At 42.8% G+C, this 144,179-nt stretch overlaps 3 protein-coding genes and 3 pseudogenes across 9 annotated transcripts in view; 2 read left to right on the plus strand and 4 right to left on the minus strand.

The window, feature by feature from the left end:
- Window positions 1–31,400: 31,400 nt before the first annotated feature.
- Window positions 31,401–41,461, minus strand: LOC102998307 (T-lymphocyte surface antigen Ly-9-like; annotated as a pseudogene).
- A 5,739-nt stretch (window positions 41,462–47,200) lies between these two features.
- LY9 (lymphocyte antigen 9) lies at window positions 47,201–68,549 on the plus strand. 7 transcript variants are annotated; one of them, XM_007171744.2, is made up of 10 exons: window positions 47,201–47,324; window positions 52,220–52,546; window positions 56,584–56,859; window positions 57,382–57,720; window positions 58,881–59,150; window positions 60,244–60,351; window positions 61,347–61,400; window positions 64,373–64,689; window positions 65,058–65,129; window positions 67,764–68,549. In XM_007171744.2, the coding sequence occupies exons 1-10, from the start codon at window positions 47,201–47,203 to the stop codon at window positions 67,830–67,832; spliced, it is 1,956 nt and encodes a 651-aa protein (XP_007171806.2). In that variant the 3' UTR covers window positions 67,833–68,549. The 7 variants fall into 7 exon arrangements, with proteins under 7 accessions (XP_007171806.2, XP_007171807.2, XP_007171808.2 ...); XM_007171745.2 differs by having other exon boundaries at window positions 64,415–64,689; XM_007171747.2 differs by having other exon boundaries at window positions 47,215–47,324; window positions 52,307–52,546.
- Window positions 68,550–70,509: 1,960 nt separating this feature from the next.
- Window positions 70,510–99,809, minus strand: CD244 (CD244 molecule). Its single transcript, XM_007172006.2, has 9 exons — window positions 99,722–99,809; window positions 80,311–80,649; window positions 79,946–80,221; window positions 78,387–78,494; window positions 77,876–77,943; window positions 75,671–75,724; window positions 73,503–73,568; window positions 72,004–72,060; window positions 70,510–70,791 (listed from the first exon to the last, which is right to left on the minus strand). Exons 1-9 carry the CDS (start codon window positions 99,780–99,782, stop codon window positions 70,711–70,713), a joined length of 1,110 nt encoding a protein of 369 aa, XP_007172068.2. The 5' UTR covers window positions 99,783–99,809; the 3' UTR covers window positions 70,510–70,710.
- A 27,162-nt stretch (window positions 99,810–126,971) lies between these two features.
- LOC103018536 (intelectin-2-like) lies at window positions 126,972–131,460 on the minus strand (annotated as a pseudogene).
- An 8,035-nt stretch (window positions 131,461–139,495) lies between these two features.
- On the plus strand, window positions 139,496–141,200 carry LOC114236426 (voltage-dependent anion-selective channel protein 2-like; annotated as a pseudogene).
- Window positions 141,201–142,547: 1,347 nt separating this feature from the next.
- ITLN2 (intelectin 2) overlaps window positions 142,548–144,179 on the minus strand; it is a 6,404-nt gene continuing 4,772 nt past the window's right edge. The window contains 1 exon segment of the mRNA XM_028163942.2: window positions 142,548–142,699. Within this exon segment, the coding sequence (XP_028019743.2) occupies window positions 142,548–142,699 (152 nt within the window).

Raw genomic sequence — 144,179 nt, forward strand, 5'->3', positions numbered from 1 at the left:
TTTAAATCACTGCTTTCTCCGTTGATGAGTTTTTAGAGATTTAGTCACCCCCCCTCCTCCTGGTACAGAGAAGGAGACACCCTTGCAAATGGAGATTTCTCTTGTAAATGTAAATGTCTCTTACAAAAGGGTAACTTCTACTCATTTTCAGAGCTCTTCCTATGTCTGTTGTTTCTTAAAAGTAATCAGCGGGCTTCCCTGGTGGCGCAGTGGTTGAGAATCTGCCTGCCAATGCAGGGGACACGGGTTCGAGCCCTGGTCTGGGAAGATCCCACATGCCACGGAGCAACTGGGCCCGTGAGCCACAATTACTGAGCCTGCGCGTCTGGAGCCTGTGCTCCGCAACAAGAGAGGCCGCGATGGTGAGAGGCCGCGATGGTGAGAGGCCGCGATGGTGAGAGGCCCGCGCACCGCGATGAAGAGTGGTCCCCACTTACCGCAACTAGAGAAAGCCCTCGCACAGAAACGAAGACACAACACAGTCATAAATAAATAAATAAAAGAACGTGAATTTCTAAAAAAAAAAAAAAATCTTAAAAAAAAAAAAGTAATCAGCATAAAATAATCCTTATGCCAAAGAGACATATTTTTGAAGTGACAAATTCTGCTCCCCTTCACAGATGTGTCCTTTCTGAGACACCACATCAAACAGAGTGTGATTCACATATAAATATTGTAAATGTCTGTATTTATTACTACAATTACTTTTTTAATAAAATAAGCATGTCTTGAGGAAGATTTTTTTTTCTAATTCTCACAAATTTTGGGGTGGGGTGGGGTGGGGTGGAGTGTAGCTATAGCAGCACTTGGAGGGGAGAGTGATCTACATTGGAGCCAGAAAGAAAAGCTACCAACTAAGTATATGTGTGACCCACATTGATGCCACCTCAGCTGTGACACTGTACCACATCTTCATGGCCTAGGGTGAAGCCAGTGTGGCATTCATCATGGCACAAAATTTAAGGGAGCACCAAAACACTCAGCCGTCAAGGTAAATAATATTTTTGTGCAATATTTAGAAAAATCAAAATTAATGCGAAAAATCCATTACGGGTGAAGGAGTGTTTCCCTTCTTTCCCCTCTTAGTTCTTTTGGCTAGCAATTAAAATGACATAAGGCAGATTAACAAGAGAAAATCAAATTTATTACATGCACAGTAGGAATCCATATAAGTATGAAGAATTTCAAAGACAGCAAGACAAGGTGAGGTGTGTATATATTCTGAACTAAAGAGAAGGAGGTAGGGGTCTGAAGTTTCAAGGGGAAGTAAGGTAACTCACAGGAAGATAAAAAGAGTTAATGTTTGATAAACAAATGTTTACTGGGCCATCAAAAGATAATGGGACACAGGACTTTGACCAAATGGGCTTTGCTAGGTTCTACCACTGTCTGCCACTCCTAATACTTTATATAGTTATCTATGGTGATAGCATCTTCCTGGACAGGCCTCCTATCTTAAAGTCTTTTAGGCAGTAAGGGGTAAGTTCAAGGTTCTTCCTAAGACACCAAGATTTGCAGCAGAGAAAAGGTTTATTCTTGAGGCAGCCAAGTGGAGAGACAGGAGAACAAATCTCAAATCCACCTCCCCAAAGGTGAGGGGCTAAGGTTATTTATGGGGTAAGAAAGCAGGGTGGTCTGAAGCATGGGGAATGTGGGAAAAGGTGAATGGAAATAAGAAAAAAAGACACAGACCTACTAGAGAATGGACTTGAGGATATGGGGAGGGGGAAGGGTAAGATGTGACAAAGTGAGAGAGTGGCATGGACATATATACACTACCAAACGTAAAATAGATAGCTAGTGGGAAGCAACCGCATAGCACAGGGAGATCAGCTCTGTGCTTTGTGACTACCTAGAGGGGTGGGATAGGGAGGGTGGGAGGGAGGGAGATGCAAGAGGGAAGAGATATGGGAGCATATGTATATGTATAACTGATTCACTTTGTTATAAAGCAGAAACTAACACACCATTGTAAAGCAATTATACTCCAATAAAGATGTTAAAAAAAAAAAAAAAAGGTGAGGTAATCATCATTCTGCACACTGCAACTAAACTACAGGCTTCTTCATAGGATGCATATTCAGAAAACGCCTGCATGCATGTCCTGAGGGTGGAGTTTTAGACCCTCTGCTGTTAAAAGGTCACCAAGAGGACACTCATGCATGCCCAGTTGGAGGGCCAGAGGTCTTAACTGGCTCGAGCTCCAACTGAACATAGCTAACTCCAAATTCCTGAAAAACAATTAAGGCAAACATCTTGTCATTTAGGCTATATGACTCTTGGAGAACATGAAAGGTTTTGTAAAAACTATTAAAGCAAGCTCGATCAGTGAAGGCAGGTTACAAGTTTAATGGATCTAACTCATGACTAACCTTGGTAATTTTCAGCTCAAAATAATCTGCATGCCAGAGTGACACATCTTGGGGTGGTGTGTTCTCTGCCCCATCACTGTGATGGACAAAATATCAAAATTTTAAATAAAGAAGTGCCATGCCAAGTCAGATTGGAGACTGAAGGAAAAGGAAAAATTAGTAATACTGATTCTGTCTTTAGTCAAAATTTTGATACTTTGTTCTCTGAGCTGCGCTGCTCTCTCTCCTTCAGCCCAAAGCCAGGTGGGTCTTTAGGCAAGAGTGTGAGTCCCCCATTATTCTAAGTGGAAAAAAATACTAATTTACGGTATTCCCTAAACTGAGATGACAACCTCTCTGGGTGTTTGCCTGACTCCACTGGAGAAAATGTGTCATTGAGATTCCACTAGCATTTTGCACCCGCCTAAACTTCCCAACAACAAGTGAGTCTTCTAAGACTCCCCTCTCTCCCCACACATCCCCGACCTACAATCCCTTGCTAGGGACCAGTTACTTTCGTGTAAATTTTGTCCCATGGGTCCTCATATGACTCCTGTGGGACCAGCTCATCTGGGGTATGTATGTCCAGTTTACAGATGTTGAAACTGAAACCAAGACAAACTAGGAAACTTGCCTGAAGTTCCACACTTCAGTATGCAACCAAAGCTAGAACAAAAGCAGTGCCCTCTCCACCCATTATCTACTGGAGAGGAAGATGGGGCTCAAAGATTGAGAGGGGTGGTCCCCCCTCTTCCCAACTGTAGGTGGAGGAAAGGACATAGCTTTGGAGACCGTCAGGGCTGGGGTTGAGGCCCTACTAGCAGAGTAACCCTCACCAAAGACTTGAGTTCCATGAGCTTCTAGTTTCTTATCTCTAAAACCCTTATAGGGCTTGCAATGTGGGGATTATATGAAACAAGTGCTTGGCCTGTAGTTGGAGATTCACATATGGTACATGATGTTTAGGGAAAAAGACAGTACATAAAAAATGGTTAACTTCCCAAAAGTCAACTCAGAATAAGGTAACAGAAGCATTAAAGTGGAGACTCAGCCCTTAAAAGATAAGTATCTATTATAGGGGAGAAAAAATTTCCCTTTTTTAACATCTAGGTTCATTGGCTGGTATAATAATTAGATTGATGGAAGACAGAGTAACAGGAGAAAAACAAATTCAATTTTATACATACAGGAGACCCATAAGAATATGAGACTCAAAGGCAGTCAGACAATTAAAGCCTATATACCATCCTGAGCTAATGAAAGAAATGTGGGTCTGGGACTTCAGAGGGGTAGAAGACAACTCACAGGAAGATGAGAAGAGCAAATGTTTGGTTAACAGATGTTTGCCCTGCCATGCAGATAAGTGACTCAGATGAAAAAGTTGTCTCTGGTAGTAGCTCTCTTTCTGGCACAGACCCCATTTCTAAATTCTTTTAGTCAGTTTAGGGGATGGTAAAAAGCTTTTTCTGAGTTGGTTCCGTCTTGATTGCCTTCAGCTCAAAATAATCCACCTGCCAAAGTGGCACATTTTGGGGTAGAATATTCTCTTGTTAATCTTTGATTAAGGGGAAGGTCTCAGTTATAGAACCTAGAAAGGTAGAGGGTGGAAGATTGTTTTTCTTCCCTTACAACATCACAGGTGAAAAAAGTAGAATGTAAATTTTAATATGCTGTATAATTAAAACTGCTTTTTAAAAAGGCCTATGCAAAAAAATTGTTGTGAAAAAATTAATCAATAGTTGATCTAAGGAAGAAATGGAAAATTTTCTTTCAGCCAACCTGAGGATTATAACCTGGGAGACAGTCTTTCAGAAAGCTCTGAGGACTGTTCAGCCCCTTAGAGGCCGAGACACAGTTATATATGGTTTTCAGACAAACCGTTATAGTCAAATGATGGATTATTGACAGTTTACACAATCCAGCCCTATGCGTACAAAGCAAGTAGTGAGTCATGGGTCATGACCCCTTGCAAGATTAAGAAGGAAGGTTATCTCCTAACGAGTTATGACCCTTTATGAGATTAAAAAGGAATGTTACCTCCTAAGGAGGTCTGGTTATTGCAGATGCACAATACACAGTAAGGGGGAGGGAGGAGGCCAAAATGGGCAAAGAAAAATTTTATGTTTAAATTTTTTTTGTCTTGCCATAAAATATGAATTTATTTCATCAGAAGAGAAAAACATCAAAATATTAACACTGGTTTTTTGGGGCGGTGGGTGATAGGTGGCATGGTTTTCTTCTACTTGTCTTCATTTGTCAAATGTTCTTTAATGAGAAAGCACGTATTACATAATAGAGTGGAAGAATTTTGTTTTATTTATTTATTTATTTATTTATTTTTGGCTGTGTTGGGTCTTTGTTGCTGCGCACGGGTTTTCTCTAGTTGCGGCGAGCCGGGGCTACTCTTCACTGCGGTGTGCGGGCTTCTCACTGCGGTGGCTTCTCTTGTTGCAGAGCACGGGCTCTGGGCATGCGGGCTTCAGTAGTTGTGGCACACGGGCTCAGTAGTTGTGACTCACGGGCTCTAGAGCGCAGGCTCAGTAGTTGTCGCGCACAGGCTTAGTTGCTCCACGGCTTGTGGAATCTTCCAGGACCAGGGCTCGGACCTGTGTCCCCTGCATTGGCAGGCAGATTCTTAACCACTGCACCACCAGGGAAGTTCAAGAGTGGAAGAAATTTTAAAAAACATTCCATGAGGGAAAACAAAGGTGTTGCCCACTGTGAGGGGCAAGGGAAAGTCTGAGACCCACATGTTGGTGGTGAGGTGGAGGAGGATGGAAAGTGCCTCCTCTGAGTGAGGATGGGTGGGGAGAGGTGAGGAAGCCCCTCCACGATGATCAGAGGAAAAGATTACAGAGAGGGCGGCTTGAGGTTGGAGGAGCTTCAAAAGGGGTGAAGATTAAGAGGGGGAGAATTGTAACTGCTAGCTTTCAAATGCATCCGTTCCCCCACCCCCTCTCTCCTCTGAGCCAGTTCAGATGGTAAAACAATTAGAATTACTCTCCCCCTTCCTCTTTTTTTTTCCCACCAGTGATGAAGTTGGGCCCAGGGATACCAATAGATCTGGAGTCTGGACACTCAAGATCTTTCCCAAGGCCAGATGCAGAAGGAGACCTCACCTCAGGAGCTCAACCAGCAGGCAAAGAAACCACCAGCTGGTTAGGTGAGAAGTCACATTTCACGTCAAGGTCCAACACTTGCAGCCCCCAGAGCTGTGTGGTTTGGGGCTTGTGAGCTGTAAATACCGGGTTCTCAAATATAGAAATACAGAAAAGGAGTCTACCATTTTAGACAGGTATTCATTTGTTCATGCATGCCTTCATTGTTTACTCATTCAGCAGGGCTTAATGAACACCACTCAGTGCCAGGCACTGTGCTGAACACAGAATATAGCAGTGAGCCCAAAACAAAGGTCTCTGCCATCAGGGTACTTAACATTCTAATGAAAGAGGCTGTGATATTGTGATATAATAAAAAATATATGTTGGTCTTATACTTTCTTTGCACACAGTGCCAAAAACCCTTGAAATCTTCAAAGTGAAGTGATTTTTTGATAATGAGATGACTGGTGGCAGGAGGTTCCTGGATAGCCTCAGGATGTTGGCTGGTTGCCAGGGAAACGAAGCATGTGATTACAGGGCTGGAATTTCAGCCCCATCTTCCCCCAACTCCCCTACTCACCCACCTCCAATCTCCAGGGATGGGAGAGGGGCTGGAGATAAAGTTGTGTCACCAGTGTTCAATGATTTAATCAATCATGCCTACATAATGAAGCCTCCAAAAAAAAAAAATCCCCAGCCAAGGGGGTAGAGAGCTTCCAGGGTGGTGAACACATGGAGGTTCTGGGAGAATGGTGAGCCTGGAGAGGACATGGAAGCTTCACACTCCTTCCCACATAACTTTGCTCTGTCCATCTCTTCCATTAGTTTGCTCCTGAAATGTATCTTTTATAATAAACCAGTGATGAAATAAAAATTCACATTTTAAGGCAAGACAAGAAAAAATTAAACATAAAACTTTTTCTCTGCCCTTTGGCCTCCTCCCCCCCACCGCTAGTGTGTATTGTGCAGCGGCATTATGTGTTATGTGTTAACCAGACCTCACCAATGGCAGAAATACCTACTCAACCATAAAGATCAGTTTTTCTCCTTCTGGCACCAGCCATGTCACTCCTTAGAAGATAACATTATTGGACTCCTACCCTAAAATAGCTTCAGAGTCAACCACAATTTTCACCAGGCAACTTTTAACAACCTTGTGGCTTTTTGTCTTTATAAGTCCCTGACTCTTTCTCTTCCCTGGAACATTCTTACACTCTCTTAGGGTTACCCAAATCTATGTCTCCTGAATTGCAATTCTTAAGACCCTAAATAAACTTTTTTTTTTTTTTTTGGCTGTGCTGCATGGCATCTTCTGCAGTGGAAGTGTAGTCTTAATGACTGGACCACCAAAGAAGTCCCTTAAACTCTTTTCTTATTTGCAGGCTGCTGCATTATTTTTTGGTTGACACTAGGCAGAACAAAAACCAAGGGGTAACCTGGCTTAGAGCACCAGGGAACAAAAATAAAGGATTCTTAATTTAAAAATGAGAAAGGAAAGGAAAAGTCCATGTTCCCAAAGGTGGTTAATCACTAATCTGAATTACTTTTGCCACCCTGAAAACTGGGATGAGAGAAAGAGAGAGAGAGAAAGAACAGCTCTGAGTATTATATATCTCCTCCTGATCCTATAACCATGAGCAAGGAGCTTAGCTTCTCTGAATCTCAGTTTCCTTATCTAGAAAATATAGATAATAGTTTCTACCTCATAGGTCTGTAGTGAGATTAAAGGTTAAAGGTAATCATACAGGAAAATGGTTTAGCAGAGCATTTATTACATAATAATCATTCAACAAAAGTTACCTAGTATTAAGTAGGTCACTGCCTGATCATGCACATTCCATTTGGAACTGAACCTCTACCTTTAAGTATAAAGAATAATTGAAGATCTGAGGATAGCTGTTAATCAAATAATTAAAATATTGAAGCATGTCATAAGAGGTGGCAGACCAGTGTTCACAGATCAAGTGATGTACCTAACACTCTCCAGCAAACCCCTTGTTGTTTCCTTCATTGGTTGTTTTCTGGTCAAGCGCCTACTGGTCAAGCACTGGTCTGAGGCCCTGTCCAGCCCACACCCTCCATTCCTCACACCTTCCACATCACTGTGGCAGCCACAGGGCTCTGGAAGTCCCCACCAGAATGTAAGCCTCATAAGGATGGGGAATTCTTGTCTGAAGACTTCTCTGTTCTGTCCCCAGAGCCTAGATCAAAGCCAAACTTCTCCTATTTAAACCTTACAGACAGAATTATGGAGCTGGAAGAGACTCTAAGGATCACTCAATGCAACCTCTTCATTTCACAGATGACAAAGAAAAACAGAGAGAAAACAAGGAACCCTGGTCTGAAGTTCTGGGTGCAAGACCTCTGCATGCAGCACCCTCTGAGCAAGTGAAACTAGACTAAGCACAAAGGAAAAGAAAAAAGCTGTTCTTCAAGTGACAATTCCACTTAGCAAAGTAGAACTCAGTGTGGGTGAATCTAAATTTTTCACACATACAGCAATTCGTGAACCTGAGAGTACAGATTAGTATAATCCTCAAGGAGAGAAGATAATTTCAACACAGAGGGTAGTGGTGCAGAAGGAAGGTATTAGGTCACGATTAACCATCTACATTGCAAATATAGAAGATGCATGGATATATCTTGTCAAGCAACAGATACCAAAGGACAGACACAGGAAGCTACCGTTGTTTTGGAAATTTACCAAAAACTCACTTTCAGAGAAGTGGTATCTCCTCAAAAGTTCAAACAGAAGAGAATGCCAAAGTGCTGTGCCAAGTTAGCAGTTCACCTGCACCTGTTGTCAGCTGGTTGTATCATTACAAAGAAGTCACTGCTACTCCCAACATATCCCAAGATGAAATGATGTGAAGCTGGAATTCCATCATGGTACTCCTTTCCTTGGTCCTGAAGCTTTGAACAACTTTTCTAACTGCTCTGTTCCTAATTCAGATTCTTCATCTGTAAACAATAAATTACTACATGCATTAAAAAAAAATAAAAAGGAGATTTGTTCAAGATGACAGAGTAGAAGGACGTGCACTCACTTCCTCTTGTGAGAGCATGGTAATCACAACTAACTGCTGAACAATCATCAACAGGAAGACACTGGAACTCACCAAAAAATATATCCCACATCCAAAGACAAAGGAGAAACCACAGTGAGACAGTAGGAGGGGTGCAATCACAATAAAATCAAATCCCATAATGGCTGGGTGGGTGACTCACAAACTGGAGATCACTTATACCACAGAAGTCCACCCACTGGAGTGAAGGTTCTGAGCCCCATGTCAGGCTTCCCCTGGGGGTCTGGAAACAGGAAGAAGAATTCCTGGAGAATCAGACTTTGAAGGCTAGCAGGACATGATTGCAGGACTTTGACAGGACAGGAGGAAACAGAGATTCCACTATTGGAGGGCACACACAAAGTAGTGTCTGCATCGGGTCACCAGGAGCAGTGACCCCATAAGAGACTGAAGCAGACGTACCTGCTAGTGTTGGAGGGTGTCCTGCAGAGGTGGGGGGGTGGTTGTGGCTCACCATGGGGACAAGGACACTGGCCGCAGAACTTCTGGGAAGTACTCCTTGGCGTGAGACCTCCCAGAGTCCACCATTAGCCACACCAAAGAGCCAGGGAGGCTCCATTGTTGGGTCGCCTCAGGCCAAACAACCAACAGGGAGGGAACACAGCCCCACCCATCAGCAGACAAGTGAATTAAAGTTTTACTGAGCTCTGCCCACCAGAGCAACAGCCAGCTCTACCCACCTCCAGTCCCTCCCAAAAGGAAGCTTGCTCAATCCTCTTAGATAGCCTCATCGACCCCAGGGCAGACAGCAGAATCAAGAAGAACTACAATTCTTCAGCCTGTGAAAGGAAAACCACATTCACAGAAAGACAGACAAAATGAAAAGGCAGAGGACTTTGTACCAGATGAAGGAAAAAGATAAAACCCCAGAAAAACAACTAAACGAAGTGGAGATAGGCAACCTTCCAGAAAAAGAATTCAGTATAATGATAGTGAAGATGATCCAGGACCTCGGAAAAAGAATGGAGGCAAAGATCAAAAAGATGCAAGAAATGTTTAACAAACACCTAGAAGAATTAAAGAACAAATACCTAGAAGAATTAAGGAACAAACAAACAAAGATGAACAATACAATAACTGGAATGAAAAATACACTAGAAGGAATCAATAGCAGAATAACTGAGGCAGAAGAACAGATAAGTGACCTGGAGGACAGAATGGTAGAATTCACTGCAGTGGAAAAGAATAAAGAAAAAAGAATGAAAAGAAATGAAGACAGCCTAGGAAACCTCTGGGGCAACATTAAATGCAACAACTTTCGCATTATAGGGGTCCCAGAAGGAGAAGAGAGATAGAAAGGACCAGAGAAAATATTTGAAGAGATTATAGTTGAAAACTTGCCTAACATGGGAAAGGAAATAGCCACCCAAGTCCAGGAAACGCAGAGAGTCCCAGGCAGGAAAAACCCAAGGAGAAACACGCCTAGACACATAGTAATCAAATTGACAAAAATTAAAGACAAAGAAAAATTACTGAAAGCAACAGGGGAAAAATGACAAAGAGCATACAAGGGAACTCCCATAAGGTTAACAGCTGAATTCTCAGCAGAAATTCTACAAGCCAGAAGGGAGTGGCATGATATACTTAAAGTGATGAAAGGGAAGAACCTACAACAAAGATTACCCTACCCAGCAAGGATCTCATTCAGATTTGATGGAGAAATCAAAAGCTCTACAGACAAGCAACAGCTAAGAGAATTCAGCACCACCAAACCAGCTCTACAACAAATGCTAAAGGAATTTCTCTAAGTGGGAAACACAAGAGAAGAAAAGGACCTAAAAAAGAAAACCATAACAATTAAGAAAATGGTCATAGGAACATACATATCGATAATTACCTTAAACGTGAATGGATTAAATGCTCCAACCAAAAGACACAGGCTTGATGAATAGATACAAAAACAAGACCCTTATATATGCTGTCTACAAGAGACCCTTCAGACCTAGGGACACATACAGACTGAAAGTGAGGGGATGGAAAACGATATGCCATGCAAATGGAAATCAAAAGAAAGCTGGAGTAGCAATACTCATATCATATAAAATAGGCTTTAAAATAAAGAATGTTACAAGAGACAAGGAAGGACACTACATAATGATCAAGGGATCAATCCAAGAAGAAGATATAACAATTATAAATATATAAGCACCCAACATAGGAGCACCTCAATACATAAGGCAACTGCTAACAGCTATAAAAGAGGAAATCGACAGTAACACAGTAATACTGGGGGACTTCAACACCTCACTTACACTAATGGACAGATCAGACAGAAATTTCCAGACAGAAAATTAATAGGGAAATACAAGTTTTAAATGACACAATAGACCAGATAGATTTAATTGATATTTATAGGACATTCCATACAAAAGCATCAGATTACACTTTCTTCTCAAATGCACACAGAACATTCTCCAGGATAGATCACATCTTGGGTCACAAATCAAGCCTCAGTAAATTTAAGAAAATTGAAATCATATCAAACATCTTTTCTGACCACAACATTATGAGATTAGAAATCAATTACAGGGAAAAAAACGTGAAAAACACAAACACATGGATGCTAAACAATACGTTGCTAAATAACCAAGAGATCATTGAAGAAATCAAAGAGGAAATAAAAAAATACCTAGAGAGAAATGACAATGAAAACACGACGATCCAAAACCTATGGTATGCAGCAAAAGCAGTTCTAAGAGGGAAGTTTATAGCAATACAAGCCTACCTCAAGAAACAAGAAAAGTCTCAAATAAATAATCTAACCTTACACCTAAAGGAACTAGAGAAAGAAGAACAAACAAAACACAAAGTTAGTAGAAGGAGAGAAATCATAAACATCAGAACAGAAATAAATGAAATAGAAACAAAGAAAACAATAGCAAAGATCAGTAAAACTAAAAGCTGGTTCTTTGAGAAGAAAAACAAAATTGATAAACCTTTAGCCATACTCATAAGAAAAAGAGGGAGAGGACTCTAATCAATAAATTTAGAAATGAAAAAGGAGAAGTTATAACAGACACCGCAGAAATACAAAGCATCCTAAGAGACTACTACAAGCAACTCTATGCCAATAAAATGGACAACCTGGAAGAAATGGACAAATTCTTAGAAAGGTATAACCTTCCAAGAGTGAACCAGGAAGAAATAGAAAATATGAACAGACCAATCACAAGTTATGAAATTGAAACTGTGATTAAAAATCTTCCAACAAACAAAAGTCCAGGACCAGATGGCTTCACAGGTGATTTCTATCAAACATTTAGAGAAGAGCTAAAACCCATCCTTCTCAAACTCTTCCAAAAAATTGCAGAGGAAGGAACACTCCCAAACTCATTCTATGAGGCCACCATCACCCTGATACCAAAACCAGACAAAGATACTACAAAAAAAGAAAATTACAGACCAATGTCACTGATGAACATAGATGCAAAAATCCTCAACAAAATACTAGCAAACAGAATCCAACAACACATTAAAAGGGTCATACAGCATGATCAAGTGGGATTTAACCCAGGGATGCAAGGATGCTTCAATATATGCAAATCAATCAATGTGACACACCATATTAACAAACAAGAATAAAAACCATATGATCATCTCAATAGATGCAGAAAAAGCTTTTGACAAAATTCAAGAACAATTTAAGATAAAAACTCTCCAGAAAGTGGACATAGAGGGAACCTACCTCAACGTAATAAAGGCCATATATGAGAAACCCACAGCAAACATCATCCTCAATGGTGAAAAACTGACAGCGTTTCCTCTAAGATTAGGAACAAGACAAGGATGTCCACTCTTGCCACTCTTATTCAACATAGTTTTGGAAGTCCTAGCCATGGCAATCAGAGAAGAAAAAGAAATAAAAGGAATACAAAATGGAAAAGAAGAAGTAAAACTGTCACTGTTTGCAGATGGCATGATACTATACATAGAGAACCCTAAAGATGCCACCAGAAAATTACTAGAGATAATCAATGAATTTGGTAAAGTAGCAGGATACAAAATTAATGCACAGAAATCTCTTGCATTCCTCTACACTAACAATGAAATATCAGAAAGAGAAATTAAGGAAACAATCCCATTCACCATTGCAACAAAAAGAGTAAAATACCTAGGAATAAACCTACCTATGGAGGTAAAAGACCTGCTCTCAGAAAACTATAAGATACTGATGAAAGAAATCAGATGACACAAACAGATGGAGAGATATACCATGTTCTTGGATTGGAAGAATCAGTATTGTGAAAATGACTATACTACCCAAAGCAATCTACAGATTCAATGCAATCCCTATCAAGTCACCAGTGGCATTTTTTACAGAACTAGAACAAAAAATCTTAAAATTTGTATGGAAACACAAAAGACCCTGAATAGCCAAAGCAGTCTTGAGGGAAAAAAACAGAGCTGGAGGAATCGGGCTCCTTGGCTTCAGACTATACTACAAAGCTACAGTAATCAAGACAGTACGGTACTGGCAGAAAAACAGAAATATAGATCAATGGAACAGGATAGAAAGCCCAGAGATAAACCCATGTACCTATGGTCAACTAATCTATGACAAAGGAGGCAAGGATATACAATGGAGAAAAGACAGTCTCTTCAGTAAGTGGTGCTGGGAAAACTGGACAGCTACAGGTTAAAGAATGAAATTAGAACACTCCCAAACACCACACACAAAAAGAAACTCAAAATGGATTAGAGACCTAAATGTGACCAGACAGACACTATAAAACTCTTAGAGGAAAACATAGGAAGAACACTCTTTGACATAAATCACAGCAAGATCTTTTTTGATCCACCTCCTAAAGTAATGGAAATAAAAACAAAAATAAACAAATGGGACCTAATGAAACAAAAGCTTTTGCAAAGCAAAGGAAACTACAAACAAGACGAAAAGGCAACCCTCAAAAGGGGAGAAAATATTTGCAAATGAATCAACGGACAAAGGATTAATCTCTAAAATATATAAACAGCTCATGCAGCTCAATATTAAAAAAACAAACAACCCAATCCAAAAATGGGCAGAAGGCCTAAATAGACATTTCTCCAAAGAAGATATACAGATGGTCAAGAAGCACATGAAAAGCTGCTCAACATCACTAATTATTAGAGAAATAGAAATCAAAACTACAATGAGGTGTCACCTCACACCAGTTAGAATGGGTATCATCAGAAAATCTACAAACAACAAATGCTGGAGAGGGTGTGGAGAAAAGGGAACCCTCTTGCACTGTTGGTGGGAATGTAAACTGATAACAGCCACTATGGAGAACAGTATGGAGCTTCCTTAAAAAACTAAAAATAGAATTACCATATGACCCAGCAATCCCACTACTGGACATATACCCAGAGAAAACCATAATTCAAAAAGACACATGCACCCCAATGTTCATTGCAGCACTATTTACAATAGCCAGGTCATGGAAGCAACCTAAATGCCCATCAACAGATGAATGGATAAAGAAGATGTGGTACATATATACAATGGAATATTACTCAGCCATAAAAAGGAACGAAATTAGGTCATTTGTAGAGACGTGGATGGATCTAGAGACTGTCATAAGAGTGAAGTAAGTCAGAAAGAGAAAAACGAATATCGTATATTAACGCATATATGTGGAACCTAGAGAAATGGTACAGATGAACTGGTTTGTTGGGCGGAAATTGAGACACAGATGCAGAGAACAAACGTATGGACACCAAGGTGGGAAAGTGGGGCGGGGGGGTGGTCGTGGGATGAATTGGGAGATTGGGATTGACATATATACACTAATATGTATAAAATAGATAACTAATAAGAACCTGCTGTATAAAAAATAAATAAAATTAAATTTAAAAAATTAAAAAAAAAAAACGGAGGGAACAGTGAAAGCAAGGTCACAATGCACAGTAGTGAGTTCAGGGTTTTCCATCAAGTCATTTAGAAAGCCCTGGGTCAGCTGGCTGCTGCCCCCTCCTGGTGTCAGCTGGCAAATTCAGCCAATTTACTAGTCAGGTTTTTTGTTGTTTTTGTTTTTTTGTTTGTTATAAATTTATTTATTTATTTTTGTCTGCATTGGGTCTTCATTGCTCTGCGCGGGCTTTCTCTTGTTGCAGCAATTGGGGGCTACTTTTTGTTGTGGTGCACAGGCTTCTCATCATGGTGGCTTCTCTTGTTGTGGAGCACGGGCTATAGGTGCACGGGCTCAGTAGTTGTGGCACACAGGCTCACTAGTTGTGGCTAGCAGGCTCTAGAGCGTAGGCTCAGTAGTTGTGCACACGGGCTTAGTTGCTCCATGGCATGTGGGATCTTCCCAGACCAGGGCTCAAAACCGTGCCCCCCTGCATTGGCAGGTGGATTCTTAACCACTGCACCACCAGGGAAGCCCCTTCTCTCTGAAAGTTTTGAGAATATTTTTTCTATTCCTGTTCTTTTTCTATGCATGATCTTGTGGCTGGAAGTGGGTGTTTTTTCATTTATATTTCTGGGAATCAGATGGGCCCTTTGTGAAAGAGAAAACCACAGGCCCAAAATGGTGTCACTTGTGCTAAAGCCTATGACCACAAACCTAGATTTAATATCTGACCTAACTGTAGTTATGACCTTCCCCAGGGACATAATCTTAATTAGCCAGTCTGGAATTTTCTGGTCAGTATCAGTGAGGTATTCTGTCACATGTGTTCTCTCCATCCCCCTGTCAAAGGAAGAAGAGGTAGTTTGCATGATAGACCCTCACCTTCCTCCCAAAAGAAAGCGACCCAGCCTAAAACCATTCTTTCTTTTCTTTTAATGACAAATTCTTTGCCCAACACTCCTATAAAAACCCTCCATTTTGTACAGCTTCTCAGAACACCTTTCTATTTACTAGATGGTATGCCGATCTATTCATGAATCATTGAATAAAGACAATTAGATCTTCAAATTTACTCAGTTGGATTTTGTTTTTTTTAACACCTTTCAATTGAAAAACATATGTTCTTTAGATCTAAGGGAAAAAAATTTTATTATTTCTTTCTTAAATTTCTTCTCTCTGTTTTCTTGACTCTCTCTTACTGGAACTTGTATTATTCAGATGTTGGGGTTGCTGGGCTGATTCTTTAACTGTCTTATCTTTTCTCTTTTATTTTTATCTCTTTGCCTTTTGCTCTGCTTCCTGAGTTCCTCAACTTAATTTTCCAAAAATTCCATTGTTTTTTATTTATTTCTGTTATCATATATTTTTATTTTCTAGAGCATTTCCTTATTTTCTGATTTTATCAGTTTTTCTTATTTGGCATTCTATTCCCTTTTTTTTAAGGTTTTATTTTATTTTTTTCCTCCAATTTTGAGATATAATTGACATACCGCACTGTATAAGTTTAAGGTATACACCATAATGATTTGACTTACACACATCATGGGATGATTACCACAATAAGTTTAGGGAACATCCATCATCTCATGTAGATATAAAATTCTATTTTATAGAATTTAATTTTATAGAAAAATATAAAATTTTCTATTTCTAAAGAAATAGAAAAAATCTTTTTTCCTAGGGATGAAAACTCTTAGGATTTACTATCTTAACAACTTTTACATATAACACACAGCAGTGTTAATTATATTTATCATGCTATATATTACATCCCTAGTACTGATTTATCTTATAACTGGAAGTTTGTACTTTTTGACCACCAATTCATCCAATTCTCCCTCCCCCCACCTCACTGCCTCGGGTAACCACAAATCTGCTCTCTTTTTCTATAAGTTTGTTTGTTTGTTTTTGAGGTATATTTGGCCTACAACACTGTGTTAGTTCCTATTACACAACATAGTGATTTGGTATTTCTATACATTTCAAAATAATCACCAGGATAAGTCTAGTTACAATATGTCACCATTCAAAGATACACATAGTTATTAACTATATTCTCCACACTGTACATAACTATTTATCTATCTGTGATTGTTTTAAGTTGCTGATCTCTTAAGTTCAAAGACATTTTAACAACCCTGAATTTTTATCCCTTCCTCACGTTTACTGTTTTTGACATCATATTCTACATCTTTTTGTTTTGTGTACCCCTTAACTATTTATTGCAGATAGAGATGATTTTACTACTTTTGTCTTTTACCTTTCCTACTCGCTTTATACATGGCTGATCTGCTACCTTTACTGTATATTTGCCTTTACCAATGAGATTTTTCCTTTCATAACTTTCATGTTTCTAGTTGTGGCCTTTCTTTTTCACTTAGTGAAGTCCCTTTAACATTTCTTATAAAGCTGGTGTGGTGTGAACTCTTTTAGCTTTTGCTTGTCTGTAACACTTTTGATTTCTCCATTAAAATTGATTGAGGGCTTCCCTGGTGGCGCAGTGGTTAAGAATCCACCTGCCAATGCAGGGAACACGGGTTCAAGCCCTGGTCCGGGAAGATCCCACATGCCGCGGAGCAACTAATCCATGTGCCACAACTACTGAGCCTGCGTTCTAGAGCCCGTGAGCCACAACTACTGAGCCCGTGCTCCACAACAAGAGAAGCCACTGCTCTCTGCAACTAGAGAAAGCCCACGCACAGCAATGAAGACCCAATGCAGCCAAAGATAAATAAATAAATAAATATTTAAATTTAAAAAAAAAACTGATTGAAAGCCTTGCTGGGTAGAGTATTCTTGGTTGAAGGTTTTTCCCTTTCATCACTTTAAATATATTGGGCCACTCCCTTTTGGCCTACAGTGTTTCTGCTGAAAAATCAGGTGATATATGGAAGTTTCCATGAATGTAACTTGCTGCTTTTCCTTGCTGCTTTTAATATTCTCTCTTTATCTTTAATTTTTGACATTTTAATTACAGAGCATCTTGGTGTGTTCCTCTCTGGGTTGATTCTGTTTCGGACTTCCTGGACCTGTGTGTCTGTTTCCCTTCTCATGTTAGGGAAGTTTTCAGCTATTATGACTTCAAATATGTTCTCTGACCCTTGCTCTCTCACTTCTCCTTCTGAGACCCCTATAATGTGAATGTTAGTATGCTTGATATTGTCCCAGAGGTCTCTCAAACTGCCCTCATTTCTTTTTATTCTTTATTCTTTTTTTCTGTTCCTCTACACTGATTTCCCTTACTCTGTCTTCCAGATCTCTGATCCGTTCCTCTGTATCATCTAACCTACTGTTGATTCCATCTAGTGTACTTTTCATTTTAGTTATTGTATTCTTCATCTCTGTTTGGTTCTTCTTCATATTTTCTAACTCTTTGTTAAAACTTCTAACTGCTCACTCTGTTCATCTATTCTTCTCCTGAGTTCTATGATGATATTTCTTTTTTCTTTTTTTTTAGTGTTTATTTGGCTGCATCAGGTCTTAGTTGTGGTACATGGGATCTTAGTTGTGGCACGTGGGATCTTTCACTGTGGTGCATCAGCTCTCCATTGCAACACGCAGGCTTCTCTCTAGTTGTGGCATGCAGGCTCCAGAGCACGCGGGCTCAGTAGTTGCAGTGCGTGGACCCTCTAGTTGTAGTGTATGGGCTCCAGAGAGTGCAGGCTCCGTAGTTGTGGGGTGCAGGCTTAGTTGCCCTGTAGCCTGTGGGAACTTAGTTCCCCAGCCAGGAATAGAACCCATGTCCCCTGAATTGGAAGGTGGATTCTTAACCACTGCACCACCAGGGAAGTCCCTATGATAATATTTCTGATCATTACCTTGAACTCTTTATAGGGTAGATTGCCTATCTCCACTTCACTTAGTTCTTCTGGGCTTTTCTTTTTCCTTCATTTTGAACACATTTCTCTGTCCCTTCATTTTGCCTAATTTGTTGTTTTTATTTCTATGTATCCAATAGATTGGCTACATTTCTTGACCTTGGAGAAGTGGCCTTTTGTAGGAGACATCCTATGTGTCCCAGCAACACACTCCCTTCTGATCACTGGAGCTATATGCTTTAGGGATGTTCCCTATCTGGGCTGTGTGGGTCCTTCTATTGCTGTGGGCTGACTACGGTGGGTGATCTGGTAGGTGTGACTGGCCCCCAGTTGATTGCCAGGTCCTGTCTTATGCAGAGGCTGCCAGCCACTGGTGGGCAGGTTTTGTCATGAGGCTGCTGGCTGCAGGACCCCAGGAGGGCCAGGGGCTAGTCTTGGTCCACTTAGGTAGAGCTGGGTTCTGGAGTGTGTGGTTACAGAACCAGGGGTCCCAGATCTAGTGTTGGCCTGCTGGTAAGTGGAGCTGGATCCTGGGGTAGCTGGCTAAGTGGTCCAAGGTCTCTTGGAGCTGCTATCAGCCTACTGGTGGGTGAAACCTGGTCCTGGGCCTAGTGCAGGCTCACTGTGGGCAGAGCTGGGTCCCAGGTCTCTGCCATCAGGGCCCTAGAGAGTCCCAGAGTTGGTGTTTCAGGCCACTGGTGGACAGGGCTGGGGCCCAAGGGGTCCTGGAGCTGATGCCTGCCCACTGGTGGGTGAAGCTGGTCCCAGGGCGAGTGCCAGGCCACTGGTGTGAGGGGCTGGGTCTTAGGCCCTCTGGTGGAAGTGGCTATGGGCTCAGGGCGTCTTTAGAACCAGGCCTGCTGGTAGGTGGGGCTGCGCCCCTGCCCAGCTAGCTTCTTGGCCTGGGGCATCCCAGTACTGCTGCCAACAGGCTGGTGGGCTGGGCCAGGTCCCTGCACTAATAAGCTAGAGGGAGGATTCCAAAATGGCACTTGCCAGCACCAGTGCCCAGGTAGTAGGACAAGTTCCCTAAAATGGCTGCCACCTGTGTCTATGTCCCCAAGGTGAGTTCCAGGGGCCTCCTGCTTCTCCGGAGGCTCTCCAAGGTCAGCAGGTAGGTCTGATCCACCCTGGGTCACAGAGTATGTGAGATCCTGTGTGTCCACTTTAAGAGTGGAGTCTAAAAGGAACCCTCCTACACCATTGGTGGGAATGTAAATTTGTGCAGCCACTATGCAAAACAGTATGGAAGTTCCTTAAAAAACTAAAATTAGAGTTGCCATATGATCCAGTAATCCCACTCCTGGGCATATATCCAGAAAAGATGAAAACTCTAATTTGAAAAGATACATGCACCCCAATGTTCATAGCAGCACTATTTACAGTAGCCAAGACATGGAAACAACCTCATCAATAGTCTCTCTGTAAATAGTTATAATTTTGCTGTGCCTGTGGGAGGAGATGAGCTCAGGGTCTTCCTACTCCTCCATTTTCCATTCTATTCCTTTTTTTTGTGGGGGGTATAGGTGTTTTACAATGTTGTGTTAGTTTCTGCTGTACAGCAAAGTGAATCAGCTATATGTATACATATATCCCCTCTTTTTTCATTTTCTTCCCATTTAGGTCACCACAGAGCACTGAGTAGAGTTCCCTGTGCCATACAGCAGGTTCTCATTAGTTATCTACATTATACATAGTATCAATAGTGTATATATGTCAATCCCCGTCTCCCAATTCATCCCACCCACTCCCCTTCCCCCCTTGGTGTCCAAACGTTTGTTCTCAACATCTGTGTCTCTATTTCTGCCTTGCAAACAAGTTCATCTGTATGATTTTTCTAGAATCCATATATATGCGTTAATATACGAAATTTGTTTTTCGCATTCTGACTTACTTTGCTCTGTATGACAGTAGTCTCTAGGTCCATCCATGTCTATACAAATGACCCAGTTTTGTTCCTTTTTATGGCTGACTAATATTCCATTGCATATATGTACCACAACTTCTTTATCCATTAGTCAGTCGATGGGCATTTAGGTTGCTTCCATGACCTGGCTATTGTAAATAGTGCTGCAGTGAACATTGGGGTTCATGTGTCTTTTTGAATTATAGTTTTCTCAGGTTATATGCCCAGTACTGGGATTGCTGGGTCATATGGTAATTTTATTTTTAGTTTATTAAGGAACCTCCATACTGTTCTCCATAGTGGCTGTATGAATTTACATTCCCACCAACAGTGCAAGAGGGTTCCCTTTTCTCCACACCCTCTCCAGCATTTTTTGTTTGTAGATTTTTTGATGATGGCCATTCTGACTGGTGTGAGGTGATACCTCATTGTAGTTTTGATTTGCATTTCTCTAATAATTAGTGATGTTTTCAGGTGCCTGTGGCCAACTGTATGTCTTCTTTGGAGAAATGTCTGTTTAGTTCTTCCACCCATTTCTTGATTGGGTTGTTTGTTTTTTTGGTATTGAGCTACATGAGCTGTTTGTATATTTTGGAGATTAATCCCTTGTCAGTTGCTTTGTTTGCAAATATTTTCTCCCATTCTGAGGGTTGTCTTTTCTTCTTGTTTATGGTTTCCTTTGCTGTGCAAAAGCTTTTAAGTTTCATTAAGTCCCATTTATTTATTTTTGTTTTTATTCTCATTATTCTAGGAGGTGGGTCAAAAAAGATCTTGCTGTGAATTATGTCAAAGAGTGTTCTGCCTATGTTTTCCTCCAGGAGTTTTATAGTGTCCAGTTTTACATTTAGGTCTTTATTGCATTTTGAGTTATTTTTGTGTATGGTGTTAGGGATTGTTCTAATTTCATTCTTTAACCTGTAGCTGTCCAGTTTTCCCAGCACCACTTATTGAGAGACTGTCTTTTCTTTTCTTTGTATTTAATTTTTGTTAGTGTGATTAATATGCATCTCAGCCTGTTTCTCCTTGAGTTTATCCTGTATGTGACTTTCTGCGCCTCCTGGACTTGATTATTTCCTTTCCCATGTTAGGAAAGTTTTCAACTATAATCTCTTCAAATATTTTCTTAGACACTTTCTCTCTCTCTTCTTCTTCTGGCACCCCTATAATTCGAATATTGGTGTGTTTAATGTTGTCCCAGAGATCTCTGAGACTGTCCTCAATTCTTTTCATTCTTTTATCTTTATTCTGCTCCATGGCAGTTATTTCCACCATTCTATCTTCCAGCTCACTTATCCATTCTTCTGCCTCAGTTATTTTGCTATTGATTCCTTCTAGAGTATTTTTAATTTTAGTTATTGTGTTGTTCATCAGTGTTTGCTTGTTCTTCAGTTCTTCTATGTCCTTGTTAAACATTTTTTGTATTTTCTCCATTCTATTTCCGAGATTTCGGATCATCTTTACTATCATTACTCTGAATATTTTTTCAGGTAGATTATCTATTTGCTCTTCATTTATTTGATCTTGTGGGTTTTTATCTTGCTCCTTTGTCTGCAACATATTTCTCTGCCTTCTCATTTTGTTTAACTTGCTGTGTTTGGGGTCTCCTTTCTGCAGGCTGCTGGGTCATAGTTCTTCTTCCTTCTGGTGTCTGCCTCCAGTGGGTGAGGCTGGTCCAGTGGCTTGTGTAGGCGTCCAGGCGGTGGGACTGGTGCCTCCGTTCTGGTGGGTGGAGCTGGATCTTGTCCCTCTGATGGACAGGGCTGCGTCAGGTGGTGTGTTTTGGGGTGTCTGTGAGCTTAGTATGGCTTTAGGCATCCTGTCTGCTAATGGGTGGGATTGTGTTCCTGTCTTGCTAGTTGTTTGGTGTGGGACATCCAGCACTGGAGCTTGCTGGCCCTTAGGTGGAGCTGGGTTTTAGTGTTGAGATGGAGACCTCTGGGAGAGCTCTCACTGATTAATATTCCCTGGGACCAAGGGTTCTCTGGTGGTCCAGAGTCCTCGACTTGGCTCTCCCACCTGAGGTTCAGGCCCAAAGCCTGGCCAGAGAACTAAGACCACACAAGCCACGTGGCTTGAAAAAACAAAAAGGAATAAAGAAAGAAAACGAACAGACAAACAAAACCCCAAGTCAAATGGTAAAAGCAAAACCAAACAGACAAAAACACACAAACACACAGACACACAAAAACAGAGAATAAAGGGAAAGAGAGATAACTAAAAAGAAGAGAGCAACCAAACAGTAAATGAACCTGAAAACGAAAACAAACAATAAAAACGAAACTAACAAAGACAAAAAACAAATCAAAAACAGAAAGTAAAGTTTAAAAAAAGTCAAAAAAGCATAAAACAAACACACAAAAATGATCCCAAAAAAAGATAAAAACAAAATAAAAGAAATAAGAAAATAAAAGGAAAAAACACAAAAGATAAAAGTAAAGTAAAAATAGAAACTATAGGTTAAAAAAGATAAAATCAAAGCCAAGCAAAGAAAAAAAACAAGAACAAGGAAAAAACACAATATAACAAAAAAGTAAAGTAAAAATAGAAAAAAATTTTTAAATATATTAAAAATAAAAGCATAAAAAATAAAAGAAAAAATATGTAAAAAATAAAAGAAAAAGGACAACAACAGAAAAAACCAAACAACAAAAATAATTGTAAAAATGATAACATTTTCCTGGGGCTTCATCTGTCAGTGTCCTTGCCCCCTCAGTGAGCCCCAGTGAATCCCTGCCTCCACCTGAAGTCCTCCAAAACCTCTAGGTAGTTCTCTGGACCTGCTGTAGGCACTTCGGGGCCAGCTCAGACTCTGAACTGTCCCAACTCCTGCGTGTCCTTGCCCCCAAAGTCCACAGTTACCTGCAAAGTCCACAGCCTTAATTGTGGGAACACTTGTCTATTCAGATATTCTACAGATGCAAGGTTTACCAAGCTGATTGTGGGCATTTAATCAGCAGCTCCTGAGGCTGCACAGAGAGATTTCCCTTCCTCTTTGGTTGCACTGCCACTGGGGCTCAGCTTTGGTTTTGGCCCCACCACTCCATGTGGGCCACCCTCAGGCATCCGTTCCCCGCCCAGGCAGGAGGGGGCAAAAGCAGCGGCTGATTAGAGCTCACTTGCTCACTCAGGCCAGGGAGAGGGAGGGATACAGCAGTCACAGTTGGGATGTGTGAGGACTGCCTTGTGGCGGCATAGGCCAGCAGGAAGTTGCAACAGCCTGAGGCGTGCTGTGCGCTCTCCTGGGGAATTTGGCCCCAGATCACAGGGCCCTCAGCAGTGGCAGGCTGCACAGGCTCCCGGAAAGGTGTGGGCAGTGGCCTGCTCTTGCTCACAGGACCCTTGGTGCCAGGGGCAGCAGCAGACCTGCCTCTGGGGTCCAAGATAGCAGCCGCAGCTCACGCCTGCCCCTGGAGCTTGTGTAGGCAGTGCCCTGCCACCTGTGAGTGCACAGAGATAGAAGCTCCTATGGCAGGCCTGCTCCTCTCCTTGAGCACCCCCCAACAGTGGTCTCTTGCCTCTCTGGCAGGCCCAGGTTTCTTCCCAGACTCCCTCAGTTGTGGTGCATTAAGCCCTCTCAGGCTGTCTTCACACAGCCAACCTCAGACCTCTGAAGCCCAATCTCAGCACTCCGCCACCACCCACCCCAGCAGGCGAGCAGAAAAGCATCTCAGGCTGAGTAGTGCTGGTCAGCACTGACCCTCTGTGCAGGAGTCTCTCTGCTTTGCCCTCCGCACACCTGTTGCTGTGCTCTCCTCTGAGGCTCTGAAGCTCCCCCCAAATCCCCGCCAGTAAGGGGGCGTCCTAGTGAGTGGAGACTTTTCCTCCTTCACAGTTCCCTCCCAAAGGTGCAGGTCCCATCCCGATTCCTTTGTCTCTTTTTCTTTTCTTTTTTCCTTTGCCCTACCTGGTTATGTGGAGATTTTCTTGCCTTTTTGGAAGTCTGAGGCCTTCTGCCAGCTTTCAATGGAGGTTCTGTGGGAGTCGTTCCACATATAGATGTATTTTTGATATATCTGTGGGGAGAAGGTGAGTGCCACCTCTTACTCCTTTGCCATCTTGAGAAGCTCCCCACTCCTTTTTAAAAATGTAATGTCTTAGAGCCTCCCATCAAGCCTCTTAGATAGCCTCAACCACCAGAGGGCAGACAGCAGAAGCAAGAAAAACTACAATCCTGCAGCCTGTGGACCAAAAACCACAGTTACAGAAAGATAGAGAAGATGAAAAGGCAGAGGGCTATGTACCAGATGAAGGAACAAGAAAAAACCCCAGAAAAGCAACTAAATGAAGTGGAGATAGGCAACCTTCCAGAAAAAGAATTCAGAATAATGATAGTGAAGATGATCCAGGACCTCGGAATAAGAATGGAGGCAAAGATTGAGAAGATGCAAGAAATGATTAACAAAGACCTAGAAGAATTAAAGAACAAACAAACAGAGATGGCCAATACAATAACTGAAATGAAAACTACACTAGAAGGAATCAATAGCAGAATAACTGAGGCAGAAGAACGGATAAGTGACCTGGAAGACAGAATGGTGGAGTTCACTGCTGCGGAACAGACTAAAGAAAAAAGAATGAAAAGAAATGAAGACAGCCTAAGAGACCTCTGGGACAACATTAAACGCAACAACATTCGCATTATAGGGGTCCCAGAAGGAGAAGAGAGAGAGAAAGGACCAGAGAAAATATTTGAAGAGATTATAGTCGAAAACTTCCCTAACATGGGAAAGGAAATAGCCACCCAAGTCCAGGAAGCACAGAGAGTCCCATACAGAATAAACCCAAGGAGAAACACGCCAAGACACATAGTAATCAAAGTGGCAAAAATTAAAGACAAAGAAAAATTATTGAAAGCAGCAAGGGAAAAACGACAAATAACATACAAGGGAACTCCCATAAGGTTAACAGCTGATTTCTCAGCAGAAATTCTACAAGCCAGAAGGGAGTGGCATGATATACTTAAAGTGATGAAAGGGAAGAACCTACAACAAAGATTACCCTACCCAGCAAGGATCTCATTCAGATTCGATGGAGAAATCAAAAGCTCTACAGACAAGCAACAGCTAAGAGAATTCAGCACCACCAAACCAGCTCTACAACAAATGCTAAAGGAACTTCTCTAAGTGGGAAACACAAGAGAAGGACCTACAAAAACAAACCCAAAACAATTAAGAAAATGGTCATAGGAACATACATATCGATAATTTCCTTAAACGTGAATGGATTAAATGCCCCAACCAAAAGACATAGACTGGCTGAATGGATACAAAAACAAGACCCATATATATGCTGTCTACAAGAGACCCACTTTAGACCTAAGGACACATACAGACTGAAAGTGAGGGGATGGAAAAAGATATTCCATGCAAATGGAAATCAAAAGAAAGCTGGAGTAGCTATACTCATATCAGATAAAATAGACTTTAAACTAAAGAATGTTACAAGAGACAAGGAAGGACACTACATAATGATCCAGGGATCAATCCAAGAAGAAGATATAACAATTATAAATATATATGCACCCAACATAGGAGCACCTCAATACATAAGGCAACTGCTAACAGCTATAAAAGAGGAAATCGACAGTAACACAGTAATAGTGGGGGACTTTAACACCTCACTTACACCAATGGACAGATCATCCAAAATGAAAATGAATAAGGAAACAGAAGCTTTAAATGACACAATAGACCAGATAGATTTAATTAATATATGTAGGACATTCCATCCAAAAACAGCAGATTACACGTTCTTCTCAAGTGCGCACGGAACATTCTCCAGGATAGATCACATCTTGGGTCACAAATCAAGCCTCAGTAAATTTAAGAAAATTGAAATCATATCAAGCATCTTTTCTGACCACAACGCTATGAGATTAGAAATGAATTACAGGGAAAAAAACGTAAAAAAGACAAACACATGGAGGCTAAACAATACGTTACTAAATAACCAAGAGATCACTGAAGAAATCAAAGAGGAAATAAAAAAATACCTAGAGACAAATGACAATGAAAACACGACGACCCAAAACCTATGAGATGCAGCAAAAGCAGTTCTAAGACGGAAGTTTATAGCTATACAAGCCTACCTAAAGAAACAAGAAAAATCTCAAGTAAACAATCTAACCTTACACCTAAAGAAACTAGAGAAAGAAGAACAAACAAAACCCAAAGTTAGCAGAAGGAAAGAAATCATAAAGATCAGAGCAGAAATAAATGAAATAGAAACAAAGAAAACAATAGCAAAGATCAATAAAACTAAAAGTTGGTTCTTTGAGAAGATAAACAAAATTGATAAGCCATTAGCCAGACTCATCAAGAAAGAGAAGGAGAGGACTCAAATCAATAAAATCAGAAATGAAAAAGGAGAAGTTACAACAGACACCGCAGAAATACAAAGCATCCTAAGAGACTACTACAAGCAACTCTATGCCAATAAAATGGACAACCTGGAAGAAATGGACAAATTCTTAGAAAGGTATAACCTTCCAAGAGTGAACCAGGAAGAAATAGAAAATATGAACAGACCAATCACAAGTTATGAAATTGAAACTGTGATTAAAAATCTTCCAACAAACAAAAGTCCAGGACCAGATGGCTTCACAGGTGAATTCTATCAAACATTTAGAGAAGAGCTAACACCCATCCTTCTCAAACTCTTCCAAAAAATTGCAGAGGAAGGAACACTCCCAAACTCATTCTATGAGGCCACCATCACCCTGATACCAAAACCAGACAAAGACACTACAAAAAAAGAAAATTACAGACCAATATCACTGATGAATACAGATGCAAAAATCCTCAACAAAATACTAGCAAACAGAATCCAACAACACATTAAAAGGATCATACACCATGATCAAGTGGGACTTATCCCAGGGATGCAAGGATTCTTCAATATACGCAAATCAATCAATGTGATACACCATATTAACAAATTGAAGAATAAAAACCACATGATCATCTCAATAGATGCAGAAAAAGCTTTTGACAAAATTCAACACCCATTTCTGATAAAAACTCTCCAGAAAGTGGGCATAGAGGGAACCTACCTCAACATAATAAAGGCCATATATGACAAACCCACAGCAAACATCATTCTCAATGGTGAAAAACTGAAAGCGTTTCCTCTAAGATCAGGAACGAGACAAGGATGTCCACTCTCACCACTATTATTCAACATAGTTCTGGAAGTCCTAGCCACGGCAATCAGAGAAGAAAAAGAAATAAAAGGAATACAAATTGGAAAAGAAGAAGTAAAACTGTCACTGTTTGCGGATGACATGATACTATACATAGAGAATCCTAAAACTGCCACCAGAAAACTGCTAGAGCTAATCAATGAATATGGTAAAGTTGCAGGATACAAAATTAATGCACAGAAATCTCTTGCATTCCTCTACAATAACAATGAAAGATCAGAAAGAGAAATTAAGGAAACACTCCCATTTACCATTGCAACAAAAAGAATAAAATACCTAGGAATAAACCTACCTAGGGAGACAAAAGACCTGTATGCAGAAAACTATAAGACACTGATGAAAGAAATTAAAGATGATACCAACAGATGGAGAGATATACCATGTTCTTGGATTGGAAGAATCAACATTTTGAAAATGAGTATACTACCCAAAGCAATCTACAGATTCAATGCAATCCCTATCAAATTACCAATGGCATTTTTTACGGAGCTAGAACAAATCATCTTAAAATTTGTATGGAGACACAAAAGACCCCGAATAGCCAAAGCAGTCTTGAGGCAAAACAATGGAGCTGGAGGAATCAGACTCCCTGACTTCAGACTATACTACAAAGCTACAGTAATCAAGACAGTATGGTACTGGCACAAAAACAGAAACATAGATCAATGGAACAAGATAGAAAGCCCAGAGATTAACCCACGCACCTATGGTCAACTAATCTATGACAAAGGAGGCAAAGATATACAATGGAGAAAAGACAGCCTCTTCAATAAGTGGTGCTGGGAAAACTGGACAGCCACATGTAAAAGAATGAAATTAGAATACTCCCTAACACCATACACAAAAATAAACTCAAAATGGATTAGAGACCTAAATATAAGACTGGCCACTATAAAACTCTTAGAGGAAAACATAGGAAGAACACTCTTTGACATAAATCACAGCAAGATCTTTTTTGATCCATCTCCTAGAGTAATGGAAATAAAAACAAAAATAAACAAGTGGGACCTAATGAAACTTAAAAGCTTTTGCACAGCAAAGGAAACCATAAACAAGACGAAAAGACAACCCTCAGAATGGGAGAAAATATTTGCAAATGAATCAACGGACAAAGGATTAATCTCCAAAATATATAAACAGCTCATTCAGCTCAATATTAAAGAAACAAACACCCCAATCAAAAAATGGGCAGAAGACCTAAATAGACATTTCTCCAAAGAAGACATACAGACAGCCATGAAGCACATGAAAAGATGCTCAACATCACTAATTATTAGAGAAATGCAAATCAAAACTACAATGAGGTATCACCTCACTCCTGTTAGAATGGGCATCATCAGAAAATCTACAAACAACAAATGCTGGAGAGGGTGTGGAGAAAAGGGAACCCTCTTGCACTGTTGGTGGGAATGTAAATTGATACAGCCACTATGGAGAACAATATGGAGGTTCCTTAAAAAGCTAAAAATAGAATTACCATATGACCCAGTAATCCCACTACTGGGCATATACCCAGAGAAAACCGTAATTCAAAAAGACACATGCACCCGAATGTTCATTGCAGCACTATTTACAATAGCCAGGTCATGGAAGCAACCTAAATGCCCATCAACAGACGAATGGATAAAGAAGTTGTGGTACATATATACAATGGAATATTACTCAGCCATAAAAAGGAACGAAATTGAGTCATTTGTTGAGACGTGGATGGATCTAGAGGCTGTCATACAGAGTGAAGTAAGTCAGAAAGAGAAAAACAAATATCGTATATTAATGCATGTATGTGGAACCTAGAAAAATGGTACAGATGAGCCAGTTTGCAGGGCAGAAGTTGAGACACAGATGTAGAGAATGGACATATGGACCCCAAGGGGGGAAAACTGCGGTGGGGTGGGGATGGTGGTGTGCTGAATTGGGCGATTGGGATTGACATGTATACACTGATGTGTATAAAATTGATGCCTAATAAGAACCTGCAGTATAAAAAAACAAACAAAACAACTAATACTAAACTTTCATTGGGTTATTTGTATGGAAATATGTTAATATAAATGTTTCAGACATTACATGAAATTTCTAAAAATCTTATATTTGTATGTGTATGGAAATATGTATGGAAATATGTTAATATAAATGTTTCAGACATTACATGAAATTTCTAAAAATCTTATATGTTCTGGTATAATGTTATATGTAATAATCCTAGTTATTACTTTAAAATGTATATCTCAGAAATAACTAATTTTCTTGTCAACTGCATTATTATGAACTTTCATCAAATCTTTAAAAAAAAAATGTAATGTCTTCTCATATGTTTCTAAGAATATTAAATACATGTTTAGGGGCTTTTATTTCATTTTCTCTTGCTCCCTGCATTATCTGTCATCCAAGTTCCTTTTTTTTTTTAATTGATTCTGTTTTTTTGGAGACTGTCTTTCTCAACTGAGGTTTTCCTCAAATATCTTGTGATTCCAGCAACCCATTTATATTTCAGAATAAATCACTAACTACTTGACTAGAAGATTTGTGTGTAATGGGTGGAGTTTGTCAATCCTCACTGTAAGTGAAATAGGAACCAAGGTAATCAGCTGAGAGTGAAAAAAGAGAAGATGTTCAAGGTCTCTCTCACACCTAACTTATGATTTTGGCTCCATTGTTTATATATGGTTCAAACTCTAGATCAACCTATTTAGCACTTCAGAGCAGCTTGCTGTCAGAACCTCCTAGAAAAGACTTTCTTCTTATTTTAACTTCTTTCTTTTGCTAGCTGTTGAGCATTCAAGGAAATTTTAGGCTAAAGATCCCATTTTCTTCTTCCTTTATCAAAAGCAGAAAGAAAAACACACACACACAATGGTATAGGTCCCAGATTTTTATGAAACTTCCTGATAGTCTTCAAATCTTAAAAAGAATGTTCTCGGCTCTAATCCATCTAGTTATTCATGCATTTAAAAAATATTGAAATATCTACCACAAGCCAATAACTCTATTACCCTTTAGGTTTAGAGTTGTAAACAAAATAGATACAGTTCTTGTCCTCATGGGCTGAATGTCTTGTGGGGGAGACAGACAATAAACAAGTAAACTAATGTGGTGCTCCAAGGACAATGATGCTTCAAGGATAAAGGACGACGCTGCCTGAAAAAGTGTCAGCGTTATACCCCCTACTGGACTCTTAATTGCCCTGCCCACCATGCTGTAATGGTTACGAAATTCCTGAGCCCACCTGGGCGATGCCCACCTGGGCAACAGGACCTGTCCCAAATAAGGAAAGGCATATGTCCTGTCCCATTCCCACCCTATAGAAGGAAGGTATATGTGCCTCGATCAGTCAGTAAATGAAATTTTCACCTTGGACCATTCCTTTGTTTTCTGGCTATAAAAACGGAGCAATAGCACATGTTCGGGCTTGACTGTCCCAGACTACTAGGAAGTCGACACGCTGTTCTGGCAGTGACCCTTCCCTCCAATAAATTCTATCTTCTTTACATTCTGCCTTGTGTCTAGAAATTATTTTCCAACCCGCGTTCAGACCACGACAACTAACAAACAAATATATATTTACAAATTGTGATAATTTGACAAAACTGAACCGGGTACAATGACTATGAATAAGAAGTAAGATCCGCTTCAATAAGGTGGTCAAAGGCTGCTCCAAGGAGACGAAATTTAAGTTGAATCTGGGCCCTCTGAGCCCATTTACTTAAATTTTAACAAAAAAATAATGTATATGTACAAAATTTAATAGTTTTGTTAATTATGTATTATCATTATATATTAACTATGTTTCAAACCATTCAAGTTTTCTTATGTGAATAAGCCCTCTTTTCTTTCTGAACACTTTAAAACACAGTTAAACAAAACATAAACAGATTATTTTAAGCTGAAGATATGTAGCAGTTTCTTGTTTGTTTTGAACTCGGTTTGCAAAAGAAATCAGTTTTACACTTAATCAGAATCAATGTCTCTCTCTCACTCACACCAGGAGATGCTGGTATCAGGTCACACTCTCTCTCTGTGTAGACTTCCTTATCTCTGTGTCTCACAGGATGACCCTCTTCTCACATTCTTCCTCTTGGCTTCTCCGCATGTCAAGGTGAAATCTATTTAATCTGCAAAGCTCCCAGGATCAAAAAGAGAAGAAACTCTTTCCTCAAGTAGCAGAGTAGGAAGGAACCTGAATAAACAATGATCACAGGTTAGGAATTGGGTAAAAGGAAGAGAAGAAAAGAAATGGGAAGACAGGGAAACAGGGGAAGGAGTATTCCAGGAAGAAAAGTCAGAGGTGTGAGTGGGCTGGAGACCCCTTGAGGAAGCTGGATCTGGGGATGAAGCTGAAATGTCCTCCAGGCCCCATAGAGAGGGAGGGAGAATGTTAATGTCTGAAGCCAATTATCCTGTTTCCTTGTGTCCCATTACACCCAGCATAGGCTACCCCTTAAAATCTTGTCAGGTTCACACTTCAAACACCTATTACATGCTGTGTATTGGAGATGCAGAGAAGGGTAAGCATGGGCTTTGTCATGGTTCAATGGAGAAGACAGACACATGCACAAAGGCCATTATACAGCATGCTCAGGGCTCTCCTAAAGTCATTTACTAGGGTTAGCTGCAGATCGTGATGATTGTAACGGTGAGTTCCCCAAGGGGTGGGAATATATCCAGACTTCTTCTTCACTATATCTTCAATGACTAGAACAACACAGGGTGCCTTAAAAATGCTCTGTAAATGCATGCTGCTTAATGAAGAAAGAGGTGCCAAAATATTTATACCTTAGATAGTGGGCAGACATCATAGGGTTTTAAGTGAAAAGAAACACAAGCATTGCTTTCATGTAGAATTAACGCCCTAGCAGCACAGTCAGGAGGATGATTGGGAGGGGAGGGGAGTTAGGAGACCAGGTGAGGAATACGTGAAGTGAGGAAGGTGTGAGCAATGGTTGGTAGCGTGAGGAAGACGAGGGCTCTAAAAAACCAGCTTTCTGCCTTTGGCAACAGGAAGAAAACAAGGGGTGTGGGGAGAGGCATGTGCATGGGGCAACATCGGTCCTGGGAAGGACTGTGACCCGAGAGAAGAGGTCCAGGAGAGAGCAGCCCACGTGGCTGAGGAGAGCAGGTCGAGGGTAACAGAATTGAGGAGTAGCCCCTGAGCTTAGCTATCAGGATGCTACTGGGGCAAACCAGCCACAAGGGGTTGACGAGTGAATGGCTGGTGAGGAACCAGAGACAGGGAGCAGAGACAACTGTTTAAGAGGTCAGTGGAGAAAAGGAGAGGAACAGATGTGTTTGGACCAAGGGGTTTCCTGTCATGGCCTGTGGAAACCAGGAGAGGCCACCCTTGCCCACCGGAGGAGCACACAGCCCTATTACCCTCTCGGAGCAGCTCTAGGCAGGGGTAGGGGCTGAGGCTTCTCTTAGGACACAGGCAAGGAGGTCTGGGACCCCTCCTCGCTGGACTCTGCAGGACTGAGTGGGGATGGGGGAAGAACCTTCCCTCAGGGAGTCCCGGGAATGAGCCAATACCCAGCTGAGTCTGCTGCAAGTCCAGACATGGGGGTCTGGGGCCGACAGAAGGTGGGCAGAGAGGGATGGTAGTGCCAGAACCCTCATCTCCTGCCACCCCAGAGACGCTCCCTCCTGCAAACTAATCCTGCCCTATTTTTCTTTAACCACTCCTAGAACCCTGAGGAAGGCAGGCAGGGACGCTGTGAATGTGGACCGAGTCTGCAGTGAAAGGTTCTCAGAAGGAAGCAGTTACCTGAGCTGAGGGGCCTGACAGGGATGGAGCTGGAGCTCTGGCTGATGGGGTTCTTGGCAGTACAGCGATACCTGTCACTGACCCCAGAGCTCGAGGACACGCTGAGAGTGGTCCCCCCGTGAGACACAACTGCCCCCTGGCCTTGGGGATCCCAGCTCTACTTAACATCCTCTCCAGCCTGGTCCATCCAGCAAGCCAGGGTGATGAAGCAGGTCCCATCCTTCATGATCTGAGAGCTGGCCGTGATATTGGGCTCTTGAAGACTGTCTGTGCCAAGAAGGGATAGTTCAAGCTATGAGAAGGCTCTGGCCTGGCCAAGCAGAGGAGAAGAAAGGTCAGAGTTCAAACGTAGGCCCTCTACCACCCCCACCACCACCATAGACGCGCAGGGTGAAATCCTTGGTCATGTTGATCAGGGGACTCTGCAGAGTTATCCAGGCTCTATAGGAGCCAGAGTCCTGCAGCCTCAGGGAGCTGATCTGAAAAGAGTAGTCGTGGCGGAGGACATTCACTCTCCTGCTCTTGGGTCCCTGAGTCCCAGCAACCAGGACTGGTTTGCCTGCCGGTCCTGGTTGCAAAATAGCCACAAGCCCTGGAGAGCTCCAGGTAACCTTTTCAACCTCCTGCCCCACCGGGACCTCCAGGGGCAGAGTGGCCGACTTCCCAAGGGTGCTGACCACTATCTCCCCTACTGATTCCCCTCCCAGGATTCCTGGTCCTGAAGATGGAGAGAGAAAACCACAGCTTCAGCGTCAGGGCCCCCCTGCCCACTTGGGGCAGCCACAGGTCCCATCCAGCCCCTCCTGCCCAGACCCCTCCAGCCTCCCCATCAGCTCCAACGGGTCTCCTCCCTCCCCCCTGACCACACGGACCAACCCTGGCCCACCCACTCTCTCAAGGGTGTTCGCCCCTCTCCTTGGGGCCTGAAGGGGACAAGACTCCTTCCTCCAGCTTCCGTCCACTCCAGAGCTGCTGAGCAGGGTGTGTGCTTGGGTTTCAGGTACCTGTGCATGAGGGCGGCACCAAGACAGGGAGGAAACTGCTGTTACTGACTGGGTTCTTGACCACTCAGGTAAAGTTCAGAGCACCGTTCCCAGGTCTCAAGGAGACACTGAGGACAGACTCTCCGTGGGACACAACAGTCCGGGGCCCCAGGGCTGTCCAGCTGTAGGTCACAGTGCCTCCTCTGCTTTCTGCCATGTATGTTAGTATGATGAGGTAGTGTCCATTCCCACTCATCCTGGAGCTCATTGTGACACGGGGCCGGGCCAGCTGCTCTGTGTGTGCAAAGAAGAACCAACAGAGGACTGGAAAACTGCTCTGGGCCTCCCCTTCACAGGGCAGAAGCAGGAGGCATGGCTGCCAAGACCCTGCACCACCCTGAATACACATAAGGAACAACAGAGGCAGAAGCTGGCCACGTCTATTCTCAAGCTTTGGGCTTTATAAGGCATGTCACTTAATATCTCCTCAGATTCCCAGAACAATCTTATGAAGTAGCTAAGGAAGGTGTTATATCTACTCTATTTAAGTTACTTACCCAGAGTCTCATCGATCCCAAATCCAGTGGATCTGACCTCAAAGCTGAATTCCCACCCTGCACTGAGTAGATGAAAGCTGTCTGTACGGGCAAGCAAGGAACCGTGTTGTAATTACATCTTTCCCCAGTAGGGGGCTCTGCAGTATACACTGAGCTTCCAGATGCTGAACGAGGCTCCCAGAGGATGTGGCCCTATACCTTTGAGGTTTCTCCTACGTCCTTGCATTCCCTTCCGCCTCCACTCCATCGCTTCTTACCCCAGGACCAGGCACCAGGATGCTCTCCTTAAGGTACCCATAGTCTCGTTATTTGCCCACCTGCCTCCCCAGGCCAGAATCAGGAGGGTTTGAGGGCAGCCGCAAGAGCAGTTGCAGACAACAGACAATCAGGACAGGCAACAAAGTCACAAGGCTTGGGAGAAGACTGCTCTGCTATTGGGCCTCTGCCCTGGGGTCCACCTAACAGTAGCCCCAGGGGCAACTCAACCGTGCAAAATAGGACAACACAGCCCAGAATGTCCCCCAGGAGAAGGCAAGCTGGAGATGTCCATTGCTGGGTAACTTTCTGCTGCCTCACTCCAGTGTGTCTTCCATAGACCAGGCCCTGGGATCCAAACCCTTCCCCTGTGACTCCTCCTGCAGGCCCTTGTCTCCTCAGTGTCCTCTCAAGCTCAGGAAGATAAATACAGGGACATATGAGAAACCCAGGGTGTGGCATTGGGGTACCTGAGTTCTATTCCCAGCCCTCTGCATCCTTCTAGCTCTCTGTCACGGGTATGTCATTTTTTCTCTCTGAGACTCAGTCTCCTTAGCCTAGAAATCCAAACCCCTTTCCTGCCTGTTAACAAGGCAGTCACGAACCGCCAGTGACTTGGGAAATACCCTGTGAAGGATGAAAGCCTGGCCCCTTATCATCACTCTTGTCCCAGGAGCCCTCTCTGGAAGACCCCACCTCTGATTGGTTAGCACAGCTTTATATCCTGCCCAGAATCCACACTGAGCTCATCCTGCCAGAATGACCATCAGCATAGTGAGGGGGCTCTCCCACCACCCCTGGGGTGAACAGTCCTACCCCAGGTCCCAGCAGCCCCTCACCCAGTGTCCCTTTGCCCCGTCTGAGGAATGGGCCTCAGCCATTCCAGGCCAATTTATGGCAGAAATGCTTTCTCCCCAGCCATGTGAACCTGACCGCGGCAATTCCATCATCCCTGACTTAAAAAAAAAAAAAAATGCCTTCATCTAATAGGAATATTTCCTGTCACATAACCCAGGAAAATGTCTGAGAAGGTTCTCCACTTTCTCTCCATCACTTAGCTTCCTGTGTTCATCCTCACTCATCACTGGTACCTTTCCTGCTACCCACTGTAGAGGAACAGCTCTGCCATGGCATCATGGTGACCTTGCCTGGTGAACTTGCCATCCATGGCATCCTTGTTCTTCAAGCAAAGACTAGAATCACAGCTAATCCGAGTCTTGCAAAAGGCCTTGTGGTCGTCCCAGAACATGACAGGAGGGTGGCCTGTGAGGCATTACCTTGAAGCCATCTCCCACGGGCCTCCCACCGGTCCCTCCTGGGAGGCTGTCATGAGCAGTTTGTCATGAGGTTCGGGGCTTCCTGCTCCACCCCCGCAGAACAGAGCTGCTGACTACAAAACCTCTTCTCTGCAGTCTAGAATTTGTTTCTCAGCAACCCCCATTATGTTCATCCGGTCCCTTTTTTCTCAGTGTCATCATTTCTGGGGTGTGGAATGAGGACCCAGGGATCTGGGACCTTTGGCCCCTCTCCCTCTCACTACCTATATAAGTAATAAGCTGTTTGAATCTAAAAGTACCTGACTGTGTCTTCACTGGCCGATCTTGCTGCTGCGTATGCCTGGCACCCCCCGACTCCTTGTCCCCTTTGTAGTTTCCCCTGCTAAAACAATCATTTAAATTTCCTTAATGAATATGATAATAGTGTTCTCGTACATCTGTACAGAGCTTTACAAAGCTCTTTCCCATGAATTTTATTCTCACAGAAGGTAGTGTTCCTATCTTAGCAAGGAGAAAGCTCAAGGCCACACAAGTAGGTTGTGGCAGAAGCCAGTTCTCAGGGCCTGAAATACCATTCTCTGCCCAGACTCAGGGGTTCTGCTGCAACTGGTCTGGGACACGTCCTGGGCCCCAAGACTTTTCAGGATATTCTCCCAGGTAACTCTACTTTCCATGTTTTCCCCCAGTGAGCACGTGTTAGCCTTGTAATTAGAAAGAAAATTATAAATGTAACCAAAAGGGAAGTGGCAAAGGCTATAAAAATGACTGAAAGGGACTTCCCTGGTGGCGCAGTGGTTAAGAATCCACCTGCCAATGCAGGGGACACAGGTTCGAGCCCTGGTCCGGGAAGATCCCACATGCCATGGAGCAACTAAGCCCGTGCACCACAACTACTGAGCCTGCGCTCTAGAGCCCACGAGCCACAACTACTGAAGCCTGCGTGCCACAACTACTGAAGCCCAAGTGCCTAGAGCCTAAGCCACCGCAATAAGCCGACGCACCGCAACAAAGAGTACGCCCGCTCACCACAACTAGAGAAAGCCCGTGCACAGCAATGAAGACCCAAAGCAGCCAAAAATAAATAAATAAAATAAATAAATTTATTAAAAAAAAAAAAAATGACTGAAAGACAGTCACCACACACACCCACCTGTTGCCGTTCCCCAGACACTCACCACAGACGTGCAGGCTGTACTCCCAGGCATGGGTGATGCAGGAACTCCACAGATTAACATGGGCTCGGTAGGACCCTGCATCCTCCCAGCTCAGGTGGCTGATCTGCAGGGAGCAGCCTGGGCCCAGCACACTCAAACGACCCCAGTACTGCCTTTCTGCCTGGTAAAAGGTGTCTGGCCCTCTGGGTTCTACCAAGGTTACCGTGGCTATTGCCCCGGGGACCGAACGACACATCCAGGAGATGCTCTCCACCTGCTGTCCATCCTGCAGCTGCAGGGGCAAAATGACAGACCCCCCTAGGGTCCCTGTCACCACCATGGGGGCTGGGTCCTCTCTGGAAGCCCCTGGTTCTGCAAACACAGAACAGAGGCTTCAGAGGCAGCCTATTACATTGGAGGCTCACAACAGGCCTGAGAGAGAGAGTCAGGGCCATGATTATTATTCCTATTTTATAGGTGAGAAAACAGAGACCCACAGAATTTAGGTGCCTTGCTCGAGACTACATAGCTAGTTAGGCATAGAACTAGAACAGAACTTGGTCACTCCTCCACACCAAAGTGGTCTCCTTCAGCATTTACATTAATTAACATATGAGGAAATAATCAATGAAGGCTGTCCTAAGGGTTGCAGGTACTAAGTGTGATGGAGAGTAAGCAAAATTCTTGGGAGGGGCCTATGGGGGCGGTGATCTCTGCTGTTTCTCTGAGTCACTCTCTTGCCGATTCAGGGAATAGGACCAGAACTCACTTAGCCCAGCTCCATCCACAGCAGGAACCGCTTTCCAGCATCCCCCATAATTGCTTATTTGGCCACTTCTGAAACAAAAGCCAGCTCCTCTGAGGCCCAGCCAGGAATCTGGGAACATATCTTTCTAGAGCAGGAGGGCTGGTGCTGTGCTAGCCAAGCCAGGTTAAGCGTGGTCAGTGGGACAGTCATTTGGATACTAGCCTATACTGCCCTTGAGAGAAGAGTGTAACACCAGGGCACTAGTCAGACTGTCCAAGTTCAAGCCCTTGCTCTACCAGGTGCTAGCTGTGTGATCTTTGGCAGGTTACTTAACCTCTCTGAGTCCTGGTTTTCTCACCTGTGAAACAGGGAGTGCCATCTTCCAGGATTTTGTGAGTGTTAAATGAGATAATGCAAGTAAATGCCTCACTATGGTATTATTAAAGATACTTAACGTCACTGAAATAAGTTGGCGACCGCATCTTGTTTGCCTCCTTACCAAAACTAGTCAGTGCTCTTGCAGAGAAATGTAAAAAAAACACTCCTAAGTAGTGCGACCCACCTCTATTTTTGCAACACCGATACACAGTCCCAGGAGGCAGAAAGTCTGAAACTGACTCAGGTCTGCTGCATAGTTATTTAAAGAGAAAAGGCTGCCTGGCCCAGGGAGGGATGCAGGTCCTGATTCAAACTGGAATCCAGAAGCACTGGCTGCATCACTGATTCCTAGGCCTGGTGGTGAGGTTTCTCTGCTGAAAGTTGAACTGAGAAGTCCTGTGATAGCAGCTGCGGTGACGAGGGGTAAGAGAGTGGTGGCTGTCTTGTGGGAGTGGGGATTCCACACGGGGGGACGTACAGCATCCTGTGTGGCCACCACAGAGTCCACTGGACGGCCCGGTGTTCATTTCTTCCGTGGAGCTATTCTGGCTCCACTTGGAGGATTGTGCAAATAGTCTGGAAGCATGCCAAGGCAGTGCTGGCACTCATCCCAAGTTGGCCCAGGACCTAAAGTCTGGCCTGGAGGAATTCCACCTTGACCAAGCAGCTATGCTCACCCTTGCACCCTTGAGTGCAGTAACTCGTTAAGCCTAGTTCAAGTGCTGCTTCCTTTCTGGAGCCTTAGCTGAGCTCCATACTTCCGGTCTGGCCATGCCTTCCTCCTAGTTTCCTTCAGCCTGTGCTTTTGTTGGCTTGTTTTGTTTCAAGTTTTTACTTCATTCTGCCTCATACAACTAGCTGGGTTGTTTATCTTTCCCCATAGTTCATGAGCTCCCCAAGGACAAGAGAAGGTAGAAGGGAATTAGTATCTGAGCAATAAAGTAAAGTAAGGCTGAGGGTTTAGCCACATGGTTAGGTGCAGTGGGATGTGTGTATCCTGTTTGTGGATTCAATGAGGGAAATAGACACAAAGGGATCAGATCAGTACATGAAACCCCAGTGCCAGACACTGCTGAGTACATTAAGCACATTATTTTATTTAACTTTCCCAACAAACTAGTAAGGTCCATATTCTTATTCCCACTTCACAGATGAAGACCATGAGACTCAAAGAGGTTAAGAAAATTACTTTCCCAGAGTCACCAGCTAGGAAGCAATAGAGGTCACATGAAACCCAAGTTCACCTGACCCCGAAGCTTATGCTCTGTGGACTACACTGTGCTGCCAGCAGCAGAATTCCACCACACCTAAATCCTCCCCGTGTGCCACTGACCCCTTTCCCCACCACACACACACAGCACAGGACCAGCACACAAGAGGCCTCAACAAATGTTTCGGGAATTGAACCGAAGAAATATGAACATTTCTTAAGGCAAGACCTGTCTCACCCATTCTTTTGCCACGTGCCCTAGGGATGCCCCTGTCAACAGTGACCTCCAAGGGCCTGGCCTGGACGCCACAGAGGAAGGGAAGCTCACAGATGTGCTTGCTTCGTGGAGGGATATGAAAGTGGAGGCAAGGGGAAGCTTCCAGGAATCCGGCCTCTGAGTTTCAATTCTGTGACTTTGGCTGGGGACATTGTGGTTCTCTGAGTTTCCTTGCTGCTGCTGCATTCCCACAGCTGGGCAGTGCTGACTTCCGTTCTCACAGATCACCAGCTGTGTGCCAGAAGATGTCACCTAATCTCTCAGTCCATCGTCTGTAAAATATGCTTAATACTATCTGCCTTATCTATATCACAAGATTGTTGTAGGGATCAGATTATTTTATTTATTTATTTATTTATTTAATTTATTTGTTTTATTTATTTATATTTGGCTGTGTTGAGTCTTTGTTGCTGCGCACGGGCTTTCTCTAGTTGTGGTGAGCGGGGGCTACTCTTCGTTGCGGTGCGCGGGCTTCTCACTGTGGTGGCTCCTTTTGTTGCGGAGCATGGGCTCTAGGTGCGCGGGCTTCAGTAGTTGTGGCGCACGGGCTTAGTTGCCCTGCGGCATGTGGGATCTTCCTGGATCGGGACTCGAACCTGTGTCCCCTGCATTGGCAGGTGGATTCTTTACCACTACACCACCAGGGAAGCCTGGGATCAGGCTATTTTAAATTTGAGTAAAAGTTCTTTATAAACTGCCAAGTTTTAAACACATTTAAAGGATTCTACAGCAGGCTTAGGGGACACCCTAAAGGCTGGGGTGGCGGCCACCCTGAAGACAGGTGACCCTGATAACCAGTGCAAGCTGGTTTCCTCCTAAATGAGGATGAAAGCGAAAGACTGAAACTCTGGAGACTAAGAGCAGAACCTGGCCCCTCACCAGGGGTTTCTTAAGAGCTCTGTTCCTCTGGCCTCCGGTTCTCAAGTCTGTTTCCTGCCACCACTCAGGTCCTTGGGGGCATGGGAGTGAGCAGTAAGAACCCAGAGGGACAGGAACAGCCACGAGGTGCCGGGTTTGAGATCCCCTACTGAAGTCATTTATGCGACAGGAAAGCCCAATTCACAATAAAGGTGACTCTCAGAGGCTTGGGGGAGAGAGACATAAGAGGATCATGCTTGAAATGGCAAGATGCAAATGAGGTCCTGGAACTGGCTGTGGCAGATCTCCTGTCTCATGCCTCCACCATCGGTCTGTCTGGGGACGTCCAGGGTCCTTGTGACTCACTAGCAGAAGAAGTGTGAAAGTGACAGGACACAATCTGGGTTTGCATGGTCTGAGATGAGAGCACACGCACCCCTCATACACACACACACCTCACACACACACACACACACACACACACACACACACACACAGAGTCTGGCTCCCAGCGAGGTGGCATCTTCAGTGAAAATGACCCATTGCTGGAGAAACCCAACATGCAGGCAGGTAGAGGTTCCTGGGAGGCAGTGGCAAGGACACACTTACCAGTGAGAAGACCATGGAGGAGCAAGGACCACAGTAGAGAAAGACCCATAATATGCAGCGGACTGGCCTGCCTCATGACAGCTGATAGGCTGTGTGCATGTAAATATCAGCCCACAAACATTTCCCATTTTTAGAGTTCACCGCTTTAATCACATGTAGCTTTTGAGTCACATGATATGAAAAAAAGGGGATATGAAAGAAAGAAGTGTGAGAGGCAGCAGAGTGAGCTATTTAAAAGCCAAAGCTGACGACGTCGCAGCCTTGCTTTAAACCCTTCTAAGGTCCCCCATCCCCTACAAGGTAAAGTCCAGGGTCACAGTCCTGACAGATGAAAGCCTTCAGGATCCGCTGGCTTCCCAACATGAGCTTGGCCTCATGTTGTCACCGAGTCTCACATCTTGGACTCCCCCCCACATACCTTATGATTTCTCACCATTGTAAATTGACTCCTGCAATTCGGCTTACTGGACTACCCTAGTCCCTGTCACCTGGCTCACCTGCCTCCCTCTAATATCCTCCCATTCCCCGACTAAAGTCATCACCGCCTTGAGAAAGGCTTTGCCTGAAACGCCACACTAGAACAGTTGCCCTCTTCTGGGCCTCTCAGTTTCCCCCTACTCGCCTCTACGGTAACACCCATCCTGCTGTACCATAAACATCTGCTTACTTGCATACTCTTCCTAGTAGTCTCTCAGCCCTTTGAGGGTAGGGCCTACTTTTTTCACTTTTCAGTTCCCAGTGACTAGCTCAGTATCAGCATACAGTAAGGACTTAGTTCCTACATGCTTGGTAAGTCCATGAGCAGACACGGAGTCAACAGGCAGAGAAGAACGAGCCCAGAATGGCCCAAGGACAAAAATGTGACAGGCACAGGCTTGGCTGTAGCTTATTTAGCACAGAAACAAGGCTGGAAGGATCCAGGGGACAAGACTTTTGGGACCACCTCTACCTCCAACCATGAAGGACCACCAGATATCATTTTACTATCTTGCCCTGTTAGTGGTACGGTTGAGGGAGTTGTGTGAAAAGTCCTGGTCCATGGGTGGATGGAGAGAGAGGGGCCAGAGAGAGGGGCAGGTATGGAGCTCCCCTCCCCACTTCTCCACACCAAGGAGTCCTGATGGCTTTGCTAGGCTATGCAGACTCCTCTGACATCTCCATGAGAAGGTGATTGTGACTAGTGTCTCCTGTCGCTAGTCACAATCTAGGCAGAAGTAAGGCTCCCTTACTTCTCGGACTTTGATAAGTATCTCCCTGGCCTTCAGTGTGTGGAGGCTAGGTGCCCCGACAAGACTTGAAGAGAATCTATGTTGCTTTTAAGAACGTCACCAATGGTCTCCCATCAGTCACATCCTATAACCCTTTGGTCCTTATCTTCTATGACCACTTGGTGGAATTTGACGTTGGAACACTCCCTGCTTGAAACCGTCCCTTGAGGGTGCTCCGGGATGCTATTCTCACTAGGTTCTCCTCACTCAATTATTCAACACACATATGAGCTCCTGCTGGGAGCTGCAAAGGCACTGTGCTGAGACTGGTGATTCAAAGATGAAAAGAAGTTTCTGCAAGCATGTTGCTCACAGGCCAGTGGGAAAGTCACATCAATAGAAAAATAAAGTTATGTGAATGATTTGGCCTCAGGAGGGATTGGGTGCAGTGGGGTGTGTGTGAAGCTTTTTGATCTGAATCCTGCCTCTGCTGCTTGCTAGCCCTGTGACCTTAGCAAACTACCTTCCAGTCAATAAGATTCCCCCACTATCATTTATTTCCCAGAAGGTGGTTTTAGTGCTTTAAAAAATCATTCATAGGTTATACTGCTTTTAAGAATTCGTATTCAGGGACTTCCCTGGTGGTCCAGTGGTTAAGAGTTCGCTCTCCCAATGCAGGGGGCCTGGGTTCGATTCCTGATCAGGGAACTAGATCCCCCGTGCTGCAACTAAAGATCCCGCACGCGGCAACGAAGATGCTGTGTGCCGCAACTAAGACCTGGCCCAGCCAAATAAACAAATACTTTAAAAAAAAAAAAGAATTCATATTCAATTTACTAAAAAAAAAACCAAGCAGACAAATTAAAAACCCGTCAGCCTTAAGGCCAGTTCAGCTTACAAACATATTGTTCCATTTACAAGTCAGGAAACTTTTAATAACCCTTTTTAGGGGCTATTGATAATATTTGACTCATTTTACAAATGTATAAATTGATTCCCTTAAGGACTTCAAACCTCACTATTGAATGTCATATATTTAATTTCCTTCTAAAGTATTTTAATCAACAAATAAGCCTCCCCAAATACTTAAAGAGAGCTTATAAATCTAATAACTAAAGTTTTAAATATGGTAATTCTTAAGTTGTTTTAAAATATTCAATACTTCATATATACTTAAGATTTCCAACTAAAATCAAAGTGTAAATCAATTACTCAATTAACACAGTTCAAATCAGAACCACAAAGTTAACTATTACTTTAATAAACTGGATTTCTTAAACAATACATATGCTTAAACAAAAAGTATTAACTGATATCTTGAGCATGTCTATTCTGAATTCCTTATCTTTCCAGGATTGAAAGATTCATAACTACAAAGGAAACAATCATCTCAATCCCAGCTATTCCCTGGGCCACCTTCTCAACCAAGGACTGTTGCTTAATGACCAGATATCACTGAGACTTTAGCTGATGGTCCCTTTATTTACTTTGCTGATGCCCTCTAAAAGGCTGGTCTCATGCCCTTGTCCCCTAGATTCAATTTGCACACTGTGATATTACCTAATTTTTCCCCTTCCTGCAGCTACAGAACTTGATTTTTCCTTTGCATTTCTTTTTGCTCTTAAGATATTTAACTCTCTTTCCATTTAGGTGTAAAGAGCTTTGAACTTGCCAAAATTCTATACTCTTTTCATATTCTTCCAATCTTTAGGAATAGTACATATTAGAACCCCACATAACATTAAAAATAAAGTCCAAAAAAAATGCAGTTGTGTAAAATGCAGGGTCATCTTAATTGCAAAGTTATTAAAGGGCTGGTTTGGGGCTCATGGTGAATCTATGCAACTAAATTTGGGACTATGGCTGCAGGATCCAAATTGCAGCCCAGGCTGGAGTTTGGTGCTACCTGAAGGCAATGCCCAGTAAATAGGAGCCTGTGACTGGCTGGATTTCCAGGACAGTAGCAGGGGTTCCAGACTTTCCAGTCATTTGCACCCTTTGCTGGCCTGGTACAAGGACACTGAGAAACTGGAGATGCTGGGGCCAACCTGCCTCCACTCTGCTTCCCAACACTAGGTGCCTTTGCATCCATGGCCCAATGAGAATATTAGCCCTCGCTGTGTGAAGACAGGGGCTGGGTGAGTACAAGACCCCATTTGCCAACTGCATTATATCAAAACTCACATTATTTTAGATTTTTATTGTACTTACTTACTATACTTAAATGATACTTCATTTGGATTCTGTGTATCACAAGACTGCGTCTACCTATGTTCACAACTTCAAAGAAGGTCCTTCCAATGACTTTTCCCTCACTAAGCCTCAGTTTCCTCATCTCTAAAATGGGAATAATAGGAGTACCAACCAAATAGGGTTGATTTGAGGATTAAAAGAGAAAACGTATGTAAAACTCCAAGCACAAAGCCTTACCCACAGCAATTACTCAACAGATGTGATTATTTTTATTATTATCAGTATCTTTGAACCCTCTCCCACCTTTCTTCTCTCTTCCCATCCAGGCTGTCCCTGCTCTCATGCTCTTACCTGGGCTCCCTAGTGACCTGTCTTCTCACCTCTAAGTCTCATTCCTTCCATCCACCTTCCACTCTGCTGCTGGAGTAATCTTTCTTCGAGTCCTTGAGTCATGCCATGCCTCTGCTTAAAAACACTTGCTGGACCATCACTGCCTGTAGTCTTATGTCTTAGTCCATTTGGGTCACTATAACAGAAATACCATAGGCTGTGTGTCTTATAAACAAGAAATTGAGTTCTGGAGGCTGGGAAGTCGAGGATCAAGACACCAACATGTTTAGCATCTGGTGAGAGCCTGCTTCCTGGTTCATAGACAGCCATCTTCTCACTGTGTCTTCACATGGCACAAGGGGTGAGGGAGCTCTCTGGGGTCTCTTGTATAAGGACACTAATCCCATTCTTCAGGGCTCCACCCTCAAGACCTCATCATCTCCCAAATGTTCCACTTCCTAAAACCATTGCATTTGGGATTAGACTTCAACATGTGAATGTTGGGGAGACACAAACATTTAGTCCATAGCTCCTAGGTTGTAAGACCCTTTATCTGAGCTGCGGCAACCATTCCTGGCCCCATGTCCTGCAGTTCTCTCTAGGCAACCATATTCTAGTCACAAGGCCAGTACTAGAGTGAGGTGAGAGAGGTGTCTAAAGCACAAATTTAAGGAGGCCTTCCCTCTCAGGATTCTGCAACATCAGCTCATGACCAGCCTCTGAAGAAGCTCTCCATGGGCAGAGGCCTGTTATCCTAATTGACCCCCTTCCTCCCAGACTTCCTGGGTTCAAATTCTCACTAACTACAAAACTCAGAGCAAGCTACTTACTCTCCTTATACCTCAGTTTTCTCATCTATTAAGTGGGGATGATAAAAAATACCTATCTCATAAAGCTGTTGTGAAGACTAATGAGTTAATATGTGTCAAGTTTTAGAAGAGGGCCTAGCACCCGAGAAGCACTCACTGAATGTTAGCTAAAACCACACACTCTGCCATCCTGAAGTTTTCTAAGTCCTCTAAGGTTATAGCCTAAGTAAACATATAAATCTCAAGATACAACAAGCTACAGCTTAACCAGCTATTACACTATCAATTAAAAGAAGAAGTCAGCTTTCCAAGGCAAATAAAGGGAATTATGCTACGCCCCCCAACTTACCTTCTCAACTCAGCCAGTTCTACAACTGTCACCTGCAACATCCATCCTCAGCACAGTTTCCCTGGTGTTTTTTCAGGATTAATTCAAAGTCTTTCAGTTGCATTGACAGGAAGCCAACACAAACTGGCTTAAGCAAAATAGGGAATTTATTAGACCATTGTATTAGTTATCCATTGCTGTGTAACAAACTGCAAAACTTAGCAGCTTAAAACAATAAACATTTATTATCTCACAGCTTCTGTGGATCAAGAATCCAGGCACAGCTTAGCTGGGTGCCTCTGGCTCAGGGTCCCTCACTAAGCTACAGTCAAGGTGTCAGCCAGGGCTGCAGTCATCTCAAGGCCCTCCTAGGGGAGGATCCACTTTCAATTTCATTCCTGTGGCTCTTGGCAGGTCTCAGGTTCTCATCGACCTTTGGCCAGAGACATTAGTTCCATGCTGGATGCTGGCTGGAGGCCTTCCTTATCTTGGGGCCCTGCAGTTCACAGCATAATACCTGGCTCCTCTCATGAGCTCAAGGAGGGATGGGGGTGGAGAAAGAGAGCCCAAGATGGAAGCCACATCCCATCCCTTCTGCCACATTCTGCTCAATAGAAGCAAGTCACAAAATCTATCCCACACTCAAGAAGAGGTGATTACACTAGGGCATGAATATCAGGAGGCAGAGATCTTTAAGCTGCATCTTCAGAGCCAAGTTTAGAACCTAAGTCTCCTGAGGCTGAAGCAAGTGATAGCCGCTGTTGGTTTGCAAATCCCATGAAGGTTATTAATTGACTTGGGACCTCTACCCCAGCCTGAGCATGTGGGAGGAGTTGGTGGTGCTGGGTATAAACAACCCTCCCTGGGACACACACACACACACACACACACACACACACACACACACACACACGCAATTGCGGAAGCTGTGGTATTTCCTCCTTCAGCATGTTATCTGAAAGTAGATCATCATGGCGAGCCCAGGGAGAAAAACAGATGGCTGGGCTCTACAACCGTTCTCCAGTAAGCCACCAAAGAGTCAGCGACACATATCCTCTCCCTTTCTGTGGACCCCTCTCCTCTTCCTGCTCGTGGGTAAGTCCACACTATGGCCACTGCTGCTTGCTACTGGTATTCCTCTGAGGCTGGTCACATTTCTGCTGGGGATTCTAATTGTTAAAAGAAGGAAATGCTTCTCCTTTTGGTAATGATTCTGCAAGTTCCACCTTACTCTGAGCTCTGTATGTGTGTGTGTGAGTATGCATAGTTACATACCATGAATAGGTGACATTCTAGCCCCGGTCACAAATAACTCTGGGCTCAGAGTCTATTCCTCTCACCCTCACATTTTCCTGCTAAGAAATACTGGGTGATGAGTTTGTTCCCTATGCACTGTGGGTAAAACACACAGAGAGATACAGGGAACTTGTCCTGAAGATAAACCACCTGTCAATTTCCTAGGGAGGGATAGAACTGCTGGAGCTCCTTTCTACATCCTGCCTTGTTTATCACATGTATGGAGGCTTCATTGGGGATCTGGAGATGGTCTGGTTGCCCTCGGCTAGGTGGCTTCTATGTGAATATCCTTTCTCCCCACCATCCTACCTCCCCATCAAGGCCCAAGTCCTGCTAGTTTCTGAGAAACATTTCTCAAGAGCATGGCCTGGGTCACCCCTCTCCAGTGGGCAGAGCTGACCCAGTACCCCAGGGAGGATCTCAACCACCTGGGCTTGGAGGTCATTGGATGTGGCTGTGGCGGTTACTGTCCATCTGGAATCCTGCTTCCTCACCAGGGATTCAGGGAGGATAATGCAGGTAGCACTAAGGACCTGACAGCAGTGAGGATGGAGGTGGGCATGGGCAGTGAGGAAAACTCTAGAAAACTCTTAGATGCATGTATGGGGGTAGAGGGAGCCTAGACCTCAAGGCTGAATTTTAGTTTGACCTCCTTTCACTTTTTTTTGGCTGTGTTGGGTCTTCGTTGCGGTGTGCGGGCTTCTCATTGCTGTGGCTTCTCTTGCTGCAGAGCACGGGCTCTAGGGCGCATGGCTTTCAGTAGTTGTGGCACAAGGGCTTAGTTGCTCTGTGGCGTGTGGGATCTTCCCAGACCAGGGATCAAACCCGTGTCCCCTGCATTGGCAGGTGGATTCTTAAGCACTGTGCCACCAGGGAAGCCCCCTCTCTTCACTTTCTATTTCATCCTTGCTCACCATAAAAACACAGGCGGCAGCAGGGCTGTTTATATCCACACCCAACTCTCGAGGTGCTTCTTGGTTATGTTGGATAAACCTGGAATTAGCCACATCCAACGACCCCCAAGCCTCAGATGGTCAATGCAGGGAATTTCAAACAGTTCAGGGCAAAGAGACATCTCCCTCTGTCTGGCTCCACCAATTAGGGTTACCTCAAACCTCACTGTTTGGGTCTAGAAGGGAGTTTCCTTGATGCTTTTGTGTTTCCAAGGAGTTGTTTCAGGAACTTAGGAGGCAGTAGGGTGAAAAGTTTTGACCCCCGCCCCAAGCTTTAGTACCAGGAATATTTGAAATTAAGTCCTTGCTCCATCATTTCTTACGTGTGTGAGCCTCTATTTCTTTTTTTTTTTTTTAACATCTTTATTGGAGTATAATTGCTTTACAATGGTGTGTTAGTTTCTGCTTTATAACAAAGTGAATCAGTTATACATATACATATGTTCCCATATCTCTTCGCTCTTGCATCTCCCTCCCTCTCACCCTCCCTATCCCACCCCTTTAGGTGGTCAAAAAGCACAGAGCTGATCTCCCTCTGCTATGCGGTTGCTTCCCACTAGCTATCTATTTTACGTTTGGTAGTGTATATATTTCCATGCCACTCTCTCACTTTGTCCCAGCTTACCCTTCCCCCTCCCCGTATCCTCAAGTCCATTCTCTAGTAGGTCTGTGTCTTTATTCCCGTCTTGCCACTAGGTTCTTCATGGCTTTTTTTTTTTTTTCCTTAGATTCCATATATATGTGCTAGCATACTGTATTTGTTTTTCTCTTTCTGACTTACTTCACTCTGTATGACAGACTCTAACTCCATCCACCTCACTACAAATACATCCATTTCGTTTCTTTTTATGGCTGAGTAATATTCCATTGTATATATGTGCCACATCTTCTTTATCCATTCATCCGATAATGGACACTTAGGTTGCTTCCATGTCCTGGCTATTGTAAATAGAGCTGCAATGAACATTTTGGTACATGACTCTTTTTGAATTATGGTTTTCTCAGGGTATATGCCCAGTAGTGGGATTGCTGGGTCATATGGTAGTTCTATTTTTAGTTTTTTAAGGAACCTCCATACTGTTCTCCATAGTGGCTGTATCAATTTACATTTCCACCAACAGTGCAAGAGTGTTCCCTTTTCTCCACACCCTCTACAGCATTTATTGTTTCTAGATTTTTTGATGATGGCCATTCTGACCAGTGTGAGATGATATCTCATTGTAGTTTTGATTTGCATTTCTCTAATGATTAATGATGTTGAGCATTCTTTCATGTGTTTGTTGGCAATCTGTATATCTTCTTTAGAGAAATGTCTATTTAGGTCTTCTGCCCATTTTTGGATTGGGTTGCTTGTTTTTTTGTTATTGAGCTGCATAAGCTGCTTGTAAATTTTGAAGATTAATCCTTTGTCAGTTGCTTCATTTGCAAATATTTTCTCCCATTCTGAGGGTTGTCTTTTGTTCTTGTTTATGGTTTCCTTTGCTGTGCAAAAGCTTTTAAGCTTCATTAGGTCCCATTTGTTTATTTTTGGTTTTATTTCCATTTCTCTAGGAGCTGGGTCAAAAAGGATCTTGCTGTGATTTATGTCATACAGTGTTCTGCCTATGTTTTCCTCTAAGAGTTTGATAGTGTCTGGCCTTACATTTAGGTCTTTAATCCATTTTGAGTTTATTTTTGTGTATGGTGTTAAGGAGTGTTCTAATTTCATACTCTATTTCTTAAGTGTAGAATACAAATAATAAGATGTATTATGCAAGACTGTTTTATAGATAGAGATGGTATGTGTACAGTGCTTGGCACGTAGTTGGTGGAAGCTATGTTTGTTATTATGATAATCACTGTTAAGTACATTATTCTCAGACACTATTAAAGGGTGGGCAAGTCAAATTCAGTTATCACAATCTTTGAACCCCCCTTTAATTATTTGTCAAATGATGTAGTTCAAAAATAAGGTGGATGATACCTGGGACTCCTGTCACTCTGCAGGGAGCTATGTAGCACTCTGCTACAATATGATCAGGACCACATCCTGCTCCTCCCACTGACAGTATGAGAGGCTTTGTTTATCGTTGATGCGAGGAAAGATGAGATCAAAACATGTTCATATGAACCCAGCCAAGACCCAGCACCTCTGGGCTTCCAGGATAGGGTGGTGAGTGCTTTTGGCCTCTATACTCTGGGGCATCATGTACATAGAATCTGGGCTCTGCAACTGACCAAATCTGTGATCTCAGGCAAGTGGCTTAAACTCTCTAAATTTCAGTTCCTTATCAGAAGAACAGGGCTACTTATCAGATAATTTTGAGGATTAAATGAAGTGATTTCTACAAAGTGCCTAATACACACATAGCAATCATAAGCAGTGTCTTCTGGATGAGAAGAGCTCTCTTTTAGGCAACCTCAAACCAACATCACATCAGCTAAGCTTCTGTCTTCTGAATCTGCCCCCAGAGTCTACCTGAACTGACCCTTTCATGTCCAGGCTTCCTAGTCCTGTGTCCTCCCTAGCTACCACGCCACAAGGTCCAAGTGCTCTGCTGATGGGGGTCTGGACAGAGACCCCCTTGGCCTGCACCAATCTCTTCTCTGTGTCTACGGAAGTTGTAACCTTTAGGCTTTCCGAACACACTTCAACCTTTTCCCATCCCTCCAGGCTGTACTTTGGACACTCCTCTCTCTCTAACATTTTCTACATATTTTTCCACCCAGAATTCCTGGTGTAGTCTGGGTCCTGAACCCATCTGAGTTGGTCTAGGGTTTACAGAGCACTCTCTAGAGCCTCAGAAGCCCTGGAATCTGGGAATCCAGGCTGGGGTCACCCGGCGGATACTCACAGGACCTCTACAAAGAAATAAGCTGCCGTGGCCAAATGTCAGGTCTCTGGAACCCTTGGTAACAATGGTTATCAGAGATCTGAGTCTTTCCTGAGATGAGGAAATCAGGGGCTGAATCAATGCTACATACCTATTCCCAACCTCAAACCTTGTTCCCAAGCACAGATCAGATTTCCCTGGCCAAGCCAAAGTCAGGCTGAGATCCGTGGACAATGAGGGAAAGGTAAGGTGATAATAGAGGTGAGAGATGCTCCTTTTATTCCCAATATTTTATTATGAAAATTCTCAAATGTACAGAAAACTTGGAAGAATTTTGCAGTGAACACTCAGATACCTCCCAGCTCAGTTCTATCACTGGTGTTTTACTTTACTTGCTTTATCACACACCTATTCTTCTATCCACCCTTTTAGCCATCCATCAATCCATCTTGTTTTTTTAAAGATGCTCCATTTTTTACTTCATTAGTTCTTTATGATTTACAGCAACCTGATTTTATTTCTTCTCGACCACATTCTTGGAGGAAGATGGTACAGGTGTGAACATTTCTGTCTTACAGATGAGTAGACTGATTCTCAGAGAAATTCAGAAATTCATCAAAAGTCACAATGTTAATTTCCCTGTAGGAATAGAAATGTATAAAATCTGTTTTACTGATTATTGTAGCTACATTCCTGGGAGAGAATGTTTGGGAAGTGAATGAATGGATGAATGAGGTCCATTTGCTAAGCAATGGACCTAGAGGGAGGACAGCCAAAATATCATTTCATTTCTCAACATCTGGCATTTATTACCAATATGTGTTTATTTAATGAATGAATGCACGCATGCATGAATAAACGAACAAACAAATGAACGCTGGCTTGAGGACTCCAGTTCCTCCTCCAAGTCCCTCTTTTGTCTCTGCAGGGCTAGGAGCCTCTGAAAAGGACTCAGCCCCAACAGTGGTGAAAGGGATTCTAGGGGGTTCGGTGATTCTCTCCCTGAACATTTCAGTAGACACAGAAATTGAGCACATCGCCTGGAGTGGTCCCCAAGAAGCTTTGGCTTTAGCAGATGCAAGAGGAAAGATTATCTTTATAGACAAAAGCTACCAGGGGCGAATAAACATCATCCAGAACAATTCCTTGTCTATCAACAAGCTGACTCTGAAAGATGCAGGAGCCTACAAAGCCCAGATAAACCAAAAGAATTCTGAAGTCACCACAAGTGAGAAATTCACCCTGTCTATCTATGGTGAGTTCCAGAGAGCGTCTGTGGGTTTTGACCTTTTATTTTTAAAAGCAGGGTTTTTTCCTCTCCAGGAAGTAATCTCTCTAGGACAAAGAGAACTATCACATTGGTCATTTTCACCCAATTCCATAAACACAGATGTCAAGAGTGAAGAACAGCCAAAATGTGTTTAAGAGCTATTTGGATCCTCTTTTCTGACATTTGGATTCTCACTCTCTATTAATATCCTTTATCCATCGGTATTAGCTTGCTAGAGCTGCCATAACAAAATATCACAGACTGGGTGGTTTAAACAACAAAAATTTATTTTCTCAGAATTCTAGAGGGTAGAAGCCCAAGGTCAAGGTGTCAGCAAGTTTGATTTCTTCTGAGACTCACACCTTGGCTTGCAGATGACCACCTTCTTGATGTGTCCTCACATGGTCGTCCCTCTATCTGTGTTGACTGTGTCTTAGTCTCCTCTTTTTACAAGGACACCAGTCATACTGGATTAAGGCCCACATTACAACCCCATTTTAACTTAATTATCTTTTTAAAATCTCTATCTCCAGATACAGTCACATTCTGAGGTAGTAAGGATTATGAATTCAACATATGAATTTTGATTCAGTCCATAACACTCTGTCCTCTGGCCCCCCAGAATTCATGTCTTTCTCACAAAATACATTCACCCCATCTCAACAGCCCCCAAAGTCTTAACCCATTCCAACATCAAGTCCAAAATCTTATCCAGATATCATCTAAATCATGTGTAAGTGAGACTTGAGGTATAAGTCATCCTAGGCAAAATTCCTCTCCAGTTGTGAACCTTTGAAACCAGACAAGTTACCTGCTTTCATGATGGGACAGGCACAACATAGACATTTGCATTCCAAAAGGGAGAAATCTGAAAGAAGAAATGGGTCACAGGTCCCAAACAAGTCTAAAACCTATTAGGGCAAATTCTATTAGATTTTTTAAAAAATTTTATTGGGGTAGTTATCTCTTTTATATATAGTAGTGTGTATATGTCAATCCAATTTATCCCCCCCCTTATCACTTGGTAACCATAAGTTTAGTTTCTACGTCTGTAACTCTATTTCTATTTTGTAGATAAGTTCATTTATACCCTTTTTTTAGATTCCACATATGAGTGATGTCATATGATATTTGTCTTTCTCTGTCTGACTTACTTCACTCAGTATGACAATCTCTAGGTCCATCCATGTTGCTGTAAATGGCATTATTTCATTCTTTTTTATGGCAGAGTAATATTCCACTGTATATATATATACCACATTTTTTTTGATGATGTAATTTCTTTTTTTTTTTAATAAATTTTATTTATTTATATATTTATTTTTGGCTGCATTGGGTTTTTTGTTGCTGCATGTGGGCTTTCTCTAGTTGCAGCAAGCAGGGGCCACTCTTTGTTGTGGTGCGTGGGCTTCTCATTGCAGTGGCCTCTCTTTTTGTGGAGCATGGGCTGTAGGTGCGCAGGCTTCAGTAGCTGTGGCACACGGGCTCAGTAGTTGTGGTGCATGGGCTTAGTTGCTCCACGGCATGTGGGATCTTCCCGGACCAGGGCTCGAACCCGTGTCCCCTGCATTGGCAGGCGGATTCTTAACAATTGCGCCACTAGGGAAGTCTCCACATCTTCTTAGGTCTGAGAATAATCCCCTTTGGCTCTATGATTTATCCTTCTGGTCCACTGGGGTGACAGCCACACCCCTTGGCCCTGGGCCCTGGCCAGCAGCCCTGCCCCCTGGAACCAAGGAGGAAACCACCTCACCAATGGCCCCTGGGCCTATGCCCTTTAGGCCTGTGGCGCCAGTGGCAGACCTGTCAACCTCTGAACTGCCCTTGGGGTCATTCTTCCCTTTTCTTGAAGGATAAAGCATGGTCTCAGCTGGACATCTCTATTGGCTTATCCTGTAAAATCCCCCAAATCTGACAGCCTTCCTTCATTTTGTCCCATCTGTGTCCCTTCAGTCCAAGGTGGCAGAATTTCTACTGAAATGGTTGACTGGATCCTTGAATTACACCATTGTCTATCCATACTCTCAGTGTTTTCTCCAGACACAAATTCTCATTTTTTGCTCTACAGATAAGCTGAGAATTTTCCAAATCTTTAAATTCTGGTTTCTTCTTGCTTAACAATTCCTTCCTCAATTTATCTTTCTTCTCTCACATTTTACTACAAGCAAAAGGAGAAAACAGGCAGTGCCCTCAACACTTTGCTTGGAGATCTCCTTAACTAAACACCCAGTTCATCACTTAAATGTTCTACTTTCTACAAAACACTAGAACATAATTTGTCTTAGTTCTTTGCCACTTTATAAGTATCACCTTTCCTCCAATAACAGGCTCTTCATTTTCAACTATTACCTTACCAGCCACACATTTAATGTTTATCTTTCTACCAATGTTATATTGACAATAATATGTCTATCTCTGAGATAATAGAAGTTTTCTCTACAGCTCTCTTCTTTTCTTTCTGAGCTCTTACCAGAATCACCTTTAACAACCATATTTCTATGAACTGTCTCTTGAAGACCATCTAGGCTTTTTCTAACATGCACCTTAAAACTCTTCCAGCCTCTATCCGTTAACCAGTTCCAAAGCCACTTCAATATTTTGGGTATTCATTATAGCAGCACCCCAGTTCTGGTGCTAAAATCTGTGTTGGTTTGCTAGGGTTGTGATAACAAAATAGCACAGACTGAGTAACTTAAACAACAGAGATTTACTTTCTCACAAATCTGGGGCTGGTCACGAGGTCAGCAGGTTTTGTTTCTTCTGAGACCTCTTTCCCTGGCTTGCGTACGGCCACCTTCTTTCCCTATGTCCTCAGATGGTTGTCTCTCTGTCTGTGTTGTCTCTGTCCTAATCTCCTCTTCTTATAAGGACACCAGACATGTTGGATTAGGGACCATCCTAATGACCCTATTTTAAAATAATTACCTCCGTTTCCAAATACAGTCTTATATCCAAATACAATCACACTCTGAGGTACTTGGGGTTAGGATTTCAACATATGAACTTTGTGGGGACAGAATTTAGCCTATAACACCATGTTTCTATTGGATTGTTTGATCTTTCTGAATGATTTTTAGAGTGCTCTGTATATATTAAGGAAATGGAATTCTATGCAGTTAACAGAAATAGAATGAATCAACTTAATATGTACTAACATACAACAATTTCCAAGATATATTATTAAAATTTTTAAAAGCTTCAGGACAATATGTACAGCATGCTATTATATATATGTGTCTACAAGTAGAATATCTCTGGGAAGATCAACAAGAATCTCCTAACAGTAATTGCCTCCAAGAACAATAATTCCTGGGAAGAGGAACTAGGTGGCTGGGGCAAGAAAGCTTGTTTTTTTGTGTGTGCATGTGTACCTTTTTGTATCTTTGCAATTTCAATTTTATGTATGTATTGCCTATTCAAAAAAGAAAAAGAAAATGAACTTACACACACACACACACACACACACACACACACACACACACACACACACACACAGGCTATGAACAGAGGAGATGGAACAAAAGGAAAGGAGAGGACCAGGAAGAAAGTCTGGAAGCACAGTGGGTCCCAAATCTAGACCAAAAGGCAAGGGCAACTCAAATTATAGAGGCAGAGCTTCCAAATCCCCAGTGTTTGGGGCTGACTCATTCATCCATTTATTTACCAAACATTCATGAGTGTCTTTCATGCACCAGGCAGATGTTAGATGTTCAGGCACAGACACTGGCTCTGTCCTCAAGGAATTCACTAACTGGTGGGGGAGAGAGGGAAGTAATCAGACTATTGTCATGTTGAGTCTTGGTGATAACAGCTGTAGAGGATACTATGGAAGCACTGAGGAAAGGCAATCAACCTAGCTTGCATGGGATACAAAGAGAAAAAAAAAGACTTCCCACTGGAACAGATAATGCTGGCCTCTTCCTTCAGCCCCCAGCTCCTCTACCATCACCATCTTTTTCACTTAGCCCTTTCCTGCTGGGAAAGCATTCTGAGTAGTCTTCCTATTGCCCTTGTTCCTGCAGAACAGCTGCAGGAGCCCCGAGTCACCATGACGTCTGTGAACATGTCTGAGAACGCCTCCTGTAACATCACCCTGGTATGCTCCGTGAAGGGGGCAGGGGAAGATGTTCAGTACTACTGGACTTCGAGGGATCCCCATGCTTCTGAATCCTGGGTGGGGCCTAGTCTCACCATCTCTTGGTTGCCCTGTGACTCAGACCTGCCATACATCTGCAGAGCCAAGAACCCAGTCAGCCAGAGCAACTCCCGCCCTGTCCATGCCTGGCAGTTCTGTACAGGTAACTGGCTCCACTAAGGCCCTCCAGGGGATTCCAGAAACAGTCTAAGCAGCTATAGAGTCTAAACCCCAGGATTCTGGCAGGACAGAGATGAGGTAGGGAGGTAAGAGAACAGGCCCGAAAATCCCTTTTTCTCTACCCTCAGGAGCCTGAGAGAGACTGGCAGGGGACTTGGGAACTCCCAGGGCACTGTGAAACTCTAAGGGGCTATAACACAAGAGAGGAAAAGAGAGTATGGATGCAGAAATCCAGATTGCTCTTTGCTTGGGTAGGGGTGTCTCCTAGGGTGTCCTTAGAAAGGCAGAGAGGGCAGGAGAGGCCTGGGTATGCAATAGGCAGAGCCATGTGCATACCTGTGCATGACAAGTGGTCATGGGAAAGCAGCAGGGATGCCTCATCAGAGAAAGGGGGAAGGAGGCCTGGGCAGGAGGGTGTATTGGGCTATGATCCCCTTCAGGCAGGCTGAGGGTCAAGGGATCGAGACCAGTGTCTGAAACTGCAATGTCTTACCTCTGGCTACAGATCTAGGAGCTTCCAGAGGAGGACCAGTGGGGGAGACAGTGGCGGGGATCCTGGGGGAGTCCATCACCCTGTACCTGGCGCTCCCGCACAGTCAGCACATAGACAACGTTGTCTGGATGTTTAACACCTCTATTATCAGCAAAGAGCGGGGAGAAGAGGCAACAGCCAATCAACTCATTAAGTTCAAGGATCCAAATCAGAACACGGCGTGGGTCTCCAGCCAGGACTACTCCCTAAAGATTGGCCAGTTGAAGATGGAGGACGCCGGCCCCTACCACGCCTATGTGTGCTCAAACGCCAGAGTTGCCAGCACAAAACATATCAACCTGAGCATCTACCGTGAGTTTCTGAGTAGAGCGCCCATCATTAGATTCATTCCCTGAAAGGTTTCTCCTCTTTGCTGCCTATCCCACCTCCCTCCTCCTACAAAATGCCTCAGACCCACAGGACAGCTACTCAGTTCACACCAGTCAGTTCACAGGAGGACAATACAATCAGCATCTGGGCAAATTCCCCTGGCCCAGGCCCCCTTCTTCTAGGCTTCCAGTTAAGCCTCAATCAGCCAACTTCTGGTACTTGCCCTGTCCTCCTGCATTGATTATTGGGTGGGACAAGGAACTCTCCAACCTGTATTTTTATAGAACATTATCACTTTGCATAAAGACAGAGCTGGCTGGGTAAAATCATAGAAGACTGAGGAGAAAGCCTTTATTGTCCTGTGACCTCCAAGAGCTTGGAAGGCTACTTGGCTTCCTTGAGTGTGAGGGAAAGAACTCAGAGTCTTCCTCCTCAGCCCTGTGCTTCACAGGAGCTTAGCTGGACGGTTTGGATAATTTATATTTGCCAGCTCCTTCACCTGTACCATTCAGACATGGTCAACCTATCCCCTGCCTGGGCATGTTGGTGTCTCAGTACATGAGAAAAGTGTCACTGACCATGGTCGTGTTAAAATATGCAAGTCCGCTAGTTCACATCTATTGCCTACTGTGACTCAAATATCAAAGAACCAGGAAGAAGATCAAGTAAAAAGAATAAGAAATTGGGAACAAAGAGTGCCAGTCTTTTAAAATTGTTAACATTTATTAAGTGCTTACTCTGTGACAGTGCTGTGCTCACCTCTCCATATTCCTTATCTCATGTAAGTAAACAAATTAGATGATGGGACCTCAGAATGTAAGCCTTGAAGAGCCTCAGGGCACTTGGAAGTGTTGTGCTTATTTGTGTTGATTGGTTTGCTTGTTCTTCACAGTATACTGTATAGAATGATGGGGTATCTTTTTTCACTTTCCATTAACTCCTCTATTTCCAAGGACCAAAGATGAGTAAAGTGATGAGCCCGAGATTTTAGAGCTATCAAAGGAAAGTCTAGGTGCACTCCTGGAGGCACCTTCCCAGCCCTAAGGCAATGTCAACCCACAACTTCATGAATATATTTTGAATGGTAACTGCCCAGGGTGCAGGCCTGACTCCACATCTGGTCTGCCTTTCTTCTCACATAGGGAGGCTGAAGAAGCCAAGAGTCACCGGGAACCTCGGGCTCACAGAGGACGGCGTCTGTAGGGTCAGCCTGACATGCTCAGTGGAGGACAGTGGACACAACGTGACATACAGATGGAGCCCCCTACAGAAAGGAGCTGTCGTGTCCCAAGGGGGAGCTCACCTCAGCGTCTCCTGGAGAAGTGGAGAAAAACACCCCAGCTTCACGTGCAGAGCCAGCAATCCTGTCAGCAACAGCTCCCAGCAGTTTCTTTCTAGGGACCTCTGTCCAGGTTGCTCTCCTGTTCAGCCAGACCTCAGAGCCTTGAGTCCGTGGACCCAAGAGTTTTCATTCTGAGTGGTTCTTTATAAAGTGCAGTGAGGGAGTGTGAGTGAGAGTCTTTAGAGCAGCACATTCCAATAGAAATATAATGGAAGCCACATACGTAATTTAAATTTTTAATAGTCGTATTAGAAAAAGCAAAAAGAAACAGGTAAAGTTAATTTTAATCATATATTTTATTTAACCCAATATATCCAAAATATCATCAATTCAACATGTAGTCAATACAAAGAATTATTCATGACATAATTTGCATTTCAGTTTGTACTAAGTCTTTCAAATCCAGTATGTACTTTACACTTACAGCACATCTTAATTCAGGTGCTAAATTCTCATGGACAGTAGTTGATCTGTATTCAGATTTCATAAAATTTGCAGTTGAAAAAATATATTTATATCTGAGTTGTTCTAAATATACTTATCAGTTTTTCAATAAGGAATAGAGTAGCTGATTTTTAATTTAAATTTTAATTAATTAAAATTAAATAGACAATTTAATTCCTTAGTCATACTAACCAAGGTCACACAGCAGAAGCAGGATTGAGGCTCTGAGTTCTGTGCTCTGCTCTTCCCTAGAGAGAAGTAGAAAAAAAGGAAGGTCTACCCAGGATGTGAAAATGCTGGGTCAGGCTGTGTCTGGCAAATGGTTTTAGAGCTCCGATCAATAGTAATCTGGATTCACTGTCTAGAACTCTCCTTATGCCATTTATAGAGAGGGGCAGTGTAGTGTGATGGATAAGGGTGTTTTAGGATCTGACAGCCTGCATTCAAATCCCAGCTCAGGTACTTAAAACTCTGTGACACTGGGCAAGCAATAAACCTCTCTACCCAGGGACGGTGTCTGCCTTACTGCTATAATTTCTTGCCTAGAATATGATTGCTCAATAAATAGCTGTAGAATGAATGAATGAATGAAAAGGAATATTTCCTGCAATAGTATGGGATTTTAAGAGGCAGGTAGGATGGCCTTTATGTTTTGTCCATTGCTTGCCCCAACTCCCTTGTTGTTATTTTTACTGATATCACTCAGTTCCTCTTCACAGGACCTGAGAGAAGGACAGCACTTTGGTCTGGGCTCTCCCTGATGGTTCTTTTCACCCTTCTGTGCTTTGGGATCTCTGGCTGGTGCTTTTGGAAGAAAAAAGGACGATGTGAGTTTCTGAGATCAATGACATCTGCCAGCATTAGGCCATTTCCCTAAGACCTCTGGAGACTTCTTTGTCCTCTCATAATTCCCTCCTAGCCCTTCTCTCCCAAGACCTCATTTCTTCTCAGAATGATAGGGGAGGAGTGTCAGTTGGGACTCTTTAGTTGCAAATAATTGAAACCCAACTCAAAACTAGTTTAGACAAGAAAGGGTGGGGAGAAGTGCAAGGGGAGTGCTTTATTATTTGGAGACTCACATAATCAGTCTATGGGCAAGGAAGAGAAGAACTGACCTAGAGACAAATGTCACCAGAGACTCAAAAGCCACCAGAGCTCTCCATTTCTCATCCCTATTTTTCCCTATAAGCCAGCTTAACTCTCTTAATACAGCCAGCTGAAGGGCAGGGGTGGGGGTGGAATGTATCAAAACACAGCAACTGGTAGCTCCAGACTCACACATACTAGTAGTTCTGACACCAGAAAGGGGAAAAAGATGTTTCCCCTCCAACTCCAATTTGAAGAACCTCAGAAATCTCTCTGATTGGCTCAGCTTTAGGTCATGTGACTATTGCTTGGACTAATCACTGTGGGCAATGGAATGAGTGTTTGTGATTGGTAGCTCCTTCTGGAATGTCAGTATTGAAGTGGGAAATGGAGTAGTTCCCAGAAAGAACAGATTGGTTAGAATATATAGGGTCCCTGGAAGAATTACTGTGAGCCAGCAAACCAACCTGATGAGTGGCTACCACAGAGGGGTTAGAGCTCTCCCTTCCAGAGAGATGGCAGGAAGCTCCAGAGAATTCTCCTCAGCTGAAGATGACCCTAGACTCTGGCCATCCTTTCCCATGCGCTTGTACTGACATCAGGGTCCACTCTCCTCCCTAAAGCCTTTTCCCTATGTTCTCAGAAATCTCTCTCCCTCTCCTTTGACTCTCACAGAATCAGAGACTCTCTCCCCTCACAGCCCTAATGATAACCCTTCTCTAACTTGATTTCTCAGGTTCAGCCCCAGCCTTCAGTTCCAGTCAAGTTGAGGCTCCAGCTGACACACCAGGTAATATATCACCAATGACACAGGCTATGGGGTTCCCAGGCCAGATGGAAGCTCCAGAGTGGGGCTACTCAATGTGTGACCAGCAACGTGGGTACACCCAAGGGCTTGTTAGAAACACAACTCTCGGGTACCACCCCAGAATACTGAACACCAACCTGCATTTTAAAAAGATCTGTAGGTGAATCATATGCCTGTTAAAGTCTAAGAAGCAATGTGTTAAAAGGAAAGTGGTTTGGAGAACAAAAGCCACAACCAGGCTGAACTCCTGAAAGATGGTAACCAGAGCTAGGAGAACTAGTCCTTCCTCCGGGGTCTCTAGGATTCCTCAGGCATTGACTGCCATCACTGGAATGTGCCCCATGATGAGGATGAATTTACTGTCTCCACTCCAAGAATGGAGAAACGAAGACCAGATGAAACAGTAAATCTGGGACAGAAGCAAAATTAAAACTTAGTTGAAATTAAAACTCATAAGACTGTTTAGATACCTATTACCCATAAGTATTACTGAGGCAGTGGTTTTTCCAATTTTTGAAAAAGCTAAGGAATGCTTTCTTCAAACAAAATATTATGCAACACCCCCAAATCACAATGCACGTAAAAGTGGAGCTGTTCTGATGAGTGTTGGGGTGGAGAGCTGAGATGCCTACACCTTATTCTCCCAGTCCCAAATCTCAGTGTCCTAAATTACCACCTTGAACTCTGAAGCTCTGGAGTTCTAAGGAATCCTCAAACTCTGGCCACTCAGTCAAACCCTGCTTTAAAAAACCCTATGTCACCTCTCATGGAGGGGATGCCCCAAGGAGATGGAATAGGAGGAGGGAATGTGTGGGGGATCCAGGAGCTCATAAATCCAACATTGAAGCCTTTTCTGATGGGAAAGTGTAACCAAGAAAAAGGGGGCATGAAATGGAAATGAGGCTAGACTTTGTAGATTCCCACCAGCTTCCTCCTTGGAGCTGGCAGAACAGACCCTGGTCTCCCCTAGCCTGAACGCTCCTTCCTTGACGCCCTGAGCACAGGAGGAGGAATAAAAAAGTTTTGGGGACACCACTGTCATTCCTGTCCCTCCTCCCTCCCGCAGCACATCTCCTCAGTGCCCAAGGTCTGTTTCTTTTATTTCTCTACTATCTCTCCAGAGTTTCCTCTTTGGAGACTCTTCCACTGCCTGAGTTCATGCTGTCATCAATTTTTTGTTTTTTTAAACAGGTTCTTTTTTTAATTGGAAAGTCACATATTCACATGGTATAAATCAAAAATAATCTCCTTCTAAATCCCAATCTCCAGCTCTCCCTGAAGAGACCTCCATTGTTAAGATATATGTATGTTTAAATCCTTTCAGAGCATTTTAATGCATTTACAAGCCATATATTCTTCCTTTGATTACACACATGGGAGCCATCTATAACATTTTTCTGAATCTGCTTTTTTAACTTAACAGTAGATCCTAGCAATATTAGCATACGTAAAGACTGACTCCCATTTATTCCATTCTACAGATGTACCTTAATTTATTTAACAAGTCCTTATTAACGGACATTCCCATTCCTTGTAACTTCTTCCCTGAAATATTGTAATAATTTCCTAACTGGCCATTCCCTCTCCAGAACTTTTCCTTTCTATCCCTTCTGCTCCCCCTTTGCAAAGCTTAATTCTGACTGCTCTAAAACCATCAGTGGCTCCTCATGGCTTTGTCTGTTACCCAAAAGGCAAGATAACCTAGTGGTCATGTGTATGAGTCCTGAGGTCAGATAAACCTGTGTTTCTATCCTAGCTCTCCTCCTTTTTAGCGATCTTGGGCAATTCAGTCTCTAAGCCTTAGTTTCCTTACTTTGCAAAATGAAGGCATCAACCTCTCAGTTGCTGTGAGGACTGCGTGAGGCAGCACCCACAGTGTGCACTCAATAAGTGGTAACTATGATTATCGCTACTTTTGTCTACTCTTTTCCTACACAAAGCCCATAGGGGGCAGTATTAAGTAGCAGTTAAGAACACCAGGGACCAGACTACCTGCATTCAGATCCTGGCCCTCCCACTTACTTGGGCAAATATTCAACCTTTATGTGCTCCGGTTTCCTCATCTGCGAAACATAAATAAGAATAGTTATTGTCTAGGCTTCATGGGGTTTTATGCAGGTTAAATGAATTTATTCATGAAAAACATTTAGAACAGTGACTGACACATAGTAGGCACTTAATAAATGTGAGCCATTATTATTCTACACTTAGATCAAATGGGTTGCTTGATATGCCCCAAAGGCAGTAGACATCCACCCAGTTGTTCATAGCAGGCACCCATTCTGATTGTCCTATGCCCAAACCATTGTGGTTGTTAAATATTTTAAGTATCATCCTTTCCCAAAAGAGAGGGTGCCTCAGGTTTCATACCTGCCTTTAATCATGCTGTTCTCTCCACCAAGAATACACTGTCATTCATCAAAGTCCTGCCCCAATGTCAAGGCCTACCTTAATTCTGCCACTTCACAAGTTCTTCTCTGCTTCCTAACCAGAGACCATCTCCTCTCACTTCTGTACTTTCCTCATACTTTTCCTATGACACTTGTCACAGTTGGCCTTACATTAGTTGATTTATGTATAGATCTGACCCCCAGGTAGACAGTGTACTCCTTCAAGACCAGGTCTAATTCACCTTTGTGTTTCCCCAGAGTACCTGTCATGGCAGTTAGGATGGTTTATTCAACGGGGCCAGTCCTGCTCACTGAGAGCTCCTAAGTCCATCACGTAACACACTCAATGAATGCTTATCAAATGAATGAACAAGTGAATGCTTGAAAGGAAGAAGGAAGGGGGAGTGGAATGGAGTCCTGTGAGGGGAGACAGGAAAACACCTTCTCCTCCAGTTCTCTAGGCCTCGTCTGGGGTAGGAGTCAGAGCAGCTTGGATCCTTGCACAAAGCAAGAGAGAGAAGGGGGCTGGCACACGTTTTACCAACCCTGCACAATGTGTTCCAGAGCCCACTGCTGACCACACAGTATACTCCATGCTCTCCCAAGGGTATGAGAAGGTGGACACTTTCCCTAAGACTGCCAGGCACGTCTCCGACAGCAGCTCTGACAGCAATGGAACAACTGAGGAGGATGAGGAGAGGACAGAGAGGCACCAATCTGTCAATGGAAGAGACCAGGTGTGTGATTTGGTCACTCAGGAGGATGCTGGACATGACTCTGAGGGGCAAGCAGAGTACGATCTCGTCACTCCAGATGACACGGCACCGGCGCTTGTGACTGAAGGGGAAACTGTGTATACACAGGTGTTCCTTGACTTTCAGGTGAGCTCTTTTGATCAGTACACCTTCCCTCCCCCTCCCCCTTCTAGGACCATCCAGTAACCTGGAAGACTAATCTCTCCAAACTGGGAGACAGGACCAGCGGTGCAAGGGCAGAGAATTGTGATTCTATCTATGTTTACCAACCTTGGGGTCCCTTGAAATGAAGGAACTTCGCTCCCATTCTTGGGCCGTAAATAAGGGAGGTGTTGGGAAACCAGAGGCGCTGTTTCCACTGCACTAAGGCAGTTCCCACCCTCTATGTGTAATCAGAACCTGGTGGGGTGCCCCTTTTCCTCAAGAGTTGAGGGCGAATCTCTGGAAAGCTCTCGTCTGGTGATTATGGATATCCTGGTGTTGGTCTGTTACAGAGACAGACCCCAGTTCCTCAGAAGAAAGAGAGGTCAGCCACAATCTACTGCTCTATACAGAAACCTCAGAAGGTGAGAACAATTTTCTCTGTATCCTAAGGCCCATAAAGTGAGGAAATATTGCCCAGACCATTTTAACTGAAAGCAGAGGAGCTCAAGTTCCACTCACTGTGTGCTCCCATGACACACTCCATGGTGCATAGAGATACTGAAACAAATATTCCTGATTTGTATCTGGAATATAATATATTTAATATATTATAATAGAATATAATATATAATTATATAATATATTATATAACAATATATTAAAATATAATATAAAATATAATATATATTAATATATTAAATATATAATATATAATATATTAATATATACTAAATATATAATATATTAAAATATAATATATTTTGGTGTGGCCAAAAGCTGAACATTTCTAATTAATTTAATGATATCTTATATTGATTAATCTTAACACTGACCAGAATAAGAGTCTGTAAACCCAAACACTGTATGGTCCATGTATGTTTCTAAATCTATCTCTAAAAATCTATCTCTAATCCATCAAAATGGCAACTTCCCAAAACAACTGGAAATTAGCCAACAGTCTAATGCCAAGATTTTTTGGAATATGTGCTATTAACTACAGCCCTTTGGTTTCATTAGAGCGTTAAAACATCCCTTCAGCATAGAATTCCCCATTAATAATAAGTTTATATAAAGTTTTACAGTTTACAAAACATTAGCAAACATATTCTCATCTGATCCTTAAAACAACTCTACAAGTGTGCTGTCATCCAAACTTTATAGCCAGAGAAGCTGAGATTCAGGAATTAAATTTGCCTAAGTTCACACAGATAGTGGTTGGAATTTCAATATTAAAAACCACAAGGGGCTTCCCTGGTGGCGCAGTGGTTGAGAATCTGCCTGCCAATGCAGGGGTCACAGGTTCGAGCCCTGGTCCGGGAAGATCCCACATGCCGCAGAGCAGCTGGGCCCGTGAGACACAATTACTGAGCCTGCGCGTCTGGAGCCTGTGCTCCGCCACAAGAGAGGCCGCGATAGTGAGAGGCCCGCGCACCGCGATGAAGAGTGGCCCCCACTTGCCGCAACTAGAGAAAGCCCTCGCACAGAAACGAAGACCCAACACAGCCATAAATAAATAAATAAATAAATAAATAAACCCAAAGTTTAAAAAAAAAAAAAAAAAACCACAAGGAGTTTTTAAATAATCCTGAAAAGTCTTAAACAATTAACCTTGATCTGAATCTGGCTGTCCACTCCACTTTCACTTTCCTGAAAATATTGAGTCCATTCATACTTTTGCTTTCAAGTCTCCCCCAGAATTTCCTCACTGTAATATGTTCGAACAAGATTTTTTTTTAACTCTCCAAGTTTTTCAATTATGCTACTTCTCTGTGATTGATGAATCAATCAGTAGATATTTATTGAATACCTCTTGTTTGCCCAGAACTGGGCTGAGTGCTATGGGGATTCAAATATGTTTAAGGCACCACTTTTGACTTTGAAGACTTGTTATCTATCTTTGATGTAGGAGAGTTGGATTGATTTAGTCACCTGAAAGGGGAGAGAAAATACTCTACATGACTGCTTATTATGTGTGCAGTTCCCAAGGGTTTTTTAGACATTGGAAATGGTAGACAGCCCTGCATGGAGGTAGCCAGGAAAGGCTTCATGAAAAAAATAATTTGGATTAGGTCTTAAAAGATGGGTAGAATTTGCTCAGTAAACATTTGTGCAAATACACAGTTTGGTTCAACCATCATCTGCCTCATGTCCTGATTTCTAGAGCATGGCCTAATGCTTAGCCAGGTAGGAACTTTATCTTTGGTCTCAAGGCCAAATCTGTACTGTTGACTACGTTCACTAAAGCTGCTTGGGCCTGGCCCTTTGTGTTTGGGTCAATACTGGTCAATCTTAAAGTCATGGACAGCAGTCCCTGCTTTGAGTTTCAGAATGGTCATGTGACCCGCCCCCCCCCACCTTATCTGGTCAGTCCTGCATGACTCCCACACCACTCCAGGAACTCAAGACCCCTAAAACCACCCTCACCCACAATATAAGTGGAAATCAGTGCATTTCCTCAGCCAAACTCTAGAAAGAATTTATTCCTTGCCCTCAGAATTTTCAGGACCAGGAATTCTGGTTCTGGGTCTCCTAAGGCCATTATTTCCCACTTGACCAGGAAATTCTCAAACCTACTTTAGTTATTTTCTGACACTTGTCTCTGCATGATCTCTCAAAGAAGGTTTGTGCTATTTCCAAGCTATTGATGGTACCCAACCTCCTTTCTGCATCAGCTCAAGTCTCATCTTCTCTTTAGAGCCTTTCCTGAACACTCTCAGACAAGGGATCCTCAGAACCCCTGGAATATGAAGGTCTAATGGTTTGGACTATTACTTTGGAACTTAGCCTCTATCACCTGAATTATCTTTATATAAATGTCTGTATTGTTTCTCTCGCTAGGGTAGAGACTGGGATCATTAGACTGTAGCTTCACGAGAGCAAGGCCTTTTATTGTCATTTTTGAACACCCTCAATTTGCTGCACTAAACTGTCTTATATCTCCCTTCCAAAGAGCCTAACGCATGGCCCTCACCATTAGGAGATTCTCCGTAAATGCTTGTCATCAGCTTGGATAATTGCTTTATTAACCATATTATTTTGTGTCTTTTGGCTCACAGGTGGTGCCAGCACCGCAACAGAATGACCTTGAGTCTCCTGAAATATCTACCTATGAAAATGTCCCCTGAAAAGCAGCTGCCTCCCTCCATGAGGTTGGAGTGCTGGACCTAATAGGGCCTGGGGCTCCTGCAGGCAGAAGCACTTCAGAATTTCCTTCAGTGTCTCAGCGATGCCTGGATTTGTGCCTCCCCCTTCCTCTCACCCCCATGACTTCCCAAACCCATTAACAGATCAGACAACTTCTGGGCTCCATTTGTCTCCTTGCATGCTCATACTGTTTCTGCCTCTCAACTCAGATGCACACCTCAAAACTCTGCCAAGGCTTGTCATGTCGTTGAAGGGGACCTGGACCTTCACATGTTCCTCTAAACAGCTGCTAAGATAAATCCAACAGATATTCTCACTTACAGACACAAAGATCTAGGTGAAATCATGACCACAGTAGTATTTTTTTAAATAAAAGGCTACAAATAACCTAAGTGTCCATTTAGTAGGAATCTGGTTAAGCACATGAAAGTATACCCATGCAATGGCAAAACTTGCCACTTCTGTAAAGAAAGGAAAGTAAAGACTAATATGTGCTAATATAGAATGAGCTCTAAGATACATTGTTAATGGAAAGAATAAAGTCTTGGACAGTGTGTTTCATATGCTACCAGTTGGATAAAAAAATAACTGTATGTTTACATAGATAAAGAAAAGTTCTGAAAGGAAATACAAAAATCTTATCAGGGGCTGCCTCTGTGGAGGGAACTGGATTGGCTTGGGGATTTTTTTAATGCATATTTTTTGTACTGCCAGATATTTTTTAAACCATTTGTATGTACTACTCTTTTGATATATTTTTTAAGTGCTTAAAATGCGTCTTCTGTATAAGCCTCCCGTATTTACCCAAAAGAATTTCCCTCCTTATTGTCAGGTCTGGATGCATAACAGCCATAATATCTCTCTTCTCCCCCAAATTGTGGCCTCAGCCCTGTCCCCCTGCTTGTACACTGCCCTTGACTTACATTCATGATACTCTCGTGTCCGCTTGCGTTACATGAGCTTTGCAGCCCATTTATGTTTTTGAATACTGTGCTTCCGCTGTCATGCGCCCCTGCACATGGTCCATGGAGTCAGTATGACTTCTGTGGCCTGAAATGAGTACTCCCAGGGAGCCAGGCAGTGTTTCCTACACAGCAGGAGCTTAATTACTGCTTTGCTCATTGGCTGGTCATTGCATGGATAATTATCTTTGTAAGGCTTTATCACAGAAGCTCAACAAAGACATGTAAGATGATAATGATGTACATTATTACATTCCAGAATAGAGCATCCCAAAAGGTCTTGGGCTCATAGGATCTCTTCTGCTCCTTAAACAAATCTGGCCAGTTCAAGAGCTATGCAACTCAGGACATGTGAAAGGCCAGCAGCAGGCAACGGTCCACATCTCTGGTGTTCATCTGAACTGCTGTGACCCCTATCATTTCCCACTCCCTCTTCTCACCAAACTCCTTGACTGAGCAGCTCAGCTCCTAATAGGTGCCTCGGCTCCTCCCCCTCTTCCTTTTGCATATATTTTCCAAGTTTTACCCTTGACACTTTCTCCAGGATGTGGTCTGTCCACACTTGTCTCCAGGAAGAAGCTAGCCTGGCCAACCACACACCTGCAGGGGAGAGGAATCAGGCGGGGCATGAGCAAGTGGCTATCCCCCAAGACTAAGTGGCCCTGGGATCTGGGGACCCTAGAATCTGTGGTTCCAGTGTGAACGCAGGCGGGGAGACACTGACAGCTTACCAGGAAGCCAGACTCCTCTCCAGCAGGAGTTGAACAGACGTGTTTATTGATGGCCCACGAGTGCCCTTTGGCTGCTATAGAGGAGAAAAGTACAGAATAGGGAGGAGACCCAGACATTTAATTCAGGAAAGAAATTTAGATTGCTTCTAAATAACAACACAGTTCTATATTAAATTCATACCTTAAATACAGAGTGGGGCAATTGAAGAACAAGGCTCCAGGCAATGCCACCTGTTGGGGGTCCCTCAGTAGGCCTTCTTCCAGTTCACCCTTTCCTGGGCTCGGCCAGAGTCTCAGCCTGCTCCCCACAGCCTTGTGGAAGGGTCTGGCCTGAAGACTCAGGGGAGCCCAGCAAGGTGTCTGGTTCCCAGTTGCTCAGCGGTCTGAGCCCTCCCTCCCGCATGTGCCATGGGGAACGTCAGGACTCAGAACTTAAATACAATATTGTTTCTAACTGTGAAGAGGCCAAAATAGATGTCCAATAATGTGTTTTTGTAAGTCAAACCTCGTTCTGTAGACAAAGCTGGTCCCACTGCCAGGTTATCAGGATGGCATGGGCTCTGGGTGATTTTTCCACTCAGAGATGGGCTTGCTTTGCACCATCTACCCTCGCTCCTGCCTACACCCTTTTGTGACCAAAGCCCAGGCATGGCCCCCTTGGAGAACCTGCCAGCTGGCTTACGGCTAGTTATTCCACCCTCACAGAGGGAGCTGTTTCTTTTCCTCTGCATCCCCATTATCTTTCCTTCCTCTTTGGAAGATGAGCCTAGGCAAGGGAAGGGTCTAAAAATGTGGTCATCCCTGATTAGGGAGGAGGGAAGACAAGTCATAGATTAGAAAACCAGAGGAAGGGAATCTTAATGCTAATAATAACACCACCATACATTTACATAGCACTTTAAAGATTACCAGTACTTGGATTGCTGAGTCATTTTATGGAAACTACCCAATATCTCTACCCATTCTTGTCCAGTCTGTGGGTTGAGATAGTATTTAACAGCCTTGCTCCTATAATGGCTGTTAGCAATCATTTTCAAAACAAAATATAGACCATGCACAAAGTCTCGTATCCTCTCCAGACTAGGAACCGCTCTGCAGAGAGTCATGTGGTGTCATCCATTGTGACAGAGGCAGAACTGTAAGAAAGGTGAGAACAGCTGCGGCAACTAGGGATATACACAGAAGTTCTCCAGCTCCCTGCGGCTCAGTCGAGCAGGGTTCGCAGCTTTGGATGCTCTCTTTCCCACCTGCAGAAGAAGAGGAGAACTTCAGACCCTCCCACTAAGAGATCCTTATAACAACCCTGTGGGCTGTGAATTATTATCCCGATTCACAATTCATAAGAAAAGGAAGCTCAGATGGCTAAGGCAAATAATTCAGGGTCAACTACTAGTAAGAAGTAAAGGAGGGGCTTGAATCCAGTTCTTCTGGCTCCATTTCTAGTGCTTTTTAACCACACCACCCCTCTTCGTGACCCACCTAGATTGCCTTGGCCCACATGGTGCCCTTTACAACCCTGGCCTGTCCAGCTGGCTTTAATGTAGGGCCACAGCTCAAGTGCCAGAAATTCCAGCAGGAACCCATCTACCCTCTCCCTTGTGACCAGGGGCAACATCTTTATCAGGCCACAGGTGGAAGCTCAGGTGTTAACTGAGGCTGATGGGCGGGGTGCTCTCCATGCCTTAAATTCTCTGGGTATAAATGGGAAGTATAATTATACTACCTCATAGTATTCTGTGAGGATTAAATAAGATAGTTCACATGAAGTCACTGGCAGGCTAATATATATATATATATATATATATATATATATATATATATATTTATATATTTATATATTTATATATTTATATACACATATATATATTTATATTTATATATTTATATACACACATATATATATATATGTATATACACACATATATATATATACATATGCAATAAACCTCCAATAAACGTTGAGTCCCTACTTTCCATTCCCTAAATGGCCTAATGGGAATCAATTTGGCCACCGGGCTCGTTGGTCTCTTTTGTGCAGTGTCCATCCCAGCAGCAGCTGAAGATCACCTATGTCCTGGAATGATTCCCAATTACTTACCAATGGGAAAATCATTTAGATTCATTTATCCTCCCTTCTCTGCTCCCCGTTCCCCAACACACACATACCCGTGGAAAGGAGAGATGTCCAGTGTGTGGCACACAGCTGGGAAGCTAGCCTGGGGATAGCCCTAATTTAAAACTCTATCTCCCCAACAGGAGTCAAACTCCAAAATATGATATGATCTTGGGTTAGACCATCACTCTCCTTGAACCTCAGTTTCTTCATCTCTAAAATGAAGATTTGGATTAGAAGATCCCTAAAATCCCTACAACCCTGAGACTCTATGGATGAATTTTCACACGTGTATGACTTCAGGGCTATGCTATGAGCACTAAACCCATTCAGAGGAGTTCCTTACCTCTTCATAGACAGTTTTATTGAAGGAAGTGTTGTGGTTCATCTTCTTGGATCCAGACTGGAAATTCAGAGGGTAAACAGTGCTTAACTTCAAGTTAAGAAATGTCCCACTCCTAACTGATGTGAGAGGTCCCAAAGGAGATTCAAGGCCCAGAAAGTCCCTGAAGTATCCCCAGCCAAAAGCGAATAGAATTTCCTACCCCGGGAGTAAACAATGGTGTTTATGGTTTCCAAAGAAGACACAGTACATATTTGCCTATGATATGATATTTCTGAACCAAAAGAGTTTAGTATCCCACACCCACATACCCCTAAAATCCACACATACACACATTCCCAGCACACACACACACACACCCTTCAGACAAACCTAATACAAATATTGCCTCAAACTGTGTAACTTTTCAACACATAGCATACATACACACCTTAGTGTAAACAATTCTGGCACATACATAAGTACCAATCCTAGCACATACCCTGAACATGGTGAAACACTGGAGACAGTGCAGGAACTCAGAAGCACTTTCAGTAGTATACAGAGCCTTCATAACCTAATACAAAAGCATGTGATCATGGTGCCTGTGACCATCTATATGTCCATAAACTCTAGTGTATAATTTAAATATAAATACCTCTCATGGTAGAATCCAAGTTGATTTAATGACTTATTAGAAGGAGGGTGAGTGAAAAGTCTAAAAATCTTCCCAAACCTCTCCCCCATTTGACACAAACACAAGATCCCTGACACACATGAACTCAACACTTCCACAGTTTGGCAGATTCCAAACTTCCCATACTACCATGGTAAGGTTTTGGCTTCATACAGTGACTCCAGCCTTGGAATTAACATTCTTCCCACCCCCCCCTCACCCCCCAAGGTGGAAATATGACCATGGGCACTAGGATGTCCCACTTTGTGGTCCCAGGCACATGTAACAGCTGTGAGCTCAGCTTGGAGCAGGATTCAAGGAGACCGTGATGGGTTGCCTCGGTCTGGAGACCTCCACCAGCACGTGACGGGCCAGAACCTTTGTCTGATTCTCTGAAAGTCAACACTGTTTCTCTCTAGCTTCAGTCTACTCCTCCAGTTCCAGGTTATATGCCCCTGCCTTGGAAATGACTCCAGTATCTCCCACCATAGCCTCAGTTGGTCTAATGAGGGCTCTGTGGTCCTTCTGCACAAAGCACCTCCTTTCTGTCTTTGACGGTCCTCCGCCTCCCACAGAAACTCGTCTATAGAATCCACGCTTCTCCTAATCTCAGAGCTGTCCTTTTTCTCCAGACAGAACCAGAAAGGCATGTCTAGTTGACCCATTAACATTTAAACACAGTCATTTAACACAAGCTACTCAGATACACACAGTGGAAGACAACTCACTCAGAAGTATAGACACACACACACACACACACACACACACACCCTCTGCAAACACATGCCTGCATATGCACAGGCAAAATACATTTGTGCATAAAGAACACCCTGTGGAGGAGACTTACCTTCCAGGAAGACTGTACTAATGAATACAATGTATTTGCATTATCTTGTGATGTGGAAGCAGAAGACTAAAGAAAAGAGAAATAAAACCATTTCAGAAGCAGAGATCCAACACAACCCTGGGGAGGCAGGCATCTATCTCTTCCATTCCTCCCCTTCAACCTTGCCCAGACAGCAGGTTTAAGTGTTAGTGAAAAGAATCCTGGACTAGTTGGGAGGTCAGACAACCTGAAAGCTAGTCCTGCTCTGTTATTAAAGATAGCTGCTATTTTTTGAGTGCTTACTCTGTATATGCATTCTCCCCTAACCCTTATAACACTCCTACAAAATAGGAATAATCATAATTTGCCCCATTCTACAGATGAGACTCCAAAAGGGTAAATAGCCCAAGTCAGAGAGTGTGCTCACAGTAGAAGCGGGATCTAAACCTCAGACTCTCCAAGGTTCTTTCCTCAACACCTCAGTGCCTCCCTTTGACATCATGCCTTCCCTCTCTGGACCTGAGCCAAGTGTCCTCAAAGGCAAGTAACCATCCTCTTTTTAAGATGCTCCAGAGGAGAAATCTCATTCTCACCATCATCTCAGTCTAAGAGGACTTCTTCGTCCTTGCATTTATTTAAATTCCTCTTGTTGGAATTCAATGTGACTAAAGCCAGAAAACTGCCAGATATCAATGGCCCTTACATCTCTCTTTGACCCATTATCAATGAATCACGTTATCTTAAGGGGAGTAGGAGTAGGCAACACCCAGCTTGGGAATTCCAGAGTGGCTCTGAGGGGTCGGGCACCTTCCTTCCTCCTTTCCTCCTTCTCTTCCATTTCTCTCCTCTCTTCCTCTCCCCTCCATTGCCTTCCCTTCTCCTTTTCCCCTTCCCTTTCTTCTCTTCCCTCTTTTCTTGATCTTCCTCTGAAGCTTATCACCATTCCCCAGGAGTTTTCTTTGCCCTGCAGCCTAGCCACCAAGCTGAAGAAGTTGCTGCTTCAAGTCTTAATTCTTTAAAACATAAATAGGTAAAATAATGTCATTTTTATCAGAAATTATCATTACTGGCCACCAGGGGGCAGTGTCTCCTTTGCGAGAGATGCCTCAGCAGTCCGGGTTATCAATACAGTCATTTTAGTAGTCAATATTACAGGCTCCTTCTCCAGTTTATGGGTGAATTTCTACAATCCCAGAATGTTAGAGATGAAGTAGGTAGAGGTGGAGTGAAGACTCGGAAACCATTTGGCTCAGCTTTGCCGCAACACAGCTATGTGGCCTTGAGCACGTTAGTTAACCTCTGAGTTTGTTTCCTCATCCACAAAATGGGGTTTTCTTAATTTATTTATTTTTGGCTTTGTTGGGTCTTTGTTGCTGCGCACGGGCTTTCTCTAGTTGTGGTGAGCAGGAGCTACTCTTCATTGTGGTGCACGGACTTCTCATTGCAGTGGCTTCTCTTGTTGTGGAGCATGGGTTCTAGGCACACTGGCTTCAGTAGTTGTGGCATGCAGGCTCAGTAGTTGTGGCTCGTGGGCTCTAGAGCGCAGGCTCAGTAGTTGTGGCGCATGGGCTTAGTTGCTCCGCGGCATGTGGGATCTTCCTGGACCAGGGCTTGAACCCGTGTCCCCTGCATTGGCAGGCAGATTCGTAACCACTGCGCCACCAGGGAAGTCCCCGAAATGGGGTTTTTATTAGACCTACTTCATGAGGTTGTTTTGTGACATTCAATAATAAAATAGACATGTTACGTGCTTAATAAATGCTATTGTTAAGTCATAGTTAGATAAAAGAGAACAACACAGATGCATTCTCTCCTGAAAACAGGTATAATCAAGGGCAGGAATAAAAAGTACAAGGCCCCCAAGTATTGGAAGCAACGGGGAGGGAAAACAGAAGTTGAGTCCCCTGACAAGTTTCCTCCTCCCACTGACTTTATCTGGACCACACTTGCTACCAGGCATGGAAGAGAAAAGAATGTCTGCATCAGACTTTCCAGCTCTGTTCAGCTGTCGAGACATTCCAGAATCACACTCATCTTTACTAACAACTTAATGCAGCTGAGGCCAAGCTGTCTTCCGGACTCCAGGAGCGCCAAGGTCTTACTCTGCCATTCAAGGGTGTGAGTGTCTAGGGGGCATTAGGAAGCCCCATGGACAGGTACAGAATGGATTCGAGAAACCAGAGTGGTACCTGGGACTGGATCATGGAGTAGATGGTGTGCCCTTCTCCAGGGGAATTCTGCTCCTGCACAAGAGATAGTAAAAGGACATATGGTAACGTGAGCAGACAGCTGTGTCTGTCTGAATTTGGATCGAGTGGCGGAGGAACAGCATAAGAAGAGGCGCTCCCAGGAACCTGGGAGGGAGGTGGTCTTTGAGCATCTCAGGATAGGGAGAGACAGTAGGAGCGACTCACCGTGCAGCAGTTAGTGTCAGAAGTGAGGAACCTCCCAAGTGTGAAAGAATTGCGTCGAGTCACCCTGCCCAAAGGGTCTCCTGTCACTTGCTTTACTTTGGTAACTTAGAAACTTGCCTTTGCTGACTTTCTGACTAAATTTGCCACGTAACTACTGATAATGGGCAGAGCTTTGGGTGGGGCTCTAATCTGAGCCTTACCTATAAGGACACAAATTCAGGGACTCTAAATGTTCTAAAGCCCCCTCTCTAGATCCAGCTTTGGTGGCCAGCTTGCCTTTGGCCTCAAGCCAGCCTCTGAGCAGCTGTGGTGCTGGGTGGAGCCCTGGACCAAGGCCAAAGGCAGGGAGCACACGCCCTCCCTGCTTCTCTCTTCAGTCCTGTCCCACGGGAGACTGGGGCTGGAGGCATTTCATGCTGCTCGACCCCGAACACAGACTGCCAGGCTAGGCTCTGGGGGAGAGCCCATGGAGACCATTAGAGTCCATTAGACAAGGAAGAAGCTGAACTCCCCAGAAGCAGGAAGACGCTAAGAGGAGCAGAAAAACATCAGCTGTGCTTGGAGGCTGGAGTCGCTGGCATCTGGCAAGAAACAGGAGTTTGTGCTTTTCTCTTCTGCCCAGACCTGAGTGAAGTGTCTCCAGAAAGGTCAAAGCTGGGGCCCAAAGTGAGACCACATGAAGCTTAAGATTTAGACCTTCAAGCAGAACCTTGGGGACAGAAGGGACAGGCCATGGAGAGACGTGGCCACGGAGGGAGGAAGCCCTGAGTCAGATGCAGAGTAACAGACCTGAATCCCCAAGAGGTCTCTCTTACTCTGAGTAGTTATTTTCCTTTGTCTTCTCCTCCGTTTACTTAATCTGAAGTCACCTTCATTTTGTTGGGGAAGAATGGCTATTTTTATTGAGCATTTGGGCATCCGTGGCTGTAGGAAGATGCACTTGCTCTCAGGAATTTGTACCAGCATCCAGTAATGATGGGAGAAACAAAGTCTCCTTTTGTTTTTCATGCCCCAATATTCCATGGGTGGGGCAAGGAAACAGGCCAGGGGAGCCGCACTGATTCCTAATTCCCACTGAGCCCAGACCTTTGGGAAGCTGCTTCTCTGTTCTATGAGTCCTCACAGGGCCTCACACCTGTGACAAGGGAGAGTCCCACTGTTGTGACTTCCTGCCTCGCCTCCGCAGGTGGAACACCAGGAATGGGGGTGGGAAGAGGGCCCTTCCTCCCCACGCCCATCACCCTTCCCACCTGGCAGTTCAGCTGGGCACTGCCTTTCCCTGAGGCCTGTCACACATCCTGCCCTGCTCAGGGGCAGAGCAGCAGGAGGGCCCCTGCAGCCCCCTGCAGTTTCCTCCTCTTCGACACCCCTGGATGACAGGCAGAGTTGGCCACTAGCTGCAGACACTGACCGGCCAGAGAGGTTCGCAGAGGAACTAACCTTTGTGCTAACCTGGATACTCTCTCTAGCGCCTCAGCCAGACTCGGGCCTCTTCCTCCCAAAGCATTGTGAGCACAGCCCACTGAGCCAGCTGTGAAACAGCTGTGCTTCGGCTGCTCAGGCTGGCCTCCTTCCCAGCCTGGGCAACGATCAAGGGACCCACAAAAGTAAACTCGGACTTGCAGGGACCCGAGACTTTGTGGTCAGACACAAAAATACAAGAAGGTTGGACTCTTCATGGGGCTGAGCCTGGCTGGTAAGACAGGACAGAAATGAGGACACCAGGGGGCCATCCCTTCCCAACAGGTGTGATTCTGCACCAAGATGCCCCTTCTGCCTCCTTCATTTTTTCTGCACCCCGCCCCCTTGTTTTCCTCTTTTCCTCCATGGCCAGAGCTAGGAGGCTGACGGAGAAAAGATAGATGGGGAGGACTGAGGACAATTGTCTGGTCCTCTTTGTCCCCCTGCTCTGAATGGTCATCCTCCCAAGAGCATCTCCCAGACTAGTTGAGAGAAACCGCAGCCCCTAGGATGCCATACTTGATTTCTCCTGGTTTGCACGTTGTTGACATCTTCGTAGATCGTCAGAAATTCCTCTGGTCTGGTCTCTGTGAGAGGAAAGCAAAGAAGCAAAGAAAAGAGCTGCAGAGACCTCCAGAGGGCGTCCTGTCCAGGCTTCTGCTACTGGCGGTCCTCCCTCCATCCCAGATGACCAAGACCTTGAGAAAAGTTCTAGAAAGGAGGCAGATTAGTGCTCTCCCTAGGATACCCGAAATGCACAGTGGCCACAACCTGCCCTGACATACCTATTCCGTCAGGCCAGGCAGAGTGCAGGTAAATCTGCACATTGGGGATCAGACTGTAAACATCCAGCAGCCACTGCAGAAGGCGTGAACTGGGAGAGAGGGCCCAGCAGCCACTGCTTCCCCTCCCCCAAGCACACACACACATACCTCAATGCCCCCAAGGAAAAGCAGGTACTGTGCTCCCAGGTGCATGCCACTGGGGATGTCAAATCAGGCAACACACCTCCTAGGGACCCTCCACTTACGTGACTGCTTCCTCTTCCACCTCCGCACACAGAAGCAGGTGAGGGTGCCCAGGAACAATGCCGTTAGGAGAATCACGATGCTCACCAAAATGGACAGAAAGATGAAACCTGAGGGATATGGAAGGCACCAGGCCTGAGTGCTAAGCCCTCTCTGTTCTCCCTTCCCACCTGTCTGCTGCAGGGACTGTCTCAAAACCCACACTCCTCTCTCAAATGGCTGGTCTCCACGCACCCTGTGAATTCACCATCAAAGTCATCTCTCTTCTCAATTGGGTGACCTCCCCTGAGTGATGCTAAGAGTATGGGTATTAGTATCTCAGAGGCCAGGCTCGATTCTAATTCTATAAGCTCTGTGCCCTTGGGCAACTTCCTTAATTAAACTCTCTGAGCCTCTGTTTTGTCACTTACAGAAAGGAGATAATGTTATCTACACATGGGGGTTAATTACGGGGTCTAATATATGTAAAACATCTGGCACAGCAAATGTTAATCCATTCACTCTTTTGTTTTTAACTCAACAAACATTTGTTGCACACCTACTATGTGCCAGGCAAGTCTTCCATTTCACCTTCTGCTATTCTTGCTTTCACTGCTCTTCTTCATTCAAACTTTAACATTTGTGTCACACGTGTAGCCTGTTATATAACCCAGCCAACATGGGGAGAAGGGAAATGAATTAAAGTTCCAGATGCCAGCTGACTAGGCTCTTTACAAACATCATCTCATTTAACCTTAACAGCAATCCTGTGAGGTACTTATTATTAACATCCCCATTTTACCCAAAAGAAAAATTGAGGCTCAGAGAGGTAATGCATCAGCCTGAGTTCACAGAGCTAGTGAATGATGAAGCCATGGCTGGCATGAACCAAACTCCAGTGTCCTTGTCACTCCACATTACTTCAGCTTGTTTTGTTTCTTTTTTGCCCATGAATGCTTAGTTTGTTGCCCCATTTGATTATAAGTTCCTTAAGTATGGGAACTGTGGGTTGTTTTTTCCTGTCATGCCCATGCTGATGGCACAGTAATTCTTTGTTTATCTAATCAATAGTGGTGTCAACTTAACTCGGGGTAACTCTTAGGATGAGCATAAGCAAAACAAAACCAAGAACTCTTCTAGGTACCCCCAAGATCATCCTGATGACCCTATGACCCAGAGCACTGTGTACAGCATAGTTACCTCTTGGGGAACTATATGGTTTGGGGGAGTTGTCACTCAGGAGGAGAAAGTAGATCTCCATCAGTCTCTCAGAGAAAGAAAGTAACGATCAGCATCATGGCAGGGCTGCGACTCACCAAACAACTAAGCATTCCCTACATGAAGGAGAAATGCGCATCTCCCAGAAGGAGACTCTTTATTGGGATAAAATTCTTCCCAGACAAAGACAGCCCTGGCTTTATGGACACTGTGTGCCTAGAGGTCAGGACCTCCCTGGGGAAGGACTGCAAAGCCCTGGGGGAGGCAGCCAAGGGATCTCAGAGCCAAGTCTCCTTTGCACATGAGCCTGGCTGTGGGGTCCCACACCTTCAGCCCCTGTTACAGCGCAAAGTGCTCCACTTACTCAGGTGGGCATCCAGACAGCCCTGTGTGAGTTGAAGGGTGTGGTTTGCCCAGCTGACAGGGTTGCTGACATTGCAGGTGTATGTGTGCAAACCAGTGACATCAATCTGCTCCTCCAGTTTGGTGAGGTTCCTGGGTGTCTGAATCAGCTCAGTCCCTTTATACCAAGCATAGCTCACATCACCACCTCTGGAGACTGAGCAGGACAGAGTCACTTGGCACATCCCCCTGTCCAGGACCTTCCACCTCTCCACCAGCTGGGGCTTCTCAACACGATCTGGAAGCAGAGATTCTGATCAGAAAGGTGCTGGAAATACAAGCCCTGCAGGAGTCAGAGGTGCAGCATGAGCTGTCCTGAGGACTCACCAAATACAGAAACCTGGAACTTATGTCTCCAAACCTTCCCAGTGTCTTCAGTGACCTCCAGGAAGTAGAGGCCACTGTCCTGCTGCTGAACTGCCATGATGAGAAGAGTTAAGTTTTCGCTTATAAAGCTGAGTCTATTGTTGAAATGATTTGGAGTCCGATTCAAACTCTTCCCTACATCGCTCTGGCTGGAAACATTCTTCCAAGAGTGTATCAAAAAAGAGCTTGAATTTGAGTATGGCTGCATCTTCCATTTAACAGAGTATGTCCTTATCTGTATGCTGGGGGGCCGTAACCAGACAGACTCTCCCGAGATTCCAACCACATGATCAGCAGAACCTAGGGATTATAGGAAAGAGAACCCAGGCTGGAGGTGGAAAGAAGAGATTCAAGCCTGAGCATTGTGTGTTGTTGGATGTGACCTCCCTTAAACCAAGAGGATGGAAATGCATATGAGGAGCCCAAAGTCTAAGAGAACCTGAAAGTGTATCTCCCTTATCTGCCTCCCCTCCCTCCATGCTCTGTGCCCGAGTCTGAAGGGCCCACAAACCAGTAATAATAGCTAAAATCTCCTGAGTTCTTATTATGGGACAGACAGGTTTTAAACACTACATATTTTTACTATTTCATTTTACAATGACCCTAAAAGGTCTTATCCCCATTTTACAGGTTAGGAAACTGAGTTAGAAAGAACTTAAAAGTAATTGGCCCAAGTTACACAGGGAGAAAGATGAGCTTAAAATCCAGTCAATTAGGCTTTAGAGGACGAATTCTTAACCACCACAATGTTATAAATATCATATATGATGTCACTCCTTCCCTGCAGTGCTGAGGCAGCCAACAGTGGCCATCAGTGACTGCTGGAAATTCTTAATGGCCAGACCTAATAAGACTAACCCTCCAAGTTGAACTAATGGCTCCCTCCTCCGTCCTCCGTCCTCATAGAACTAGATTCATAATCCTTTCTTGTAGCACTTTGCTCATAGGATTGTGGTCTTTATTCATTAGTGTTTGCCAATTTTTTAGTTACTAGAAAGTATCCACAGGATCGCTCCATAGAAAACAAATAGAGAAAAATAAAACTATATTGCCAAGGCATATCCTAGCACATCCCTCTCTAAGGACCAAGATGGAGGTTAATGACCGTGACAATATGACATAGAGCTGCTTGTCATTGCCTACCCTAGAGTACCCCAGTGCAATCAATGAAAACAAGTGGAAATCCCTGTGGCCATTTTTGGCAGGGAAGCTATGTGGCATGGCCCAGTGGATGCTGGAGATAAAAAGGTCTATCTGGGAGGGTTGAAAAGGGTCAGGGAGACTTTGGAGGAGAGAATAGAAGAAGGAGATAGTTATACAAACAGATCTGTTAAAATGGAGGACATTGAGAAGAGAGTGATGGAGAGAGATCTTTAGATGTCCACATGCATTATAAATACCCTCACTCCTAACCATACCTTCATGTCAGCATTTTCTCAAGAGACTAAGTAAATAATTAAAGGACTCGTAATTACTATCTGGTTAATATAATATGTTCCTCTGGTTTGACACTCCTAAGAGTAAAACACATGAGGTTCATATTCATATTCCCATGATTTGAACTGGCTGTGCTCATTACCAAGCCAAAAGCAGAGACTGTGATATACATCTCTGTGACTTTGTCTCTTGAGGTCCTAGCACTGCCTAAAGATGTTGAGAACAAAGGTGAACAGAAAAATAATTACTAAACCTACAAAAACGACATGAACTCTCATCACCAATTATTCAGTCTTTACTGAGTCCCCACTGTAATGAGGACCCTGAAAAGGCAGGGCCTCTTCATGTCTAAGATATGGTTCCTGACTCCAGAGAATTTGTGATCTGGAAATAGAACATGCTTTCATCCCACAGCATACACTTAAAGGTTGAGATACATAATCATCTAAAGAATTCTAATTCTGATAATGGAAGACCAGATTAAGACATGCTAACCAATGTTCCTACTGGGAATAACTAGAAAAAACGGGCAAAGTATAAAAGCATGTTGTTAATGGCCTCAGAGAGCTAATAAAGCAGTATAAAGTTATAGGGCCAAGATCTGGAAGAAGGAAACTCAGAGAGGTGGAACCAGAATTTTTGACTGTTGCTCCTTGGAGACATCTTCTGAGTCCATAAAAAGCAGCTGAAATGCTGAGAAGCTAAGCAGAGTTTACAATAAGCTTAAGGAACTAAGAGAACATGGAGTTCAGGAACCTCTTGATAGGAAGTGGGTATACCTAAAATCCAGCAGATTTGGGGTTGGTACCATAAAGGTCTACACACTAAGAGTAAGGGTGAACAAGAAATAGGCCAGGAACTTCCTTGGTGGCACAGTGGTTAAGAATCTGCCTGCCAATGCAGGGGACACGGGTTCAAGCCCTCGTCCTGGAAGATCCCACATGCTGCAGAGCAACTAAGCCTGTGCGCCACAACTACTGAGCCTGCATGCCACAACTACTAAAGCCTGCTCACCCTAGAGCCCTTGCTCCGCAACAAGAGAAGCCATCGCGATGAGAAGCCCACACACCGCAACGAAGAGTAGCCCCCGCTCGCCACAACTAGAGAAAGCCCACGTGCAGCAACAAAGACCCAACACAGCCAAAAATAAATAAATTAATTAATTAATTTATAAAAAAAAAGAATCTGCCTGCCAATGCAGGGGACACCCGTTCGATCCCTGGTCCATGAAGATCCCACATGTCATGGAGCAACTAAGCCTATGTGCCGTAACTACAGAGCCTGCACTCTAGAGCCTGCAAGCCACAACTAGTGAGCCTGCGCTCTACAACTACTGAAGCCCACGCACCTAGAGCCTATGTTCCACAACCAGAGAGGCCACCGCAATGAGAAGCCCATGCATCCCAATGAAGAGTAGCCCACAGCTCGCCTTAATTAGAGAAAGCCCAGGTACAGCAACAAAGACCCAATGCAGCCAAAAAGTTAATAAGAAAGAAAAGAAATAGGCCAGCTCTCACAGAGACTGAAGCCCAGTTTTGAATAATTTCAACCCTGAATTGGATTAACATTATCTAATATCTCTAGTATTTCTAATCTGACTACTAGAGGCAAATATAAATTATTCCTGGAGGAAAATAACAAAAACCAGTGCATTAAACTATTTCTAAAATTTTTCATACAACAATGTCCAAAATGAAATAAAAAAATAAACAGGCATAAGAAGAGGAAACATGTCCAAAAACCAAAAGAAAAAATAGAAATAAATCCAAGGGACATCTAGATAATAGTGTTATCAGCCATAAACTTTAAAGTAATTTTGTTTAACATGTTCAAGGAAATAAAATATGTTTGAGAATTACAGCAGAGAACTAGTGTGATAGAAAGCAAAATGGCCATGCTCCCTGAAATGTGACTTTGCAGCTCCTTCCATCATCAAGAGATAGAGTTCACTTTCCCATCTCTTGTAACTGGGCTGGCTTTCTGAACAGAATGCAGTAAAAATGTTGTTGTGCCAGTTCTAAGCCTAGATCTGAAGAGGCCTTGCACATGCCTCTTGGAATGTGCCTCTACGTGTTCTCTTGGCATGTTGTCTAGCTGACATATAAACAAGACTCAGATAGCCTCCTGGAGGATGAGAGATCACATGCAGCAAGTTGAGGCCTTCTGAGATCAGCCATCCCCAGTCAATCTGGCAGCTGACCATATATGCATAATGGTGCAAGCTGAAATGAAAATAATGACCCAGCTGAGCCCAGCCCAAATTGCCAACTAGCAGAATCATTGACTAAATAAGTGGTTGTTGTTTTAAACTACTAAGTTTAGAGGTGCTTCATTATACAGCAATAGTTACCTGAAAAAATGAATTTTTTGAGAACCAAATGAAAATTGTGGGAATAAAATATAAAATAACTGAAAAATGAACTCAACTGAGAACTTTTCTGACCACAAAAATCTGAAACTAGAAATCAACCACAGGAAGAAAAACAAGAAAAGAACATATGGAGACTAAACAACATGCTCTTAAAAAACCAATGGGTCAAAAATGAAATCAAAGAAGAAATCAGAAAATACCTGTAGACAAACAAAAATGAAAGCACAACCTTACAAAATCTATGAGATGCAGCAAAAGCAGTTCTAAGAGAGTTCATAGCAATACAGGCCTGCCTCAAAAAACAAGAAAAATCTTAAACAAACAACCTAAACTACCACCTAAAAGAATTATAGAAGAACAAACAAAACCCAAAGTCAACATAAGGAAGAAAATAATGAAGATCAGTGAGGAAATAAATAAAATAGAGACCAAAAAGACAATAGAAAAGATCAATAAGTCCAAGAACTAATTTTCTGAAAAGGTAAACAAAATCAACAAACCTCTAGCCAGGATCACCAAGAAGAAAAGAGAGAGGACCCAAATAAACAAAATAAGAAAAGAAAGAGGGAAATTTTAACCATGGATACCACAAAAATACAAAAAAATTACGAGAATACTAATAGTTATATGCAAACAAATTGGACAACCTGGAAGAAATGAACAAGTTTGTAGAAACATACAGCCTGCCAAAACTGAGTCAAGAAGAAACAGATCATTTAAATAGACTGATCACTAGAAGTGAAATACAATCTGTAATTTAAAAACAAAACAAAGCAAAACTCTCTGCAAACAAACATACAGGACTGAACAGCTTCACTGAGGAATTCTACCAAACATACCAAGAAGAACTTATACCTATCCTTCTCAAACTATTCCAAAAAATTTAAGAAGAGGGAACACTTCCAAATTCATTCTATGAAGGCATCATCATCCTGACACCAAAACCAGACAAAGACACCACAAAAAAAGAAAATTACAGGCGAATATCTTTAATGAACATAGATGCAAAAATCCTTAACAAAATATTAACAAACTGAGTCCAACATTACATAAAAGGGATCATACACCATGGTCAAGCTGATTTCATTCCAGGGTCACAAGATGGTTCAACATACATAAATCAATCAATGTGATACACCACATTCAAAAGAGAAAGACAAAACCACATGATTATCTCAACAGACACAGGAAAAGCATTTGACAAAATTCAACATCCATTCATGATTTTAAGAAAAGCTCTTACGAAAGTGGGTATAGAGGGAACATATCTCAACATAATTAAAGCCATTTATGACAAACCCACAACCAATATAATACTCAATGGTGAAAAGCTGAAATCCTTCCTGTTAAAATTTGGAACAGGACAAGGATGTCCACTCTCACCACTTCTATTCAACATAGTATTGGAAATCCTAGCCACAGCAATCAGACAAAAAAAAGAAATAAAAGTTATCCAAATTGGAAGGGACGAGGTAAAATTGTCATTATATGCAGATGACATAATATTATATATAGAAAGCCCTAAAGACTCCACACAAAAACAACTAGAACTGATAGATAAATTCAGTAAGGTAGCAGGATACAGGATTAACATACAGAAATCAGTTACAATTCTTTACACTAATAATGAAATATCAAAAAGGGAATGTAACAAAACCATACCTTTTAAAATCACACCAAAAAATAAAATAAAATACTTAGGATTAAACCTGACCAAGGAGGTGAAAGACTTATATGCTGAGAACTATAATACATTAATAAAGGCAATTAAAGATGATTCAAAGAAATGGAAAGATATCCCATACTCTTGGATTGGAGGAATTAATATTGTTAAAATGGCAATACTACTCAAAACAATCTACAGATTTAATGCAATCCGTACCAAAATAACCATGACATTTTTCACAGGACTGGAACAAATAATTCTAAATTCTATATGGAATCATAAAAGACCCAGAATTGCCAAAGCAATACAAAGGAAAGAGAACAAAGCAGGAGGCATAACCCTCCCACGCTTCAGATAATACTACAAAGCTACAATAGTCAAAACAGTGTGGTATTGGCACAAAAGCAGACATGGATCAATGGAACAGAATAGAGAGCCCAGAAATAAACCCACACACCTACAGTCAATTAATCATCAACAAAGGAAGCAAGAATATAAAATGGGAAAAAGATAGTCTCTTCAGCAAGTGGTGCTGGGAAAGTTGGACAACTACATGTAAATCAATAAAGTTAGAGCACACCCTCACACCATGCACATTGGAGTAGTCTCCACCCAGATGGGGAGTAGTGGTTTGGGGAAGGAAAGTCAGGCTCCGCCTTTTACCTGAGCCTCCTCTACCACATGGATTGACTCTTTCTTTAACAAATGATTTCTCTGTAGCAGGCAATGATGTTTGATAACATTTTAACCACAGTAGAACTTCTTTCAAAATTGGAGTCAATCCTTTCAAGCCCTGCTGCTGCTTCATCAACTAAGTTTATGTAATATTCTGAATCTTTTGTTGTCATTTTAACAATTGATTAACTTCACCATCTTATATGGGTGCAGTTTGTGACACCCCAAAATAATTGCAATAGTGACATCAAAGATCACTGATCACAGATCATCATAACAAATATAATAATAATGAAAAAGTTTGAAATATTGAGAGAATTACCAAAATGTGACAAAGAGACACGAAGTGAGCAAATGCTGTTGGGAAAATGGAGCTAATAGACTTGTGTGACACAGTGTTGACACAAACCTTCAATTTGTAAAAAACTCAGTATCTGCAAAGTTCAATAAAGTGAAGCTCAGTAAAATGAGGTATGCCTGTCTATAAAGAATTCCTAAAAATCAGTAAGAAATAAACTGACAACCCAAAAAAAAAAAAAAAAAAGGCAGAAGACTGGCACAGGCACTTGACAAATAAATGATACACAATTAACAAACAAGCAGCAAAAAGGTCCCCAACATTGCTGGATATCAGAAAACAATGAGACTCTACTATATCCCCACCAAAATGGCTAACATTTAAAAGACTGAAAATTCCAAGTGTTGACAGGGATGAGGCACAACTGAGACTCTGATTCATTGCTAATGGAAGTGTAAATTGGTGCAGCCACTTTGGAAATCTGACAATATCTTTTAAAACTAAAGTTACATATGCCCTATGACCCAGGAGAATTTGTACATACTCAAGAAAACATATACAAGAACGTTCATAATGGCTTTATTCATAATAATTCAAAATGCAAAACAACCCAAATATCAGTCATCATTAGATGAATAAATAAATCATGTTATATTCATATAATGGAATGTTACACAGCAATGAAAAAGAATAAACTGGGACTTCCCTGATGGCGCAGTGGTTAAGAATCCGCCAGCCAATGCAGGGGACATGGGTTTGATCCGTGGTCTGGGAAGATCCCACATGCTGTGGAGTAACTAAGCCCATGTGCCACAACTATGGAGTCCGTGCTCTAGAGCCCACGAGCCACAGCTACTGAGCCCACATGCCACAACTACTGAAGCCTGCATGCCTAGAGTTGGTGCTCCGCAACAAGAGAAGCCACCGCAATGAGAAGCCCGTGCACCGCAATGAAGAGCAGCCCCCGCTCGCCCAACTAGAGAAAGCCCGCATGCAGCAATGAAGACCCAATGCAGCCAAAAATAAATTAATTAATTTTTTAAAAAAAGAAGAATAAACTACTTCTACAAGCAAAAATGTGGATGGATCTTATCAACGTGGTTATTAATAAAGGAGCCAGACACCAAAAAGTATATAGTGAATGATTCTACTTATATGAAATTCAAAATCTGAAAAAACACAAATCTATGGTAAGAGGTTAGAATATTGGTTAACTCTGAGGAGATTATCAAGTTGGAGGGGACACAAAGAAGACTACTGGGGTGCTAGAAATGTTTTACATCTTGAGATGGGTGGTGGTTACATGTACATACATATATAAAGTTTCATCAAGCTATTCACTTAAACTTTTTGTACATTACTGTAAGTTATATCTTGATAAAAATACAAAATGTAAAAAAGGAGTAATTACTACCTCTCAGAGAGCTCTTCTGATCATTAAACTAAGTAAAATGTACTTTGATAAGAGCAAAGTAAGATGTTGCCACTGTGGAAACATTACCACAGCAAGAGTGGAAAAACAAGAGATTTCTGCACTCACCTTTTGGAGAAATATTAGAAAAGTCTTCCTGATACTTACTCAAAAGTCTTCCTGATACTTACTCAAATGACAACCAGAAATCAGTGGATCAGAAATTCTCACAGGTAAAATAGGCTAGGAAATAGGTTGGGCAAATTTACAGATTGACAAAGATGTCCTAAACCTAGGTTCCAGGTACATCTATAAGAATCAGTGAGCCCCTTTGAGGCAATGAGAAGACTATTCACTCCTATATTCAACAATTATTTATTGAATACTCTCTGTGTGTCAGGTATTGCTCTAGGGAGGATATCTTAATCTCAACACTTGACATTTGGGGTCTGTTAATTCCCTGTTGCAGAGGAAAGGGGAGCTGTCCTGTGCATTGTAAAGATGTGTAACATAATCCCTGGCCTCTACCCGCTAGATGCCAGCACCCCTGGCCCATTCATGACAAACAAAAAAGTTTTTAGACATTTCCAAATGTCCCCTGGGGGGCAAAATTGTCCCCACTTGAGAACCACTGCTCAAAGGCATTGGACTAGAGGGGTGAGCAAGAGAGACACGGTCCCTGCTCTCATGAAGCTTACACTCCAGTTGGGGTACGCACCATAAATAAGTGAAAAATGAAACAAGATCCTTTCAGAGAAGCATAAGTGCCATGAAGGTAGTTTTAAAAGGTGATATAACAGACTGACTGGTAGATTCGTGGCCAGAGAAGACCTCTCTGAGGAGGTGACATCTGAGCTAAGAAATGAAAGATATGAAGGATCCAGCCAGGCGAAGAGCTACAGAAAAAACATTCTGGGTAGGGGGAACTGCAACTTCACAGCTCCTCTGGGGACAGGGAATCAAACAGACGGTGCAGCCCTTAGGCAGAATATTAGAGATAGAAGAACTAAGCAAGATGGTCTTAGTGGTTGGCAGCATTTACAAAGAAATACATACATATCGTAAGTCTTAATTTCCTAGAAACAAGACATCACCTTCACAGACTAGAAATGGGAGATGATAAAACAACCAAATTACATTCAAGAGATTAACCCAGGAGAGTAGAGCTGGGGAGAGTTGCAAATAGAATGGTACGCAGAAAGATGGAAATGCCCCCCATACTTAACAAGCAAGTGCTAAAGGAAGATATGGAACTCCCATGACTGGTTAACTGGCAATAGCAGTGTCAGTCATATGCAGGGTCAAGGGTAAAGCCCAACAGAGAGGGAGCCACACCAGTGGATGCATATTTCATTGGCCAGGCACTGGGCTAAGTAATGGATATCTAAAGCTCCACCCCACCTAAGGCAGCAAAAGGGCTGAGACTGCAGATGGATCTTGAGTATTCCACAGGAGCCAACTCCAAGACCAACAAGAAACGCCAAGTTTAAGGGCTCCAGGATGGGTGCCAGAAATGCTTGCCACAAAACCAAAATCTATAGGACTGGGCAGGATTTTAAATAAGGAATGAAAGCCAAATCATAAGAAGAGAAGAGGATGAAAACAGAAGCATATAAGTGTAATATGGGAACAGTGAACAGCCAAGGTTACTGGTGCATGCATGGGTGCATCTTACTGGCCCAAAGGCAGGGAAGAAGTTCAGCCAATACCTCAAATAAAGCTTTCCAGGTTGCTCAGAGCTGGCATCTGTTATGATTGCTGTTGCTCATATCATATCTATAATATCATTTGTAACATCACTCCTATTTTGGAGAATGGGATTATTAAGGGCACTGGGCAAAGACGTAAAGGAAAAGTTACAATCTCTGTTTTACTGTGCTTACAGTCTAGAGGAAGATAGACCTAAAACAGCCAACTAAGACTTGATGTGAAATGTGCTACGGGGGTATGCCCAAGGCGTGACACAAGCATAAGGAAAGCACGCTTTACTCTTCCCTGGGGCATTAGGAGTGGCTTCCCAGAGGAGGTGACCTAGGTGCTTCCTGGGGCACCCAGGCCTGCCAGGTGGATTGAGAAAGGAGTATGGAAGAGGGCATCACAGACAGAACAGCAGCATTGTTACAGACACCCATACTTCTGGCTTATGGGTCTGCTAAGGATGGTAATAAAGCTCTCTCCAGCAGGTCTGGAGAGTGGGGTGATAGAACATGAGTTTAATTTTTAGGAGGTTGTGATGGTTTTATTTTATTTTTACCTTTTATAAAATTGAGAGGTAGCACAAATATTAAAGGGTGCCTAAAATATAAATGCATAGTATAATGAATAATTATAAAGTAAACTCCTGAATAACCACCATCAGATCAAAACATAGAGCCTTCATTCTGGTTCTCCTTCATCATGACAAAACTGAATATAGGACTTCCCTGGTGGCACAGTGGTTAAGAATCCGCCTGCCAATGCAGGGGACACACGTTCGAGCCCTGGTCCAGAAGATCCCACATGCCGTGGAGCAACTAAGCCCGTGCGCTACAACTACTGAGCCTGCGCTCTAGAGCCTGCGAGCCACAACTACTGAGCCCGCATGCTGCAACTACTGAAGCCCGTGCGCCTAGAGCCCATGCTCTGCAACAAGAGAAGCCACCACAATGAGGAGCCCACGCACCGCAATGAAGAGTGGCCACCACTCACCGCAACTAGAGAAAGCCCGTGAGCAGCAACGAAGACCCAACACAGCCATTAATTAATTAATTAATTAATTAATTATTTAAAAACTGAATATAGAGTATACAGGGAATGATTAAGTTATTAACTAAACTATTAAATTATTAAGGAATCAAATGTGTGATCTACACTCCTGATGCTATACTGCCATTATAGTCATTTTTTAATTATACTATTCTATTTTCATGTAAATTGTATTAGTTTATACACTTAAGAAGGGTTTGTCTCCAACTAAAAAGGAGGTAGGAAATAAGCTACCACAGGAAGAACACCAGGTGTTATTTTGATTTGTTGGTTTGGCTTTTGTGAGATAATGGAAATATATATATTATTCTCTCCCCCCAGTTCCTGGCACAGAGGAATTAAATTAAATTAATTAAATTAAATTAAATTAAATTAAATCCTTATAATTTCCCAGTGATAAAAGCATCTCTTGCTTTAGTATTTAGTCTTTGACCCCATCCCTGACATGGGGCTCCTAAAACCTTTGTAAATTCCTAAGTAATAAGAGCACCAGGAGCATCTTTTATTCTATTAAGATGACTCTGGATGAACTCCTGGGTGGGAGGGGCTGATCACAAAAAAGGCCAAGCCATGATTAAAAGCTTGGAATTTTCAGCCCCATTCCCCATCCTTCGGAGGAGGGATAGAGGCTGGAAATGGAGTTAATAGTTAATAACTGATCACATCTACATGAGGAAGCCCCTATAAAATCCCAATAGCACGAGTTTAGGGGAGCTACCAGTTTGGTGAACCCCAACTCCAAGGGAACAGAAGCTCCCTTCCAGACCTTGCCCTATTTATCTCTTCATCTGGCTGTTCATCTGTATCCTTTATCATATCCTTTAATAAACTGGTAAATGTAAGTAAGTGTTTCCCACTGTTCCGTGAGCCACTCCAACAAATTAATTGAATCAGAAGAGGGGATCACTGGAACCTCTGATCTACAACCTGGGCTTGAGACTGGTGTCTGAAATGGCAGAGGGAGGTAATCTTGTGGGAACGAGCCCTTAATCTGTGAAATCTAACACTGTCTCCTGGCAGATGGTGTCAGAACTGAGTCAAATTGTAAGACACCCAGCTGGTTTCACAGAGAGTTGCTTGGTATGGGGAAAGAACCACACACACATTTGGAGACCAGAGGTATCAGAAGTGAATTGTTCTGTATGAGTAGTAAAAGAGACACATGGGAAAGAAAGACACAGTAGGGAAAAACTGGATGGTATTCCAACATAGATTTTTAAATGGGAGGATAATGAACTAAGAGTGGAGAGCCAACAGAAAAGGAGCAGTTGAAGAAAGATCAGAGATATCATGGACTGGGCAGGTCCTGGATGACCTACCAGATGAAGCCGTGATGTCCAGAGCACACGGGGAAGGACAGACCAAGGAAAGGAGGAGAGCTCCCTAACGCAGAGCAGAGGTGACTGTGGTCATTTATGGGCGCAGATGAGGTCAGTTGATGTTGAGGGATTGTTGGTGAGGTCGGCAGAATCCCTAATTGGGGCCTCCATTTACTTGGAGAAGGAGAATGTAGGCTGATAAAAGCTATGATGATGGAACAGGATCTTGAAGAGATGGTGAAGGTTTGGAATCACCCCTTTGGAGAAAGGGGAAAGCTGTGGATCAGAAACAAGGATTCCCAGGGCACTGAGGACCCAGCTGAAATTGAAGGCTCTCAATCTGTAGTTGCTCTTTGTTGCTGAGTTTTCTTCTGCAGCCCTCAACAGCCCAGTGTGGGGGAAAGGAAGATATTCAGGGTGAGGCAGGGCTAGACAGGGATGGCGGTGGGGTGAGGTTGGAGTGGGAGCATACAGCAGAAAGATGAGTGGGCAAGGTACTATGTACTGGGTATTGTGACTGATGCAGAAAGACCTCTGTCCCTGTCCCCGAGGGGCACATATGCCAAATGGAGAGACAAGAAATGGCAGTATGATAAGATAACTTCAGCACAAGTTCTCACACGCTTAGTGAGAGGTGGAGGAGGCCCCGACAAGTGGTGGATTGTTCAGAGCGAAGAGGCCACAGCAGATTCCGGTGGTCAGAGCAGGCCCCAGGGCTGCTGCTACCTCTGTTGTTACCACTCAGCAGCTTTGGGGCCTCTCTTCCGGTGGTTAGGAAAGAATGGGGTGAAACAACTCTGCAGAGGGAGGGCAGAGGTCAAGTGATTAACTCCACCACCTCCTCAGGAAGAAGAGGGAAGCCAGCACAGAGGACGGTCAAGGAGACGATCTGACCCAGCAGTGAGTCCCGCTCAGCCCCAGAGTTGGGTGCAAGAGCTGCAGCCTCCAAAGTCCCGCAGTGTCCACTGTCAGCTCAGCTCCCTCTCACCTTGACCTGCTGGTCGGAGGAAGGGTGAGATGGGAAGAAGGTTGAGGCCTAAGAGACTGGGAGAGGGGACAGGGGAGAGAAAAGAGAACTTTCAGAAAAGTATAACTTCCCCTAGCCAACAAAGGATGTTGAGGTTTTCTCAGCTCAGGGTTATGCCACCAGGCTTGGAGTGAAGGCAACAGAAGGGGTTCCTGATGGGGTCTGGGTGGATAAAGCTCAGTGAGGTCCCAAAAGTGCTGGGGCAGGGCCGGCCCTAGTCAAGGCAAAATTATAAAGTAGATAAAATCCCCTCCAGGTCCACAACCCAATTCATCGCCTCTCTTCTTCTTCACCTAGCCCCACCCTGGGGGGCTTCCTCCTGACCATACTGACTCCACCTCTCAGACAATGCAACCCCTTACCTCTGTCAACTTACCTAGCCTATGTCCCACTCTTTGTATCAGTTAACTGAATCATCCCATTTATAATACTGTCTTTTTCCAAGATAACAAGTGCATTTGTTTCTCATGTCTCCTCATTCAAACCTGTTTTCCCTACTTCTGTTTAGGCTGTTCCCTCTGCTTAGCTTGTCCTTCTACCTTACCCCTATCTCCTGAAATGTTATTTATCTTTCAAGGCCACTTCCCCAGTGTCCCTACCTAGAAGGAATCTCCATCTTCTTTGCACCCTTTGTGCTCTAAATGTATCTTGCCTGTCAGAGACACTTAGCATTTAGCATTTTCTGTCTTCCCTTGGAGTTGATATTGTACAGGCCTATTTTCCTCTAACTGTCTGAAAGATTCTTAAGGATAGAACCAATGTGTGTTTCATCTTTGTTTCCTCCACAAAATCTTGCATAGTTCTTGGAACATAGTAAGGGTTTAATGAAGTGTTCAGCTGATTAATTAATCAATTAAATTCAGCTCCCAGAAATGACTCTCGTGTAGGAATTTCATGCAGTATACCAGGGAAGCCACACAGACATGGTTCTCTTGGTTTTGACTTTCACCTTTCAGGCTCCACACCCCTGCGCTTTCATTTCCCATTTGCAGGTCCTCAGAACACAAAGCTGGTGGCCCTGAAACAACTTGGAACTCTCACGCACTGCTTGGTTCAACCACTTTGGAAAACAGTTGGGCAGCAACTGCTAGAGGTATATTTACATACCCAGTGATTCTACCCCCAGAGATACGCCCAACAGACGTGCATGCACTAAAAGGCTCATAGAGGACTTCCCTGGTGGTCCAGTGGTTTAAATTCTGTGCTTCCACTGCAGGGGCCGCGGGCTCCATCCCTGGGCAAGGAACTAAGATCCCGCATGCCAAGCAGCTTGGCCAAAAGGCTCTTAGCAACGTAATTATAATACGGAAAAAACCCTTGAAACAACCCAAAGGTTCTTCAATGGTAGAATAGATTAATAAACTATTATATAGTCATACAATGAAATACAGCCATGAAAACGACCAGCTGCAAGTGATAGCAGAGATAAATCTCATCAGATGTTGAGCAAAAGAAGCCAAATACAGGAGTATATACTTTATGATTCCATTTATATACAGGCAAAACTAACCAATGATGTTAGAAGTCAGAAGAGTGGTTGTATTTGTGGAAAAGGGTGGAGGTAAGGAAAGGAGGGAACATGTGGTAGACACACAGGTGTTTTCACTTAACAATAACTCATTGAGATGTACGTTTATAATTTTGCACACTTTTCTGCACACATATCATGAAGACAGTGGCCCAGCTATCTCTGGAGGGATTTCTATAGAACTGGTTTCCTCCAGTGGTGCTGCAGCCCTGAGTTCTCTGAGTCCTGACCTCTCTCCTGTGGACAGATACTTCACTCTTCACACTTTGTCTGAGGGGGAGTACAATCAGGAAAAGATGGACAAAAATAAATCCAGCCTTTTTAGAACTTGTCTGGATCCCAGCCAGAGCAGTTGCGATCAGTGACTCCTTCCTGAGAAGTGAAAGTTTCAACACAACCTATGGGAACAGCCTGCAGCCTTCAGAGCTGATCTGTGAGATGCTGCCCCTGCCCCTTTTTTTTTTGTCCAGCACATCTCACCCCAGACCTTGTGGCCCCTGGGCATTTATAGCCTCTGGTGTGTCCTTTGTAGTTTCTTCAGAATGCATAGCCAAAACCTGAATTTAGGGTCCAAAATGAACTTTAGGGCCCAAGTCCACACTTATGGGCAGTGATTTGAAGGTCCCTGGTCCCCAAACCATCTGACCCAAAAATTATCCCAATCTTCCTCTAAGATGCCTGAAAACAATTCATTTACTCACTCAACTAACATGTTTGGAGCACTTACTGTGTTGGGCACTTCGTTGGGCACTAATCACAGCTGTAATTATATACTGATGGATATAAATGGTGTAGGCTCTATGAACAAAGGGGCCGTGTACTTAATCACTACTGAATCCTAAATATCTTGTCCAGCACCTGGTGCAGAGCTACTCAAAACATATCCAGGGAAGGAATGGGAATAGAGAGGGAGATGCTATTGTGAAAACAGACTACTTCACATTACGATGTAATCATGTGATTAAATGTCTTGAATACATGTTCCTTTAAGTTAAAAATGTTGAAGACTCCCTAAGATCCTGGTTATGATAATGAGAAACCCTCAGAAAAGGGTCACACATTAAAACTTTATCATCTTATCTCAAGATTCTCTAACTCACTTTCTCTTCAACTAATTAAAGTCAACAAAGGATTACTGAATAGTCTCTCTTCTTTACTCTGACTACAAAACTAAGTGAAATATATGCCCTGCCTCCAAAGAGCTGAATAACATGAGCATTCATTTTGGAGGACTTGTTATAACTCAACATTTCTCTAAACACTTTATACACTATATCTCATCTAATCCTCACACATCCCCCAGGAAGAGGGCACCACTGTTAACTTCATGCTATGAATGAAAAATTGAGAAACAAGAAGTTAGTTAACTTCCTCAAGGCCACAGAGGTAGTTAGTATTTACATGCTTTAAAATCTAAAACAGTTTTCCCAATGAAGCTTTCTGGTAGGCAGATAAACTCACTTTATTCCATGGATTATTTAAAGCACTCATGCATTCAATAAATACATATTGAGGGTCTACTTGTGCCAGATACTGTTCTAGATGCTGAAGATACAGCAGTGAACAAAACAAACAAAAGCCCTGGCCTCAAGGATCTTACATTCTAATGAGGTAAAGAAGAGCCTAGGAGATAGAAAATAAGACAAATAAGTAAACATATAGTATGTAAAATGGAGACGAGCACTACAGAGAAAAATAAACGAAGAGGGAGATAAGAAGTTACAGGATGAAGGGGTTGACATTTTTAGTGGGAAAGATATCACTGCAGAAGTGGTATTTGAGCAGAATGAGGAAGCAAGCCTCATGGCAAATGAGGGGAAAGCAGCATTCTTAGTGGAGAAAACAGTGCAAAGCCCCCAAGTGGAACATGTGTGAGGACCAGCAGGCCAGCATGGCTGAAATGCAGTGAGAAGACCAGAGAGGAAGGGGCAGTGGTTAGGGGGGTCAGATCACGTGGGCCATTGCAAAATGTATGGCTTTTACTCTACGTGAAGTGAGAAGCCTTTGGAAGACTTTTGCAATGCTCAAGAGTGATATGAGCCTCTTACACATATGTGATGCATATTACATTCTTCAGTAAACCAAGTCTTAGAAAAAATGTTTCACTGTCATTGTACCTCCTGATGGGATGCACTGAAAAAGACATGCCATCACTTTCGTGGTATTCCTGCCAAAAGTGCATGACCTAAGTCTTATGACAAAACATTAGACAAACTCAGATTGTGGAACCATCTAGAAAACAACTGACTTGTATTCCACAAATGTCAAAGTCATAAAAGACAAAGAAAGGAATAATTATAGATTGAAGATGACAAAAAATACATAACAACTGAATGCAATACATGATCCTGATTGGATTCTGGATGGGGAAAAAAGATGTTGTAGAGCACATTTTGGAGACAGTTGGTAATATTTAAATATGGACTGTATGTTTGATTGTATCTATGTTAAATTTACTAAATTTGATACCTGTGCTGATATGATATGATATGATATGATATATGATATGATATTGGAACATCCTTGTCCTTAGAAGATGTGTGCTAAAATAGTTAAGAGTAAAGGGGGGCTTCCCTGGTGGCGCAGTGGTTGAGAATCTGCCTGCCAATGCAGGGGACGCGGGTTTGAGCCCTGGTCTGGGAAGATCCCACATGCCACGGAGCGGCTAGGCCCGTGAGCCACAATTACTGAGCCTGTGCGTCTGGAGCCTGTGCTCCGCAACAAGAGAGGCCACGATAATGAGAGGCCCGTGCACCGCGATGAAGAGTGGCCCCCACTTGCCACAACTAGAGAAAGCCCTCACACAGAAATGAAGACCCAACACAGCCATAAATAAATAAATAAATAAACAAACAAACAAACAAAAAAGTTAAAAAAAAACACATTAAAAAAAAGAGTAGGGGCTTCCCTGGTGGCGCAGCGGTTGAGAGTCTGCCTGCCAATGCAGGGGACACGGGTTCGAGCCCTGGTCCGGGAAGATCCCACGTGCCGCGGAGCGGCTGGGCCCGTGAGCCACAGTTGCTGAGCCTGCGCGTCTGGAGCCTGTGCTCCGCAGCGAGAGAGGCCGCGATAGTGAGAGGCCCGCGCACCGCGATGAAGAGTGGCCCCCGCTTGCCGCAACGGGAGGAAGCCCTCGCACAGAAACGAAGACCCAACACAGCCATAAGTAAATAAAAAAAAAAAAAAAAAAAAAAAAAAAAAAAAAAAGAGTAAAGGGGCATGATGTCTGAAACTTACTCTTGAATATTCCACAAAAATAATTATTATTATACAGCTATACACACATACCTATATTTGGAGAGAAAGAGAAATAAGGCAAATGTGATAAAATGTTAACAACTGGTGAATCTAGGTGAAGGAAATACAAAAATTCTTTGTGCTATTCTTGCAACTTCCCTGAAACTTCAAAATTATTTTCGATTAAGAAGTTTAAAAATCGAACTAAATAAACAGAGCAGTTTCAGTCAGCTTACATCAGGCCAGCCCCACAGACACAGGGCATAGCAAGAAGAGAGAGAAGTTCCCTAAGACCAAAGTCCATCCTTCCCTGCGCTCAAAGAATCACTTGCCAGGCTCCCCCCTACCTCCTACCAATGAGTCTTGTCATAGCCACACCCAAAGAGAGCACCACAGCCCTGGGAATGAAGATGGAGGGAGCACCATCCTCCTGCCACTTGGGCTCATGATCTGAGTCAGCCTCAACCTTCTGTCCCTCCCACCCCCAAAGCCAGGCATCAAAGCATGTGGGTCCTATCTCAGCTTTCAAGGCTACTTAGCCCAGGTTCCAACCTAGCTCTCTTACCTAGGATCCTGCGTCTTTGGGTCCCCCCAGCCCACACACATGAGCCCCAGTCTCCAGAGTTCTCTCTCTGTTCCCTGTTCATTATTACACCCTGCCTTACTCCGCCTGTACTCGTTACAAAAGCCAGAGCCTAGAATGTGTCTTCTTGAAAGATACCAGAGTGCTCAGGGGCTCAGTGATTGAACTGAGTACCCAGGAATGACTTCTAACAGGCCCTGCACAAATACTTCCTTGTGCCTCTGTTTCTTCCCTTTGCACAAAAGTGTGCCCTCCTCTCACCGCACGCCCCGCTCATGATGCCCCTCAAAGAATCGCTGATCTAAAATGCAGGCTCCAAGTCTCAGAGCATCCTAGTCTTAGGGTTGGAAAAAGAGGGGGAGACTGCTTCCCACACACACAAACATTAGTTGGCTTGGGTCCCAGCTGACAGTTATCAGTTTGCTATGGAGCTTCCTTATATATGTCTCCTTCTCTTCCCTTCCCTGCACCCTGCCCCCAGACAACGTTTCCCTAATAATTCTCAGGCTCCCATGGCCTCTGGGCTGCTGGAAGAGCTGAGGGATGAGGGACCAGGCCATGCTGGTAAAGCCTGTGTTCTGGCCTTGGCCTCACACTTCCCCTCTCCCCTCCCCCTTGCCAGGGCTCAGCTTTCCTGCCTCAGAGAATAATCTGTCAGTCTCTGAGCTCCAGTACCCCTACTTCCTTGGAGAAACCCATGAAGCTCATGGCCACTTCTCCTCTCTGCTGGTAATCCCACCAAATTAGAGGATATTTCCTTTGTCTTTCTTACAGCCAGCAGGGAGGATACTTTCTCCCCACTAGACAGAAAGGAAAACTGAAGCCAGTGGAAAAGACTCACCTTGCCTGAGGTGGCCTGGATTGCTTGGCCAGAGGCACTTCTCAAGGACCTCCCAACCCACTGCCAGCCTTTGCTCTCTGACCCAGCCTGTCCAGAGCTGCGGGGAACTGCTCAGTCACAGTTCCAGGTCACCATGTAAGCAGCACAACCCAGAGGCTCTGGATGCTGATCTCCCTGAAGGCCATGGCCCCTAGTCCATGCCAACCCCACCCCTGCCAGGCTGAGCCTCCTTACCTTGGCCCCGATGCCCCTTGATGAGCAGGAGGAGTGTGAGGGTAAGCGCTTGCCCCAACATCCCCACAAGACAGAGGGGTCAGGCCGGGTCCTCTCCCACCAGATGCTCTGCCCTGCACAGGCTCAGCAGCCACCCATCAGCAGGAGGGTGACGGGGAGCAGAACTGCCTCGCTCCAGCCACAGTTTCCTCAACTTGAGGCTGTTCTCATTAGCTGAACGCTAACAAGGCCGTTGAGGAAACCCCAGTCCCTGGACCTGGTCTGATAGTTCCCGCAAGCTAAACTTGCAAAGTCTGCCTCAAGTGGGCGGGTGCTCAGAGTTCACAGTGACTCACAAAACCAGCTTCAAAATCTTGTCCCAAGCTCTGCCCCAGCCCAGCTGCTTTGTTTAAAGGACAGATGTCCAAGAAATTTTCCAATTCTCTGCATCCTACTGACAATATGGAGAAACCTACATGGGTACCAAACAGCCATCATCAGAGCCTGTCCCATCCCAACAGACATGGTGAAGGTGGAGGGGAGAGGGTTTGGGAAGGATGTGGACTGAGAAGTGGAACCCTAGATAAGTGGGTGAAATGTTGAAGAAGACAAGTAGGGGGCACTAGAAAAATCTAACAGACCTGGGGAATCTCTGCAAGTTGATACCAAAGTTTAAGCATATGCAAATTAAATATTTTTCTTAAGAATGTGTTTTTGCCCTAGTTTCCTATTTGTACTTCTAAATTCCCTCCCTTCTTCTTTTTCTACTTTCCTTTAATAGTCCTTTATTCCTTCTCTCAGCTTCTCTCACCCAGACAGGATGTATACGCATGTTTGCTTCCCCCCAGCACGCACTTTGATTCCACCCTCCAGAAAGGCCAGGTAGCATCTGATCCTCTTCACCCCGCCAGGGAGAGGTGGAGGCATGCCACCTTCTCCAGAACGCAATTGCTTTGAGACCACACCCCAGCGTTCTATGCCTTTCTCTTTCTTCTGCTTTCTCCTTAGCAGAAAATACTTTCAGTTCACTTCAGGTCAGTCTTTCTTCTCCTTTTCCATCTTTTGATCCATTTCCAGTCACCCTGTCTGAAGCTGGGCTGAGAGGAGGCAGACTGAAAGCCTTGCCTGCCAAAGAAGGCAGCAGTGATATTCCGGATGGAGCACTGGATTTGGAGTCAAAGATGTAGACTTGAGTTCCAGTTCAGCAACACACAACCTGTGTGATCCTGACCAAATTACTTTCTGAGCCTGTGGGCTCAACAATACTTGGCTCCCATCCCTCACAAGGTAGTTTCAGAATCAAATTAAAAACAACCTGAGAGGATGCGTGTAAAAAACTCTGGACAACGGTAAGGTTTTGTTTGTTTTCTTAAACATAGACCCACACAGATTTTTCCAGCTAATCTAATGGTTATCAGCTCTTCTCTCATTTTTCTCCTCCCAAGGGGCAGCCCTCAGCCCTGGGAAATTTCCTCAGAGTTGATCTGGCCATGCCCTTGACCTTAAGAAGTGGTGCTCGGGCTTCCCTGGTGGCACAGTGGTTGAGAATCTGCCTGCCAATGCAGGGGACACGGGTTCGAGCCCTGGTCTGGGAAGATCCCACATGCCGCGAGCGACTGGGCCCGTGAGCCACAATTACTGAGCCTGAGCGTCTGGAGCCTGTGCTCTGCAACAAGAGAGGCCGCGATAGTGAGAGGCCCGCGCACCGCGATGAAGAATGGCCCCCACTTGCCACAACTGGAGAAAGCCCTCACACAGAAACGAAGACCCAACACAGCCATAAATAAATAAATAAATAAAATATTAAAAAAAAAAAAAAAAAAGAAGAAGTGGTGCTCAAGGCATGATAAAATAAGAAAGAGTAAATTTCCTCCCATTAAAGATGGAGGACAAGGTCCATCTGTTCAAAGCAACTAATGGACAACATGAATTAGGAATGTGGTTCACCGCTCCTGACCCCAGCACCAGCTCCATCCTCTTCCCACCAGTCACATGGCTAACCTACCATCCCCTGGAAACTGAACTGGAAGTAGATGTACCACTTTGTGTCTTGTGGTCCTGACCATACTCTACCCCATGATAACTGCTACTTGTTCTCCACACTGCCCTGCCTGAACTTGAGCTCTTCTACATGAAGTCTTTTCTCTCCTTAGTTTAGTGTTTCCAGAGCCTGGCCCAGTGCCTGGCTCTTAATAGTTGGTTATAGATTGTTGAGTGCTGAAGGAATGAATGAGTTCCCTAGAGAAAGCATTTCCCTTCCCTCTGAGATACACTGGTAAACTAGGTCACCATGGTCCCTGCCTTCATGGAGTTTATATCTTGCCCTGCAGGATCCTTGTACAAAGAGCCCTTCTGTGTAATCCGGCCACTTTAGCATGAAGACCCAAGATGCTACAAAGTCCACATAAACTCAGAAACTCCTGTATTCCCATTTCCCATGCATATTTCCCAGGTATTTGTAAGTCTTGGACATTTAACGGTCAGTGACCATCCAAGAATTAATGTTTCATCAACTCCCACCCTCTCATCCTTCTTTTTCTCAAATCACACTTTCACCATGTTTCAAGGAGTCAAGGTCATTCTAGTATATCCCAGCTACAACACTGACGAGTCCCCAAATCCACCCACTTCTTCTTTTTTTTTTTTTTTGGATGACCACAACAAAAGCAACAATGATTGCAATTACCAAACACAAAACACACTCATACTATGTCATAATATTGGCATTCAGTCCAGTAATCCTCCACTGTAACAGCTCCTTTACTTTGCAGTGACAATTGATTTGTGTATTTTTTATCTCTGAGTCCTTGTGGGATTTTTTTTTTATTCAAACAGAAAGTCACAAAAATTATAATCATCCTCATCAGTTCACTCAGTCCCATGTAATTAATTTTTTTTTCATCTTGATCTTTTGTTAGCACTTTTATGAATTCATCAGTTTTCCATTAGAGTTCTGAAAATGCTTATTCATTCAGTTCAGCAGTATAGTCAGTTACCAGAAACCTGTACTTGTCAGAGTCTTTTCCATGGATTCCTTGAAGATGAAACCCTTTTACAGGAACATTTTTGCAAAAGCATCAGAGTACACCTAGAACTGTCTGTAAGTGACAAAAGATTTTAAAATGACCACGGTTAAAGATTTGATGAAAGTTCATAATAATGCAATTGACAAGGAAATTTAGTTATTTCTGAGATATACATTTTAAAGTAATACTAGAATTGTGACATAACATTATACCAGAACATATAAGATTTTTAGAAATTTCATGTAATGTCTGAAACAATCCACCCACTTCTGAGACTAATTTTAAATTTGGGGTCCCTAAGACCACCTTCAATTTTGATAATTTACTAGAAGGCAATTTAATAGTAATCATTAACATGTTAAATACATATGCCCTTTCACCTAGCAATACCCCCTTTGAATTTACCCACAGAAATACTCTGACTAATACTTTCACAAATGCCCAAAGATAAGCAAGATTCTTCCTTATAGCATTGTTAAGTAAAAAATCGGAAATAACCTAAAGTTAATCAGTGGGGAACAGTTTTTAAAATATGGTGTATTCATTCTATACTACAGTATATTAAGAAGGCTTTTAAAAGAGTAAAATAGGGGCCTCCCTGGTGGCGCAGTGGTTGAGAGTCTGCCTGCCAATGCAGGGGACACGGGTTCGAGCCCTGGTCTGGGAGGATCCCACATGCCGCGGAGCGACTAGGCCCGTGAGCCACAGTTGCTGAGCCTGCGCGTCTGGAGCCTGCGCTCCGCAACAAGAGAGGCCGCGATAGTGAGAGGCCCGCGCACCGCGATGAGGAGTGGCCCCCGCTTGCCACAACTAGAGAAAGCCCTCGTACAGAAACGAAGACCCAATACAGCCATAAATAAATAAATAAAATTAAAAAAAAAAAAAAAAAAAGAGTAAAATAAATGTCCACATACTCACATGAAAAGAACCTTAAGACATTCACAAAACCATCTGCATAATATAGTTCTGTTTAGGTGGACAAACTAATGTGTGTGTATTTATGTTCTCTGAATGGTTGTAAATGCAAAGAAACATGCCTGGGGAAAAATATTCATGATGGGGGCTTCCCTGGTGGCGCAGTTGTTAAGGATCTGCCTGCCAGTGCAGGGGACATGGGTTCGAGCCCTGGTCCGGGAAGATCCCACATGCCGTGGAGCAACTAAGCCTGTGTGCCACAACTACTGAGCCCGGGTGCCACAACTACTGAAGCCCGCACACCTAGAGCCCGTGCTCCACAACAAGAGAAGGCACCACAATGAGAAGCCCGTGCACAGCAACGAAGAGTAATCCCCGCTCGCTACAACTAAAGAAAGCCCGCACGCAGCAACAAAGACCCAGCACAGCCAAAAAAAAATTATATATATATATATATATATATTCATGATGGCAACCTTTAGATAAAGAAGTAGAATTTTGAGTAGAGGTGAGTGAGTGACTTTTACTTTTTATTCCACATATACTTCCTGTCCAGAACTTTTTACAATAACTATATTACATGTGCGATGATTTAAAGTATCAGTTCTCCAAGTTCCCAGGTTTTCAACTACATAACATAAGATCAATGTATTAGTGAGGCTTTCCAGAGAAACAGAACCAATAGGAGATATATAGACATAGATAGAGAGACAGAGATGGAAATGGAGATGGAGATAAAGAGATTTATTATAGAGAACTGGCTCATGAAATTATGGAGGCTGGCAAATCCAAAATCTGCAGAGCCAATGTCTCAGTTTGAAGGTCATCAGGGAGGAGAATTTTCTCTTACTTGAGGGAGAGTAAACCTTTTTTTTTTTTTTTCGTCACTAAATAGGTTCTGCAGTACTACATGACCTGTGGCTGGTTGAATCCACGGATGCAGAACCGCCTGTATGGAGGGCCAATTATAAAGTTATACTCAAATTTTAGACTTTGGTAGGGGCGGGATCAGCACCCCTAACCTCCACATTGTTCATTTTTCAAGGGTCAACTTTGTAGTATAAATCAGAATCTGATTTAGCATCAAATTTTATACTTAAATTGTTACATTTGACATATTAATATATCAGAGTGTTTTGCAAAAATGGAAAAGAAAACATAATGACTCTAGGTGCCCTGCCACCTAGTTTGTGAATTACACCTACTTTGTGAATTATAAATTTAGAAGGTCAAAATTGAGGTTTGAATGATAAGGTAATTTGTGCAAGTCAATGTTCCCTTTAATTTTTTAAGTTGTGGTACACTGGCACCTCTGAAAACAAGAGCATGTGATCAAAGTTTCATACTGCAGTTAGAAGCTTAAAACCAAGTTATCTTGTTTTTTTAATTATGTGAACATTCACAATAAACCATAAATGAAAATTTCTTGACATGGCAAACTATTCTGGAGGATTTTCTTTTCTCCACATTGTTGTTTGTCTGTCATGTATAATCCGTATCAGTGCTGACAGGTTTCCTGATTCCATGTGCAGTTACATCTACTACACAGGTTACACATGCCCACATACCCACATATTAGACCACAAAATATGAAGAGCCTAGATCATATTTCCCGTCCCCCAAGAGTTCCCCTTTTTCTCCCCCCATCCAACCTTCCTATATAACTTTCATGTGAAGTTCTCTCAGTCTTTCTGGCAGACTCTGTTCTAACTGCCTCTGCTGGTGTTCCTTAGCACATCTGTGTGCTTTCTTCTTCTGAGGATAGAGACTTGGGGATCACATGCTTTGACCTCCCCTTGCTCCACTCTCTTATCTGATACTGCTTTTCTGCCCTCCATCCCAACCAGGGCAATCCAGCACAAGTGCAAGTGTTAGACACACCATTAAATGTCAAAAAGGACATCAGCCTCATTCCAACTAAGGTTTTTAAAGCATCATTTCAGATTTAGAAGTCCTTGGCAGAGACTTCTGTTGCCTTGTGTTTTAATTCTAGTAATTCTTCTCAGACTATATCAAAGGATAACTTTTGGGTCTTGGACCCCAGAAATTTTATTCCTATTCACTTCCTCAAGTCTGAAAAATAGCATTTTATCTTTCACATCCAGCCCCTTTATCTTTTCTAAATTCATTGGTTCCTCCTGCCCTGTTCTTTTTGTTCTTTTGTTTTGTTTTGTTTTTTGTGTTTTTTTTTTAAACATCTTTATTGAAGTATAATTGCCTTACAATGGTGTGTTAGCTTCTGCTTTATAACAAAGTGAATCAGTTATACATATACAATATGTTCCCCTTTCTCCTCCCTCTTGCATCTCCCTCCCTCCCACCCTCCCCATCCCACCCCTCTAGGTGGTCACAAAGCACCGAGCTGATCTCCCTGTGCTATGCGGCTGCTTCCCACTAGTTATCTGTTTTACATTTGGTAGTGTATATATGTCCATGACACTCTCTTACCCTGTCACATCTCACCCCACCCCCTCCCCATATCCTCAAGTTTATTCTCTAGTAGGTCTGCGTCTTTATTCCCGTCTTGCCACTAGGTTCTTCGTGGCCTTTTTTTTTTTTCCCTTAGATTTCGTATATATGTGTTAGCATACTGTATTTGTTTTTCTCTTTCTGACTTACTTCACTCTGTATGACAGACTCTAACTCCATCCACCTCATTACAAATACCTCCATTTCATTTCTTTTTATGGCTGAGTAATATTCCATTGTATATATGTGCCACATCTTCTTTATCCATTCATCTGTCGATGGACATTTAGGTTGCTTCCATGTCCTGGCAATTGTAAATAGTGCTGCAATGAATCTTATGGTACATGTATATTTTTGAATTATGGTTTTCTCAGGGAATATACCCAGGAGTGGGATTGCTGGGTCATATGGTAGTGCTATTTTTAGTTTTTTAAAGAACCTCCATACTGTTCTCCATAGTGGCTGTATCAATTTACATTCCCACCAACAGTGCAGGAGGGTTCCCTTTTCTCCATACCCTCTCCAGCATTTCTTGTTTGTAGACTTTTTGATGATGGCCATTCTGACTGGTATGAGGTGATACCTCGTTGTGGTTTTGATTTGCATTTCTCTAATGATTAGTGATGTTGAGGATCGTTTCATGTATTTGTTGGTCATCTGTTTGTCTTCTTTAGAGAAATGTCTATTTAGGTCCTCTGCCCATTTTTGGATTGGGCTGGGGATTTTTTTGTGATATTCAGCTACATGAGCTGCTTGTATATTTTGGAGATTAATCCTTTGTCAGTTGCTTCATTTGCAAATATTTTCTCCCATTCTGAGGGTTGCCTTTTCATCATGTTTATGGTTTCCTTTCCTGTGCAAAAGCTTTTAAGTTTCATTAGGTCCCATTTGTTTATTTTTGGTTTTATTTCCATTACTCTTGGAGGTGGGTCAAAAAAGATCTTGCTGTGATTTATGTCATAGAGTGTTCTTCCTATGTTTTCCTTTAAGAGTTTTACTCTAAGAGAGTAAAGTAAGTGTCCAGTCTTACATTTAGGTCTCTAATCCATTTTGAGCTTATTTTTGTGTATGGTGTTAGGGAGTGTTCTAATTTCATTCTTTTGGATGTAGCTGTCCAGTTTTCCCAGCACCACTTATTGAAGAGACTGTCTTTTCTCCATTGTATATCCTTGCCTCCTTTGTGATAGATTAGTTGACCATAAGTGCATGAGATTATCTCTGGGTTTTCTATCCTGTTCCATTGATCTATATTTCTGTTTTTGTGCCAGTACCATATTGTCTTGATTACTGTAGATTTGTAGTATAGTCTGAAGTCAGGGAGCCTTATTCCTCCAGCTCCATTTTTCTTTCTTAAGATTGCTTTGGCTATTCGGGGTCTTTTGTGTTTCCATACAAATTGTAAAATTTCTTATTCTAGTTCTGTGAAAAATACCATTGGTAATTTGATACGGAGTGAATTGAATCTGTAGATTGCTTTGGGTAGTATAGTCATTTTCACAATATTGACTCTTCCAATCCAGGAGCATGATATATACCTTCATCTGTTTATGTTATCTTTGATTTCCTTCATCAGTGTTTTAGTTTTCTGAGTACAGGTCTTTTGCCTCCTTAGGTAGATTTATTCCTAGGTATTTTATTCTTATTGTTGAGAATGGCAAATGGGATTGTTTCCTTAATTTCTCTTTCTGATCTTTCGTTGTTAGTGTATAGGAATGCAAGAGATTTCTGTGCATTAATTTTGTATCCTGCAACCTTACCAAATTCATTGATTAGTTCTGGTAGTTTTCTGATTTCATTTGTTTCTAGAATCCTAGCATCTTTAAGATTTTCTATGTATAATATTATGTCATCGGCAAATGGTGACAGTTTTACTTCTTCTTTTCCAATTTGGATTCCTTTTTTTCTTTTTATTCTCTGATTGCTGTGGCTAGGACTTCCAATACTATGTTGAATAACAGTGGCGAGAGTGGACATCCTTGTCTTGTTGTGATCTTAGAGGAAATGCTTTCAGTTTTTCACCATTGAGAATGATGTTTGCTGTGGGTTTGTCATATATGGCTATTATTATGTTGAGGTCGGTTCCCTCTATGTCTATTTTCTGGAGAGTTTTTATCATAAGTGGGTGCTGAATTTTGTCAAAAGCTTTTTCTGCACCTATTGAGATGATCATATGGTTTTTATTATTCAATTTGTTAATATGGTGTATCACATTGATTGTTTTGCGTGTACTGAAGAATCCTTGCATCCCTGGGATAAATCCCACTTGATCATAGCGTATGATCCTTTTAATGCATTGTTGGATTCTGGTTGCTAGTATTTTGTTGAGGATTTTTGCGTCTATGTTCATCAGGGATATTGGTCTATAATTTTCTTTTTTTGTGATATCTTTTTCTGGTTTTGCTATCAGGGTGATGGTAGTCTCGTAGAGTGAGTTTGGGAGTGTTCCGCCCTCCACAGTTCTTTGGAAGAGTTTGACAAGGATAGGTGTTAACTTTTCTCTAAATGTTTGATAGAATTCACCTGTGAAACCATCTGGAACTGGACTTTTGTTTGTTGGAAGGTTTTTAATTACAGTTTCAATTTCATTACCTGCGATTGGTCTGTTTATATTTTCTAATGCTTCCTGGTTCAAAGTTGTACTTTTCCAAGAATTTGTCCATTTCTTCCAGGTTGTCCAATTTATTGGCATACAGTTGCTTATAGTAGTCTCTTATGATCTTTTGTATTTCTGCAGGGTCAATTGTAATCTCTCCTTTTTCATTTCTAATTTTATTGAGTTGAGTCCTCTCCCTTTTTTTCTTGATGAGTCTGGCTAAAGGTTTATCAATTTTGTTTATCTTCTCAAAGAATGAACTTTTAGTTTTATTGATCTTTGCTCTTGTTTTCTTTGTTTCTATTTCATTTATCTCTGCTCTGATCTTTATGATTTCTTTCCTTCTACTAACTTTGGGTTTTCTTTGTTCTTCTTTTTCTAGTTGCTTTAGGCGTAAAGTTTGATTTTTTTTTTGGAGATTTTTCTTGTTTCTTGATGTGAGCTTGAATTGCTATGAACTTCCCTCTTAGAACTGCTTTTGCTGCGTCCCATAGGTTTTGGATCATCGTGTTTTCATTGTCATTTGTTTCTAGGTATATTTTTATTTCTTCTTTGATTTCTTCAGTGATCTCTTGGTTATTTAGCAGTGCACTGTTTAGCCTCCATGTATTTGTGTTTTTTACTGTTTTTTTCCTGTAATTGATTTCTAATTTCATAGCTTTGTGGTCAGAAAAGATGCTTGATATGATTTCAGTTTTCTTAAATTTTCCAAGGCTTGATTTGTGACCCAAGATGTGATCTATTCTGGAGAACGTTCTGTGAGCACTTGAGAAGAAAGTGTATTCTTCTGCTTTGGGGTGGAATGTCCTAAAAATACCAATTAAGTCTATCTTGTGTCATTTAAAGCCTGTGTTTCCTTATTTATTTTCTCTCTGGATGATCTGTCTATTGGTGTAAGTGGGGTGTTAAAGGCCCCCACTATTATTGTGTTACTGTTAATTTCTCCTTTTATGGCTGTTAGCATTTGCCTTATGTATTGAGGTGCTCCTATGTTGGGTGCATAAATATTTATAATTGTTATGTTTTCTTCTTGGATTGATCCCTTGATCATTATGTAGTGTCCTTCCTTATCTCTTGTAACAGTCTTTATTTTAAAGTCTATTTTATCTGATATGAGTATTGCTGCTCCAGCTTTCTTGTGATTTCCATTTGCATGGAATACATTTTTCTATCCCCTTACTTTCTGTCTGTATATGTCCCTAGGTCAGAAGTGGGTGTCTTGTAGACAGCATATATAAGAGTCTTGTTTTTGTATCCATTCAGCCGGTCTGTGTCTTTTGGTTGGAGCATTTAATCGATTTACATTCAAGGTGATTACCGATATGTATGTTCCTATTACCATTTTCTCAATTGATTTGGGTTTGTTTTTGTGGATCTTTTTCTTCTCTTGTGTTTCCCACTTAGGGAAGTTCCTTTAGCATTTGTTGTAAAGGTGGTTTGGTGGTGCTGAATTCTCATAGCTTTCACTTGTCTGTAAATCTTTTGACTTCTCTGTCAAATCTGAATGAGATATTTTCTGGGTAGAGTAATCTTGGTTGTACGTTTTTCCCTTTCATCACTTTAAATATGTCCTGCCACTCATTTCTGGCTCGCAGAGTTTCTGCTGAAAGATCAGTTGTTAACCTTATGGGGATTCCCTTGTATGCTATTTTTTGCTTTCCCTTGCTGCTTTTAATATTTTTTTCTTTGTATTTAGTTTTTGAAAGTTTGATTAATATGTGTCTCAGTGTGTTTCTCTTTGGGTTTATACTCTATGGGACTCTCTGTGTTTCCTGGACTTGATTGACTATTTACTTTCCCATGTTAAGGAAGTTTTCAACTCTAATCTCCTCAAATATTTTCTCAGACCCTTTCTCTTTCTGTTCTTCTCCTGGACCCCTATAATTCGAATGTTGGTGCAGTTAATGTTGTCCCAGAGGTCTTTGAGACCTCAATTCTTTTCATTCTTTTTTCTTTATTCTGCTCCACGGCAGTTATTTCCATCATTTTATCTTCCAGGTCACTTATCCTTTCTTCTGCCTCAGTTATTCTGCTATTGATTCTTTCTAGAGTATTTTTAATTTCAGTTATTGTGCTGTTCATCACCGTTTGTTTGCTCTTTAGTTCTTCTAGATCCTTGTTAAACGTTTCTTGTATTTTCTCCGTTCTGTTTTTGAGATTTTGGATCATCTTTACTATCATTACTCTGAATTCTTTGTCAGGTAGGCTGCCTATTTCATCTTCATTTATTTGGTCTTGTAGGTTTTTACCTTGCTCTTTCATTGTAACATATTTTTTTGTTGTTCCTTTTTTTTTTTTTTTTTTTTTTTTTGATGGGTGGGGCTGTATTTCTGTCTTACTGGTCGTTTGGCCTACCAGTCCACTGGCAGGCAGAGCCAGATCCTGGAATTTCTGGCTGCAGGGCTCTGGGGGTCCTAGGGTTACTGCCTATGCCCTGGTGTGGGGGGCAGGGTCCTGGACCCTCTGGTAGACAGGCCATGTCACAAGGAATGTGTCAGCTCAGGGAGTCTTAAGGCAGCCTGCCTACTGGTGGGTGAGACTGTGTCCCCACCAATTAGTTGCGTGGCCTGAGGCATCACAGTATTGGTGGGTGGGGCAGGTTCCAGTGCTAATAAGCTAGAGAGAGGATTACAAAATGGTGCTTGCCAGCACCAGTGCCCAGGTAGTAGAACAAGTTCCCAAAAATGGCTGCTACTAATGTCTATGTCACCAGGGTTAGCTCCAGTTACCTCTTACCTCTCCAGGAGGCTCCCCAAGATAAGCAGGCAGCTATGAGCTATAAGCTCCTTTCAAATTACTGCTTCTGCCCTGGGTCCTGGAGTGTGTGAGATCCTGTGTGCCCCCTTTAAGAGTGGAGTCTCTGTTTCCCACAGCCCTCTGGCTCTCCCAAAATTAAGCCCTGCCGACCTTCAAAGTCAAACGTTCTGGGGGCTCATCGTCCCAGTGCAAGACCCCCAGTCTGGAGAGCCTGATGTGGGGCTCAGAGCACTCACTCCTTGGGAAGAGCTTCTGCAATTGTAATTATGTTCCCATTTATGGGTCGTCCACCCAAGGGTATGGGTCTTGATATATTGAGACTCCACCCCTCCTACCTATCTCCTTGAGATTCCTTCTCTATATCTTTAGTTGTAGAAGATCTTTTCTGCTAGATGCCAATCTTTCTCATCAATAGTTACTCTGTTTTAATTTTGTTGTGCCTATGAGAGGAAGTAGAGCTCAGGCCACAATCTTGGCCCAAGTAAGTCTACACAACAGAATGATAAACACAAATTCAGACAATGGCAATGTAGAGGAGCACATGGGTAGGTATAGGTTATTAATAACATTCCAGTTTTGGGGTTGGGTAGTGGTTTATAAGTGTCTAAGTCATTACAAGTAAAAGGAAAGGGGGAGGGAGGGGTGGAGGAAAGGAAGGAGAGAGAGGGAAGGAGATACAGAGAGAGGACCGACCTGTCTCCCATGCATCTCTGCTGTTTCTTACAGCCATAAGGAAATGATCACTAATGTCACTTCATCAGGAAAACTTTCAGGTAATCATTAGTGTTGTTCACTCTGATTCAATTCACTTCTTTTTAGAGGCACATGGAAGACTGCACCTCTTATCTGTGAAGTTAAAAAGGGCCATGGGACTTGTTCTAGACAAGGAATGTAAGCAGAAATGGTTATTTTCAGGCTGAAGCCTTTACCAGGCAGGGCACAAGTCAACATTGTCCTTTTCCCAGCCTCAGGAAATAACTCAAATATGTAGCCCTGGCTTGTGGCATGTTTATAGCTGATGAAGAAACTAATCTTGGAGGTTATCAGGATGGAGTTCTGTGTTCTGTTGTAGGGGAAATGGTACATGCGTTGACTGTGGTATCTCAGGAGGTATGTGATGTACCTACTGCACTGGAGCTTTAAGGGAAGACCTCTGGGAAACAATGTGAGCACTGCATGTCAACTGCCTTCGTTCTATATTACAAAGGACAGGACCTCAGGGAGAAAAGGTGGTGTGTTTTGCAAGCAGGAATGAAAGGAATAACTGATTCTGGGTCTTCAACATGCAAACAGTATGGAAAAATTTCCTGAGAAATCATCTTCAATCAGGACACACACACACACAGACACATATGCAGGCACTATATATATATATATATATACACAAAAATACCACTCCCAAAATCTCTGTGTCCATCCACCTCAGTCAAGAGCATGTATTTGCTATGTGGTATCTCATGTGCAGTATAGTAACTAGTGACACAGACCCAATCTAGCAGCTGAGGGAGCTGAGAAATATTGTTTCTACATGATATATCAAACTTCTAAAATTTGATTAGTAAAATTTGGGGGAGTAAAACAATACATTTTTAATTACATTTAGATTTAGTAATCTTCCAGATGTTCATTCTTTGGTCATCAACATATGCGTTTATCCTCTGCTGAATATTGTTTCTAACATAGGACTATTGAGAATATGAGGACAAATGTGTGTTCAGTGACCTCTACCAGAAAAGTGTGTAACTGCTGGGTAAGACCTCGAGCAGCCTGAAAACCTGGGCCTGGTGGGGAGTTTGTGATTGCAGTACAGGTTTGGCATATGCTGACATTCTGAAATACAGAGCTCTTAAGTTCCAAAATCCCAATATTTGGGGTATAATAAAATATTTTAGTGTTTTTCAAAAATATGAAATCTGAATGTGTATCTTAATATATATCTTGAGGAACACTTTGCATTAAAATTTCAAGTTGCATAAAACTACATTCCTCTTAAAAAATGTCACCATATCCATTCCTTGCTTAAAAACCCATCCTGGTTTTACCCCAGTAAGTACACTAACATTTCAATCTTACAGAATATCACAGTGTACAGGAGTACTGAAAGCTTGTTTTGTAGTCACAACATCCTGGTGGCAGACCCCAGTTTTAAGCCTGGTTATAGCTTATTCCTGCAACTTTTTGTTGTTGTTTTTTTAAAAATTTGTAACCCTAGACATCTGAGAACTCATTTCTTGCTTTAATTCATCCAAACCCTGTGAGTAATTCATTTCCTTGATGTTCTCAAAATAGAAAATATTAGCTTAGCAAACATGGGAAATCACCATCTCTCTTAATAATTGCTAAAAGAGGCAAATAAATATTTGAATGCAATGTTATCAGTTACATAATAAAAGCTTGCCTCAGAATTATGAAAATACATAGGAAGAAGTGGTTGATTCTGTCACTGAGAAAGGGAGGTAAATATATTTTCTCAGAGATCTCATTGATCTGAGGTATAAATGATGTCAAAAGTTTTGATCATGAGAGGAGTTTTTACTAAATCAGAGATTCACAAATTGCCCTCTAAAGATTGTGGCAGGTCATGACAATTTCCAGGGGTTGGCATACATCATAAAAAATATAAGAACAAAAATGTGGATTTTCCATGCAATTAGATGTATTCAAGGTAAAGAACTATATTTACTCTGTGATTATGTCCTTTCTATTTTGTTGTTGTTAAAATATCTTTAATGTAAAATGATATTAATAATAGATGTTAATTGAATTTTAAAAACTATATCTTACATTTCTAGCAATTCATTTATTTTTCTTCAAACCTTCTATGTAGGCTTATAGTTTCTGGTTGCCTGTACATACTTTTGAGCATATTGTGGAAATAAGTATGATGGTTTTATAATTTGTTTTGATCCAATGAATGGGGTGTAAATCTATGTTGAGACTAATCTTCTCATATATGTGTGTGTATTTTTTTTTCGCTTTCCTTCTCTGTTGAGCAGCAAGGAGGCCTTTTCCACAGCTCCCTGAGGTTGGGAGAAGGGATAGTGATTAGTTCTGATTGCTCTTACCTCAGATATTTAGTCAATGTGGAGGGAGTCTCTTATAACTTTTCCCCACCTTGAAAATCCTGGATTTTTTTTTCTTACCGTGCAGTCATTTAGAAAACACACTTTGTCTTGTATCAGTGGCCTCTTGCATCAAGGTAAACCAGATTCTGTCCCTGGCATCAGCTGTTTGAGATGAAGCGGAGACCTTGATATCTTGCATGAAGGGACATTAAGTTTGGTTTTTTTATGTGTTGCCTGAATTGTCATAGAACTCATACTGTATTTGCTTCACTTATTCTTCCTTAGAAACAAGAGCTTTGCAGGCTTAGTGTGGGTTCTGTTGGAGATGCATGTAGGGATCCAAGTAAATCCTTCAAGTGAAGTGCTGAAGTCCACCCATTTCTGGACCAAAGATTATTTTATATCTTTCTCACAGAAACTGCTCTTGAGGTTTGGTTTTGTTTTGTTTTTAAATATCTGGGAGACTATAGTCTTCAAAGCTTCCTGAAATGTCAAAGCCTGAAATTGTTCCTTTTTTATTAATGTTTTTGACTTTTATATTTAGTAAAATGTGTGCTACAAATATGTGCTCTAAATATTTAAAATATTATATATTTATAGTAAATAATAATAATAATATATGTTAAATTTTTGCTTCTTAATCTTTAATTGGCAAATTTTTTAATTTTGTAACATTATATTTTTCCCATTGAAGTAAATGAACTTTATGACAAGTTCTAAGTCTGTGATTCTCTGCTTAGCCTGAGAAAACCAAAATCCTCGTCTCCATTGGGCAAAGTATGTGGGCAGAGGCAACACTGGGTTTTCCACCTAAAGGACTCAGCAGCAATCCCCAGAGAGTCTGCAAGACAACCACAGGATCCCAACTTAGCAGGAAAATCTCCATTCCAAGCAGCTGATGGAAGAAGGGAGAGAGTAAGAGAAAGCTCCTCCACCCCTTGGAAGGAGAGTTCAGGGGCTGTTCTTGGTTAGTCATTAAGTCTCCCATCCCTTTCCCTTTGGGGTTTCATGCCTAGAAAAGAGAAAGGGAAATAAAATTGATCGCTAGGACCCTTTCTACACCTTGGTTATATTTTTTCAATGCCAATGACCAGAATCTCTTTTCTGTTGTTTTCTTCATAGCCAGGAGAGGGGTCATGTCCATGAGTCACTTTCTTAGGAGCAATAATTCCTTCAAGTTAGTGGTTCAATGGAGTGGAGATAACAGAGCTGTGCTAAGATGTTCTTGGCAGCAAGGTCTACCCTGCATCAGAGTGGATGCCTCTGAGCTACAGAGAACCTTCAGCACACTGCAGACTCCAAAACTGGGGAGATGATTTCTGGGTCTTTGCTGGAGTCTCTTTTTCTTACCCATTTTTTTTTTTTCCACACACACACACTGTATTTTATTTTTACAAGAGATAGATAGACTGACACCAAGCATTGTACATGGATGACCACAACAAAAGCAACAATGATTGCAATTACCAAACATGAAACACACTTATACTATGTCATAATATTGACATTCAGTCCAGTAATCCTCCACTGTAACAGCTCCTTTACTTTGCAGTGAAAATTGATTTGTATATTCTTTTCCTCTGAGTCCTTGTGGGATTTTTTTTTTTTAATTCAGACAGAAAGTCACAAAAATTATACTCATCCTCATCAGTTCACTCAGTCCCATGTAATTAATTTCTTTTTTTTCATCTTGATCTTTTGTTAGCACTTTTATGAGTTCATCAGTTTTTCATTAGAGTTCTGAAAATGCTTATTCATTCAGTTCAGCAGTACAGTCAGTTACCAGAAACCTGTACTTGTCAGAGTCTTTTCCATGAATTTCTTGAAGATGAAACTCTTTTATAGGAACATATTTGCAAAATCATCAGAGTACACCCAGAACTGTCTGTAAATGACAAAAGACTTAAAAATGACCATGGTTAAAGATTTGATGAAAGTTCATAATAATGCAGTTGACAAGAAAATTAGTTATTTCTGAGATATACATTTTAAAGTAATAACTAGGATTATTACTTATAACATTATACCAGAACATATAAGATTTTTAGACGTTTCCTGTAATGTCTGAAACATTTATATTAACATATTTCCATACATATTTCCATACAAATACAAATATAAGATTTTTAGAAATTTCATGTAATGTCTGAAACATTTATATTAACATATTTCCATACATATTTCCATACAAATACAAATATAAGATTTTTAGAAATTTCATGTAATGTCTGAAACATTTATATTAACATATTTCCATACATATTTCCATACAAATACAAATATAAGATTTTTAGAAATTTCATGTAATGTCTGAAACATTTATATTAACATATTTCCATACAAATAACCCAATGAAAGTTTAGTATTAGTTGTTTTGTTTGTTTTTTTATACTGCAGGTTCTTATTAGGCATCAGTTTTATACACATCAGTGTATACATGTCAATCCCAATCGCCCAATTCAGCACATCACCATCCCCACCTCATCGCAGTTTTCCCCCCTTGGTGTCCATATGTCCATTCTCTACATCTGTGTCTCAACTTCTGCCCTGCAAACTGGCTCATCTGTACCATTTTTCTACGTTCCACATACATGCATTAACATACGATATTTGTTTTTCTCTTTCTGACTTACTTCGCTCTGTATGACAGTCTCTAGATCCATCCACGTCTCAACAAATGACTCAATTTCGTTCCTTTTTATGGCTGAATAATATTCCATCGTATATATGTACCACAACTTCTTTATCCATTCGTCTGTTGATGGGCATTTAGGTTGCTTCCATGACCTGGCTATTGTAAATAGTGCTGCAATGAACATTCGGGTGCACGTGTCTTTTTGAATTACGGTTTTCTCTGGGTAAATGCCCAGTAGTGGGATTGCTGGGTCATATGGTAATTCTATTTTTAGTTTTTTAAGGAACCTCCATATTGTTCTCCATAGTGGCTGTATCAATTTACATTCCCACCAACAGTGCAAGAGGGTTCCCTTTTCTCCACACCCTCTCCAGCATTTGTTGTTTGTAGATTTTCTGATGATGCCCATTCTAACAGGAGTGAGGTGATACCTCATTGTAGTTTTGATTTGCATTTCTCTAATAATTAGTGATGTTGAGCATCTTTTCATGTGCTTCGTGGCCGTCTGTATGTCTTCTTTGGAGAAATGTCTATTTAGGTCTTCTGCCCATTTTTGGATTGGGGTGTTTGTTTCTTTGATATTGAGCTGAATGAGCTGTTTATATATTTTGGAGCTTAATCCTTTGTCCGTTGATTCATTTGCAAATATTTTCTCCCATTCTGAGGGTTGTCTTTTCGTCTTGTTTATGGTTTCCTTTGCTGTGCAAAAGCTTTGAAGTTTCATTAGGTCCCACTTGTTTATTTTTGTTTTTATTTCCATTACTCTAGGAGGTGGATCGAAAAAGATCTTGCTGTGATTTATGTCAAAGAGTGTTCTTCCTATGTTTTCCTCTAAGAGTTTTATAGTGTCCAGTCTTATATTTAGGTCTCTAATCCATTTTGAGTTTATTTTTGTGTATGGTGTTAGGGAGTATTCTAATTTCATTCTTTTACATGTGGCTGTCCAGTTTTCCCAGCACCACTTATTGAAGAGACTGTCTTTTCTCCATTGTATATCTTTGCCTCCTTTGTCATAGATTAGTTGACCATAGGTGCGTGGGTTAATCTCTGGGCTTTCTATCTTGTTCCATTGATCTATGTTTCTGTTTTTGTGCCAGTACCATATTGTCTTGATTACTGTAGCTTTGTAGTATAGTCTGAAGTCAGGGAGTCTGATTCCTCCAGCTCCATTTTTTTGCCTCAAGACTGCTTTGGCTATTCGGGGTCTTTTGTGTCTCCATACAAATTTTAAGATGATTTGTTCTAGCTCCGTAAAAAATGCCATTGGTAATTTGATAGGGATTGCATTGAATCTGTAGATTGCTTTGGGTAGTATACTCATTTTCAAAATGTTGATTCTTCCAATCCAAGAACATGGTATATCTCTCCATCTGTTGGTATCATCTTTAATTTCTTTCATCAGTGTCTTATAGTTTTCTGCATACAGGTCTTTTGTCTCCTTAGGTAGGTTTATTCCTAGGTATTTTATTCTTTTTGTTGCAATGGTAAATGGGAGTGCTTCCATAATTTCTCTTTCAGATTTTTCATCATTAGTGTATAGGAATGCAAGAGATTTCTGTGCATTAATTTTGTAACCTGCAACTTTACCATATTCATTAATTAGCTCTAGCAGTTTTCTGGTGGCAGTTTTAGGATTCTCTATGTATAGTATCATGTCATCCGCAAACAGTGACAGTTTTACTTCTTCTTTTCCAATTTGTATTCCTTTTATTTCTTTTTCTTCTCTGATTGCCGTGGCTAGGACTTCCAGAACTATGTTGAATAATAGTGGTGAGAGTGGACATCCTTGTCTCGTTCCTGATCTTAGAGGAAATGCTTTCAGTTTTTCACCATTGAGAATGATGTTTGCTGTGGGTTTGTCATATATGGCCTTTATTATGTTGAGGTAGGTTCCCTCTATGCCCACTTTCTGGAGAGTTTTTATCATAAATGGGTGTTGAATTTTGTCAAAAGCTTTTTCTGCATCTATTGAGATGATCATATGGTTTTTATTCTTCAATTTGTTAATATGGTGTATCACATTGATTGATTTGCGTATATTGAAGAATCCTTGCATCCCTGGGATAAATCCCACTTGATCGTGGTGTATGATCCTTTTAATGTGTTGTTGGATTCTGTTTGCTAGTATTTTGTTGAGGATTTTTGCATCTATATTCATCAGTGATATTGGTCTGTAATTTTCTTTTTTTGTAGTGTCTTTGTCTGGTTTTGGTATCAGGGTGATGGTGGCCTCATAGAATGAGTTTGGGAGAGTTCCTTCCTCTGCAATTTTTTGGAAGAGTTTGAGAAGGATGGGTGTTAGCTCTTCTCTAAATGTTTGATAGAATTCACCTGTGAAGCCATCTGGTCCTGGACTTTTGTTTGTTGGAAGATTTTTAATCACAGTTTCAATTTCATTACTTGTGATTGGTCTGTTGATATTTTCTGTTTCTTCCTGGTTCAGTCTTGGAAGGTTATACCTTTCTAAGAATTTGTCCATTTCTTCCAGGTTGTCCATTTTATTGGCATAAAGTTGCTTGTAGTAGTCTCTTAGGATGTTTTGTATTTCTGCGGTGTCTGTTGTAACTTCTCCTTTTTCATTTCTGATTTTATTGATTTGAGTCCTCTCCCTCTTTTTCTTGATGAGTCTGGCTAATGGCTTATCAATTTTGTTTATCTTCTCAAAGAACCAACTTTTAGTTTTATTGATCTTTGCTATTGTTTTCTTTGTTTCTATTTCATTTATTTCTGCTCTGATCTTTATGATTTCTTTCCTTCTGCTAACTTTGGGTTTTGTTTGTTCTTCTTTCTCTAGTTTCTTTAGGTGTAAAGTTAGATTGTTTACTTGAGATTTTTCTTGTTTCTTTAGGTAGGCCTGTATAGCTATAAACTTCCCTCTTAGAACCGCTTTTGCTGCATCCCATAGGTTTTGGGTCGTCGTGTTTTCGTTGTCATTTGTCTCTAGGTATTTTTTTATTTCCTGTTTGATTTCTTCAGTGATCTCTTGGTTATTTAGTAACGTATTGTTTAGCCTCCATGTGTTTGTCTGTTTTACGTTTTTTTCCCTGTAATTCATTTCTAATCTCATAGCGTTGTGGTCAGAAAAGATGCTTGATATGATTTCAATTTTCTTAAATTTACTGAGGCTTGATTTGTGACCCAAGATGTGATCTATCCTGGAGAATGTTCCGTGTGCACTTGAGAAGAACGTGTAATCTGCCGTTTTTGGATGGAATGTCCTATATATATCAATTAAATCTATCTGGTCTATTGTGTCATTTAAAGCTTCTGTTTCCTTATTTATTTTCATTTTGGATGATCTGTCCATTGGTGTAAGTGAGGTGTTAAAGTCCCCCACTATTATTGTGTTACTGTCGATTTCCTCTTTTATAGCTGTTAGCAGTTGCCTTATGTATTGAGGTGCTCCTATGTTGGGTGCATATATATTTATAATTGTTATATCTTCTTCTTGGATTGATCCCTGGATCATTATGTAGTGTCCTTCCTTGTCTCTTGTAACATTCTTTATTTTAAAGTCTATTTTATCTGATATGAGTATAGCTACTCCAGCTTTCTTTTGATTTCCATTTGCATGGAATATCTTTTTCCATCCCCTCACTTTCAGTCTGTATGTGTCCCTAGGTCTGAAGTGGGTCTCTTGTAGACAGCATATATATGGGTCTTGTTTTTGTATCCATTCAGCCTGTCTATGTCTTTTGGTTGGGGCATTTAATCCATTCACGTTTAAGGTAATTATCGATATGTATGTTCCTATGACCATTTTCTTAATTGTTTTGGGTTTGTTTTTGTAGGTCCTTTTCTTCTCTTGTGTTTCCCACTTAGAGAAGTTCCTTTAGCATTTGTTGTAGAGCTGGTTTGGTGGTGCTGAATTCTCTTAGCTTTTGCTTGTCTGTAAAGCTTTTGATTTCTCCATCAAATCTAAATGAGATCCTTGCTGGGTAGAGTAATCTTGGTTGTAGGTTCTTCCCTTTCATCACTTTAAGTATTTCATGCCACTCCCTTCTGGCTTGCAGAGTTTCTGCTGAGAAATCAGCTGTTAACCTTATGGGGGTTCCCTTGTATGTTATTTGTCGTTTTTCCCTTGCTGCTTTCAATAATTTTTCTTTATCTTTAATTTTTGCCACTTTGATTACTATGTGTCTCGGCGTGTTTCTCCTTGGGTTTATTCTGTATGGGACTCTCTGCGCTTCCTGGACTTGGGTGGCTATTTCCTTTCCCATGTTAGGGAAGTTTTCGATTATAATCTCTTCAAATATTTTCTCTGGTCCTTTCTCTCTCTCTTCTCCTTCTGGGACCCCTATAGTGCGAATGTTGTTGCGTTTAATGTTGTCCCAGAGGTCTCTTAGGCTGTCTTCATTTCTTTTTATTCTTTTTTCTTTAGTCTGTTCCGCAGCAGTGAATTCCACCATTCTGTCTTCCAGGTCACTTATCCGTTCTTCTGCCTCAGTTATTCTGCTATTGATTCCTTCTAGTGTAGTTTTCATTTCAGTTATTGTATTGGTCATCTCTGTTTGTTTGTTCTTTAATTCTTCTAGGTCTTTGTTAATCATTTCTTGCATCTTCTCAATCTTTGCCTCCATTCTTATTCCGAGGTCCTGGATCATCTTCACTATCATTATTCTGAATTCTTTTTCTGGAAGGTTGCCTATCTCCACTTCATTTAGTTGTTTTTCTGGGGTTTTTTCTTGTTCCTTCATCTGGTACATAGCCCTCTGCCTTTTCATCTTCTCTGTCTTTCTGTAACTGTGGTTTTTGGTCCACAGGCTGCAGGATTGTAGTTTTTCTTGCTTCTGTTGTCTGCCCTCTGGTGGTTGAGGCTATCTAAGAGGCTTGATGGGAGGCTCTGGTGGTGGGTAGAGATGACTGTTGCTGTGGCGGTCAGAGCTCAGTAAAACCTTAATCCACTTGACTGTTGATGGGTGGGCCTGGGTTCCCTCCCTGTTGCTGTGGCGATCAGAGCCCAGTAAAACCTTAATCCACTTGACTGTTGATGGGTGGGGCTGGGTTCCCTCCCTGTTGGTTGTTTTGCCTGAGGCAACCCAACACTGGAGCCTACCCGTGCTCTTTCGTGGGGTTAATGGCAGACTCTGGGAGGGCTCACGCCAAGGAGAACTTCCCAGGACCTCTGCTGCCAGTGTCCTTATCCCCACGGTGAAACAGAGCCACCACTCGCCTCTGCAGGAGACCCCCCAACACCAGCAGGTACGTCTGGTTCAGTCTCCCCCAGGGTCACTGCTCCTTCCCCTGGGTCCCGATGCACACATTACTTTGTGTGTGCCCTCCAAGAGTGGGGTCTCTGTTTCCCCCAGTCCTGTCACAGTCCTGCAATCAATTCCCACTAGACTTCAAAGTCTGATTCTCTAGGAATTCCTCCTCCCTTTGCCGGACCCCCAGGTTGGGAAGCCTGAGGTGGGGCTCAGAACCTTCACTCCAGTGGGTGGACTTCTGTGGTATAAGTGTTCGCCAGTCTGTGAGTCACCCACCCAGCAGTTATGGGATTTGATTTTACTCTGATTGCGCCCCTCCTACCGTCTCACTGTGGCTTCTCCTCTGTCCTTGGACGTGGGGTGTCCTCCTTGGTGAAGTCCAGGGTCTTCCTGTCAATGATTGTCCAGCAGCCAGTTGTGATTCTGGTGCTCTCACAAGAGGGAGTGAGAGCACGTCCTTCTACTCCGCCATCTTGGTTAATCTCCCCCTTTCTTACCCATTTTAAATGGTCTTCCTGCCAGCCCAAAGGAGAACCCAGTTTTGTGAAATTCCCTTACTCCCAGCCTGGATTTCCATGGATAGGACACTCTAAGGACATGAAGATGTGGAGAGAAAATAAGTGGAAAAAGCAAGTGGGCACCAAACCACCCATCGGGAAAGTGCAGAGAAGTGGGGAAAATAACAGTAAATCAATCACAGGGGTGCTGCGACAATGTGAAATCAAAATGGAAAAGAAAATTAAGCAACTCCTACCTCTCAATAAAGAAAAAATCAATTACAGCTCAACTGTAGATTTTTATGTGAAACATAAAACAACAGTGCTTTTAGAATATTACACAGGTAAAGATACCTGTGAAGATACCCCCACAGGTATCTTCATGACCTGGGAATAAGGAAAAATTTATTAAATAAGACACAAAAGGAACAGGAACAGTAAATTGCAATTCATTACAATTAAGAATCTCTGTTTATCAAAAAACCCATAAAGTGAAAAGGCAAGGCACAGAATGGGAAAAGAATTTGTAACACACATAATTAATAAAAGGCTGTGTCTAGAGCATATAAAGAATTCCTAAAAATCCCACATGGCATTATCATTGTTATGTGCACTTGAGTGGGTTATCAAAGGAAACAGTTTCAGAAGACTTGGCTATTTTAACTGTGGAGACCATGACAGGTTGGCTCCACGTAACATCTGTCAATATGCTTTGTTGGCACCTTCACCCTACTTATTCCAGAACTGAACCATTTTCCTCCTCAAAATATCTTGGTGTTTATAGTTTCGTCATCTAGACCTCACACATTACTAGTTAAATTTATCCCCAAATATTTTATTTTTTATTGTTATTGTATTGATAAATGGGATCTTTTCTTCCATTATGTCTTCTAACTTGTTATTTAAATAAAGGGGAGAGTTATTGGTTTCTGTACATACAGTTTTGTCTCATGGTCCCACTGTGATGGGTTGTGGTTTGTTCTTAGTGCTAAAGGAGCAGAAATAATGTACAAAGAAGGGAGTATCCCTCCCCTAAAATTCCAAGAGAGTGGAACCAGAAGCCCAACTCTGTTGCAAGCCTAACATATAAAGGAAGACAAAGGCATCCTACAATTAAAAAGCAGCTAAGGCCAGGACAGGATTGCAGAAAGGGAAAGGATAGAATTGCCTATGGTAGGGCTTAATGTGCTGCTGAGTGAATTGTTCAGCCATGTGGACACCAAAATATATAAGGGACCTGTTATGGGTTGAATTGTGTCCCCCCAAAAGATGTTGATGTACCAATCCCCAGTACCTCAGCTTAGGACCTTAATTTGAAATAGGGTCTTTGGAGAAAATCACATTAAGATATGTCATTAGGGTAAGCCCTAATCCAACATGACTGGTGTCCTTATGAAAAAGGAAAACGTGGGCACAGAGACAGACACATCATGTGAAGTTGAAGGCAGAATTCTGGTGATGCATCTACAAGTCAAGGAATGCCAAAGATTGGCAGCAAACAACCTAAAGCTAGGGGAGAGGCATGGGACAGATTCTCCCTCACAACCTTCAGAAGGAACCAGCCCTTCTGACACCTTGATCTCAGACTTTCAGCCTCCGGAACTATGAAACAATAAATATCTGTTGTTTAAGCCACCCAGTTTGTGGTGTTTTGCTACAGCAGCTCTAACAATCTGATATAGGACCCTAATTAGGGAAAAGAAATTCTAGGACAGTGGTTCTCAAAGTGTGGTTCACAGACCAGCAGCATCAGAGTCACCTAGGAGCTTGATAGAAATGCAAATTCCTGGGTCTTCCTCTATACCTCCTGAATCAGAAATTCCAGGGAGTGTTCTAAGGAGCCTTCTAGATTATCCTGATGCACACTACAGTTTGAGAACCACTGCTCTGAAAAAATTCCACCTTCCTGGACAGTGGGAAGGACTCTGGAAAATGGGAATCTGGAACTGTTGGAATACACGTAACATAAAATTTACCATCTTAACCATTTTGAGTGTAGTTCAGTGATATTAATTACATTCTTACTGTTGTGCAACCATCACCAGAAGTCTTCTCATCTTGCAACACTGAAACTCTATACCTGTTAAACAACAACTCTCCATTCTCATCCTCCCCCCCAGTCCCTGGGAACCATCATTCTACTTTCTGTCTCTATGATTTAAATACCTTTAAGTACCTAAGTGGAATTGTTCAGAATTTGTCTTTTTGTCACTGGCTTACATTACTTAGCATAATGTTCTCAAGGTTCATCCATGTTGCAGCATGTCAGAATTTCCTTCCTTTTAAAGGCCGAGTAATATTCCATTATATGTATATACCACATTTTTGCTTATTCACTTATCAGTCAGTGGACACTTGGTTGTGTCCATGTTTTAGCTATTGTGAAGAATGCTGCTCTGGACAGGGTATACAAGACCCTGCTTTCAATTCTTTGGAGTATATACCCAAAAGTGGAATTTCTGAATCATATGGTAATTCTATTTTTAATTTTTTTTTTTTTAATGTTTGTGGGTTGGCACTCCTGGGACGGCTCCTCGAGGCCATATATTTTTTATTTATTTATTTTTGGCTGTGTTGGGTCTTCGTTTCTGTGCGAGGGCTTCCTCTAGTTGCGGCAAGCGGGGGCCACTCTTCATCGCGGTGCGCGGGCCTCTCACTATCGCGGCCTCTCTTGTTGCGGAGCACAGGCTCCAGACGCGAGGCTCAGTAATTGTGGCTCACAGGCCTAGTTGCTCCACGGCATGTGGGATCTTCCCAGACCAGGGCTTGAACCCGTATCCCCTGCATTAGCAGGCAGATTCTCAACCACTGTGCCATCAGGGAAGCCCCCTATTTTTAATTTTTTGAGGAACTGCCATATTGTGTTCCACAGGGGCCATACCATTTAACATCCTCACCAACAGTACATAAGGGTTCCAATTTTTCCACATCCTTTCCATCACTTGTTATTTTCTGTTTATTATTTTTTTTTTATAAAGGCCATCCTAAGAGTGTAAAGTGGTATCTCATTATAGTTTTGATTAGCATTTCCCTAGTGATTAGTGGTGTAGGACATCTTTTCATGTGCTTGTTGGCTGGTTCTATATCTTCTTTAGAAAAATGTCTACTTAAGTCCTATGCCCATCTTTGAATTGAGTTTCTTGTTTGTTGTTGTTGCTGTTGAGATTTAGGAGTTTTCTATGTATCCTGGACCTTAATCCCATATCATATATATGTTTTGCAAGTATTTTTTCCATTCTGCCTTTTTACTCTGCAAACAGTGTCTTATCAGGCACAATTTTTTTTAATTTTTTTTTTAATTTTTATTTATTTATTTATTTATTTATGGCTGTGTTGGGTCTTCGTTTCTGTGCGAGGGCTTTCTCCAGTTGCGGCAAGTGGGGGCCACTCTTCATCGCGGTGCGCAGGCCTCTCACTATCGCGGCCTCTCTTGTTGCGGAGCACAGGCTCCAGATGTGCAGGCTCAGCAATTGTGGCTCACGGGCCCAGTTGCTTTGTGGCATGTGGGATCTTCCCAGACCAGGGCTCGAACCTGTGTCCCCTGCATTGGCAGGCAGACTCTCAACCACTGCGCCACCAGGGAAGTCCCTAATTTTTCAGGAAATACAATGTGTCTACTTCTTTTTTTGCCTGTGCCTTTGGTGTCATATCCAAGAAATCATTGCCAAATTCAACATTGTGAAGGTTTTGCCCTATAAACTCCTACACATCTCTCAAGACACAGCTCAGAAGTTACTTTTCCTGCAGTCATCACCCCTGACATCCCAGCAGTTAGGTGCTCATGTGGTCCCTCAGTAACATTTCTGTTATACTTCAGATGCTTCAGATTATAATTCTGTGTTGGGGTGGATGTCTGTCCTGCCAGACACTGAGCAAGGCACATGCCATCTGTGTGCTCCCACACCAGCACAGAGTAGCTGTTCCCCTCACGCTTCTTAAGGTGCACGCCGGCACACATGCACACCACCTCACATATGCTTTGGACCATGGCTGGACAGAGCCATGGGGGCCAAGCTATCACAAGGAGGAGGAGGAATGCACAGAGACGTGCCCCACACTCATCACTCCCCCATCAGATCCCAGGTCCTCCCTGACAGGGAAACTACCTCATCCTGACCGGGAGAGGGACAAGCTGAAGACTGAGGAGGAAGAAGAGATAGGATCTCAGAGTCACCTGCCAGCAGCTAAGGACCCTTGTCTCAAACTGTACATTTGGAGAGGGGTGGGTCCCCAGGGAGCATGCTCACTCTTGACAACTCTGACTCCAGGAAGCCCACAGGCTTCCTCCTCATCCTGCCTCTGGCCATGAGACATCCCACAGAGACTGGAAAAAACAGGAGTCGAATGGTCTCTGGCCCAGAAGAGACATGGGGGCTGCTGCAGGTGAGAGCTGAGTCCACCTGCCCTGGACGTCAATGCTCATGGTGACCGCTGACCAGAGAGACAGCCCATGGTGGGGAGGTGGGTGGCCTGAGTGAGTCCAAAGGATGTCCAAGATTATTCCAGTAACCCCCCTACACAGTGAGTATCTGTGCAGACACTGGCCAGGGAGAAGGAGGATGAGTTTTACTCTGAAAAGCTAAACCTCGGGTTGAGAATGACAACACCTTGTGTTTCTCAAGCAATCTCAGGTCCAAAAGCCTTCCACAGAATGTTTCTGCACACAAGCCTTATCCAACTCAGGCAACTGAGCAGCTTATCCCAAAGGCCAAGCATCCAACAATAGTTCTTTTGAAGCCCCAGCCCTTGCGGTTCAGTCCTCAAATGTACAGGATGTCTGTACCTGGACAGAGGATCCTATAGCCCTGGCCCCAGAGACTCAGCAAGGAGTAAAGGAAGGTCACATTCCCACATACATATACACACTCACACCATGGTCATAACACACTCACACACACACCTGACCACACACACACACACACACACACACACACACACTGACAAACGAGTCTAAGCAAGTTCCCCTTGAGCCCCACAAGGACTCACATGTTCCATGTGACGGTCACCTGGTGACTCTCACTCCAGCACACAAGGCTCTGACTTGCTCTCTCATTATTAAATTCCTGAACTGGACAAATCCACAGTGAAGTCCTCCGAAAACAAGAGGCAGAAAACAGTATTAAGGAACGTACTAGAAATAGCCTGTTTAGGTTGCCCCAGAGATTCTCTGTGCCCAATACTCCAGCCAGACTGGTGGAGCCCAGCACCTCTGTGAACAGTCGCTGGTGCATCTGGCCTCAAACTTAGCCAAGACGGACCTCTTCCCCACCCTGAGATCAAGAGCCGTTCCTCAGAGAGGGCCCCTGGTCTGCCAGAGGCTTGAAAGGAGAAACTCACCTATAGAGGAAGATCACCACCAAACACCTCCAAGGGCGCAGTGGCTGTATTGGCAGATTTACTCACTCTGATCTTGTTCACACTTTTCTTGTTCTCCTTTGAAGTCTCAAATTCCCAAACATAAATAATGACTGCTTTGAATTTTATATCAAAGGCTCAGCCTCCATGAAGGATATTACGCTGCCAACTTCAGATTCACTAAAATTAACTAATGGTCACCCATCACAATAGAAATAAAACTGTCTCACTGTTGTGTTGGTTATTCTGCCCCGTGCACATGAATCCAGCCTGGTCCTAACAAGTTACAGAGGGGCTGACAGTGAGGTTGGAGAAGTAAAGAGTCTGGAGCCAAATTTCCTCATTCTGAACCCTGACTCTCCTATGTATACCCTGGGGGACCTTGGGCAAGCTCTTGAACCCACACATTCCTTCAGTTTCCTAATCTATAAAATGGATCTGGGGCTTCCCTGGTGGCGCAGTGGTTGAGAATCTGCCTGCCAATGCAGGAGACACGGGTTCGAGCCCTGGTCTGGGAAGATCCCACATGCCGCGGAGCAACTGAGCCCGTGAGCCACAACTACTGAGCCTGCGCGTCTGGAGCCTGTGCTCAGCAACAGGAGAGGCCGCGACAGTGAGAGGCCCACGCACCGCGATGAAGAGTGGCCCCCGCTCGTCGCAACTAAAGCCCTTGCACAGAAACGAAGACCCAACACAGCCAAAAATAAATATAAATAAATAAATAAATTTATTAAAAGAAAAAAATGGATCTGGTAATAGCTCTGATGTCAAGAGTAGATTCAATGAGACAACACACATAACGTTTATAGAAGAGAACCAGGCTGTAGTAAGTGAACATAACTGTTACCTAACATAATTGAATGTATCGCCTTTCCTATTACAAGTGCAGAGGAGCGTTAAAGACTCACTCTGGCCAAGGGGTGAGTCATAAGATGCCATTTTCTGGGAATCACCAAAATCACAGGCCACAGGTATTGCCAGGCCATTGTCAGTAGAACACTGTCCTCCGCGTTTCATGGGGAATGTCTACAAGGTACAAGTAAGTCATTGCGTGAGGACAATAGCTTTCACTCTCTCAGAGATGCTGCCATTCTTAGAGGGCAAAGGCGAAACAATGCTTCCTCAGTCACTAAGATTATTTCAAAACCAGTCAAAGATCTTTCGATTTTCCTGATGACAGTCACTCAAGAGATCTGCGTCTCTGACAGCCCGGGCCACCATGCATGCCCTTCCTCGCTCTTGCTTGCTCTCTCTCTCCCTCTGTCCCCCTCCCCGAAACCCACTGCCCCCACACCCCCCTGTTGAATCCTCCTCTCCCATAGGTCTCTTCCCTAGCCTGGCTCAGAACTCCTGAGAGAAGCAGGACAGGAGCCATTACAGAAACCTCGTTAGGGGAACATGATGATAGGACAACATGCCCAACCTCAGTCACTTCCTTGTCTCTACACTTGGGAAACCAGCCCCAGCCAGCAGCCCTGTGCATCTGGTAGGATGAAACACTGGAAGAAGCCAAACTCAGGAAGAAGCCATTGTTGGTGCGGTACCTCTGCAGTGAGCTGATCCTCCAGTGCTGCAGGGGGGGACTTGTTGGGCACATGCCAGATGTCCAGGTCCTGGGCCTGGAATCGTAGTAGCCAGGGTTCAGGAGAGTGACACACACTCAGTCAGACCAGCCCAGGAGGTCCCACCAGCCAAAGACCCACACATGCAGCTCTCAGTTGAGCTGAGAGTTCTGGGCTCCAGGGGGCAGGTGCCCAGCAACGCTCATACTCTCCACCCTCTAGCACATGATGAGGCCCCCCACACACAAACAGCCTTGTTGGGAGGAAGTTGTGATTCAAGACATGGATTTCTTTCCTTCTTCTTCTCCAGCCCTACCTCCTCATCCCCATCTCCCACCCTCCCTTCCACACGCTCTGCTCCAGCCACACTCAGCTCCCCACTCTTTCCCAGCTGGGTGGTCAGTGCCACCAACCTTGTAGTCATCGCTGGTGGCCGCCTCTGCAGACCCAAAGGTGTGGTAAATGGTCCAGTTGCCGTCCCCTTCTGGGTAGTCTGCCCTGACGCCCTGCTGACTGGACCAGTGACCACCCACTGTGCACTTCCTGGACATGTGGTTCTCGTGCACGCAGGCCAGCAGGGTCCAGTCACCACCCCCAGAGGTCATGGCACAGAACGTCTGGTAGACAACACCATTCTCAGTGTGGAGGAAATACAGGCCATCTGCAGAGGGAACCAGCCCAGAAACCCCCTGTCTGAGAGCACAGGGTCCATCTCAGGCCCCGCAACCAAAATGGTCCTGGGAACTAGAAACATGGCCTAAAGCTCCTCCACTGAACCTTATCACTGAATGCCCCTACTGGCACTGGAGTCTCCCCGAGTTCAGAAGGCCATGCCCCGTGACTGAGGCAGAGCATAGAATTATCAAAACTTCCAGTGACGTTCCTCAACAATGTAAACATTGAAACCCAGCAATTCCACTCCTAGGTATATACTCAAAGCAATTGAAAACAGAGACTCACATGCTTCTACACCAGTGTTCACTGCAGCATTATTCACAAGAGCCAAAATGAGGTAACAACCCAAGTATCCACCAGCAGATGAATGGATAAACAAAATGTGTTGCATACATACAATGGGTAAGAAGGAATGAGGTTCTGACACATGCTACAACATGGATAAGCCTTGAAAACTTGATGTAAGTAAGTGAAACACAAATTGGCAAATACTGCATTATTCCATTTATATGAGGTACCTAAAATAGAAAAGTCATAGAGACATAGAATTTAACAGGGTACCTAAAATAGAAAAGTCATAGAGACATAGAATTTAACAAGGTACCTAAAATAGTAAAGTCATAGAGACATAGAATTTAACAGGGGCTGGGGGAGAGGAGGAATATGAAGTTATTGTTGATGAGTACAGAGTTTCTGTCTGAGGTGATGAAAAAGTTTGGGAAATAGTGGTGATTTTTCACACTAGATGCAAAATAGATGCACAACATTGTGCAGACAATCAATACTACTTAACAGTACACGTAAAATGATTAAAATGGCAATTTTTATATTATCTCAATTTTATCACAATTTTTAAAAATCTCCCAGTGGACAGAAATCTAACTGTCCAGATGGGCTTGGTGTCAATGCTTCATCACCTACCACAGGCACCACCTCTCTTTGATTTCCTTGCAGCTTCTGGGCAGAGATGGACAGAAAAATGACAGGTCCATTTCTCTTTCCATTGCATAACCGAAGTATTGACCACAGATAGAGAATATGCAGAGTTTTATTCTTACTACTGGTTTGACACAAAACCCAGCCTCTCCTTGCTACTAGTCCCAATCCCATTCCGCCACTGGAGCAGAGCCTCACTGCCTGGGATATAAGGTCCTGAGGTATCCAGCATCCTCTCCATTCAGCCCACCTGACCCAGCATCCAGCACAGGCTTATTGCATCCCTCCCTCCACACGACCTCATGCCTATGCTGGGCCCTGCCCTGGGCACAGGCCTTTCAAAGAAATCAAACATTCCCCCAAGAATTTACCTCAACAGAAAATTATGTTGAGAAGAATAAATAATAAAAGAAAGACAAGCCCAGGAGAGCAAAACACAGACTCTGAGATGAGACTGGATACTGGAGTGGCCAGTCTGGGGGCAGGGGGTTTATCTGGGGAAAGGATGCCAGTGGTTACTCAAAGAAGGTCTCCTAGTCCTGGTGACACCTTAGCTTATCCTGAGAGAATAGACATGACTTTTCATTTGGAAGAAAAGAGAATGCAAGGCAGGAAGTACAGCATGCCCAGAGGCAGGGAAAAAATAATAAAGCATGGTCCACCTGTCGGGAAATGTCAGTAGCTTAATGTGTCTGAAACATGAGGTGTAAGGTAGGAAGTGGTCAGAGCTGGCCAACAGGCCAACAGAGGTGTAGAATGAAGAACCCTGTGTGCTAGTCTAAACTTTGAAGAGTTTGCAGACAATTCAAAAAGTTTGGGAGAACAAAAAATCCCAAGCTTTCAGGTCAGAGGTATTCAATTATAAGAAGCTCAACACTTAGAGCTGAGGACTTGCAATTATACCTAACATATATGAGCCTGTTTCTTCATACCTAAAACGAAGCTAGTAAACAGTGGTTTGGTGAAGACCAGGTGAGACAATATTGAAGAACATGCTTTACTTGTTTGAAAAAATGCCTAAATGACAATGAAGAGAAAGACCAATTTTTATGCCATTGCTAGTCCTGCTGTGGGGAGGAAGACTGGGAAGAGAGCAGTCCTGGGAACAAAACAGACCATTAGGGGCTTCCCTGGTGGCGCAGTGGTTGAGAATCTGCCTGCCAATGCAGGGGACACGGGTTCGAGCCCGGGTCTGGGAAGATCCCACATGCCACAGAGCAGCTAGGCCCGTGAGCCACAACTACTGAGCCTGCGCGTCTGGAGCCTGTGCTCCGCAACAAGAGAGGCCGCGATAGTGAGAGGCCCACGACTGCGATGAAGAGTGGCCCCCGCTTGCCGCAAATGAAGAAAGCCCTCGCACAGAAACGAAGATCCAACACAGCCAAGAATGAATAAATAAATAAATAAATAAATGTTAAAAAAAAAACCAAACAGACCATTCGACCCCCTCTGGAAATCCCAAGACCAAGCCCACTGGAGTGAGGAGAGGCTGGGAGGGGACACAATTCTTACCACAGGCCCCTGAGGGCCACACAGAGGCACAGAGCTGGGACCCAGGACATGCCTCACCCAACACCCGAACTGCTTTCTACAGGCCAGATCCCACCAGATGCCAGAAATCAGCACTCAGCCTACAGGCATCTCAAGTCTGCAGCAGGAAGTGGTCTCTGTGCAGCTCAAAGACATCCCCTCTGCCCCAGAGTCTCCAGGACCCTGAGAACAGCCCAGGCCAGTTCTGTTATTGACATTTAGAGAAGGGGAGGAAGTGCTGCTCCAGGAGACAATCGCCTGCACTGCACCCTCTTGTGGCCACCATGAGAAACAGCAGGAAGCCAGGGTGGATCCCTGTAATCTAAGGAAAAACAAGATGAAGGTTACCTTCCTGACCATCGTTTTCCCCTCAGTCCCAGCTCCCACCCCTGTCCAGTCCTACAAAGACTTGAAGGCTAAGGATCCCTTGTCCTCCACACATCTCTGAGCTGGAATCCGGGCTCCCGCACTCAACAGATCTTGTCTGAGTCTCAGCAGCACAGTGCAGAGTCCCCTATTTCCCTCCACAATGGGGCCAGGAGCCAAGAGCTGACAGCCGGCTGGACCCTAAGAGCTTTCTCTCTAGAAGCTCAACAGACTATAAAAGACAAATCTTAAAGATCAACTAGCAGCATAGTGTCCAGATGCAGGGATTTCATGGACCTGTGTTATTTTCAAAAAAAAAAAAAAAACAGACATGGGGACAAGACTAATAAGAACTGGTGTTACTTTTGGTTTTTTGCTTGTGTCCTTCCTTCTGGCAAAACATACACAAAAAAATTGTTTTCAATTAAACATCAACCATCATCATCATTTTATAGAAAAAAAGATATTTTAAGAAGAAAATTGGAACTGATCATCTCAGAATACATATAAATCTTCAGTTGAAATAAATGTAGTTTCACACAGCGACACTACTTTGTCTTTTATTTTCTCATTTTCCCACAAACTGGTGAATATTTACTACAGATGAGCAAATGAAGAGACTACATTTCAGAATAAGTCAGTACAAACCACCTCTGATGCTTCAAGCTTCATCTATCATTTCTGTCCCAATGGCATTCTTCTGTTCTCAGATTCTCCCTTCAGCTATAATAGAATTGATCAGTTCACCCACAGTGATTACCGCATACCTAATACATCACTTTATTATATCGCTGATAACATCGCAAGCCTTAGGCTAAGATTGAGCCTTTTGTTGTTGTTGTTGTTAAGCTAACATTTTCTGTCTTTGTAGGTTCAAGGTATTGACTTACACAAAATACTCGGATACATTGATAAAGGAAACTAAAACAGTGCCCAAGAAAAACTCCAAAGAAAACTTATGCTTCTTGGGACTTCCCTGGTGGCACAGTGGTTAAGAATCAGCCTGCCAATGCAGGGGACACGGGTTCAAGCCCTGGCCCAGGAAGATCCCACATGCCATGGAGCAGCTAAGCCCGTGCACCACAACTACGGAGCCTGTGCTCTAGAGCCCATGAGCCACATCTACTGAGCCCGCGTGTCACAACTACTGAGCCTGCGTGCCACAACTACTGAGCCCACGTGCCACAACTACTGAAGCCCACGCGCCTAGAGCTCATGCTCTGCAACAAGAGAAGCCACCACAATGAGAAGCCCACACACCACAACAAAGAGTAGTCCCCACTCACCACAACTAGAGAAAGCCTGCGTGCAGCAACGAAGACCCAGCGCAGCCAAAAATAAATAAATAAATTTATTTTTAAAAAAAAGAAAACTTATGCTTCTTGTAATACGTTCTTTTATTGATTCTAAGACATAGCTTTTCATATTTTGACATCTTTAATTTCATTGTGCATCTCATCCTTCATGAGATATAAATTATGGAATGACCTAAAGTTGACAGCACCTAAGCATCTGGGGAAATGGTAGAAGTAAACTTAGGGACAGCACCCCTTCAAACCACCTACATCCAGTCACAACCAATGACTGTGTCCCATTTATTCTACCTCCTACTTCCTCTTAAATCTGTTTTCTACACCACCACCCTCAAGTCTTACTGCCTCTGACGCTTGATTAGTTCAGGTCTAGATCAGTTACAAGACTTTCATCTGGGACTAATAGAAAACCCACCTCAAAGTGGCTTAAACAAAAAGTAAATACATCACCTTATGAAATAGGAAATTTAGAGGCAGGGCAGTCTCAGGATTGATTGACTCAGCACCAGCTCACTGTCTTCAAGACCCCAGCACTTTCAGCCTCTCTACCCTGGCTCATCCTCTGGCTGAGAGTAAAATGTCTGTCAGTGCTCCAAGCAGCACCTGTGTAATAGTTTTGTAGATCTACCATAACAAAACACCACAGACTTGTGTGGGAGGAGGGCACTTAAACAACAGTGTATTTTCTCAAATTTCTGGAAGGTAGTAGTCCTAGATCAAATGTTGGCAGGTCTAGGTCCTTGAGAGGCCTCTCTCCTTGGCTTGCAGATTGCGGATGGCCACCTTCTGACTGTGTCCTCACAAGGTCTTTCCTCTGTGATGCATCCCTCATGACTCTGTGTCCAAATTGTTTCCTCTTGTAAGGATACCAATAAGAGTGGATTGGACCCAAGCTTAATGGCCTCATTTTAACTTCAAAAACTCTTTAAAGACCCAATCCCCAAATGCACTCATGTTCTGAGGTACTCAGGGTTAGAGTTCTGGTATGAATTTGGGGGGAACACATTTCAACACATCATAATCTAAATTTTTTTATAAATTTTTTATTGAAGTAGAGTTGATTTACAATGTTGTGCCAATCTCTGCTGTACAGAATAGTGACTCAATTATACACATATAGACAATTCTTTTTTTATATTCTTTTCCATTATGGTTTATCACAAGATATTAAATATTGTTCCCTGTGTTATATAGTAGGACCTTGTTGTTTATCCATCCTGTATATAATGGTTTACATCTGCTAATCCCAAACTCCCAGTCCTTCCCTCCCCCATACCCTTCCCCCTTGGCAACCACAAGTCTGTCCTCCATGTCTGTGAGTCTGTTTCTGTTTTGTAGATAGGTTCATTTGTGCCATATTTTAGATTCCATATATAAGTGATACCATATGCTATTAGTCTTTCTCTTTCTGACTTACTTCACTTAGTATGATAATCTCTAGATGCATCCATGTTGCTGCAAATGGCAATATTTCATTCTTTTTTATGACTGAGTAGTATTCCATTGTATATATGTACCACATCTTCTTTATCCATTCATCTGTCGATGGACATTTAAGTTTTTTCCATGTTTTGGATATTGTGAATAGTGCTGCTGTGAACATAGGGATGCGTGTATCCTTTTTAATTATAGTTTTGTCTGGGTATACTCCCAGGAGTGGGATTCTTGGATCATATGGTAATTCTATTTTTAGTTTTCTGAGGAACCTCCCCACTGTTTTCCATAGTGGCTGCACCAACTGACATTCCCACCAACAGTGTAGGAGGACTCCTTTTTCTCCACACCCTCTCCAGCATTTGTTATTTGTAGACTTTTCAATGATGGCCATTCTGACTGGTATGAGGTGGTACCTCATTGTAGATTTGATTTGCATTTTTCTAATAATTCGTGATGTTGAGCATTTTTTCATCTGCTTACTGGCCATCTGTATGTCTCCTTTGGAGAAATGTCTGTTAAGGTCTTCTGCCCATTCTTCTACTGGACAACCCATAACAATCTATAAGACTAAGAAATATCAAGAGCAAAAAGAGGGATCACTTCCTCTGACTCCTTTTTAGAAGAAATGAAGCTTTTCCCAGAGGCTCCAGCACACTTTTCCTACTGTCTCACTGGCAGAGATAGGACACATGCCCACTCCAGAATCAGCCTCTGGCCAGAAGGGTGGAATGACTTTGATTGCCTCCAACTAATCATCTGGACATGGAATGATGTTGGTGACCATAGAACAAGGTCCTCCATTCCTGAACTGGCCTCCTGCCCCCTCCTAATCTTCACTGTGTCCAGTGTTGGCCCATTCCAATCCCTTCCCCACACTGCTGCTGCTAGCAAGGGTCCTTATAAACCACAAAGCACTTCCACAATCCCACTGAAAACAGTTATGTCATCAGCTAGACCCCCAGGCTCAAACTGCACACCATGGAGGTTGGATCAGTTATCTACTGTGGTACAACAAGCCACTCCAAACCCAGTGACTTAACACAGCAACAATCATTTCTTTTGCTCATGAGTCTGCAGTTTAAGAACAGCTCAGTGGGGATGGCTTGTTTCTACTGCACATGGTGTCACTGGGACATTTGAATACCTTCTCTCTCCTCCTCTCCTCCCTCAATGATCCTGCCCACCCCCCAGCACCTCGACTTTGCCATCACTCTCCCTACTCTCACTTCTTTTGCGCTTCACGTTCTTTACCTCCTGACCACTTCCTCTCTTTCCCCCCTTCCTCTCTCTGCCCTTACTTGTTCCTGTCCCTCATATGGAATCAGCTGTCGTCAGCCAAGCTCTCTCCCACACTGGACAATCCACCATGGGACCTGTGACAGATTTCTGGTCAGGACTCTGCATCCTCCATGCCTCTTCCAGGATCATTATAAAGAGATAGGCAGAGAGATCACAAATAACATAGTTTCTAATGTTTTCTTCATCTCTTCCATTTTTTCCTAATCCTTATTTCTGTATTGGCAGCTCCCAACTCAAGTGTTAGCACTTTCATCTTTGCCTCAGGCTTTCACATGTGGAGGATCCAGGCTAAGATAAATAGCACCAGAAATGGTTCTGGAAACAGGCTGTCAGGATGGGCTTTAGAGTCAAATTTCTCATATATCTGAAAGGAAGAGGGACCCATTGCTGCTGGTCAGTGGGATTGTGTGAACACCTGGCACTTGCCCTCTCCACCTTTCTCTTCCCCACTTTGTGCCCGTATGCCCTATAGATCACTTCCTCTCAACACTGAATTTCCATGTGCACTAGAAGTTAGGAATCAGCAAGAGAAGTTAAGAGGGAAACTGTAGAAACAGCAAGGAATGTTACAGCTTTGGCAGTGAAAAGGAGCTGGGGAAAGTGAGGTAAATGTTAGGAGGTACTGATTGCAGCCAACTGATCTTTCCACTACAGGACAGACTCAACTGGGGAGACAAGGTAGAGTTTGAGTCTGTGTTGTGTGTGGTGACAAGCTGGAAATTGTTGGAAGGTGAAGGAGGGTTGGTAAGAATGTAAAAGAAGGAATAAAAAATTGACTCTGATAGAGTATTGCTTTTTGTGAATTTAGACTCATAACCAATCACCAGTCTTTATCAACATAATTCAAAATGTATTTTAGGCAAAAAAAAAAAAAAAAAAAAAAATTGACAGTATGTGTGTGTGTGGAGAGAGAATAGTGAGGGAAATAGCCAACCCCCTTCCAACCTCACATCCAGCCCAGCTTCTCCAAGTGACTTGTTTACACTTTACTGTTAAAAAAAAATTTTTTTTATTGGAAAAAATTAAAACACATATAGAAAAGGATATAAAACATAAATATACAGTTTCACAAATTACAGAAAAGCAAGTACCTATGAATCTCCATCCTGTTTAAGAAATTAAAGTTTGCCAGTGCTCCAAAAATACTCCTTCCAGATGACAAACGCCTTCTGAGCCATATCCTTGGAGCTGTTTTGCAATTACTAAAACTCTCACCAAGTGGAAGAAGTTAACTATATGCTGACCACAAGCAGGTAGACCCCAGACCATTTGGAACCAGAAGGTTGATGATGTTGATCCCAATGACCTCACCATCAACCCAATCAGAAAATTGTCCACTAGTAGATGCCACACACTGTAACCCTCTTCCTCGCCCTGTCTTTAAAAACTTTTCCCTGAAAGCCACTGGGAGTTTGGGGGGCTTTTGAACATTAGCTACCCAAACTCCTTGCTGGGCACCTGCAGTAAATACTGCACTTTCCTTCACCACAACCCTGTGTCAGTAGATTGGCTTTACTTCACACAGGCATGTGGACTCAAGTTTGATTTTGTAACACCCTGACATGCGGAGAGAGAAATAAGGCAAGAGGTATCAAAGATGAGTAGAGAAAGAAGGAATAAAAGAGCAGGAAGGAAAATCAGGAATGAGGTAGTAAGGAACAAAGATTTATTAGGGAGGTGAAAAAAAGAGAAGATACTAGAAAAAAGCAAATACAGCTGACACTTGAGCAAAGTGGGTTTGAATTGTGCTGGTCCACTTACACGTGGGTTTTTTTTCAATAGTAAATAACACAGTATTACACAACTCATGGTTCTTTGAATCTGCAGACCACAAACACAGAGGAACTGCAGATATGGTGAAACTATGGGTACAGATGACAAACTATAAGTTATATGTGGATTTTAGACTGTGCAAAGTGTCGGTCTTCACAACCCACACGTTGTTCAGGGATCAACTGTACATTAACAGGAGTTGACCAAGTACCATACAAATCAGGTTTAGCCAAGAACAACCACAGGGCTTTTATTTCACCCTCCAGCAAGGACAGCTGCTGCCCAACCCAGAGCAAGTGCAGTGGCCTCAGCTGTGGCTGCAACTCTCCCCTCAGGAAACACCAGGCCACCTCTTCTCACAGTCTTGCCATGGAGTGTGTGAACAATGTGTATTCCTCTATCATGGGCTCTATCGTGGGCTGACCTTGGCAAATCTGCCAGAGATATTTTCAGTGAAGGATTTGGTTTGGGGTTGTCTGGATGTGAAAACAAAATCATGCACTGACACAAAATTCTCAACATCTGGATCATCTAATACGGACACAGGTCAATTTCCTGGGACCTTGGAGACCAAGTACATATACTATTTGATCTAGCACAGAACAATGGAATACTGATAACACTCTGGGAGCAGAATTAAATTACAAATGAGGACCAGATTTTTCAAGGTTTGATTATAAGATTTGGTACTACCTTCTCACACTAACATGGTAAAGGAAAATGGTAAAATCAAGTCTTCTTATAAGAGGGAGTGTATAAACCTTGGTTGTGATGTTGACTTGGGTTTTGCTGGACCTGCAATCCATGGTTCAGCTGTCTTTGACTGTGGTGGCTAGCTTGCTGGGTACCAGCCCATGACCTGGGAGAGTGCCAAATCAAAGCTGAAAAGGAATAAATTTTCAGTGCCTTACAGGACTGGGGACTTCCAGTTGCATACTATGCCAGTGATTCTGGGGACAGAATTTGGAGGATCAATTTATCAGAAAGGATGTGAAGATCTTGACACTTGGGTGAATCTTGCTTGGATATTAGGTACCAGCTGCACTCATTTGGGCATTGCAGCTAAATATCAGTTGGATCCCACTGCTTCTGTTTCTGCAAAAGTCAACAATTGTAGTTCACTTGGAATGGGCTACATTCAGCCTCTGTGCCTGGTATGAAGCTGACACTGTCTGTACTGGTAAACAGGAAGAACATTACTGCTGGAAGCCATGAACCTGGGCTTTCTCTGGGGTTGGGGGTGAATCCAGCTGTAGAAACTTCTGGGAAGAGATATCAGAAGGTTTGGCCTGAATACATTTCCCCTTTAACAGTAGGCTTCCCTCCCCCTCTCCTGACCCCCAGTGATCAAAACAAAAGACCATCTAAACAAGAACTGTATTTTAAATGTGTAGGCAATTTCATGTTAGCTGGCTTCTAGTTAAATTGGTAATCTGTCTAGTTACCAATGCTGCAGTCATGCAGTCACCTTACATTATTTAAATCTATTTAACTGTTAAATGTACTAACCACCAATAATGAAACTGACCTTTGTGAAAATTGCTTTAAAAAAAAATGGTAAAGACGAAATCCTCTATCCAGATTTTCTCAACCACAGCACTACTGACATTTCAGATCACATCATTCTCCATTTGGGGGAGGAGTCCTGTGCAATGGAAGGTGTTTCACACACCCCTCGCCTCTATCCAGTAGTACTTCTCCCACCCACACATCACCTCCCAGTCATGAAAATGTCTCCAGATATTCCCAAATGTTCCCTGGGGGTAGGGTCACCAGAAAAATATTGCAGGAGACACATTTATACTAAAAACATTATTCACTGTTTATCTGAAATTAAAATGTAAGTGGGTCTCCTGTGTTTTTATTTGCTAAATCTGGCAGCCCTACCTGAGAAGAGATACCACCCACCTCCCACCCTATTTGAGAACCACTGCCCTAATCCACAGGAGCAATAAAGAAAAAGTATGGTGATGGGAGGTGGGGAATGTTATGATCAGATTTGCATTTTGAGCAAAACTGTAAAAAGATTGATCTGCTCACAGGCCAGGACTGCTGTCATCAGCTTTCTGTTTCCACAGATGAAACACTGAGACCTCACTGGAACCTTTGGCTCCCCTTTTGAATAAGCAACAGAAGATGGGATCCCAGACCTTGCCATTCACATCCATCCTTGGGGAGCATGGTGTTGTGAATCACAATATGAATAATAAATTTGGCCTTCATCCTGTTTCTAGCAAAGAGCTCCTAAAACACTTAACACTACCTAAGGGGTCAGAGGGAAAAAAAGGGGGGTGCCTTCAGTTATATTAATGAAGTTAGAATCAGACTTGTGATGAGAGGGTTGAAACTTTCAGTCCCACCTACCCTGACCCTCCTGGAGAGGAGTGGCAGGTTTAACCAATTGCCCTGGAGAATGATTTAATCATTCTTGCCTGTGTAATGGACCCTCTATAAAAATCCAAAAGATAGGGTTTGGAGAGCTTCTGGGTTGGTGAATATGTGGAGATTGGGGGAAAATGCCGTGCTCAGAGTGGGCAAGGAAGCTCTGTGCCCTTCACCCATACTGGCCCCAGGCATGTATTCCGTCTGGCTGTTCCTGAGTTATACCCTTTTATAATAAACTGATCATCTAGTAAGTAAAATGTTTCTTTGAGTTCTCTGAGCCACTCTAGCAAATTAATTGAACCCAAGGAAGGATTCATTGGAACCTCCAATCTATAGCCAGTCAGTCAGAAGCACAGGTGACAATCTGGACTTGCAACTGGCATCTGGAGCGGGGGATTCCAGGGGCAGACTTGTAGGACTGAGCCCTTCACATGGGGACCTGACATTGTCTCCTGATAGACTGGGTCAAAATTGAGTTGAGTTGTAGGACATCCAGCTAGCCGTCAGTGAATTTCTTGGTTCTGTGAGAACCCTCCCCAACACACACATTGGAATTGCTCTAGAATCATTTTAAGGATACTACCCCGACTGTCAAAGCAGGAGGAATAAAAGAAATGGACAGTTGTGACCTCGAATTCTTTTTTCCTACTGAATCTAAATAATAGTCATCTTGTCTTCCTTAAGATGTTGATGTTGAGGGCTTTATTTCATTAACCAATAACAATATGATAGGAAATTTAGCAAGAAAGATTTCCTCCTGCTCTTCAATCTCACTCAGGGTTTCCCTAGAAAGAGGGGCAAACTTGTGTTCTGGGATACCAGAGACTTGAAGTTCCAAACTCAGATCGTCTAAAGTAGAAATCATTAGAATAAGAGGCATTATTTTAAAACATCCCTCCAGGTCTCAGTCAATTTGTAAAAAGAATTCAAAGAAACTTAGGACCACAATGTGATGTAATTTATTCTCTTCCTCTCCTTCTTAACATTCCGTTTTTCCATCTCTGAGTATCAGAGCTTAGGAGCTGGGTTCCACGTCTCATACCACACAGCTCTCAGAGGTAGAACAAGAGCACAGCTGCCTCAGTTGTTTCCCGGCTGCAGCTGTAACCACTATGAGCTCCATATCCATTCCAGTCAAAGGAGGAGAAGTCCCCACACTGCATGGGATTGGCCTCTGGGAAGAATCCTTCTCTGCCGATGCAGTGCTGGGGGACAGGGGGAAGAGACACAATGAGGGATTGGCTAGGACACCAGTGAGCTCTTAATGGTTGAATCCCCTGGAATCTTTGGTCCTCGTCCTACTTGACCTTGACCACTGCCCCGCACAAAACCCTCCCTCCAGTGGACTCTGAAATCATGCTCTTTCCTGAATTCCTTTCTACCTTCCTTCATATTTATTCTCAGGCCCCTCAGCTCACCTCTTTTCCTCAGTCGATCCCCCAAATGCTATTCCTCACGGCTCTGCCCACACCTCACTCCCCCGATGATGGCTCAGCTTCTCCCATGACTTTAGCTAGTACCAGCATAATCATATATTGTCAAGATACTCCTAAATGTCGGAGGTCAGCCAGATATTTTCTGTGCTTGAAACTCCATATCCAACCACCACTTGGATGTCTCCACCTAAGTATCTCTAGATCTAAAACTCTGCTTGAGCAAAACCAAACGAATTCTCTCTTGTTGCCCTTAAATCTATTCCTCATCTTGTCACCCATCTTAATTGATAGCACCCAGTCACCCAAAACAAAAACCTGAAGTATATTCAGTCTCCTTCATTTGCCATCCCCCATATTCATTTGGTCATCAAGAACAGTTGATTCCACCGTCTATGTATCTGTCCTTGCTCATTCAACTTTATCAAGAACACCCTGGCTCAGGTCCTTATTATTTCACGTCTGCACCTTTACATCTGCCTCATGGCCTCCCTGCCCTTAATTTCCCTGCTCTTGAATCCATATCCTCCACACTGCTATGTCAAACTTGAGTTTGACACGTCTGGATTGTCTTCCAAATCACAAACTAGGGGCCCTTCCGCGAGGGCACAGATGCCTCATTTTGACTGACAAATGGACAAACTGATAATTCATGGGGGAAGTGAAGATGTTCTTGACTTCAGGGTCACATTTCTCAGACTGACAGGAAGGAAAGGAAGGAAAAGGCCCTGCGTGAATACCCTTATTCTTATAGCTCTGACTCCATCTTCCTCCTGCCCTTCCAGCCACAAAATTTCCCTCAAAGGCAGTCTCCAGTCACCACACCTATGGTGCTGTCTTCTACAAGACTGGAAAAACAACAAAAACATAAAGCTTCTACAAGTTAATAAGAATAGTGGAGAATACCTTCATGACCTCAGCATATGGAAATACTTTTTAAACACAACATAAAAGTACTAATCATACATGAGAATACAGATAAATTGCACTTCAATACAGGAAATTATGTCCAGTGGTCAAAAGGTACAAACTTTCAGTTATAAAATTAGTCCTGTGCATGTAAAGTACAGACTGGTGACTATAGTTAATAATAATGTATTGTACATTGAAAAGTTACTAAGAGAGTAGATATTAAAAGTTCTCATCACAAGAAAAAAGAATTTGTAACTATGTGTGGTGGTGGGTGCTGACTAGACTTATTATGGTGATCATTTCACAATATATAAAAATAGAGAATCATTATGTTATACA

The sequence above is a fragment of the Balaenoptera acutorostrata genome, chromosome 1 (assembly GCF_949987535.1).
Source record: "Balaenoptera acutorostrata chromosome 1, mBalAcu1.1, whole genome shotgun sequence".
Classification (NCBI taxonomy): Eukaryota; Metazoa; Chordata; class Mammalia; order Artiodactyla; family Balaenopteridae; genus Balaenoptera; species Balaenoptera acutorostrata.

What these genes read in the sequence shown, in the direction of transcription:
- LY9 (XM_007171744.2), top strand. Translation starts at nt 47,201, where the DNA reads ATGGCGAGCCCAGGGAGAAAAACAGATGGCTGGGCTCTACAACCGTTC. An exon ending in TTCTAGGGACCTCTGTCCAG is followed by an intron (nt 59,151 to 60,243) that starts GTTGCTCTCCTG and finishes TCCTCTTCACAG; the next exon opens with GACCTGAGAGAAGGACAGCA. An exon ending in CTATACAGAAACCTCAGAAG is followed by an intron (nt 65,130 to 67,763) that starts GTGAGAACAATT and finishes TTTGGCTCACAG; the next exon opens with GTGGTGCCAGCACCGCAACA.
- CD244 (XM_007172006.2), bottom strand. Translation starts at nt 99,782, where the DNA reads ATGTTGGGGCAAGCGCTTACCCTCACACTCCTCCTGCTCATCAAGGGG. An exon ending in GTTCCAGGTTTCTGTATTTG is followed by an intron (nt 80,222 to 80,310) that starts GTGAGTCCTCAG and finishes CTCTGCTTCCAG; the next exon opens with ATCGTGTTGAGAAGCCCCAG. An exon ending in ATAAAACTGTCTATGAAGAG is followed by an intron (nt 70,792 to 72,003) that starts GTAAGGAACTCC and finishes CTTCTTCTGCAG; the next exon opens with GTGGGAAAGAGAGCATCCAA.